This window comes from Grus americana, chromosome 5 (genome assembly GCF_028858705.1).
Source record: "Grus americana isolate bGruAme1 chromosome 5, bGruAme1.mat, whole genome shotgun sequence".
NCBI classification, from domain to species: domain Eukaryota; kingdom Metazoa; phylum Chordata; class Aves; order Gruiformes; family Gruidae; genus Grus; species Grus americana.
This window is the reverse complement of record NC_072856.1, coordinates 6,699,776-6,808,039: the sequence shown is the minus strand read 5'-3', so window position 1 is coordinate 6,808,039 and position 108,264 is coordinate 6,699,776. Positions and strand designations below refer to the sequence as shown.

The following is a 108,264-nucleotide window of genomic DNA, read 5'->3' as shown; positions in this document are numbered from 1 at the left end:
TAAAAGCCAGTTTTGTTACATTACATCTTAATGCCAAAACTTTGACAAAAACCATTTCACTACTTAGTAAAGAGGAATAGATTTGGTCTGCTCTATGCTAGGTCATGACCAAATCCTAATTTATTTTATTTGATTATTCAGCTGAGACATCTGTTGACTGTAAATGATGAGTAGAAGCTATGGAAGTGTCTGCAAGCTGATGCTAGGGTCTCCCTTACGCTAGGGGTCTTTTACATCAACAAATGCAATTCTACAGCTATTTCTGTAGTTATAGTTTTATTGTTTTAGCCTACTAGGAAGATGCTAGAATTTATTTGACTTTCAAGGAATAGTTTGAGAATAAACAGTTGAACAGAGCAGATCTGAGGGTGGGGGTGTGGTTATTTTGTCAGGCGCGCAGCACGGGTGAGAGGACATCCTGTTAATTCTGCGCCTATAAGGACAGTGAAAAATAAACTCGGTGGACGTGGTGTTTGGTATAAAAATAAGTATTTTAAAATTCTTTCTCTTTGAATTTGTCATCTGAATGTAGGGAAAAAAACCCCACTACTTTGGTTGCAGTGACTTCTCCATAGTGTGATCTCTATTCAGAATGCAACCTAGAGGAAAATATCCTGCAGACCGAGCCTGCCGGAGGCGTGCTCTTGTATCTGGTGTAACAAAAATGGATCTGAGTTCGGTCGCCGCTTCTCTGTCAGGTGTGGAGTCAACAACCACCTCCTGTGCTTTGTGATTTCTAGCTGCAAAGCGGCATCGGCGTTCCTCAGCCTGACTTACTGAAGTCTGTCTGCCCTGCAGATCTTAATTACATCTGTGCACAGCGTCTGATGGGATTTCTGACCCCATCTGCCACCTCGCCACTGAGATTTATTTCTGTTCCTACTGCAGAGGAAAATTAACACGACACATTCTCTGGTAGCTCTACAATTTCTGAGTTTATGGACTTAGAAATGTAGTAAAAGTGATTTGTGGCTGCGACAGTCGTCGCGCGTACAGCGGGGTGTGTGGAATACAGCATCTGTAGAACGAGATCTTGTATTAAAGTGGAGTTCTACCTAGAAAGGTATGTATATAAAAATAACTCTGCAGCAGTGGTTGCTTATTTTGATAATGAATTTTAGTTATGATTTAGGCAATAAAGGATGCCTCTCTGAAAATAGAGGAAGGTGCTGTTCATAACAAATCTTTAGTAAGTAATACTTATAAGCTCTTTATTGACGCTCCCCTCCCAGCTTTCTAGGGAGGGCAGGTATATTTGTAGAGGAAAATTAAGGCATTGTGATACCCAGTCAAGTGATAATCTTTCAAGCCATTTTGCACACTGATTTTTAAAAAGCAAATAAAATGACAGAGGTAGCAATGCATTTTATAGATTCAAGGACCAGGGCACAGATAAATCTGAAATTGTTATGAACAACAGGTTTCTTAGCTTATGGAACTCAAAAACATATTCGTGATGTCAGTTTCTGAAAAGAAAATATAATTTTTTTTTTAAATATTTTTTCTTTTTTTTTTTTTTTTGAGATTAGACAATCTAGGTTTAGCTCATTTTAGTTAGAAGAAAGCTCAGTCCCTATTCAGGACCCTCTTCCTGAGGAGCCGGAGCCTTGACATGACCACATCCCAGTCTGCATAGGCACCTTCCAGGTGACGAGTCACTTCTGATCCCGACTGGTAGCTTTGGCGACCGTGAAGCACGCGCCAGTTGTCAAACGTCACTATGTCTCCTACAAAGAGATTGCACAAAGTTTAATTTTGGTATGTTATAGCTGATTCCTTCAAACAGGTAACACGGAGGTAGATTTATATCAACAGTTAGGGAACAGTAATTTCAGGTAGCGCGTCTGGAGATACGCAGCGACGACACGGTAATTTTAATTTAGCTGGTCATTCTCAAGCAGAGAAGCAGGTCCCTTGCGACCTCTGCTTCTTTTCTTGTATCACCTGGAGTTAAAAAGTGGAGTGGTAGGGGAGTCCACGCTGAGAAGAGCAAGCCTTGAGGGGAAAAGCGACTACGGCAAATCCACAGGAAGGATAAAAAGGGTGAAAGCCACTAGAGATGCTTTTTATTTGATCAGTCTGGTACTATTTGTACTACACACATCCTGCATTACGATCCCTGTTAAGAGAATTTTACGAGAACAAAATCAAGCTATTGAAAGTTAGGAAATCACATAATTAAGGCTAGCGTGCCATTTTAATTTTTCTCCCTTGTGTGCCACCGTTATGATAAATTTCTGATTAAACAACCTTAAAGTCTTTCTTTCCTTCTCCCCCTCCCCTCTGCCACCATTTTGGTGCATTAATTGATGAGATGGATGGTACTAATGTAACGTGAGGTACTTGGTTTTACCATTTATTATGTGATCTTATAAATTATTTTATTGCGTGTTCCCAATAGAGAGAGATTAATTTCCTCGTAGACATTTTAAAGACGCTAGCATCATAGTACATGAGGCAGTCAGATACACTAATGAATTTACTTTTGTAACATCTCTGGGGAGATGAGCGACTATTCATATCTTTATTTTATAGCTGGGAATGAAAAGACAGAGATTAAGGCCAAAGTAGTTAAATATATGCACGGAGTGACTTTTAAAGAGTAAAGGGCATTTTTTCGGCATGTTTTATGTTTTAAAACACAGCCCTGTACAAGTCGAGCTGAAGCTTAGAGCACTTAGCGCTTCTGCAAATCTGCCTCCAGATGTCTTGCATAGGCTGCCCAGAAAACGTGGCACAGCAGCGGCGGCCTTCGGTAACTCATCCGGCGTTACGCTGGCATTTGGTGTCTAAGCAGAGACGATAACTGAATTTCCCGCGGCGCTGTTCAGGTTCCTCCAGCGTTAGGCACGTTAATGCATCTGTGTCATCTTCTGGATGTTCTGCAACTCCTGCAGCCATCGGGAAGGTGCCCCACTAACAAATTGAAGCGTCAGAACGAAAGACGTGACGTGTGGCTTAACGTCCGTACTCTGCATCGAAGGAAGCCGAGGAAAAAGTATGTGGTTGTATATCATTAAATGAACAGATACTGAATTGGGATGGCGCAGAAGTCTTACGCGTGATATTTCCCATCTCTGGTGCTATTGATGTGATGAGTGACGATTTCCTCTATGGTATGGGCTCGTGATGTTGTATAAAGATACGTTGGACTAATCAATAGGTAGAGTCTATTTGCCCCCGCCTTTCTTTTTTTTCTTTATAGTGTAAAAATGGCAAAAGAAATCTATGAGATAAATGTAAGGATGCACTATGAAATAAAATAGGTGAGAGAAGGACTGAAATTTCCTCTCAGTACCAGCACAAACAATGCTCAAGTGTTTTGACTGTTAGGAAAAACATGTGAAAAATAATTGCGAGGAGAAGCAACTTACTGACCTGGTTTCAGCTTGTAAGTAAACTTGTGTTCTGCGCTGTTTAATAAATCATCAAATTCCTTTAGAGCTGCATAAAATGGCCTCACTTTTTCAGCTGGTATGTCAAACACTGTGTCTCTTGTCGCATTATTATAATTGATGCGAACTGCTTGGCCTCTGGAATCCACGCTATAAAACAGAGAAGGAAAGGCAAAGGAATGTATTATATCGTTACTGAAACATTTTAAGATGGTTAAATAGCAACTGAACTCTCCTGCTGGAATTTCAGTGTGCTTCTACAGTGAAATTCAGATTGTTATTGGGTTGGATTTTGATAATTAAGGCTATCTGGGAGAAAGTGTAGACACATGATTTCCTCAAAGATCTATATTCTAGACACTTTAATTGTAGAATTGCAAAATCTTTAAATTCGGAATAGATTATGATCATTTGCATTTCATCTTTTTATAATATATAGTTCTTAATCTAAACATTTCAAATTCTGAGCTCTCTTTGGCACGATGCAGACGTACATTCGCTGGAATTTGGTAACGGACCCAGCTGCTGTTAACCTGTGTCTGTACCCAGGACCTGCTCTAATTACCACCACTTCCCGAGTAAGGAAAACTATGCTGTGGTGGTAGAAAGCAAAGAGCAAGCAATACACTGGCAAAAAACCCCAACCGAACAAAGGAAACCCCCAAAATAACTCCAGAGCACGTCAAACCAGTGTTTACCCACAAGGTGGCAGGAGCAGACCTCCTCCTACCAACGTGCACTCCCCCGTACAAGAGGGACTTTATTTTTCGATGTTGTTGAAACTACTCACTCTATAATCCTTTGTTTACATTGCACAGCAAAATCACAGTAGTCCACCCCAACATCTGTATAGTCTACAGCAGTAGAGGACAGGATCTGATACGCTTCAGGGTTTTGTTTCTTCAGCTTGTTGGCTACGTGAAATCCATCTACAACTTCACTTTCACCTCCTGCAGCTGTTTGCTTTATGCAGTGGAGAAACTGAACCTGGAATGCGTTAATATCTCATTACCAGAAGAATTAGCCTGCATATTTAACAGTTCATTAGTATCAGTTCCTCATCTCTGTGGTTCTGGTTTTTTGTTTTGGCTTGGTTTTTTCAGCAAAAGGCTTGAGTTCCCACTACTGCAGCTTCACAGCACTCTGCCACCACTAACACACAGGCAGAAAATTAAAGTAGCATGTTCATACATCCATCCCATTTGGGATATCTTCTAATGCTCGCAACCTGCGAGTCAACTGCGAAGCTCTGGTCTCGCTTCTTTCCTTTGAGTCCCTTGCTGTGGCAGTCATATAATTTTTAACGCGTCGTAGTCTTATCTCAACAAGGAGGATTGGTTTTCTCTTGCAGAAACAAAAACTACTGTGAATTAACTGCTCCCGGGGGGGGAAAGGTGGCTCTTGTAGAAGGCAACAGGCCTGGTGTCTCCATCATAAAGTAAGATTAAGACAGTTTCATTTCACTTCCCAGTGAAATTGCCAAGGCGTAAGACAGAGCAGAAAGCCTAACCTGGGCTCTTGGTTGCACCAGTGTAAATCTGAGCTGCTGACACAGGCAGTAAAACTCCCTGTGGCACTGGAGAACTACACAAAACACATGTCATACCAATGGTGACAGCGTTCACCTTTCCCTTCCACGATGGTGAATTATTTCTGAGACCACTAGGATAAAGAACAGAAAAACCCCAAACCAAACCAGGAGGAGACAGAGGTGCAGGGAACAGGGTTTGTCCCAGAATCTCCTCTCCAGCTGGCCCCACACACACTGATGATGGCGATGAAGGGGGAAACTCAAATCTCTTAATGAAGCCCTGTTCCATTCTTACTCCACATTAAGAAACAGCATCTAAATTGTTTTAATAGGCGGTGTTAGTGTGAATATTTGGCACTTACTTGTGGATAATTACATTGGGTTTTTTGTTTAATTATAGAAACAGCTGATACAAAGTACTCCGCAGCAAGAGAAGGGGAAGTTGTAGGTATAAAGTTTAGAGATGCAAATTTTCCCAGGGTTATCTTTATTCTTTTGTACCGGTTCCTACTACTTTTCAGTTCGCTGGTGAATTATGTGGATTAGGCTTTGATTTGACAGGGACTGGGTGAAAATGTATTTTCAGTGGTGGTTGTCCAGCTCTACAAAACACCCATTTTTGTCTAATTTTGAAAGGGCAGATAAAGGATTAACTTCAATCGATTTATAGAAAACAGAATAGAATATCTTAATCATATTTCTTCTAATAGGTTCTCCTCCTGAGGTGAACAGACATGTCCTAAGATGTCACAACTTGACTCCAGCATGTAGACACCCAACTTCTTCAATATAATGAAAGCAGCGTCAAAAGCCTAATGGGCTTTCTCATATAGTATTCTCAATATTTTGTGAGTTTCCATTTAAAAATTTTGGCATACATAATGGTCTTGTTATGCAGAACTTACATCATAATGTATATAGCGCATATCCATGTGTATATAGATTGTTATATGCAGAGTAATATATCGTTATTTTTACATTGATCTTTTAAGACAAAATTCAGAGTCACTGAACGCTAACCATATTTCATGCTATAGGAACATTTCCCGTTCCCCTTTTGTGTTGGGAAAAAGTCAGTAGATTGACCTTACCCCAGGTGGATGCTGCAGAACAGGGTAATCGGTGTGAAAACATAGTTTCCCGGTTGTGTAAGCCACGTTGTTAGCATCTGCTTTGTCTTGCACTTGCCAAGTTGGTCTTTATAATGAAAGGGAAAAGAGAAAACCTGTTAAGACAGGCAGCCAGCATGCCAGCCAGTGCACACTGAAACTGTGAAATCACCCTACAAAAGAGTCATTCCATCTTTGAACGTGAAAATATTCTAAATTGTAAGGAAATAATGATTGAGCAGTGCCCCCTCACCCCAGGAAGGAAGGCTTATTCCGGCAGCCCTAGATTCAAGCTAGAAACCGAAGCGTGCCAAGGGACATCTGGCCCCGGGACGGTATCTGGAAGGATGATGGCTTTCCAGTGGCGGTACTTTGCTGAATGCAAAGATCAGTTGAAAACACTAACCAAGAGGTATCTGCTGGGATAAATCATCATCTTATTCCTGAGGCTTCTGAAGTAAGAGAGTGGAAGCCGGCCCATTCCTTTTTGTCAACCTTCCATTTTTCCCTGCCAGGCGGAGCACATTACCAATAAAACACGGACTTGTTAAAGGCTATGTAACTTTCCCCAAAAATTATTTTAAGAGCTTTATGATCTTAGAAAATATAGGGTATCCTTTGCAGGGGGATCTTTCCCATAACTTGAAGACTTGCTGCTGAAGGAAAATGTCTTGATGAAAGATTTTGTAATTTTTTCCCTTTCTCTGATGCTCTTTCTGCGAACTACCCCCATCTACTTTGTCACATAGTTTCTGTCTTGAAACTCGTCAAAATTCAGTAAGAAAGTCTACTGACAACTGCAAGGGGAAAAAAAAAACCTTGTAGTTATGACAAAGACATGAATACATCATGCCGCAGGACAATCTGTTTCGAGTGACACATCATGCAGGAGAATCTAAGACCAAGAACCACATGTTTTGTTTGTACGGAGTTCACATGATTGAAGACAGTCCTCAGCAGATGCGTGTTATAGATCCAGACATTTGTCTGGAAAAGTGTAAGTCACCATACGCAGTCCATGTAATCACAGGAGCATAAATGATTTAAAAGAAAATATGAAACTCATTTTCCCTTGTGAAACGCTATAGACCAAATATATTATGTTTCAGATGGTGTGTGTCTAGCACCACTTCTTAATAGTAGTTTAAAAAGAAAATAATAGGCTAAAGAACATGCAGACCAAAATGAGTTATATGTAGCGTATGCTTTTGTTCTAGGAGTGGAATTTAGTACAGAAACTATGCAAAATGCTACAACTAAATTTCTGAAATTGCCAGGGGGAAAACCTCCTTGAATATTTGCAAATGTGTTGTTTAACTGTCTGGGCGAAATAATTTTTATTATTTGGTACAGCACATATTCATCAGTACATGACTTCAGTACTCAAGTATGATAATTTCAACCACACTTCCGTAGTTCCCAATTTTATAGCCAAAAAATAGCCCGTTATATCATCCTTGTCATTAGTGCTGAAGGGAGCTAGGTTCACTATATCTTTAATTTAACAGGCTCCAGTGTGACTCGATGGTTCTAAAACAATTTAACACATTTTGTCTCATTTATATGCAATATGTATAGAATTGCTGGGACGGTGGTACTTTATAAAATCACTGTAAGGTTTTCAAGAGCGGTCGGTGCTCTCGTGCTGTTAGGTTTTGCGAGAGGAGCTGGTCCCCAGGAGCTTTCCTTCCACGCAAGGAGCTTCGGTCAAAGCTCAAGTTACTGACTTGAAGTCAGCGACGCTAACAGGGAGCTCAGCGCTGAACGGGAAAAAATCAACTTTCCATTGTCAAAGTCTCAACGGAGCTGGAGTATTGGCTCAGTGGTGGGGAGAGCACACGGGAAGCGAAGGAAGAAAACAGGGGTAACGTCAGAGGACTCTTGGCCCTTAGGGAGAGCGAAGCGGGGTGGAATGGTTTATGGTTTAGTAATTAGGGTCAGATTTTGACATCAATTGCTCTGGCTGTTTGACAGAGGAGGAAATTTGGCCCCAGGCAGGTGTAGCAATTTTTTGTATTAAGTGGCAATGTGGGCTCAGTCTCCCCGAGCAGAAAACTAGCCTGTCTGCTATGTCCTTAGCCTTGCAAAACCACTGCACTAGGAACTGAAGCCACGCTTGAATCATCTGGTCTTGCACTTTATTAAATTCTCAGTCTCATTCATAAGAGATTTGGGACCCGGGTCCTTCCCTTGCAGCTGGAGTGCCCTGGGAGGACCAGATGGGTCGGCCATTTCAGCGGGAGTGCTGGGGCAAAGGAAGCCCTTCACATCACCCCAGCCCTGGACAAGGGAGGAACACGAGGTCTAGGGCAGGAGAAGTTGGAAAAATGAATTGCGGTATGACTGGAGACCTTGTTAATGGAGTCGTGCCTCCATAACGTAAAGAAAAAGGTTAATTTAAAAGTCTGGAAGCCCGTGTTGTTATTATATGGCTGATACAGAGAAGTTTCCACTTTTTACAGTAATGACATTTTAGGTAGCATGTACCAAACTGACATCTAGACAAGAAAAAAGGGGTTTTTCCATTTGTCAGGGTTACATTCATTACAGTTACATTTCAGTTTAAAATTCATGGCCCTGTTGAGGTAATGTTTTATTTGGCAAGCTTGCCAAGTCCAAATTTATCCATTTATTTATAATATTTGGTAGGTCTTGTATTTGGCTGCTAGCGAAACAGCAAGGGAATTACCCAAAGTTATTATTTTATTACAGTTGTAAAAGCCACCTCAGAACTGGACGCCAGTAAGGACTGAACTTCTGTTTTAGCGGTGAAGAGATGGACTGTAAAATACTGCCCTAAGTCTGTTGCTAAGACTCAGTAGAGCTTCTGCTACTGCAAGAAATCCCTAAGAGCACCGAGATCAGGCACTACAATAACTATATCTGAAAATTAAACAGGTTTAAATTAGGATAAAAAATACTATAGGAAAAGATGGCTTTTCTTTTTCATAATATTTTTAGGCTGGGTTCCAGCTGTACATGGTAAAAAAATAAGAAACTTGTTTCTTATAAAAGACTTAACACACACACACACCCCCCACCCTGGAAATATCCAAAAATAAGCCAAAACCATTCGTCTTTCTCAAGACTTGATGTGATGAATTACACATTTAACACTGGGTTATTAAGATGTTTGAATACAATTCTCTTTTCTGATATGTTTAGCATGTTACCACTTCATACACATCTGTATTAAAACATTTGAAACTAGTTTCGTGACTTTTTAAAAAATACTTTATGGATAATTTCTTAAACCACTACACATAACAATACAAAGTTTCTGTGTGATCCTGCTTGTCTTTTCCAGTATTTTAGGATTTCCTCCCTCTCTTTTTTTTTTTGTTCAAGCAGATCTCTTAAGCAAAAAACACGGCCCAAAGAGTAATTTAAAAAAAAACCATTATTTTCAAAGCAGTAATCATTAACATGACCAGAATGGCGATGAGAGCAGCTAAACGTTGGTGAAGATGTCAGGCTGCGACGTGCGTGCCTGTGCCCAGGGAGGAAGGAGACTTGGTTGATAGCTGGGCAGCAAACTGGAGAACAACCCTTTTGAAAAGGTGTAACATTTTGCAGCACAGCTTTCTATACACAGCCTTTGCGATTTAAGAAGCTCCTCTTAGCCAGAAATAAAAGATAAACCAACAACTCCTCGTAGCGCATTGAGAAGTCGTCAGCAGCTGTGTTGGTTTTGCCTGCAAACCATCCCCGTGCACACCGACGGTACTCGCTTTCGTAAAACGCTTCCCATAGGCTTCCTCCAACGCCCAAACTCCTCGATGCTGGGGGCAGGCAGCATCCTTCTAAAGACTCAAGTCAGCTTTGGGTCAAGGTTTGTCTATTTAGGTACCAAACTCATCAGGTGCACCTCCTGGGCAAGGCTAACTGCGCTGCGCGGTTCCGGCAGCTCCCCTTTGTATCCCGTGAGTGCTGTGTTGGAATAGGTATGCTTTTCCTGGAGAGCCCTAACAAAGGCGTGCTTACAGCGCAGCTCGGAGACAGCTGAGCAGCGTCTGGTCTCTGAACTGGAGACGTGAAAGCCAAGACATAAGGAACAGCACACTCGCCCCACATGAGCTCGTTGAGTCTGGCTCTGACCTCCGGAGCGGGCTGCCTTTGTGCCTACGGTTACTTTTGTACGTATTGGCAATACGTTCTGCAAAAAACCCCACACGTTCACAGAACGGTTTTGGTTCTCCTCTTGAAAGTCTGCTAATACGCCCGTTGTATGGTACACATCCTCACCCTTTCCTGACTGTGCCTTCCCCTTAGCGCTGGAGCATACATGCTTTTTTTCTGGAGCTGGACGTGGGTCTACGTAGCTTGTTGGCTTCACCCTGTGGCAGAGCTGGGTTGTGTTACCTGAAATCCAGACTAGTCTGCAAAACTGGTCTCTGGATGTCAGGCTCTCTTTGACCTTACACTCTTCAGATTTTAATTTAGCATTGCAAAAGTCAACGTAATCATATGCAGAAACATAATTAGCAGCTGTCAAATGACCTAGAGTAAATCTAACCACGGTGGCTCAGTTGGCCAGAACCAGACTTCGAGACTTTCCAGTACTACAGCTGTGTTTGAAAAGCAGAAAAGAAAAAAAGCAAAGCTCCACTAAACTAAGTATTTTAACTATGTTTTCTTTTAAATGCAGAATTCATACTCAATTGGAAAATTTCCGTAACATTCAAACCCTCTTTCTACAGCCTAATAAATACATGAATTAATTACCAAATAGGTTTTGGAAAAGCAAGGAGATTTACAGCCTTTTATCTTTCCTTCATTGTGAACCCTAAGACTTAAAGAAACATAAAAATAAGGCTTAATCAACACCAACAGTCACTCTGATTTAAACAGTGAAAGCAGCTCAAATGGCATGGACCTTGATCTCGCATAGAACATTAACGGGTGGCATGTTCTTTATAGGATGTATTAAAACACTTTTAAACATAAATATATATCTCATCCTGACAAATTACTTTTATTGAAACCATCCCTAAAGAGAGTAAGCATTAATTCAAGCTGACTTTAGACAAGGTAAACAGTAATGATTATTAAATGCTTCATAAAGGTATTAGGGAAGAGTCAGTGAGGGGCAAGACTAATGTTTTTTAATTGGGGGGAAAAAAGCCCATTCTGATGACACAACTGATTAACCAGCACGTATCCCTAAGGCAGTCTGAATCTTGTTAGCAGAACTTAGACAGGGGAGGTATATCTGAACAGTTAAAGTGCATTTCTACCGTAAGGGACTCTTCAGTCTCTCAAACATAGCAGAGTTATCACAAGCCAGGTGGTGCAGACAAAGCTTCACATAGTCGGCGGTAGTTTTAAACAGCAAGAATAATTGAGGCAGAGTACCAAATGGAATGGTAGATTTCAGGAACATTATTCCAGGTTTAGAGATTATTTCCAGTTTTAGGATGATCTTCTAGATCCAGTCCTTTTTCCCCTGAAACTTTTAGGAAAGCAACTAAGAGTTCTGTTGTAACCTAAGCACAAATCTGTGGTGTACATTGAAGGGCTTGTCTGAGGTTGTGAGGGGGTGGTTGGTGTTGTTAGGGCTTTTTGGGTTTTTTTTCTTCCTCTCCCCTGATGTATTTTGGAGATCTTACATATTTTCTTTTAGTGGTATGCTTTAACAAAGCACCAAAATATTTTATTATTATCATCTGGGGCTTGCTGTCTTCATTCCTAACTCAAACTGCTTGTGCAGCTGCCTGGATACAAAGAGAATGAATGTTTCATCCTTCAGGTACCCCGGAGAGCTGGGAAACACCCTCAGCTCTGATCAGGGTTGGCTGCCCCTAAGAACCTCCTGGTGTACGTTCTTAGGATCACCTCAAAACAGAAGCAGACAGCAGTACTATTGTCCTAATGAGGCAAGTTTTAAATTCAGACCATAGTGGACTGCCAGACATAGAAATGCTTGAATATTAGGAATGCTTTCAATGGTAGAAAATGCTTCGTAGCACTGGATGAGGTTTCCAAGTTGAGCAGGAGGTTCTGCTCCCGTGTATTTCAGTAGGATTCATCTGACTGAATCCCAGTCAGTTTTGAAAACCGCTTTTCCTTCTGGCACAGTAAGCAGAAAGAGGAACCCACACCTTAATGAAAGTACATTATCTTATCTACCCTGGTACACTTAGACATTACTCCCTTTGAAGCTTTACAAATATTTATTGTGGCTGCTAGAACTGACAAAAGCTTCATAATATTCATGGCATTTTAAAGCAGTTATTCTCTCTATCCCTTCTCTTTGGGAGACAATAGGAAAAAATTACATTCTCAGTGGCTGTTCTACATGCTACGAGTTCACTTCAGTTTCTGCTAGTTTCTAGAAGTTTTTGAGCCAGCTGTCCTGATTTGAAGTGCGGGGAAAAATTCTGCACAAAGAGGTTGACTTTAAACATAAACGAAACAAAAATGAAGGCTGGAGATTGGGTAAGCAGCAACTTCTACACTGCTAGAAGTGCATCACCATACATACGGTATAGTATCACAATAGCTATTTCTCTGCCTCTTAGAAATTATTCATTAAATCTAAAAGCTGGCAGCATCAACGCTATCTTTTTCCATAGCTAATGACGGAATAACACTTGCAAAATGGAGAGGTAACAAAAAGTCTTAATAAGCATCATAGCTTGAAGAAGGGACCTTTTGTGCACCTCCCTCACCCCCCCACCTCTCCCAACCATTCTGCATTGGTGTCTCCTGCTTGGTATCGCAGTGCCGCTCTTACCAACCTCACCCGCACTGCATATTGCGGCGGGGCTCGTACGTGCCTTTGCACAGGAGCGTTAAGGAGCAGAACGCCTTTCCTTCCGATTCACAGTCTTGCAGGAACACGGCCTTTCTGGCCAAGGTTGGATTTTTTTTCCCCCCACTTCTATTTATTTTAGATTTTTTTTTTTTTAGCCAAAGGAGGACACAGTGGTTGTTGCCCGCATGTTGGATTTACCTCTAGTTCAGAGAATAAGCAGAGTGAAGAACTCTTGCCATAATTTTTATCATCTTTTATTCTATTATGGGGGAGAAGGGAGCTTTTCAGATGGGAAGTCCTGATGTCCTGGTTTTGGTTGCTACTTAGGCACCAAGAAATCACAAGCTATGTTTAAATGTTAACTATTTTTGTCAATTTAAAAAAAAAAATAATTACATCTTAGTAATAGGGTTTCTGATATACATCGTAAAAAATTATACCAACACCTGGGGGCGAGGGACAGGTAGCTAGATGGAGCTCACTGACACAGCTCAGCAAGACATGAGCTACCATCATCATTTGTTTACTCACCTAGTAGGTACTTGAGGAGGTGGAGGTTCAGCCTACCACCTCTTGGCCTCAAAAATATAATTTACAAGTTCCTGCTTGCACCACTGCAGGCTGAGCTCTTACTTTTGCTAAATAGTTTTAAAATGCTTGCTGGGACTGGTTGTGGCTTTCCAGAGCCGACGTGGTTGAAAGCAGGGAAATGGGGGTTCTGCCCAACTTCTCACTGATGCGAGAGACACCATAGCATCATTTAAGTCCTATCTATTTCTGTGACTTGAAATCAGGCTAAGAAAAAGTTTCAGTACAGATAACTCCCTCTATGCAGAAGGGGACTGGATTGGGATTTTTGATTTTGTCCATGGTATAGATAAGTATGGCTATCTTGTGGTTATCTTCTGTTTGACATCATCTGTTTCCCGGCATTTTTCCTTCTTTCAGCAGTTAACGTTATAGCTGCTGCTCTTTGCGTACCCTGCCTGTGATAGCAAAGCAATCCTCTCATACAGAATACTAATTGACACCACGTTTTCTGACATGCAGAGAAGAAAAAAATTTCACCTTGTTTTAATAAGTTAATCCACAAAAGAGGTCCAGCAAGCTGAAGTGAAACACAGTGGAGGTGATTACATAGCCAGCAAAGCAAGGATAATGAAAACCAAACTCACCCATAGAAAGTGAGACGCAGGAACCCAATCCTGTGGCCAAGTTTAACCAACTCTCCCTGCCTAGTAGCAGCTCCTGTTAGGAGCACGATTCCCACTTTCTTTAGGGTGCACAGCCACTTGTACGCACTGTCATCATTGTATATGATTTCCTCAAAAGGTATTTCAGGAAGTTGCAGGTCTGAACCCCAGTACTGGCATTCTGAAAGGGAAGAAATAGAAAGACAAGGGCTTAGCTGGTTTAGCATCAAAAGCTCAGGACACAGGCGAAGTACGAAGTTACTGGGATTTCTGTGCATTCGTGAATACGCCCTCACTCCTGCAGTCAGCCACCTGAAACTGGCTCCCTGAGTCTGCATGGATAACAAGCAATCTTTAGGATTAAATTCAACAAAACATTGCAGTTAAAATTTTAAATCAGAGATTGAATAAGAGACCATCTGAAAGGTATTTTTTTTTTGTTAGGAGTACAGCAGAAATGTGCACATTCATTTTTCTGTCTGTACTCGTGAACCACAAGACTGAAAATTCAAAATTAAGACTACTTTGAAAGTTTCTTGTTGAGGGTAAAATAGCATGGGGCGCCCTGAGATCTCCCTCAGATATTATTGTATGGATATCTAATAGTGAGGGGATTATATTCCTGATGAAGAACAGAAGACACACATCAATGTAATAGCTTAGAAGCAGAGAGGAGCTACATCAACTGCTTAAGTGACCCATCAGTTTTCTTTCATAGATTTGTCTTCATGAAATCACATCCAGTTACAGTCAATTCTGCAGGATGGTGTCATTCCTTGTCTTTTCCTCTGCAGATTTTTTTTGGCGAGCATTTTTCTTTTATTTCAGGAAGATGCAAAGGAAAGCCCAAGATGTTAACAAATCCAAGCACTGCCAGAAGGTAAAGAAAATGATGGAAAGATCGAGTGATGAGCAAGAGGTAATGTCATGGCCACTCCCAAACAAAATAGATTGTAAGAGCATATGACAACAGAAGAGTGTTGGAAGTGCTATACCACAATCAGACATTTGCTTGCTGAACAGACCTTGTGATATAACAGGTGGAAACCCACAGCCATTTGTTAGAGGCAGGTATAGACTTGCAGGCAGAATGGAAAGGGCTTTTGAGCCTGGTTTTCCTTCAGACCTTTCTCTACTCCCCTCCTCTTTCTTTTCTGTCCCCTCAAACCAGCGGCAGCTGCATGGCACATCTAAAGCTATAGAAGTAGTGAAAAAAAATCTATGCAGCTTTAAAATTAAATGCTGCTTAGCCTTATCCTTTTGTGTATTTACAGCTGCCCAAATACTGCTAAATCTGTACCTTTCTCTAACAGCATCTCTATACCTGGGGGGTTTTAATGCGTGACCAATTCTTATCACTATTTTCTAGCATGACAGTTCTGTAAGGGTTATTTGCTTTGATTTAATAATGCTTTAAAGTCTCATAACCTATCCTAGAGCACTCACATACTGGTGGAGTTGGAGACTTCCCAGATAGATAAGTCACCTAATACAGAGAGTGAAAATAAAACTAAAAATACTGGGTTGTAATTTGAAAACACCTGAATATTTTCTCTTAACTGTATTCTTTTGAGGAAGAGTGTATTCTAGTCGTAGACTTCTAAGACATGTCATCTAGACAACATGGCCTTATATCCTTTTGTAAGGATACTCTACAGAGGAGACAACCATAAACATACAGTGACAAAATAAAGTAAAAATCAGATGTCATCATTAAATCCAGGCGGATTTTACATTTTATGACAGGCTACGCAATCCAAATCTCATCTTCCAACATGAATAAATTCTAGAAGTTATGCCTGCAGTATTCCGCACTCAACAAATCTGTACACAAAGTTTTTGTCTGTATTACAGTGCTGGAGGCTGCACCTGGAAGAGGAAAGGCTTGTTACACAACTAGCCAGGCAGATGGACACGAAGCCCCCAGGCACACCGTGGGAAGGCAAGTGACTGCTCACCCCACAAGTCCCACTCTGCCTACTTTACGTGCCTCCGTCACCTGACTGGGCTTCCCTGGGGAGAATACACAGCTCCTCCAGCATTGATCTTGTCACCACTGAAGGCAAGGTGAAGATTTAGCCACAGCTTCAACTACTGTAGCCAAGGTCTTGGGGTGAAGCCCTTAGTTGTCCCCTCTGATCTCCAGGAGCACGTGCTGACTGTCCCCTGGTCTGTCACTGCAGGTCATTTGGGTGTGGGCTGGCAACCAAAACCGGCATCCTCTGAACTGCTGCACTAAGATGTGAAGAGGACGGCTACCACCAGGCACAAGGGAAGAAGCTTGGGAACTCAGCTGAGGTTAGCTACCTCTGTCTTCCCAGCAGGTATTTTTGCTGGGCTTTGCTAAACCCCCTGTGTCTGGGCATTAAGGCACAAGTGCATCTGGATTCTGGCTGCCCCAATCAAATTCTGGGCTGGGCAGATATTTATTATTTCTTGCTTTTATTTTTCTTATTATTGGTTGATTTTGTGTCCTCTTTCCTGGGCATTTCCTTCCTTCTCCATGAGGCAACCTTAGATTTTGAGACTGAGTCAAGTAGAGATGTTAAGACTGGGATTTTCTCTCTTTCATAAGATCGTGAACACAAAGGTAGGAAGGAAATCCTATCAGCGGGTCTAATGAAGAATCATCTTCTTGCATGGAGTGGGTTGTCTTAGCTTATCTTGGATGCACTTTGTTCCTCCTGATTTCAGACAACAGTCACCTTTCTCCAGGTGAGATACAGACACACAGAGAAGAAGAATTTAGTAGTTGTCTCTCACTCCTCTTCATTTTCAGGACTTTTAAGGGAAGTCTTCAGATTTTGCCATGAGCCATCCAGAGTTCAGCAGTGCAGCCAGGAGAGAAGAGCAGGCAACCTCTTCCCCCAGCCCAAGCCTCACCAGCTCTTCTGACACTTGCAGAGACGCTTGGCCTTCAGGAGAGCAGCCCTTTGGGTCCACGGTGCTGCTGGAGCCCTCCTCGCAGAGAGCGCTCAGGAAAAAACAACACTGCTTCTCCACTTCTTGTGGTCCACAACAGCAGAAGGCAGCTAATGGGAGAAAACCTGCCCAATTATTCACACCTGAGGACATACATGACTGAAGTAAGTCTTGGGAACCTGCTGGGGGAAAGCCTCTCCAGTTACTCATGTCTGAGGGCATGCATGTCTAGAGTAAATCTTGGCACCCTCATCAGTAAACACATAGTCCTTCAAGAGGACTACAACAGGGATGTTCGCCACTATGGCTGAACCTGCTGAGCAGCAAGGTAGCTTACGCAGTGGTGGCACACAAAAACCATAAACAAGTAAAGCAAGATGTGAGACTTACTTAAACACAGACACAAGCACACTAGGAGAACATAGCCAGTGACTGTGCGTAAGCATTTTGTAGCGGTGTCGCTTCTTAGAGCAAAGTCAGCAATTGATATTCTCTGTGTATTGTTTTCTTAGCTGTTTCACAGTAAGTAAGCACAAAGGGGAAGATACTAGCACATATTAAACATAAGAAAGAAAAACAAGAAGGGTGAAAAAATTAAAGTATGTACAGTAAGTAGAACAGATAACTGGTGAAGCCAAAGGAACCCTGGAGGATAATGGGAAACACACTGGAAAGAACCCACAAGGCAAGTCCTGGTTCCACAAATAAAACAATTCAGTCAAGAGGAGGCGGGGTGCTGGGCTCCTACCTTTCAAAAGAAAAAAAGAGAAGACTAAACCCCCAATAAATAATGAGAAAAGACAAAGAAAAAAAAAAGGTGTCCTACCTCAACTCTGGCTTCCTTCACCAAGAAGTACTCTTTCCCACTCATTGTAAAAGCTGCACAAACCACAGCCCCCAACTCCAAAACACAACTGCTACCCCTGGCACCCCAGCTCTGCTGTTTTATACTCGTGGCTGATGTAGGCCAAGCTTGTTAAGGACTAATTGTTTACCTGTGTGGTGGTGATCAAGGACTTAATGCTCAGTGATGTGTACTGCTAATGGATGGCGATTCAGTAGAGCATTGGTGTGAGGTTTCACACTGCGTTGATGCCTTTTAAGCACGTCATGACTGTACCGGCTATATGCAAAGGCAGGTTTGGACAGAGGTACACAGCGAGGCCGGGGCTGGAGATCTTTTATCTCTCTGCACCAACTGCAGCATCATCATCACCCTCATATTATGAAGTAAAACTGAATGCGCAAGGTGCTGCGGGGTGGGAGCTCCTGCGTAGACAAGCCAGGAGGCACTGGAGCAAGCGGGAGGTGGGCATAGCCCAGGCTGCTGGGGGGGCGCAGGGCTCTCCAAGGGGGGGGGCGCAGTGAGCCCCTCCCTAACGACTGATGGGGAGCCGGGAACCCAAACCCACCAGCCACGGGGCGTTAGAACTACACCCCTGCCACTGCGGAAACGTGTCAGCAGACCAGAGAACACTGCGGAGAGCAAACCACTAAATGGCTGACTGGGTAGGACAAAAGCACCCAAGGAGCAACCCATCATGGGGAAAATGGGCCAAGCTCAGGCACTGGACAAGTCACTGGGGTCACACTCCCTGGCTGGGGGCCCACACTGGGGTCACCAGGGGTCATCAATTAGGCCCTGGGGGTCACCTGAGGTCAAACTCCCTCTTTGGGGGGGGCCCACTGGGGTCACTGGGGGTCATCAATTAGCCCCTGGGGGTCACCTGAGGTCAAACTCCCTGGCTGGGGGGGCCCACTGGGGTCACCAGGGGTCACCAGCTGGCCCCTGGGGGTCACCCGAGGTCAAAGTCCCTGGCTGGGGGGGGCCCACTGGGGTCACTAGAGGTCATCAATTAGCCACTGGGGGTCACCTGAGGTCAAACTCCCTGGCTGGGGGGCCCCACTGGGGTCACTAGAGGTCATCAATTAGCCCCGGGGGGTCACCCGAGGTCAAACTCCCTCTTTGGGGGGGCCCACTGGGGTCACTGGGGATCATCAATTAGGCCCTGGGGGTCACTTGAGGTCAAACTCCCTGGCTGGGGGGGCCCACTGGGGTCACCAGGGGTCACTGGCCGGCCACGGGGGGTCACCTGAGGTCAAAGTCCCTGGCTGGGGGGACCCACTGGGGTCACTGGGGGTCACTGGCCGGCCCCGGGGGGTCACCTGAGGTCAAACTCCCTGGCTGGGGGGGCCCACTGGGGTCACTAGAGGTCATCAATTAGGCCCCTGGGGTCACCTGAGGTCAAAGTCCCTGGCTGGGGGGCCCACTGGGGTCACCCGGGGTCACCGGCCGGCCCCTGGGGGTCACTTGAGGTCAAACTCCCTGGCTGGGGGGGCCCACTGGGGTCACTAGAGGTCATCAATTAGGTCCTGGGGGTCACCTGAGGTCAAAGTCCCTGGCTGGGGGGGCCCACTGGGGTCACTAGAGGTCATCAATTAGGTCCTGGGGGTCACTTGAGGTCAAACTCCCTGGCTGGGGGGCCCCATTGGGGTCACCCGGGGTCACTGGCCGGCCCCGGGGCGTCACCTGAGGTCAAACTACCTGGCTGGGGGGGCCCACTGGGGTCACTAGAGGTCATCACTTAGCCCCTTGGGGTCACCTGAGGTCAAACTGCCTGGCTGGGGGGGCCCACTGGGGTCACCAGGGGTCACTGGCTGGCCCCTGGGGGTCACCTGAGGTCAAAGTCCCTGGCTGGGGGGGCCCACTGGGGTCACTAGAGGTCATCAATTAGGCCCTGGGGGTCACCTGAGGTCAAAGTCCCTGGCTGGGGGGGCCCACTGGGGTCACCAGGGGTCACTGGCTGGCCCCTGGGGGTCACCTGAGGTCAAAGTCCCTGGCTGGGGGGGCCCACTGGGGTCACCGGGGGTCATTGGCCGGCCCCGGGGGGTCACCTGAGGTCAAAGTCCCTGGCTGGGGGGGCCCACTGGGGTCACCAGGGGTCACTGGCCGGCCCCTGGGGGTCACCTGAGGTCAAAGTCCCTGGCTGGGGGGGCCCACTGGGGTCACTAGAGGTCATCACTTAGCCCCTGGGGGTCACTTGAGGTCAAACTCCCTGGCTGGGGGGGCCCACTGGGGTCACTAGAGGTCATCAGTTAGCCCCTGGGGGTCACCTGAGGTCAAAGTCCCTGGCTGGGGGGGCCCACTGGGGTCACTAGAGGTCATCAATTAGGCCCTGGGGGGTCACCTGAGGTCAACATCCCTGTCTGGGGGGGCCCACTGGGGTCACTGGGGGTCACTGGCCGGCCCCGGGGGTTCACCTGAGGTCAAAGTCCCTGGCTGGGGGGGCCCACTGGGGTCACTAGATGTCATCAATTAGGCCCTGGGGGTCACCTGAGGTCAAACTCCCTGGCTGGGGGGGCCCACTGGGGTCACTAGAGGTCATCACTTAGCCCCTGGGGGTCACCTGAGGTCAAACTCCCTCTTTGGGGGGGCCCACTGGGTTCACTAGAGGTCATCAATTACCCCCTTGGGGTCACCTGAGGTCAAACTGCCTGGCTAGGGGGCCCCACTGGGGTCACCGAGGGTCACTGGCCGGCCCCTGGGGGTCACCTGTGGTCAAAGTCCCTGGCTGGGGGGGCCCACTGGGGTCACCAGAGGTCATCAATTAGGTCCTGGGGGTCACCTGAGGTCAAACTCCCTGGCTGGGGGGCCCCACTAGGGTCACCAGAGGTCATCAATTAGGCCCTGGGGGTCACTTGAGGTCAAACTCCCTGGCTGGGGGGGCCCACTGGGGTCACCAGGGGTCACTGGCCGGCCACGGGGGGTCACCTGAGGTCAAAGTCCCTGGCTGGGGGGACCCACTGGGGTCACTGGGGGTCACTGGCCGGCCCCGGGGGGTCACCTGAGGTCAAACTCCCTGGCTGGGGGGCCCCACTAGGGTCACTAGAGGTCATCAATTAGGCCCCTGGGGTCACCTGAGGTCAAACTCCCTGGCTGGGGGGCCCCACTGGGGTCACCCGGGGTCACCGGCCGGCCCCTGGGGGTCACTTGAGGTCAAACTCCCTGGCTGGGGGGGCCCACTGGGGTCACTAGAGGTCATCAATTAGGTCCTGGGGGTCACCTGAGGTCAAACTCCCTGGCTGGGGGGGCCCACTGGGGTCACTAGAGGTCATCAATTAGGCCCTGGGGGTCACCTGAGGTCAAACCCCCTATTTGGGGGGGCCCACTGGGGTCACCAGAGGTCATCAATTAGGTCCTGGGGGTCACTTGAGGTAAAACTCCCTGGCTGGGGGGCCCCACTGGGGTCACCCGGGGTCACTGGCCGGCCCCTGGGGGTCACTTGAGGTCAAAGTCCCTGGCTGGGGGGGCCCACTGGGGTCACCAGAGGTCATCAATTAGGTCCTGGGGGTCACTTGAGGTCAAACTCCCTGGCTGGGGGGGCCCACTGGGGTCACCGGGGGTCACTGGCTGGCCCCGGGGGGTCACCTGAGGTCAAAGTCCCTGGCTGGGGGGGCCCACTGGGGTCACCGGGGGTCACTGGCCGGCCCCGGGGGGTCACCTGAGGTCAAAGTCCCTGGCTGGGGGGGCCCACTGGGGTCACCAGGGGTCACTGGCTGGCCCCTGGGGGTCACCTGAGGTCAAAGTCCCTGGCTGGGGGGGCCCACTGGGGTCACTAGAGGTCATCAGTTAGCCCCTGGGGGTCACCTGAGGTCAAAGTCCCTGGCTAGGGGGCCCCACTGGGGTCACCGAGGGTCACTGGCCGGCCCCTGGGGGTCACCTGTGGTCAAAGTCCCTGGCTGGGGGGGCCCACTGGGGTCACCAGAGGTCATCAATTAGGTCCTGGGGGTCACCTGAGGTCAAACTCCCTGGCTGGGGGGCCCCACTAGGGTCACTAGAGGTCATCAATTAGGCCCCTGGGGGCACCTGAGGTCAAACTCCCTCTTTGGGGGGCCCCACTGGGGTCACCAGGGGTCACTGGCCGGCCCCGGGGGAGTCACCTGAGGTCAAACTCCCTGGCTGGGGGGGCCCACTGGGGTCACTAGAGGTCATCAATTAGGCCCTGGGGGTCACTTGAGGTCAAACTCCCTGGCTGGGGGGGCCCACTGGGGTCACTAGAGGTCATCAATTAGGCCCTGGGGGTCACCTGAGGTCAAACTCCCTGTCTGGGGGGCCCCACTGGGGTCACTAGAGGTCATCAATTAGGCCCTGGGGGTCACCTGAGGTCAAAGTCCCTCTTTGGGGGACCACACTGGGGTCACCAGGGGTCACCAGCCGGCCCCTGGGGGTCACCCGAGGTCAAACTCCCTGGCTGGGGGGGCCCACTGGGGTCACTGGGGGTCACTGGCCGGCCCCGGGGGGTCACCTGAGGTCAAACTCCCTCTTTGGGGGGGCCCACTGGGGTCACTAGAGGTCATCAATTAGGTCCTGGGGGTCACTTGAGGTCAAACTCCCTGGCTGGGGGGGCCCACTGGGGTCACCAGGGGTCACTGGCTGGCCCCGGGGGGGTCACCTGAGGTCAAACTCCCTGTCTGGGGGGGCCCACTGGGATCACCGGGGGTCACTGGCCGGCCCGGGGGGGTCACCTGAGATCAAACTACCTGGCTGGGGGGGCCACTGGGGTCACTAGAGGTCATCAATTAGCCCCTGGGGGTCACCTGAGGTCAAAGTCCCTGGCTGGGGGGGCCCACTGGGGTCACCAGGGGTCACTGGCTGGCCCCTGGGGGTCACCTGAGGTCAAAGTCCCTGGCTGGGGGGGCCCACTGGGGTCACTAGAGGTCATCATTTAGCCCCTGGGGGTCACCTGAGGTCAAAGTCCCTGGCTGGGTGGGCCCACTGGGGTCACTAGAGGTCATCAATTAGGTCCTGGGGGTCACCTGAGGTCAAACTCCCTGGCTGGGGGGGCCCACTGGGGTCACTAGAGGTCATCAATTAGGCGCTGGGGGTCACTTGAGGTCAAACTCCCTGGCTGGGGGGGCCCACTGGGGTCACCCGGGGTCACCGGCCGGCCCCTGGGGGTCACCTGAGGTCAAACTCCCTCTTTGGGGGGGCCCACTGGGGTCACTAGAGGTCATCAATTACCCCCTTGGGGTCACTTGAGGTCAAACTCCCTGGCTGGGGGGGCCCACTGGGGTCACCAGGGGTCACTGGCTGGCCCCTGGGGGTCACCTGAGGTCAAACTCCATGGCTGGGGGGGCCCACTGGGGTCACCGGGGGTCACTGGCCGGCCCCGGGGGGTCACCTGAGGTCAAAGTCCCTGGCTGGGGGGGCCCACGGGGGTCACTAGAGGTCATCAATTAGGCCCTGGGGGTCACCTGAGGTCAAAGTCCCTCTTTGGGGGACCACACTGGGGTCACCAGGGGTCACCAGCCGGCCCCTGGGGGTCACCCGAGGTCAAACTCCCTGGCTGGGGGGGCCCACTGGGGTCACCCGGGGTCACCGGACGGCCCCGGGGGGTCACCTGAGGTCAAACTCCCTGGCTGGGGGGGCCCACTGGGGTCACTAGAGGTCATCAGTTAGCCCCTGGGGGGTCACCTGAGGTCAAACCCCCTATTTGGGGGGGCCCACTGGGGTCACCAGAGGTCATCAATTAGGTCCTGGGGGTCACTTGAGGTAAAACTCCCTGGCTGGGGGGCCCCACTGGGGTCACCCGGGGTCACTGGCCGGCCCCTGGGGGTCACTTGAGGTCAAAGTCCCTGGCTGGGGGGGCCCACTGGGGTCACCAGAGGTCATCAATTAGGTCCTGGGGGTCACTTGAGGTCAAACTCCCTGGCTGGGGGGGCCCACTGGGGTCACCGGGGGTCACTGGCTGGCCCCGGGGGGTCACCTGAGGTCAAAGTCCCTGGCTGGGGGGGCCCACTGGGGTCACCGGGGGTCATTGGCCGGCCCCGGGGGGTCACCTGAGGTCAAAGTCCCTGGCTGGGGGGGCCCACTGGGGTCACCAGGGGTCACTGGCTGGCCCCTGGGGGTCACCTGAGGTCAAAGTCCCTGGCTGGGGGGGCCCACTGGGGTCACTAGAGGTCATCAGTTAGCCCCTGGGGGTCACCTGAGGTCAAAGTCCCTGGCTAGGGGGCCCCACTGGGGTCACCGAGGGTCACTGGCCGGCCCCTGGGGGTCACCTGTGGTCAAAGTCCCTGGCTGGGGGGGCCCACTGGGGTCACCAGAGGTCATCAATTAGGTCCTGGGGGTCACCTGAGGTCAAACTCCCTGGCTGGGGGGCCCCACTAGGGTCACTAGAGGTCATCAATTAGGCCCCTGGGGGCACCTGAGGTCAAACTCCCTCTTTGGGGGGCCCCACTGGGGTCACCAGGGGTCACTGGCCGGCCCCGGGGGAGTCACCTGAGGTCAAACTCCCTGGCTGGGGGGGCCCACTGGGGTCACTAGAGGTCATCAATTAGGCCCTGGGGGTCACTTGAGGTCAAACTCCCTGGCTGGGGGGGCCCACTGGGGTCACTAGAGGTCATCAATTAGGCCCTGGGGGTCACCTGAGGTCAAACTCCCTGTCTGGGGGGCCCCACTGGGGTCACTAGAGGTCATCAATTAGGCCCTGGGGGTCACCTGAGGTCAAAGTCCCTCTTTGGGGGACCACACTGGGGTCACCAGGGGTCACCAGCCGGCCCCTGGGGGTCACCCGAGGTCAAACTCCCTGGCTGGGGGGGCCCACTGGGGTCACTGGGGGTCACTGGCCGGCCCCGGGGGGTCACCTGAGGTCAAACTCCCTCTTTGGGGGGGCCCACTGGGGTCACTAGAGGTCATCAATTAGGTCCTGGGGGTCACTTGAGGTCAAACTCCCTGGCTGGGGGGGCCCACTGGGGTCACCAGGGGTCACTGGCTGGCCCCGGGGGGGTCACCTGAGGTCAAACTCCCTGTCTGGGGGGGCCCACTGGGATCACCGGGGGTCACTGGCCGGCCCGGGGGGGTCACCTGAGATCAAACTACCTGGCTGGGGGGGCCACTGGGGTCACTAGAGGTCATCAATTAGCCCCTGGGGGTCACCTGAGGTCAAAGTCCCTGGCTGGGGGGGCCCACTGGGGTCACCAGGGGTCACTGGCTGGCCCCTGGGGGTCACCTGAGGTCAAAGTCCCTGGCTGGGGGGCCCACTGGGGTCACTAGAGGTCATCATTTAGCCCCTGGGGGTCACCTGAGGTCAAAGTCCCTGGCTGGGGGGGCCCACTGGGGTCACTAGAGGTCATCAATTAGGTCCTGGGGGGTCACTTGAGGTCAAACTCCCTGGCTGGGGGGCCCACTGGGGTCACTAGAGGTCATCAATTAGGCGCTGGGGGTCACTTGAGGTCAAACTCCCTGGCTGGGGGGGCCCACTGGGGTCACCCGGGGTCACCGGCCGGCCCCTGGGGGTCACCTGAGGTCAAACTCCCTCTTTGGGGGGGCCCACTGGGGTCACTAGAGGTCATCAATTACCCCCTTGGGGTCACTTGAGGTCAAACTCCCTGGCTGGGGGGGCCCACTGGGGTCACCAGGGGTCACTGGCTGGCCCCTGGGGGTCACCTGAGGTCAAACTCCATGGCTGGGGGGGCCCACTGGGGTCACCGGGGGTCACTGGCCGGCCCCGGGGGGTCACCTGAGGTCAAAGTCCCTGGCTGGGGGGGCCCACGGGGGTCACTAGAGGTCATCAATTAGGCCCTGGGGGTCACCTGAGGTCAAAGTCCCTCTTTGGGGGACCACACTGGGGTCACCAGGGGTCACCAGCCGGCCCCTGGGGGTCACCCGAGGTCAAACTCCCTGGCTGGGGGGGCCCACTGGGGTCACCCGGGGTCACCGGACGGCCCCGGGGGGTCACCTGAGGTCAAACTCCCTGGCTGGGGGGGCCCACTGGGGTCACTAGAGGTCATCAGTTAGCCCCTGGGGGGTCACCTGAGGTCAAAGTGCCTGGGGGGGGGGGGGCCCACTGGGGTCACTAGAGGTCATCAATTAGGCCCTGGGGGTCACCTGAGGTCAAAGTCCCTGGCTGGGGGGCCCCACTGGGGTCACTAGAGGTCATCAATTAGGCCCTGGGGGTCACCTGAGGTCAAACTCCCTGTCTGGGGGGGCCCACTGGGGTCACCAGGGGTCACTGGCTGGCCCCTTGGGGTCACCTGAGGTCAAAGTCCCTGGCTGGGGGGACCCACTGGGGTCACCGAGGGTCACTGGCCGGCCCCTGGGGGTCACCTGAGGTCAAAGTCCCTGGCTGGGTGGGTCCACTGGGGTCACTAGAGGTCATCAATTAGGTCCTGGGGGTCACTAGAGGTCAAACTCCCTGGCTGGGGGGGCCCACTCGGGTCACCAGGGGTCACTGGCTGGCCCCGGGGGGGTCACCTCAGGTCAAAGTCCCTGTCTGGGGGGGCCCACTGGGGTCACCGGGGGTCACTGGCCGGCCCCGGGGGGTCACCCGAGGTCAAACTCCCCAGCTGGGGGGGCCCACTGGGGTCACTAGAGGTCATCAATTAGCCCCTTGGGGTCACCTGAGGTCAAACTCCCTGGCTGGGGGGGCCCACTGGGGTCACCAGGGGTCACTGGCTGGCCCCTTGGGGTCACCTGAGGTCAAAGTCCCTGGGGGGGGGCCCACTGGGGTCACTAGAGGTCATCAATTAGGCCCTGGGGGTCACCTGAGGTCAAAGTCCCTCTTTGGGGGACCACACTGGGGTCACCAGGGGTCACCAGCCGGCCCCTGGGGGTCACCCGAGGTCAAACTCCCTGGCTGGGGGGGCCCACTGGGGTCACTGGGGGTCACCGGCCGGCCCCGGGGGGTCACCTGAGGTCAAAATCCCTCTTTGGGGGGCCCCAATGGGGTCACTAGAGGTCATCAATTAGCCCCTGGGGGTCACCTGAGGTCAAACTCCCTGGCTGGGGGGGCCCACTGGGGTCACCAGGGGTCACTGGCCGCCCCCTGGGGGTCACCTGAGGTCAAAGTCCCTGGCTGGGGGTCCCACTGGGGTCACTAGAGGTCATCAATTAGGCCCTGGGGGTCACCTGAGGTCAAAGTCCCTGGCTGGGGGGGCCCACTGGGGTCACTAGAGGTCATCAATTAGCCCCTGGGGGTCACCTGAGGTCAAAGTCCCTCTTTGGGGGACCACACTGGGGTCACCAGGGGTCACCAGCCGGCCCCTGGGGGTCACCCGAGGTCAAACTCCCTGGCTGGGGGGGCCCACTGGGGTCACCCGGGGTCACCGGACGGCCACGGGGGGTCACCTGAGGTCAAAGTCCCTGGCTGGGGGGGCCCACTGGGGTCACTAGAGGTCATCAGTTAGCCCCTGGGGGTCACCTGAGGTCAAACTCCCTGGCTGGGGGGGCCCACTGGGGTCACCGGGGGTCACTGGCTGGCCCCTTGGGGTCACCTGAGGTCAAAGTCCCTGGGGGGGGGTCCCACTGGGGTCACTAGAGGTCATCAATTAGGCCCTGGGGGTCACTTGAGGTCAAAGTCCATCTTTGGGGGGGCCCACTGGGGTCACCAGAGGTCATCAATTAGGTCCTGGGGGTCACTTGAGGTCAAACTCCCTGGCTGGGGGGCCCCACTGGGGTCACCCGGGGTCAGCGGCCGGCCCGGGGGGGTCACCTGAGGTCAAAGTCCCTGGCTGGGGGGGCCCACTGGGGTCACTAGAGGTCATCAATTAGGTCCTGGGAGTCACTAGAGGTCAAACTCCCTGGCTGGGGGGGCCCACTGGGGTCACCAGGGGTCACTGGCTGGCCCCTGGGGGTCACCTGAGGTACAAACTCCCTGGCTGGGGGGCCCCACTGGGGTCACCGGGGGTCACTGGCCGGCCCCGGGGGGTCACCCGAGGTCAAACTCCCCAGCTGGGGGGGCCCACTGGGGTCACTAGAGGTCATCAATTAGGCCCTGGGGTCACCTGAGGTCAAACTCCCTGTCTGGGGGGGCCCACTGGGGTCACCAGGGGTCACTGGCTGGCCCCTTGGGGTCACCTGAGGTCAAAGTCCCTGGGGGGGGGCCCACTGGGGTCACTAGAGGTCATCAATTAGGCCCTGGGGGTCACCTGAGGTCAAAGTCCCTGGCTGGGGGACCACACTGGGGTCACCAGGGGTCACCAGCCGGCCCCTGGGGGTCACCCGAGGTCAAACTCCCTGGCTGGGGGGGCCCACTGGGGTCACCCGGGGTCACCGGACGGCCACGGGGGGTCACCTGAGGTCAAAATCCCTCTTTGGGGGGCCCCACTGGGGTCACTAGAGGTCATCAATTAGCCCCTGGGGGTCACCTGAGGTCAAAGTCCCTGGCTGGGGGGGCCCACTGGGGTCACTAGAGGTCATCAATTAGGCCCTGGGGGTCACCTGAGGTCAAACTCCCTGGCTGGGGGGGCCCACTGGGGTCACTAGAGGTCATCAATTAGCCCCTGGGGGTCACCTGAGCTCAAAGTCCCTCTTTGGGGGACCACACTGGGGTCACCAGGGGTCACCAGCCGGCCCCTGGGGGTCACCCGAGGTCAAAATCCCTGGCTGGGGGGGCCCACTGGGGTCACCCGGGGTCACCGGACGGCCACGGGGGGTCACCTGAGGTCAAACTCCCTGGCTGGGGGGGCCCACTGGGGTCACCGGGGGTCACTGGCCGGCCCGGGGGGTCACCTGAGGTCAAAGTCCCTGGCTGGGGGGGCCCACTGGGGTCACTAGAGGTCATCAATTAGGCCCTGGGGGTCACCTGAGGTCAAACTCCCTCTTTGGGGGGGCCCACTGGGGTCACCAGAGGTCATCAATTAGGTCCTGGGGGTCACTTGAGGTCAAACTCCCTGGCTGGGGGGCCCCACTGGGGTCACCCGGGGTCACCGGCCGGCCCGGGGGGGTCACCTGAGGTCAAAGTCCCTGGCTGGGGGGGCCCACTGGGGTCACTAGAGGTCATCACTTAGCCCCTGGGGGTCACTTGAGGTCAAACTCCCTGGCTGGGGGGGCCCACTGGGGTCACTAGAGGTCATCAATTAGCCCCTTGGGGTCACCTGAGGTCAAACTGCCTGGCTAGGGGGCCCCACTGGGGTCACCGAGGGTCACTGGCCGGCCCCTGGGGGTCACCTGAGGTCAAAGTCCCTGGCTGGGGGGGCCCACTGGGGTCACTAGAGGTCATCAATTAGGCCCTGGGGGTCACTTGAGGTCAAACTCCCTGTCTGGGGGGGCCCAATGGGGTCACCAGGGGTCACTGGCTGGCCCCTGGGGGTCACCTGAGGTCAAACTCCCTGGCTGGGGGGGCCCACTGGGGTCACCCGGGGTCACCGGACGGCCACGGGGGGTCACCTGAGGTCAAAGTCCCTGGCTGGGGGGGCCCACTGGGGTCACTAGAGGTCATCAATTAGCCCCTGGGGGTCACCTGAGGTCAAACTCCCTGGCTGGGGGGGCCCACTGGGGTCACCGGGGGTCACTGGCCGGCCCCGCGGGGTCACCTGAGGTCAAAGTTCCTGGCTGGGGGGGCCCACTGGGGTCACTAGAGGTCATCAATTAGGCCCTGGGGGTCACCTGAGGTCAAACTCCCTCTTTGGGGGGGCCCACTGGGGTCACCAGAGGTCATCAATTAGGTCCTGGGGGTCACTTGAGGTCAAACTCCCTGGCTGGGGGGCCCCACTGGGGTCACCCGAGGTCACCGGCCGGCCCGGGGGGGTCACCTGAGGTCAAAGTCCCTGGCTGGGGGGGCCCACTGGGGTCACTAGAGGTCATCACTTAGCCCCTGGGGGTCACTTGAGGTCAAACTCCCTGGCTGGGGGGGCCCACTGGGGTCACTAGAGGTCATCAATTACCCCCTTGGGGTCACCTGAGGTCAAACTGCCTGGCTAGGGGGCCCCACTGGGGTCACCGAGGGTCACTGGCCGGCCCCTGGGGGTCACCTGAGGTCAAAGTCCCTGGCTGGGGGGGCCCACTGGGGTCACTAGAGGTCATCAATTAGGCCCTGGGGGTCACTTGAGGTCAAACTCCCTGGCTGGGGGGGCCCACTGGGGTCACCAGGGGTCACTGGCTGGCCCCTTGGGGTCACCTGAGGTCAAACTCCCCAGATGGGGGGGCCCACTGGGGTCACCGGGGGTCACTGGCCGGCCCCGGGGGGTCACCTGAGGTCAAAGTCCCTGGCTGGGGGGGCCCACTGGGGTCACTAGAGGTCATCAATTAGCCCCTGGGGGTCACCTGAGGTCAAACTCCCTGGCTGGGGGGGCCCACTGGGGTCACCAGGGGTCACTGGCTGGCCCCTTGGGGTCACCTGAGGTCAAAGTCCCTGGGGGGGGGCCCACTGGGGTCACTAGAGGTCATCAATTAGGCCCTGGGGGTCACCTGAGGTCAAAGTCCCTCTTTGGGGGACCACACTGGGGTCACCAGGGGTCACCAGCCGGCCCCTGGGGGTCACCCGAGGTCAAACTCCCTGGCTGGGGGGGCCCACGGGGGTCACCCGGGGTCACCGGCCGGCCCCGGGGGGTCACCTGAGGTCAAAATCCCTCTTTGGGGGGCCCCAATGGGGTCACTAGAGGTCATCAATTAGCCCCTGGGGGTCACCTGAGGTCAAACTCCCTGGCTGGGGGGGCCCACTGGGGTCACCAGGGGTCACTGGCCGGCCCCTGGGGGTCACCTGAGGTCAAAGTCCCTGGCTGGGGGTCCCACTGGGGTCACTAGAGGTCATCAATTAGGCCCTGGGGGTCACCTGAGGTCAAACTCCCTCTTTGGGGGACCACACTGGGGTCACCAGGGGTCACCAGCCGGCCCCTGGGGGTCACCCGAGGTCAAACTCCCTGGCTGGGGGGGCCCACTGGGGTCACCCGGGGTCACCGGCCAGCCACGGGGGGTCACCTGAGGTGAATAACCCTCTTTGGGGGGCCCCAATGGGGTCACTAGAGGTCATCAATTAGCCCCTGGGGGTCACCTGAGGTCAAACTCCCTGGCTGGGGGGCCCCACTGGGGTCACCCGGGGTCACCAGCCGGCCCGGGGGGGTCACCTGAGGTCAAAGTCCCTGGCTGGGGGGGGCCCACTGGGGTTACTAGAGGTCATCACTTAGCCCCTGGGGGTCACTTGAGGTCAAACTCCCTGGCTGGGGGGGCCCACTGGGGTCACTAGAGGTCATCAATTAGCCCCTGGGGGTCACCTGAGGTCAAACTCCCTGGCTGGGGGGCCCACTGGGGTCACCAAGGGTCACTAGCTGGCCCCTGGGGGTCACCTGAGGTCAAACTCCCTGGCTGGGGGGGCCCACTGGGGTCACCGGGGGTCACTGGCCGGCCCCGGGGGGTCACCTGAGGTCAAAGTCCCTGGCTGGGGGGGCCCACTGGGGTCACTAGAGGTCATCAATTAGCCCCTGGGGGTCACCTGAGGTCAAACTCCCTGGCTGGGGGGGCCCACTGGGGTCACCCGGGGTCACCGGACGGCCACGGGGGGTCACCTGAGGTCAAACTCCCTGGCTGGGGGGCCCCACTGGGGTCACCGGGGGTCACTGGCCGGCCCCGCGGGGTCACCTGAGGTCAAAGTCCCTGGCTGGGGGGGCCCACTGGGGTCACTAGAGGTCATCAATTAGGCCCTGGGGGTCACCTGAGGTCAAACTCCCTCTTTGGGGGGGCCCACTGGGGTCACCAGAGGTCATCAATTAGGCCCTGGGGGTCACTTGAGGTCAAACTCCCTGACTGGGGGGCCCCACTGGCGTCACCCGGGGTCACCAGCCGGCCCGGGGGGGTCACCTGAGGTCAAAGTCCCTGGCTGGGGGGGCCCACTGGGGTCACTAGAGGTCATCAATTAGCCCCTGGGGGTCACTTGAGGTCAAACTCCCTGGCTGGGGGGGCCCACTGGGGTCACCAGGGGTCACTGGCTGGCCCCTGGGGGTCACCTGAGGTCAAACTCCCTGGCTGGGGGGGCCCACTGGGGTCACCGGGGGTCACTGGCCGGCCCCGGGGGGTCACCTGAGGTCAAAGTCCCTGGCTGGGGGGGCCCACTGGGGTCACTAGAGGTCATCAATTAGCCCCTGGGGGTCACCTGAGGTCAAACTCCCTGGCTGGGGGGGCCCACTGGGGTCACCAGGGGTCACTGGCTGGCCCCTGGGGGTCACCTGAGGTCAAAGTCCCTGGCTGGGGGGGCCCACTGGGGTCACCGGGGGTCACTGGCCGGCCCCGGGGGGGTCACCTGAGGTCAAACTCCCTGGCTGGGGGGGGCAACTGGGGTCACCGGGGGTCACTGGCCAGCCCCGGGGGGTCACCTGAGGTCAAAGTCCCTCTTTGGGGGGGCCCACTGGGGTCACTAGCGGTCATCAATTAGGCCCTGGGGGTCACCTGAGGTCAAACTCCCTCTTTGGGGGACCACACTGGGGTCACCAGGGGTCACCAGCCGGCCCCTGGGGGTCACCCGAGGTCAAACTCCCAGGCTGGGGGGGCCCACTGGGGTCACCCGGGGTCACCGGACGGCCCCGGGGGGTCACCTGAGGTCAAAGTCCCTGGCTGGGGGGGCCCACTGGGGTCACTAGAGGTCATCAGTTAGCCCCTGGGGGTCACCTGAGGTCAAAGTGCCTGGGGGGGGGGCCCACTGGGGTCACTAGAGGTCATCAATTAGGCCCTGGGGGTCACCTGAGGTCAAAGTCCCTGGCTGGGGGGGCCCACTGGGGTCACTAGAGGTCATCAATTAGGCCCTGGGGGTCACCTGAGGTCAAACTGCCCGGCTAGGGGGCCCCACTGGGGTCACCGAGGGTCACTGGCCGGCCCCTGGGGGTCACCTGAGGTCAAAGTCCCTGGCTGGGGGGGCCCACTGGGGTCACTAGAGGTCATCAATTAGCCCCTGGGGGTCACTTGAGGTCAAACTCCCTGGCTGGCAGGGGCCCCACTGGGGTCACCGGGGGTCACTGGCCGGCCCCGGGGGGTCACCTGAGGTCAAAGTCCATCTTTGGGGGGGCCCACTGGGGTCACTAGAGGTCATCACTTAGCCCCTGGGGGTCACTTGAGGTCAAACTCCCTGGCTGGGGGGGCCCACTGGGGTCACTAGAGGTCATCAATTAGCCCCTTGGGGTCACCTGAGGTCAAACTGCCTGGCTAGGGGGCCCCACTGGGGTCACCGAGGGTCACTGGCCGGCCCCTGGGGGTCACCTGAGGTCAAAGTCCCTGGCTGGGGGGGCCCACTGGGGTCACTAGAGGTCATCAATTAGGCCCTGGGGGTCACTTGAGGTCAAACTCCCTGGCTGGGGGGGCCCACTGGGGTCACTAGAGGTCATCAATTAGCCCCTTGGGGTCACCTGAGGTCAAACTGCCTGGCTAGGGGGCCCCACTGGGGTCACCGAGGGTCACTGGCCGGCCCCTGGGGGTCACCTGAGGTCAAAGTCCCTGGCTGGGGGGGCCCACTGGGGTCACTAGAGGTCATCAATTAGGCCCTGGGGGTCACTTGAGGTCAAACTCCCTGTCTGGGGGGGCCCAATGGGGTCACCAGGGGTCACTGGCTGGCCCCTGGGGGTCACCTGAGGTCAAACTCCCTGGCTGGGGGGGCCCACTGGGGTCACCCGGGGTCACCGGACGGCCACGGGGGGTCACCTGAGGTCAAACTCCCTGGCTGGGGGGGCCCACTGGGGTCACCGGGGGTCACTGGCTGGCCCCTTGGGGTCACCTGAGGTCAAAGTCCCTGGGGGGGGGTCCCACTGGGGTCACTAGAGGTCATCAATTAGGCCCTGGGGGTCACTTGAGGTCAAAGTCCATCTTTGGGGGGGCCCACTGGGGTCACCAGAGGTCATCAATTAGGTCCTGGGGGTCACCTGAGGTCAAAGTCCCTGGCTGGGGGGGCCCACTGGGGTCACCAGGGGTCACCGGCCGGCCCCGGGGGGTCACCTGAGGTCAAAGTCCCTGGCTGGGGGGGCCCACTGGGGTCACTAGAGGTCATCAATTAGGTCCTGGGAGTCACTAGAGGTCAAACTCCCTGGCTGGGGGGGCCCACTGGGGTCACCAGGGGTCACTGGCTGGCCCCTGGGGGTCACCTGAGGTCAAACTCCCTGGCTGGGGGGCCCCACTGGGGTCACCGGGGGTCACTGGCCGGCCCCGGGGGGTCACCCGAGGTCAAACTCCCCAGCTGGGGGGGCCCACTGGGGTCACTAGAGGTCATCAATTAGGCCCTGGGGTCACCTGAGGTCAAACTCCCTGTCTGGGGGGGCCCACTGGGGTCACCAGGGGTCACTGGCTGGCCCCTTGGGGTCACCTGAGGTCAAAGTCCCTGGGGGGGGGCCCACTGGGGTCACTAGAGGTCATCAATTAGGCCCTGGGGGTCACCTGAGGTCAAAGTCCCTGGCTGGGGGACCACACTGGGGTCACCAGGGGTCACTGGCCGGCCCCTGGGGGTCACCTGAGGTCAAACTCCCTGGCTGGGGGGGCCCACTGGGGTCACCCGGGGTCACCGGACGGCCACGGGGGGTCACCTGAGGTCAAAATCCCTCTTTGGGGGGCCCCACTGGGGTCACTAGAGGTCATCAATTAGCCCCTGGGGGTCACCTGAGGTCAAAGTCCCTGGCTGGGGGGGCCCACTGGGGTCACTAGAGGTCATCAATTAGGCCCTGGGGGTCACCTGAGGTCAAACTCCCTGGCTGGGGGGGCCCACTGGGGTCACTAGAGGTCATCAATTAGCCCCTGGGGGTCACCTGAGCTCAAAGTCCCTCTTTGGGGGACCACACTGGGGTCACCAGGGGTCACCAGCCGGCCCCTGGGGGTCACCCGAGGTCAAACTCCCTGGCTGGGGGGGCCCACTGGGGTCACCCGGGGTCACCGGACGGCCACGGGGGGTCACCTGAGGTCAAACTCCCTGGCTGGGGGGGCCCACTGGGGTCACCGGGGGTCACTGGCCGGCCCGGGGGGTCACCTGAGGTCAAAGTCCCTGGCTGGGGGGCCCACTGGGGTCACTAGAGGTCATCAATTAGGCCCTGGGGGTCACCTGAGGTCAAACTCCCTCTTTGGGGGGCCCACTGGGGTCACCAGAGGTCATCAATTAGGTCCTGGGGGTCACTTGAGGTCAAACTCCCTGGCTGGGGGGCCCCACTGGGGTCACCCGGGGCCACCGGCCGGCCCGGGGGGGTCACCTGAGGTCAAACTGCCTGGCTAGGGGGCCCCACTGGGGTCACTAGAGGTCATCACTTAGCCCCTGGGGGTCACTTGAGGTCAAACTCCCTGGCTGGGGGGGCCCACTGGGGTCACTAGAGGTCATCAATTAGCCCCTTGGGGTCACCTGAGGTCAAACTGCCTGGCTAGGGGGCCCCACTGGGGTCACCGAGGGTCACTGGCCGGCCCCGGGGGGTCACCTGAGGTCAAAGTCCCTGGCTGGGGGGGCCCACTGGGGTCACTAGAGGTCATCAATTAGGCCCTGGGGGTCACTTGAGGTCAAACTCCCTGTCTGGGGGGGCCCAATGGGGTCACCAGGGGTCACTGGCTGGCCCCTGGGGGTCACCTGAGGTCAAACTCCCTGGCTGGGGGGGCCCACTGGGGTCACCCGGGGTCACCGGACGGCCACGGGGGGTCACCTGAGGTCAAAGTCCCTGGCTGGGGGGGCCCACTGGGGTCACTAGAGGTCATCAATTAGCCCCTGGGGGTCACTTGAGGTCAAACTCCCTGGCTGGGGGGCCCACTGGGGTCACCGGGGGTCACTGGCCGGCCCCGCGGGGTCACCTGAGGTCCAAGTTCCTGGCTGGGGGGGCCCACTGGGGTCACTAGAGGTCATCAATTAGGCCCTGGGGGTCACCTGAGGTCAAACTCCCTCTTTGGGGGGCCCACTGGGGTCACCAGAGGTCATCAATTAGGTCCTGGGGGTCACTTGAGGTCAAACTCCCTGGCTGGGGGGCCCCACTGGGGTCACCCGGGGTCACCGGCCGGCCCGGGGGGGTCACCTGAGGTCAAAGTCCCTGGCTGGGGGGGCCCACTGGGGTCACTAGAGGTCATCACTTAGCCCCTGGGGGTCACTTGAGGTCAAACTCCCTGGCTGGGGGGGCCCACTGGGGTCACTAGAGGTCATCAATTACCCCCTGGGGTCACCTGAGGTCAAACTGCCTGGCTAGGGGGCCCCACTGGGGTCACCGAGGGTCACTGGCCGGCCCCTGGGGGTCACCTGAGGTCAAAGTCCCTGGCTGGGGGGGCCCACTGGGGTCACTAGAGGTCATCAATTAGGCCCTGGGGGTCACTTGAGGTCAAACTCCCTGGCTGGGGGGGCCCACTGGGGTCACCAGGGGTCACTGGCTGGCCCCTTGGGGTCACCTGAGGTCAAACTCCCTGTCTGGGGGGGCCCACTGGGGTCACCGGGGGTCACTGGCCGGCCCCGGGGGGTCACCTGAGGTCAAAGTCCCTGGCTGGGGGGGCCCACTGGGGTCACTAGAGGTCATCAATTAGCCCCTGGGGGTCACCTGAGGTCAAACTCCCTGGCTGGGGGGGCCCACTGGGGTCACCAGGGGTCACTGGCTGGCCCCTTGGGGTCACCTGAGGTCAAAGTCCCTCTTTGGGGGGCCCCACTGGGGTCACTAGAGGTCATCAATTAGGCCCTGGGGGTCACCTGAGGTCAAACCCCCTATTTGGGGGGCCCCACTGGGGTCACTAGAGGTCATCAATTAGCCCCTGGGGGTCACCTGAGGTCAAACTCCCTGTCTGGGGGGGCCCACTGGGGTCACCAGGGGTCACTGGCCGGCCCCGGGGGTCACCTGAGGTCAAAGTCCCTGGCTGGGGGGCCCACTGGGGTCACTAGAGGTCATCAATTAGACCCTGGGGGTCACCTGAGGTCAAACTCCCTGGCTGGGGGGGCCCACTGGGGTCACTAGAGGTCATCAATTAGCCCCTGGGGGTCACCTGAGGTCAAAGTCCCTCTTTGGGGGACCACACTGGGGTCACCAGGGGTCACCAGCCGGCCCCTGGGGGTCACTTGAGGTCAAACTCCCTGGCTGGGGGGGCCCACTGGGGTCACCCGGGGTCACCGGACGGCCCCGGGGGGTCACCTGAGGTCAAAGTCCCTCTTTGGGGGGGCCCACTGGGGTCACTAGAGGTCATCAATTAGGCCCTGGGGGTCACCTGAGGTCAAACTCCCTCTTTGGGGGGGCCCACTGGGGTCACCAGAGGTCATCAATTAGGTCCTGGGGGTCACTTGAGGTCAAACTCCCTGGCTGGGGGGGCCCACTGGGGTCACCCGGGGTCACCGGCCGGCCCGGGGGGGTCACCTGAGGTCAAAGTCCCTGGCTGGGGGGGCCCACTGGGGTCACCAGGGGTCACTGGCTGGCCCCTGGGGGTCACCTGAGGTCAAACTCCCTGTCTGGGGGGGCCCACTGGGGTCACCGGGGGTCACTGGCCGGCCCGGGGGGTCACCTGAGGTCAAAGTCCCTGGCTGGGGGGGCCCACTGGGGTCACCAGGGGTCACTGGCTGTCCCCTTGGGGTCACCTGAGGTCAAAGTCCCTGGGGGGGGGGCCCACTGGGGTCACTATAGGTCATCAATTAGGCCCTGGGGGTCACCTGAGGTCAAAGTCCCTGGCTGGGGGGGCCCACTGGGGTCACTAGAGGTCATCACTTAGCCCCTGGGGGTCACCTGAGGTCAAACTCCCTGGCTGGGGGGGCCCACTGGGGTCACTAGAGGTCATCAATTAGGCCCTGGGGGTCACCTGAGGTCAAACTCCCTGGCTGGGGGGCCCCACTGGGGTCACCGGGGGTCACTGGCCGGCCCCGGGGGGTCACCCGAGGTCAAACTCCCCAGATGGGGGGGCCCACTGGGGTCACTAGAGGTCATCAATTAGGCCCTGGGGGTCACCTGAGGTCAAAGTCCCTGGGGGGGGGGCCACTGGGGTCACTAGAGGTCATCAATTAGGCCCTGGGGGTCACCTGAGGTCAAAGTCCCTGGCTGGGGGGGCCCACTGGGGTCACCAGGGGTCACTGGCCGGCCCCTGGGGGTCACCTGAGATCAAAGTCTCTGGGGGGGGTCCCCACAGGGGTCACTAGAGGTCATCAATTAGGCCCTGGGGGTCACCTGAGGTCAAAGTCCCTCTTTGGGGGACCACACTGGGGTCACCAGGGGTCACCAGCCGGCCCCTGGGGGTCACCCGAGGTCAAACTCCCTGGCTGGGGGGCCCACTGGGGTCACCCGGGGTCACCGGCCAGCCACGGGGGGTCACCTGAGGTGAATAACCCTCTTTGGGGGGCCCCAATGGGGTCACTAGAGGTCATCAATTAGCCCCTGGGGGTCACCTGAGGTCAAACTCCCTGGCTGGGGGGCCCACTGGGGTCACCCGGGGTCACCAGCCGGCCCGGGGGGGTCACCTGAGGTCAAAGTCCCTGGCTGGGGGGGGCCCACTGGGGTTACTAGAGGTCATCACTTAGCCCCTGGGGGTCACTTGAGGTCAAACTCCCTGGCTGGGGGGGCCCACTGGGGTCACTAGAGGTCATCAATTAGCCCCTGGGGGTCACCTGAGGTCAAACTCCCTGGCTGGGGGGCCCACTGGGGTCACCAAGGGTCACTAGCTGGCCCCTGGGGGTCACCTGAGGTCAAACTCCCTGGCTGGGGGGGCCCACTGGGGTCACCGGGGGTCACTGGCCGGCCCCGGGGGGTCACCTGAGGTCAAAGTCCCTGGCTGGGGTGGCCCACTGGGGTCACTAGAGGTCATCAATTAGCCCCTGGGGGTCACCTGAGGTCAAACTCCCTGGCTGGGGGGGCCCACTGGGGTCACCCGGGGTCACCGGACGGCCACGGGGGGTCACCTGAGGTCAAACTCCCTGGCTGGGGGGGCCCACTGGGGTCACCGGGGGTCACTGGCCGGCCCCGCGGGGTCACCTGAGGTCAAAGTCCCTGGCTGGGGGGGCCCACTGGGGTCACTAGAGGTCATCAATTAGCCCCTGGGGGTCACCTGAGGTCAAACTCCCTGGCTGGGGGGGCCCACTGGGGTCACCCGGGGTCACCGGACGGCCACGGGGGGTCACCTGAGGTCAAACTCCCTGTCTGGGGGGGCCCACTGGGGTCACCGGGGGTCACTGGCCGGCCCCGCGGGGTCACCTGAGGTCAAAGTCCCTGGCTGGGGGGGCCCACTGGGGTCACTAGAGGTCATCAATTAGCCCCTGGGGGTCACCTGAGGTCAAACTCCCTGGCTGGGGGGGCCCACTGGGGTCACCAGGGGTCACTGGCTGGCCCCTGGGGGTCACCTGAGGTCAAAGTCCCTGGCTGGGGGGGCCCCCTGGGGTCACCGGGGGTCACTGGCCGGCCCCGGGGGGTCACCTGAGGTCAAACTCCCTGGCTGGGGGGGGCAACTGGGGTCACCGGGGGTCACTGGCCAGCCCCGGGGGGTCACCTGAGGTCAAAGTCCCTCTTTGGGGGGGCCCACTGGGGTCACTAGCGGTCATCAATTAGGCCCTGGGGGTCACCTGAGGTCAAACTCCCTCTTTGGGGGACCACACTGGGGTCACCAGGGGTCACCAGCCGGCCCCTGGGGGTCACCCGAGGTCAAACTCCCAGGCTGGGGGGGCCCACTGGGGTCACCCGGGGTCACCGGACGGCCCCGGGGGGTCACCTGAGGTCAAAGTCCCTGGCTGGGGGGGCCCACTGGGGTCACTAGAGGTCATCAGTTAGCCCCTGGGGGTCACCTGAGGTCAAAGTGCCTGGGGGGGGGGGCCCACTGGGGTCACTAGAGGTCATCAATTAGGCCCTGGGGGTCACCTGAGGTCAAAGTCCCTGGCTGGGGGGGCCCACTGGGGTCACTAGAGGTCATCAATTAGGCCCTGGGGGTCACCTGAGGTCAAAGTCCCTGGCTGGGGGGGCCCACTGGGGTCACTAGAGGTCATCAATTAGCCCCTTGGGGTCACTTGAGGTCAAACTGCCCGGCTAGGGGGCGCCACTGGGGTCACCGAGGGTCACTGGCCGGCCCCTGGGGGTCACCTGAGGTCAAAGTCCCTGGCTGGGGGGGCCCACTGGGGTCACTAGAGGTCATCAATTAGCCCCTGGGGGTCACCTGAGGTCAAACTCCCTGGCTGGGGGGGCCCACTGGGGTCACCCGGGGTCACCGGACGGCCACGGGGGGTCACCTGAGGTCAAACTCCCTGGCTGGGGGGGCCCACTGGGGTCACCGGGGGTCACTGGCCGGCCCGGGGGGTCACCTGAGGTCAAAGTCCCTGGCTGGGGGGGCCCACTGGGGTCACTAGAGGTCATCAATTAGGCCCTGGGGGTCACCTGAGGTCAAACTCCCTCTTTGGGGGGCCCACTGGGGTCACCAGAGGTCATCAATTAGGTCCTGGGGGTCACTTGAGGTCAAACTCCCTGGCTGGGGGGCCCCACTGGGGTCACCCGGGGTCACCGGCCGGCCCGGGGGGGTCACCTGAGGTCAAAGTCCCTGGCTGGGGGGGCCCACTGGGGTCACTAGAGGTCATCACTTAGCCCCTGGGGGTCACCTGAGGTCAAACTGCCTGGCTAGGGGGCCCCACTGGGGTCACCGAGGGTCACTGGCCGGCCCCTGGGGGTCACCTGAGGTCAAAGTCCCTGGCTGGGGGGGCCCACTGGGGTCACTAGAGGTCATCAATTAGGCCCTGGGGGTCACTTGAGGTCAAACTCCCTGTCTGGGGGGGCCCACTGGGGTCACCAGGGGTCACTGGCTGGCCCCTGGGGGTCACCTGAGGTCAAACTCCCTGGCTGGGGGGGCCCACTGGGGTCACCCGGGGTCACCGGACGGCCCCGGGGGGTCACCTGAGGTCAAAGTCCCTGGCTGGGGGGGCCCACTGGGGTCACTAGAGGTCATCAATTAGGCCCTGGGGGTCACCTGAGGTCAAACTCCCTCTTTGGGGGGGGCCCACTGGGGTCACCAGAGGTCATCAATTAGGTCCTGGTGGTCACTTGAGGTCAAACTCCCTGGCTGGGGGGCCCCACTGGGGTCACCCGGGGTCACCGGCCGGCCCGGGGGGGTCACCTGAGGTCAAAGTCCCTGGCTGGGGGGGCCCACTGGGGTCACTAGAGGTCATCAATTAGGCCCTGGGGGTCACCTGAGGTCAAACCCCCTATTTGGGGGGCCCCACTGGGGTCACTAGAGGTCATCAATTAGCCCCTGGGGGTCACCTGAGGTCAAACTCCCTGGCTGGGGGGGCCCACTGGGGTCACTAGAGGTCATCAATTAGCCCCTGGGGGTCACCTGAGGTCAAAGTCCCTCTTTGGGGGACCACACTGGGGTCACCAGGGGTCACCAGCCGGCCCCTGGGGGTCACTTGAGGTCAAACTCCCTGGCTGGGGGGGCCCACTGGGGTCACCCGGGGTCACCGGACGGCCCCGGGGGGTCACCTGAGGTCAAAGTCCCTCTTTGGGGGGGCCCACTGGGGTCACTAGAGGTCATCAATTAGGCCCTGGGGGTCACCTGAGGTCAAACTCCCTCTTTGGGGGGGCCCACTGGGGTCACCAGAGGTCATCAATTAGGTCCTGGGGGTCACTTGAGGTCAAACTCCCTGGCTGGGGGGCCCCACTGGGGTCACCCGGGGTCACCGGCCGGCCCGGGGGGGTCACCTGAGGTCAAAGTCCCTGGCTGGGGGGGCCCACTGGGGTCACCAGGGGTCACTGGCTGGCCCCTGGGGGTCACCTGAGGTCAAACTCCCTGGCTGGGGGGGCCCACTGGGGTCACCGGGGGTCACTGGCCGGCCGCGGGGGGTCACCTGAGGTCAAAGTCCCTGGCTGGGGGGGCCCACTGGGGTCACCAGGGGTCACTGGCTGTCCCCTTGGGGTCACCTGAGGTCAAAGTCCCTGGGGGGGGGCCCACTGGGGTCACTATAGGTCATCAATTAGGCCCTGGGGGTCACCTGAGGTCAAAGTCCCTGGCTGGGGGGGCCCACTGGGGTCACTAGAGGTCATCACTTAGCCCCTGGGGGTCACCTGAGGTCAAACTCCCTGGCTGGGGGGGCCCACTGGGGTCACTAGAGGTCATCAATTAGGCCCTGGGGGTCACCTGAGGTCAAACTCCCTGGCTGGGGGGGCCCACTCGGGTCACCAGGGGTCACTGGCTGGCCCCTGGGGGTCACCTGAGGTCAAACTCCCTGGCTGGGGGGCCCCACTGGGGTCACCGGGGGTCACTGGCCGGCCCCGGGGGGTCACCCGAGGTCAAACTCCCCAGATGGGGGGGCCCACTGGGGTCACTAGAGGTCATCAATTAGGCCCTGGGGGTCACCTGAGGTCAAAGTGCCTGGGGGGGGGGCCCACTGGGGTCACTAGAGGTCATCAATTAGGCCCTGGGGGTCACCTGAGGTCAAACTCCCTGGCTGGGGGGGCCCACTCGGGTCACCAGGGGTCACTGGCCGGCCCCTGGGGGTCACCTGAGATCAAAGTCCCTGGGGGGGGGGGCCCCACAGGGGTCACTAGAGGTCATCAATTAGGCCCTGGGGGTCACCTGAGGTCAAAGTCCCTCTTTGGGGGACCACACTGGGGTCACCAGGGGTCACCATCCGGCCCCTGGGGGTCACCCGAGGTCAAACTCCCTGGCTGGGGGGGCCCACTGGGGTCACCCGGGGTCACCGGCCAGCCACGGGGGGTCACCTGAGGTGAATAACCCTCTTTGGGGGGCCCCAATGGGGTCACTAGAGGTCATCAATTAGCCCCTGGGGGTCACCTGAGGTCAAACTCCCTGGCTGGGGGGCCCCACTGGGGTCACCCGGGGTCACCAGCCGGCCCGGGGGGGTCACCTGAGGTCAAAGTCCCTGGCTGGGGGGGCCCACTGGGGTTACTAGAGGTCATCACTTAGCCCCTGGGGGTCACTTGAGGTCAAACTCCCTGGCTGGGGGGGCCCACTGGGGTCACTAGAGGTCATCAATTAGCCCCTGGGGGTCACCTGAGGTGAAACTCCCTGGCTGGGGGGGCCCACTGGGGTCACCGGGGGTCACTGGCCGGCCCCGGGGGGGTCACCTGAGGTCAAAGTCCCTGGCTGGGGTGGCCCACTGGGGTCACTAGAGGTCATCAATTAGCCCCTGGGGGTCACCTGAGGTCAAACTCCCTGGCTGGGGGGGCCCACTGGGGTCACCCGGGGTCACCGGACGGCCACGGGGGGTCACCTGAGGTCAAACTCCCTGTCTGGGGGGGCCCACTGGGGTCACCGGGGGTCACTGGCCGGCCCCGCGGGGTCACCTGAGGTCAAAGTCCCTGGCTGGGGGGGCCCACTGGGGTCACTAGAGGTCATCAATTAGCCCCTGGGGGTCACTTGAGGTCAAAGTCCCTGGCTGGGGGGGCCCACTGGGGTCACCAGGGGTCACTGGCTGGCCCCTGGGGGTCACCTGAGGTCAAACTCCCTGGCTGGGGGGGCCCACTGGGGTCACCGGGGGTCACTGGCCGGCCCCGGGGGGTCACCTGAGGTCAAAGTCCCTGGCTGGGGGGGCCCACTGGGGTCACTAGAGGTCATCAATTAGCCCCTGGGGGTCACCTGAGGTCAAACTCCCTGGCTGGGGGGGCCCACTGGGGTCACCAGGGGTCACTGGCTGGCCCCTGGGGGTCACCTGAGGTCAAAGTCCCTGGCTGGGGGGGCCCACTGGGGTCACCGGGGGTCACTGGCCGGCCCCGGGGGGTCACCTGAGGTCAAACTCCCTGGCTGGGGGGGCCCACTGGGGTCACCGGGGGTCACTGGCCAGCCCCGGGGGGTCACCTGAGGTCAAAGTCCCTCTTTGGGGGGGCCCACTGGGGTCACTAGCGGTCATCAATTAGGCCCTGGGGGTCACCTGAGGTCAAACTCCCTCTTTGGGGGACCACACTGGGGTCACCAGGGGTCACCAGCCGGCCCCTGGGGGTCACCCGAGGTCAAACTCCCAGGCTGGGGGGGCCCACTGGGGTCACCCGGGGTCACCGGACGGCCCCGGGGGGTCACCTGAGGTCAAAGTCCCTGGCTGGGGGGGCCCACTGGGGTCACTAGAGGTCATCAATTAGCCCCTGGGGGTCACCTGAGGTCAAACTCCCTGGGGGGGGGGCCCACTGGGGTCACTAGAGGTCAACAATTAGGCCCTGGGGGTCACCTGAGGTCAAAGTCCCTGGCTGGGGGGGCCCACTGGGGTCACTAGAGGTCATCAATTAGGCCCTGGGGGTCACCTGAGGTCAAAGTCCCTGGCTGGGGGGGCCCACTGGGGTCACTAGAGGTCATCAATTAGCCCCTTGGGGTCACCTGAGGTCAAACTGCCCGGCTAGGGGGCCCCACTGGGGTCACCGAGGGTCACTGGCCGGCCCCTGGGGGTCACCTGAGGTCAAAGTCCCTGGCTGGGGGGGCCCACTGGGGTCACCAGGGGTCACTGGCTGGCCCCTGGGGGTCACCTGAGGTCAAACTCCCTGGCTGGGGGGGCCCACTGGGGTCACCAGGGGTCACTGGCTGGCCCCTGGGGGTCACCTGAGGTCAAAGTCCCTGGCTGGGGGGGCCCACTGGGGTCACCGGGGGTCACTGGCCAGCCCCGGGGGGTCACCTGAGGTCAAAGTCCCTCTTTGCGGGGGCCCACGGGGGTCACTAGAGGTCATCAATTAGGCCCTGGGGGTCACCTGAGGTCAAAGTCCCTCTTTGGGGGACCACACTGGGGTCACCAGGGGTCACCAGCCGGCCCCTGGGGGTCACCCGAGGTCAAACTCCCAGGCTGGGGGGGCCCACTGGGGTCACCCGGGGTCACCGGACGGCCCCGGGGGGTCACCTGAGGTCAAACTCCCTGGCTGGGGGGGCCCACTGGGGTCACTAGAGGTCATCAGTTAGCCCCTGGGGGTCACCTGAGGTCAAAGTGCCTGGGGGGGGGGCCCACTGGGGTCACTAGAGGTCATCAATTAGGCCCTGGGGGTCACCTGAGGTCAAACTCCCTGTCTGGGGGGGCCCACTGGGGTCACCAGGGGTCACTGGCTGGCCCCTGGGGGTCACCTGAGGTCAAAGTCCCTGGGGGGGGGGCCCACTGGGGTCACTAGAGGTCATCAATTAGGCCCTGGGGGTCACCTGAGGTCAAACTCCCTGGCTGGGGGGCCCCACTGGGGTCACCCGGGGTCACCGGCCGGCCCAGGGGGTCACCTGAGGTCAAAGTCCCTGGCTGGGGGGGCCCACTGGGGTCACTAGAGGTCATCACTTAGCCCCTGGGGGTCACTTGAGGTCAAACTCCCTGGCTGGGGGGGCCCACTGGGGTCACTAGAGGTCATCAATTAGCCCCTTGGGGTCACCTGAGGTCAAACTGCCTGGCTAGGGGGCCCCACTGGGGTCACCGAGGGTCACTGGCCGGCCCCTGGGGGTCACCTGAGGTCAAAGTCCCTGGCTGGGGGGGCCCACTGGGGTCACTAGAGGTCATCATTAGGCCCTGGGGGTCACCTGAGGTCAAACTCCCTGGCTGGGGGGGCCCACTGGGGTCACCAGGGGTCACTGGCTGGCCCCTGGGGGTCACCTGAGGTCAAAGTCCCTGGCTGGGGGGGCCCACTGGGGTCACCGGGGGTCACTGGCCGGCCCCGGGGGGGTCACCTGAGGTCAAACTCCTTGGCTGGGGGGGCCCACTGGGGTCACCGGGGGTCACTGGCCAGCCCCGGGGGGTCACCTGAGGTCAAAGTCCCTCTTTGGGGGGGCCCACTGGGGTCACTAGAGGTCATCAATTAGGCCCTGGGGGTCACCTGAGGTCAAAGTCCCTCTTTGGGGGACCACACTGGGGTCACCAGGGGTCACCAGCTGGCCCCTGGGGGTCACCTGAGGTCAAACTCCCTGGCTGGGGGGGCCCACTGGGGTCACCCGGGGTCACCGGCCGGCCACGGGGGGTCACCTGAGGTGAAAATCCCTCTTTGGGGGGCCCCAATGGGGTCACTAGAGGTCATCACTTAGCCCCTGGGGGTCACCTGAGGTCAAACTCCCTGGCTGGGGCCCCCACTGGGGTCACCGGGGTCACCGGCCGGCCCGGGGGGGTCACCTGAGGTCAAACTCCCTGGCTGGGGGGGCCCACTGGGGTCACTAGAGGTCATCAATTAGCCCCTTGGGGTCACCTGAGGTCAAACTGCCTGGCTAGGGGGCCCCACTGGGGTCACCGAGGGTCACTGGCCGGCCCCTGGGGGTCACCTGAGGTCAAAGTCCCTGGCTGGGGGGGGCCACTGGGGTCACTAGAGGTCATCAATTAGGCCCTGGGGGTCACTTGAGGTCAAACTCCCTGGCTGGGGGGGCCCACTGGGGTCACCGGGGGTCACTGGCCGGCCCGGGGGGTCACCTGAGGTCAAAGTCCCTGGCTGGGGGGCCCCACTGGGGTCACTAGAGGTCATCAATTAGGCCCTGGGGGTCACCTGAGGTCAAAGTCCCTGGCTGGGGGGGCCCACTGGGGTCACCAGGGGTCACTGGCTGGCCCCTGGGGGTCACCTGAGGTCAAAGTCCCTGGGGGGGGGCCCACTGGGGTCACTATAGGTCATCAATTAGGCCCTGGGGGTCACCTGAGGTCAAAGTCCATCTTTGGGGGGGCCCACTGGGGTCACTAGAGGTCATCACTTAGCCCCTGGGGGTCACTTGTGGTCAAACTCCCTGGCTGGGGGGGCCCACTGGGGTCACTAGAGGTCATCAATTAGCCCCTTGGGGTCACCTGAGGTCAAACTGCCTGGCTAGGGGGCCCCACTGGGGTCACCGAGGGTCACTGGCCGGCCCCTGGGGGTCACCTGAGGTCAAAGTCCCTGGCTGGGGGGGCCCACTGGGGTCACTAGAGGTCATCAATTAGCCCCTGGGGGTCACTTGAGGTCAAACTCCCTGGCTGGGGGGGCCCACTGGGGTCACCAGGGGTCACTGGCTGGCCCCTGGGGGTCACCTGAGGTCAAAGTCCCTGGCTGGGGGGGCCCACTGGGGTCACCGGGGGTCACTGGCCGGCCCCGGGGGGTCACCTGAGGTCAAAGTCCCTGGCTGGGGGGGCCCACTGGGGTCACTAGAGGTCATCAATTAGCCCCTGGGGGTCACCTGAGGTCAAACTCCCTGGCTGGGGGGGCCCACTGGGGTCACCAGGGGTCACTGGCTGGCCCCTGGGGGTCACCTGAGGTCAAAGTCCCTGGCTGGGGGGGCCCACTGGGGTCACCGGGGGTCACTGGCCGGCCCGGGGGGGTCACCTGAGGTCAAACTCCCTGGCTGGGGGGGCCCACTGGGGTCACCGGGGGTCACTGGCCAGCCCCGGGGGGTCACCTGAGGTCAAAGTCCCTCTTTGGGGGGGCCCACTGGGGTCACTAGAGGTCATCAATTAGGCCCTGGGGGTCACCTGAGGTCAAACTCCCTCTTTGGGGGACCACACTGGGGTCACCAGGGGTCACCAGCCGGCCCCTGGGGGTCACCCGAGGTCAAACTCCCAGGCTGGGGGGGCCCACTGGGGTCACCCGGGGTCACCGGACGGCCCCGGGGGGTCACCTGAGGTCAAAGTCCCTGGCTGGGGGGGCCCACTGGGGTCACTAGAGGTCATCAGTTAGCCCCTGGGGGTCACCTGAGGTCAAAGTCCCTGGCTGGGGGGGCCCACTGGGGTCACTAGAGGTCATCAATTAGGCCCTGGGGGTCACCTGAGGTCAAAGTCCCTGGCTGGGGGGGCCCACTGGGGTCACTAGAGGTCATCAATTAGGCCCTGGGGGTCACCTGAGGTCAAACTCCCTGGCTGGGGCCCCACTGGGGTCACCCGGGGTCACTGGCTGGCCCCTGGGGGTCACCTGAGGTCAAACTCCCTGGCTGGGGGGGCCCACTGGGGTCACCGGGGGTCACTGGCCGGCCCCGCGGGGTCACCTGAGGTCAAAGTCCCTGGCTGGGGGGGCCCACTGGGGTCACCGAGGGTCACTGGCCGGTCCCTGGGGGTCACCTGAGGTCAAACTCCCTGGCTGGGTGGGCCCACTGGGGTCACCAGAGGTCATCAATTAGGTCCTGGGGTCACTTGAGGTCAAACTCCCTGGCTGGCAGGGGCCCCACTGGGGTCACCCGGGGTCACCGGCCGGCCCGGGGGGGTCACCTGAGGTCAAAGTCCCTGGCTGGGGGGGCCCACTGGGGTCACTAGAGGTCATCACTTAGCCCCTGGGGGTCACTTGAGGTCAAACTCCCTGGCTGGGGGGCCCCACTGGGGTCACTAGAGGTCATCAATTAGCCCCTTGGGGTCACCTGAGGTCAAACTGCCTGGCTAGGGGGCCCCACTGGGGTCACCGAGGGTCACTGGCCGGCCCCTGGGGGTCACCTGTGGTCAAAGTCCCTGGCTGGGGGGGCCCACTGGGGTCACCAGAGGTCATCAATTAGGTCCTGGGGGTCACCTGAGGTCAAACTCCCTGGCTGGGGGGCCCCACTAGGGTCACCAGAGGTCATCAATTAGGCCCTGGGGGTCACTTGAGGTCAAACTCCCTGGCTGGGGGGGCCCACTGGGGTCACCAGGGGTCACTGGCTGGCCCCTGGGGGTCACCTGAGGTCAAACTCCCTGTCTGGGGGGGCCCACTGGGGTCACCAGGGTTCACTGGCCGGCCCCGGGGGGTCACCTGAGGTCAAAGTCCCTGGCTGGGGGGCCCCACTGGGGTCACTAGAGGTCATCAATTAGCCCCTGGGGGTCACCTGAGGTCAAAGTCCCTGGCTGGGGGGCCCCACTGGGGTCACCAGGGGTCACTGGCTGGCCCCTGGGGGTCACCTGAGGTCAAAGTCCCTGGCTGGGGGGGCCCACTGGGGTCACTAGAGGTCATCATTTAGCCCCTGGGGGTCACCTGAGGTCAAAGTCCCTGGCTGGGGGGGCCCACTGGGGTCACTAGAGGTCATCACTTAGCCCCTGGGGGTCACTTGAGGTCAAACTCCCTGGCTGGGGGGGCCCACTGGGGTCACTAGAGGTCATCAATTAGCCCCTTGGGGTCACCTGAGGTCAAACTCCCTGGCTGGGGGGGCCCACTGGGGTCACCAGGGGTCACTGGCTGGCCCCTGGGGGTCACCTGAGGTCAAACTCCCTGGCTGGGGGGGCCCACTGGGGTCACCGGGGGTCACTGGCCGGCCCCGGGGGGTCACCTGAGGTCAAAGTCCCTGGCTGGGGGGGCCCACGGGGGTCACTAGAGGTCATCAATTAGGCCCTGGGGGTCACCTGAGGTCAAAGTCCCTCTTTGGGGGACCACACTGGGGTCACCAGGGGTCACCAGCCGGCCCCTGGGGGTCACCCGAGGTCAAACTCCCAGGCTGGGGGGGCCCACTGGGGTCACCCGGGGTCACCGGCCGGCCCCGGGGGGTCACCTGAGGTCAAAGTCCCTGGCTGGGGGGGCCCACTGGGGTCACTAGAGGTCATCAATTAGCCCCTGGGGGTCACCTGAGGTCAAAGTCCCTGGGGGGGGGGCCCACTGGGGTCACTAGAGGTCATCAATTAGGCCCTGGGGGTCACCTGAGGTCAAAGTCCCTGGCTGGGGGGGCCCACTGGGGTCACCAGGGGTCACTGGCTGGCCCCTTGGGGTCACCTGAGGTCAAAGTCCCTGGGGGGGGGGCCCCACTGGGGTCACTAGAGGTCATCAATTAGGCCCTGGGGGTCACCTGAGGTCAAAGTCCCTCTTTGGGGGACCACACTGGGGTCACCAGGGGTCACCAGCCGGCCCCTGGGGGTCACCTGAGGTCAAAGTCCCTGGCTGGGGGGGCCCACTGGGGTCACCCGGGGTCACCGGCCGGCCCCGGGGGGTCACCTGAGGTCAAAGTCCCTGGCTGGGGGGCCCACTGGGGTCACTAGAGGTCATCAATTAGCCCCTTGGGGTCACCTGAGGTCAAACTGCCTGGCTAGGGGGCCCCACTGGGGTCACCGAGGGTCACTGGCCGGCCCCTGGGGGTCACCTGAGGTCAAAGTCCCTGGCTGGGGGGGCCCACTGGGGTCACTAGAGGTCATCAATTAGGCCCTGGGGGTCACTTGAGGTCAAACTCCCTGGCTGGGGGGGCCCACTGGGGTCACCAGGGGTCACTGGCTCGCCCCTGGGGGTCACCTGAGGTCAAAGTCCCTGGCTGGGGGGGCCCACTGGGGTCACCGGGGGTCACTGGCCGGCCCCGGGGGGGTCACCTGAGGTCAAACTCCTTGGCTGGGGGGGCCCACTGGGGTCACCGGGGGTCACTGGCCAGCCCCGGGGGGTCACCTGAGGTCAAAGTCCCTCTTTGGGGGGGCCCACTGGGGTCACTAGAGGTCATCAATTAGGCCCTGGGGGTCACCTGAGGTCAAAGTCCCTCTTTGGGGGACCACACTGGGGTCACCAGGGGTCACCAGCTGGCCCCTGGGGGTCACCCGAGGTCAAACTCCCTGGCTGGGGGGGCCCACTGGGGTCACCCGGGGTCACCGGCCGGCCACGGGGGGTCACCTGAGGTGAAAATCCCTCTTTGGGGGGCCCCAATGGGGTCACTAGAGGTCATCACTTAGCCCCTGGGGGTCACCTGAGGTCAAACTCCCTGGCTGGGGGGCCCACTGGGGTCACCGGGGGTCACTGGACGGCCCCGGGGGGTCACCTGAGGTCAAAGTCCCTGGCTGGGGGGGCCCACTGGGGTCACCAGAGGTCATCAATTAGGCCCTGGGGGTCACCTGAGGTCAAAGTCCCTGGCTGGGGGGGCCCACTGGGGTCACTAGAGGTCATCAATTAGGCCCTGGGGGTCACTTGAGGTCAAACTCCCTGGCTGGGGGGCCCACTGGGGTCACCAGGGGTCACTGGCTGGCCCCTGGGGGTCACCTGAGGTCAAAGTCCCTGGCTGGGGGGGCCCACTGGGGTCACCGGGGGTCACTGGCCGGCCCCGGGGGGGTCACCTGAGGTCAAACTCCTTGGCTGGGGGGGCCCACTGGGGTCACCGGGGGTCACTGGCCAGCCCCGGGGGGTCACCTGAGGTCAAAGTCCCTCTTTGGGGGGGCCCACTGGGGTCACTAGAGGTCATCAATTACCCCCTTGGGGTCACCTGAGGTCAAAGTCCCTCTTTGGGGGACCACACTGGGGTCACCAGGGGTCACCAGCTGGCCCCTGGGGGTCACCCGAGGTCAAACTCCCTGGCTGGGGGGGCCCACTGGGGTCACCCGGGGTCACCGGCCGGCCACGGGGGGTCACCTGAGGTGAAAATCCCTCTTTGGGGGGCCCCAATGGGGTCACTAGAGGTCATCACTTAGCCCCTGGGGGTCACCTGAGGTCAAAGTCCCTGGCTGGGGGGCCCACTGGGGTCACCAGGGGTCACTGGCCGGCCCCTGGGGGTCACCTGAGGTCAAACTCCCTGGCTGGGGGGGCCCACTGGGGTCACCCGGGGTCACCGGACGGCCACGGGGGGTCACCTGAGGTCAAAATCCCTCTTTGGGGGGCCCCACTGGGGTCACTAGAGGTCATCACTTAGCCCCTGGGGGTCACCTGAGGTCAAAGTCCCTGGCTGGGGGGGCCCACTGGGGTCACCGGGGGTCACTGGCCGGCCCCGGGGGGTCACCCGAGGTCAAACTCCCCAGCTGGGGGGGCCCACTGGGGTCACCCGGGGTCACCGGACGGCCCCGGGGGGTCACCTGAGGTCAAAGTCCCTGTCTGGGGGGGCCCACTGGGGTCACCAGGGGTCACTGGCTGGCCCCTTGGGGTCACCTGAGGTCAAAGTCCCTGGGGGGGGGCCCACTGGGGTCACTAGAGGTCATCAATTAGGCCCTGGGGGTCACCTGAGGTCAAAGTCCCTGGCTGGGGGGCCCACTGGGGTCACCAGGGGTCACTGGCCGGCCCCTGGGGGTCACCTGAGGTCAAAGTCCCTGGCTGGGGGCCACACTGGGGTCACCCGGGGTCACCGGACGGCCACGGGGGGTCACCTGAGGTCAAAATCCCTCTTTGGGGGGGCCCACTGGGGTCACTAGAGGTCATCAATTAGCCCCTGGGGGTCACCTGAGGTCAAAGTCCCTGGCTGGGGGTCCCACTGGGGTCACTAGAGGTCATCAATTAGGCCCTGGGGGTCACCTGAGGTCAAACTCCCTGGCTGGGGGGGCCCACTGGGGTCACTAGAGGTCATCAATTAGCCCCTGGGGGTCACCTGAGCTCAAAGTCCCTCTTTGGGGGACCACACTGGGGTCACCAGGGGTCACCAGCCGGCCCCTGGGGGTCACCCGAGGTCAAACTCCCTGGCTGGGGGGGCCCACTGGGGTCACCCGGGGTCACCGGACGGCCACGGGGGGTCACCTGAGGTCAAACTCCCTGGCTGGGGGGGCCCACTGGGGTCACCGGGGGTCACTGGCCGGCCCGGGGGGTCACCTGAGGTCAAAGTCCCTGGCTGGGGGGGCCCACTGGGGTCACTAGAGGTCATCAATTAGGCCCTGGGGGTCACCTGAGGTCAAACTCCCTCTTTGGGGGGGCCCACTGGGGTCACCAGAGGTCATCAATTAGGTCCTGGGGGTCACTTGAGGTCAAACTCCCTGGCTGGGGGGCCCCACTGGGGTCACCCGGGGTCACCGGCCGGCCCGGGGGGGTCACCTGAGGTCAAAGTCCCTGGCTGGGGGGGCCCACTGGGGTCACTAGAGGTCATCACTTAGCCCCTGGGGGTCACTTGAGGTCAAACTCCCTGGCTGGGGGGGCCCACTGGGGTCACTAGAGGTCATCAATTAGCCCCTTGGGGTCACCTGAGGTCAAACTGCCTGGCTAGGGGGCCCCACTGGGGTCACCGAGGGTCACTGGCCGGCCCCTGGGGGTCACCTGAGGTCAAAGTCCCTGGCTGGGGGGGCCCACTGGGGTCACTAGAGGTCATCAATTAGGCCCTGGGGGTCACTTGAGGTCAAACTCCCTGGCTGGGGGGGCCCACTGGGGTCACCAGGGGTCACTGGCTGGCCCCTGGGGGTCACCTGAGGTCAAACTCCCTGTCTGGGGGGGCCCACTGGGGTCACCGGGGTTCACTGGCCGGCCCCGGGGGGTCACCTGAGGTCAAAGTCCCTGGCTGGGGGGCCCCACTGGGGTCACTAGAGGTCATCAATTAGCCCCTGGGGGTCACCTGAGGTCAAAGTCCCTGGCTGGGGGGGCCCACTGGGGTCACCAGGGGTCACTGGCTGGCCCCTGGGGGTCACCTGAGGTCAAAGTCCCTGGCTGGGGGGGCCCACTGGGGTCACTAGAGGTCATCAATTAGGTCCTGGGGGTCACCTGAGGTCAAACTCCCTGGCTGGGGGGGCCCACTGGGGTCACTAGAGGTCATCACTTAGCCCCTGGGGGTCACCTGAGGTCAAACTCCCTGGCTGGGGGGGCCCACTGGGGTCACTAGAGGTCATCAATTAGCCCCTTGGGGTCACCTGAGGTCAAACTCCCTGGCTGGGGGGGCCCACTGGGGTCACCAGGGGTCACTGGCTGGCCCCTGGGGGTCACCTGAGGTCAAAGTCCCTGGCTGGGGGGGCCCACTGGGGTCACCGGGGGTCACTGGCCGGCCCCGGGGGGTCACCTGAGGTCAAAGTCCCTGGCTGGGGGGGCCCACGGGGGTCACTAGAGGTCATCAATTAGGCCCTGGGGGTCACCTGAGGTCAAAGTCCCTCTTTGGGGGACCACACTGGGGTCACCAGGGGTCACCAGCCGGCCCCTGGGGGTCACCCGAGGTCAAACTCCCAGGCTGGGGGGGCCCACTGGGGTCACCCGGGGTCACCGGATGGCCCCGGGGGGTCACCTGAGGTCAAAGTCCCTGGCTGGGGGGGCCCACTGGGGTCACTAGAGGTCATCAATTAGCCCCTTGGGGTCACCTGAGGTCAAACTGCCTGGCTAGGGGGCCCCACTGGGGTCACCGAGGGTCACTGGCCGGCCCCTGGGGTTCACCTGAGGTCAAAGTCCCTGGCTGGGGGGGCCCACTGGGGTCACTAGAGGTCATCAATTAGGCCCTGGGGGTCACTTGAGGTCAAACTCCCTGGCTGGGGGGGCCCACTGGGGTCACCAGGGGTCACTCGCTGGCCCATGGGGGTCACCTGAGGTCAAACTCCTTGGCTGGGGGGGCCCACTGGGGTCACCGGGGGTCACTGGCCAGCCCCGGGGGGTCACCTGAGGTCAAAGTCCCTCTTTGGGGGGGCCCACTGGGGTCACTAGAGGTCATCAATTAGGCCCTGGGGGTCACCTGAGGTCAAAGTCCCTCTTTGGGGGACCACACTGGGGTCACCAGGGGTCACCAGCTGGCCCCTGGGGGTCACCCGAGGTCAAACTCCCTGGCTGGGGGGGCCCACTGGGGTCACCCGGGGTCACCGGCCGGCCACGGGGGGTCACCTGAGGTGAAAATCCCTCTTTGGGGGGGCCCCAATGGGGTCACTAGAGGTCATCACTTAGCCCCTGGGGGTCACCTGAGGTCAAACTCCCTGGCTGGGGGGCCCACTGGGGTCACCGGGGGTCACTGGACGGCCCCGGGGGGTCACCTGAGGTCAAAGTCCCTGGCTGGGGGGGCCCACTGGGGTCACTAGAGGTCATCAATTAGGCCCTGGGGGTCACCTGAGGTCAAACTCCCTGGCTGGGGGGGCCCACTGGGGTCACTAGAGGTCATCAATTAGCCCCTGGGGGTCACCTGAGGTCAAACTCCCTGGCTGGGGCCCCCACTGGGGTCACCGGGGTCACCGGCCGGCCCGGGGGGGTCACCTGAGGTCAAAGTCCCTGGCTGGGGGGGCCCACTGGGGTCACTAGAGGTCATCACTTAGCCCCTGGGGGTCACTTGAGGTCAAACTCCCTGGCTGGGGGGGCCCACTGGGGTCACTAGAGGTCATCAATTAGCCCCTTGGGGTCACCTGAGGTCAAACTGCCTGGCTAGGGGGCCCCACTGGGGTCACCGAGGGTCACTGGCCGGCCCCTGGGGGTCACCTGAGGTCAAAGTCCCTGGCTGGGGGGGCCCACTGGGGTCACTAGAGGTCATCAATTAGGCCCTGGGGGTCACCTGAGGTCAAACTCCCTGGCTGGGGGGGCCCACTGGGGTCACCAGGGGTCACTGGCTGGCCCCTTGGGGTCACCTGAGGTCAAAGTCCCTGGGGGGGGGGCCCCACTGGGGTCACTAGAGGTCATCAATTAGGCCCTGGGGGTCACCTGAGGTCAAAGTCCCTCTTTGGGGGACCACACTGGGGTCACCAGGGGTCACCAGCCGGCCCCTGGGGGTCACCCGAGGTCAAACTCCCTGGCTGGGGGGCCCCACTGGGGTCACCGAGGGTCACTGGCCGGCCCCTGGGGGTCACCTGAGGTCAAAGTCCCTGGCTGGGTGGGCCCACTGGGGTCACTAGAGGTCATCAATTAGGTCCTGGGGGTCACTAGAGGTCAAACTCCCTGGCTGGGGGGGCCCACTCGGGTCACCAGGGGTCACTGGCTGGCCCCGGGGGGGTCACCTCAGGTCAAAGTCCCTGTCTGGGGGGGCCCACTGGGGTCACCGGGGGTCACTGGCCGGCCCCGGGGGGTCACCCGAGGTCAAACTCCCCAGCTGGGGGGGCCCACTGGGGTCACTAGAGGTCATCAATTAGGCCCTTGGGGTCACCTGAGGTCAAACTCCCTGTCTGGGGGGGCCCACTGGGGTCACCAGGGGTCACTGGCTGGCCCCTTGGGGTCACCTGAGGTCAAAGTCCCTCTTTGGGGGGGCCCACTGGGGTCACTAGAGGTCATCAATTAGGCCCTGGGGGTCACCTGAGGTCAAAGTCCCTCTTTGGGGGACCACACTTCGGTCACCAGGGGTCACCAGCCGGCCCCTGGGGGTCACCCGAGGTCAAACTCCCAGGCTGGGGGGGCCCACTGGGGTCACCCGGGGTCACCGGACGGCCCCGGGGGGTCACCTGAGGTCAAAATCCCTGGCTGGGGGGGCCCACTGGGGTCACTAGAGGTCATCAATTAGCCCCTGGGGGTCACCTGAGGTCAAACTCCCTGGCTGGGGGGGCCCACTGGGGTCACCAGGGGTCACTGGCCGGCCCCTGGGGGTCACCTGAGGTCAAACTCCCTGGCTGGGGGGGCCCACTGGGGTCACTAGAGGTCATCAATTAGACCCTGGGGGTCACTTGAGGTCAAAGTCCCTGGCTGGGGGGGCCCACTGGGGTCACCAGGGGTCACTGGCTGGCCCCTGGGGGTCACCTGAGGTCAAAGTCCCTGGCTGGGGGGGCCCACTGGGGTCACTAGAGGTCATCAATTAGGCCCTGGGGGTCACCTGAGGTCAAAGTCCCTGGCTGGGGGGGCCCACTGGGGTCACTAGAGGTCATCAGTTAGCCCCTGGGGGTCACCTGAGGTCAAACTCCCTGGCTGGGGGGGCCCACTGGGGTCACCGGGGGTCACTGGCTGGCCCCTTGGGGTCACCTGAGGTCAAAGTCCCTGGCTGGGGGGGCCCACTGGGGTCACTAGAGGTCATCAATTAGGCCCTGGGGGTCACCTGAGGTCAAAGTCCATCTTTGGGGGGGCCCACTGGGGTCACCAGAGGTCATCAATTAGGTCCTGGGGGTCACTTGAGGTCAAACTCCCTGGCTGGGGGGCCCCACTGGGGTCACCAGGGGTCACCGGCCGGCCCCGGGGGGTCACCTGAGGTCAAACTCCCTGGCTGGGGGGGCCCACTCGGGTCACCAGGGGTCACCAGCCGGCCCCTGGGGGTCACCTGAGGTCAAACTCCCTGGCTGGGGGGCCCCACTGGGGTCACCGGGGGTCACTGGCCGGCCCCGGGGGGTCACCCGAGGTCAAACTCCCCAGCTGGGGGGGCCCACTGGGGTCACTAGAGGTCATCAATTAGGCCCTGGGGGTCACCTGAGGTCAAACTCCCTGTCTGGGGGGGCCCACTGGGGTCACCAGGGGTCACTGGCTGGCCCCTTGGGGTCACCTAAGGTCAAAGTCCCTGGCTGGGGGGGCCCACTGGGGTCACTAGAGGTCATCAATTAGGCCCTGGGGGTCACCTGAGGTCAAAGTCCCTCTTTGGGGGACCACACTGGGGTCACCAGGGGTCACTGGCTGGCCCCTTGGGGTCACCTAAGGTCAAAGTCCCTGGCTGGGGGGGCCCACTGGGGTCACTAGAGGTCATCAATTAGGCCCTGGGGGTCACCTGAGGTCAAAGTCCCTCTTTGGGGGACCACACTGGGGTCACCAGGGGTCACCAGCCGGCCCCTGGGGGTCACCCGAGGTCAAACTCCCAGGCTGGGGGGGCCCACTGGGGTCACCCGGGGTCACCGGACGGCCCCGGGGGGTCACCTGAGGTCAAAATCCCTGGCTGGGGGGGCCCACTGGGGTCACTAGAGGTCATCAATTAGCCCCTGGGGGTCACCTGAGGTCAAACTCCCTGGCTGGGGGGGCCCACTGGGGTCACCGGGGGTCACCGGCCGGCCCCGCGGGGTCACCTGAGGTCAAAGTCCCTGGCTGGGGGGGCCCACTGGGGTCACTAGAGGTCATCAATTAGGCCCTGGGGGTCACCTGAGGTCAAACTCCCTCTTTGGGGGGGCCCACTGGGGTCACTAGAGGTCATCAATTACCCCCTTGGGGTCACCTGAGGTCAAACTGCCTGGCTAGGGGGCCCCACTGGGGTCACCGAGGGTCACTGGCCGGCCCCGGGGGGTCACCCGAGGTCAAACTCCCCAGCTGGGGGGGCCCACTGGGGTCACTAGAGGTCATCAATTAGGCCCTGGGGGTCACCTGAGGTCAAACTCCCTGTCTGGGGGGGCCCACTGGGGTCACCAGGGGTCACTGGCTGGCCCCTTGGGGTCACCTAAGGTCAAAGTCCCTGGCTGGGGGGGCCCACTGGGGTCACTAGAGGTCATCAATTAGGCCCTGGGGGTCACCTGAGGTCAAAGTCCCTCTTTGGGGGACCACACTGGGGTCACCAGGGGTCACCAGCCGGCCCCTGGGGGTCACCCGAGGTCAAACTCCCAGGCTGGGGGGGCCCACTGGGGTCACCCGGGGTCACCGGACGGCCCCGGGGGGTCACCTGAGGTCAAAATCCCTGGCTGGGGGGGCCCACTGGGGTCACTAGAGGTCATCAATTAGCCCCTGGGGGTCACCTGAGGTCAAACTCCCTGGCTGGGGGGGCCCACTGGGGTCACCGGGGGTCACTGGCCGGCCCCGCGGGGTCACCTGAGGTCAAAGTCCCTGGCTGGGGGGGCCCACTGGGGTCACTAGAGGTCATCAATTAGGCCCTGGGGGTCACCTGAGGTCAAACTCCCTCTTTGGGGGGGCCCACTGGGGTCACTAGAGGTCATCAATTACCCCCTTGGGGTCACCTGAGGTCAAAGTCCCTGGCTGGGGGGGCCCACTGGGGTCACTAGAGGTCATCAATTAGGCCCTGGGGGTCACTTGAGGTCAAACTCCCTGGCTGGGGGGGCCCACTGGGGTCACCAGGGGTCACTGGCTGGCCCCTTGGGGTCACCTGAGGTCAAACTCCCTGTCTGGGGGGGCCCACTGGGGTCACCAGGGGTCACTGGCCGGCCCCGGGGGGTCACCTGAGGTCAAAGTCCCTGGCTGGGGGGGCCCACTGGGGTCACTAGAGGTCATCAATTAGCCCCTGGGGGTCACCTGAGGTCAAAGTCCCTGGCTGGGGGGGCCCACTGGGGTCACCAGGGGTCACTGGCTGGCCCCTTGGGGTCACCTGAGGTCAAAGTCCCTCTTTGGGGGGCCCCACTGGGGTCACTAGAGGTCATCAATTAGGCCCTGGGGGTCACCTGAGGTCTAACCCCCTATTTGGGGGGCCCCACTGGGGTCACTAGAGGTCATCAATTAGCCCCTGGGGGTCACCTGAGGTCAAACTCCCTGTCTGGGGGGGCCCACTGGGGTCACCAGGGGTCACTGGCCGGCCCCGGGGGGTCACCTGAGGTCAAAGTCCCTGGCTGGGGGGGCCCACTGGGGTCACTAGAGGTCATCAATTAGACCCTGGGGGTCACCTGAGGTCAAACTCCCTGGCTGGGGGGGCCCACTGGGGTCACTAGAGGTCATCAATTAGGCCCTGGGGGTCACCTGAGGTCAAAGTCCCTCTTTGGGGGACCACACTGGGGTCACCAGGGGTCACCAGCCGGCCCCTGGGGGTCACTTGAGGTCAAACTCCCTGGCTGGGGGGGCCCACTGGGGTCACCCGGGGTCACCGGACGGCCCCGGGGGGTCACCTGAGGTCAAAGTCCCTCTTTGGGGGGGCCCACTGGGGTCACTAGAGGTCATCAATTAGGCCCTGGGGATCACCTGAGGTCAAACTCCCTCTTTGGGGGGGCCCACTGGGGTCACCAGAGGTCATCAATTAGGTCCTGGGGGTCACTTGAGGTCAAACTCCCTGGCTGGGGGGCCCCACTGGGGTCACCCGGGGTCACCGGCCGGCCCGGGGGGGTCACCTGAGGTCAAAGTCCCTGGCTGGGGGGGCCCACTGGGGTCACTAGAGGTCATCAATTACCCCCTTGGGGTCACCTGAGGTCAAACTGCCTGGCTAGGGGGCCCCACTGGGGTCACCGAGGGTCACTGGCCGGCCCCTGGGGGTCACCTGAGGTCAAAGTCCCTGGCTGGGGGGGCCCACTGGGGTCACCAGGAGTCACTGGCTGGCCCCTGGGGGTCACCTGAGGTCAAACTCCCTGTCTGGGGGGGCCCACTGGGGTCACCGGGTGTCACTGGCCGGCCCCGGGGGGTCACCTGAGGTCAAAGTCCCTGGCTGGGGGGGCCCACTGGGGTCACTAGAGGTCATCAATTAGCCCCGGGGGTCACTTGAGGTCAAACTCCCTGGCTGGGGGGGCCCACTGGGGTCACCAGGGGTCACTGGCTGGCCCCTTGGGGTCACCTGAGGTCAAACTCCCAGGCTGGGGGGGCCCACTGGGGTCACCCGGGGTCACCGGACGGCCCCGGGGGGTCACCTGAGGTCAAAATCCCTGGCTGGGGGGGCCCACTGGGGTCACTAGAGGTCATCAATTAGCCCCTGGGGGTCACCTGAGGTCAAACTCCCTGGCTGGGGGGGCCCACTGGGGTCACCGGGGGTCACTGGCCGGCCCCGCGGGGTCACCTGAGGTCAAAGTCCCTGGCTGGGGGGGCCCACTGGGGTCACTAGAGGTCATCAATTAGGCCCTGGGGGTCACCTGAGGTCAAACTCCCTCTTTGGGGGGGCCCACTGGGGTCACTAGAGGTCATCAATTACCCCCTTGGGGTCACCTGAGGTCAAAGTCCCTGGCTGGGGGGGCCCACTGGGGTCACTAGAGGTCATCAATTAGGCCCTGGGGGTCACCTGAGGTCAAACACCCTGGCTGGGGGGGCCCACTGGGGTCACCAGGGGTCACTGGCTGGCCCCTTGGGGTCACCTGAGGTCAAACTCCCTGTCTGGGGGGGCCCACTGGGGTCACCAGGGGTCACTGGCCGGCCCCGGGGGGTCACCTGAGGTCAAAGTCCCTGGCTGGGGGGCCCACTGGGGTCACTAGAGGTCATCAATTAGCCCCTGGGGGTCACCTGAGGTCAAAGTCCCTGGCTGGGGGGGCCCACTGGGGTCACCAGGGGTCACTGGCTGGCCCCTTGGGGTCACCTGAGGTCAAAGTCCCTCTTTGGGGGGCCCCACTGGGGTCACTAGAGGTCATCAATTAGGCCCTGGGGGTCACCTGAGGTCAAACCCCCTATTTGGGGGGCCCCACTGGGGTCACTAGAGGTCATCAATTAGCCCCTGGGGGTCACCTGAGGTCAAACTCCCTGTCTGGGGGGGCCCACTGGGGTCACCAGGGGTCACTGGCTGGCCCCGGGGGGTCACCTGAGGTCAAAGTCCCTGGCTGGGGGGGCCCACTGGGGTCACTAGAGGTCATCAATTAGGCCCTGGGGGTCACCTGAGGTCAAAGTCCCTCTTTGGGGGACCACACTGGGGTCACCAGGGGTCACCAGCCGGCCCCTGGGGGTCACTTGAGGTCAAACTCCCTGGCTGGGGGGGCCCACTGGGGTCACCCGGGGTCACCGGACGGCCCCGGGGGGTCACCTGAGGTCAAAGTCCCTCTTTGGGGGGGCCCACTGGGGTCACTAGAGGTCATCAATTAGGCCCTGGGGATCACCTGAGGTCAAACTCCCTCTTTGGGGGGGCCCACTGGGGTCACCAGAGGTCATCAATTAGGTCCTGGGGGTCACTTGAGGTCAAACTCCCTGGCTGGGGGGCCCCACTGGGGTCACCCGGGGTCACCGGCCGGCCCGGGGGGGTCACCTGAGGTCAAAGTCCCTGGCTGGGGGGGCCCACTGGGGTCACTAGAGGTCATCAATTACCCCCTTGGGGTCACCTGAGGTCAAACTGCCTGGCTAGGGGGCCCCACTGGGGTCACCGAGGGTCACTGGCCGGCCCCTGGGGGTCACCTGAGGTCAAAGTCCCTGGCTGGGGGGGCCCACTGGGGTCACCCGGGGTCACCGGCCGGCCCGGGGGGGTCACCTGAGGTCAAAGTCCCTGGCTGGGGGGGCCCACTGGGGTCACTAGAGGTCATCACTTAGCCCCTGGGGGTCACTTGAGGTCAAACTCCCTGGCTGGGGGGGCCCACTGGGGTCACTAGAGGTCATCAATTAGCCCCTTGGGGTCACCTGAGGTCAAACTGCCTGGCTAGGGGGCCCCACTGGGGTCACCGAGGGTCACTGGCCGGCCCCTGGGGGTCACCTGAGGTCAAAGTCCCTGGCTGGGGGGGCCCACTGGGGTCACTAGAGGTCATCAATTAGGCCCTGGGGGTCACTTGAGGTCAAACTCCCTGGCTGGGGGGGCCCACTGGGGTCACCGGGGGTCACTGGCCGGCCCCTGGGGGTCACCTGAGGTCAAACTCCCTGGCTGGGGGGGCCCACTGGGGTCACCGGGGGTCACTGGCCGGCCCCGCAGGATCACCTGAGGTCAAAGTCCCTGGCTGGGGGGGCCCACTGGGGTCACTAGAGGTCATCAATTAGGCCCTGGGGGTCACCTGAGGTCAAACTCCCTCTTTGGGGGGGGCCCACTGGGGTCACCAGAGGTCATCAATTAGGTCCTGGGCGTCACTTGAGGTCAAACTCCCTGGCTGGGGGGCCCCACTGGGGTCACCCGGGGTCAGCGGCCGGCCCGGGGGGGTCACCTGAGGTCAAAGTCCCCAGATGGGGGGCCCCACTGGGGTCACTCGGGGTCACCGGCCGGTCACGGGGGGTCACCTGAGGTCAAAATCCCTCTTTGGGGGGGCCCACTGGGGTCACTAGAGGTCATCAATTAGCCCCTGGGGGTCACCTGAGGTCAAACTCCCTCTTTGGGGGGGCCCACTGGGGTCACCAGGGGTCACTGGCCGGCCCCTGGGGGTCACCTGAGGTCAAACTCCCTGGCTGGGGGGGCCCACTGGGGTCACTAGAGGTCATCAATTAGGCCCTGGGGGTCACCTGAGGTCAAACTCCCTGGCTGGGGGGGCCCACTGGGGTCACCGGGGTCACCGGACGGCCCCGGGGGGTCACCTGAGGGCAAAGTCCCTCTTTGGGGGGGCCCACTGGGGTCACTAGAGGTCATCAATTAGCCCCTGGGGGTCACCTGAGGTCAAACTCCCTGGCTGGGGGGGCCCACTGGGGTCACTAGAGGTCATCAATTAGGTCCTGGGGGTCACTAGAGGTCAAACTCCCTGGCTGGGGGGGCCCACTCGGGTCACCAGGGGTCACTGGCTGGCCCCTGGGGGTCACCTGAGGTCAAACTCCCTGGCTGGGGGGCCCCACTGGGGTCACGGGGGGTCACTGGCCGGCCCCAGGGGGTCACCCGAGTTCAAACTCCCCAGATGGGGGGGCCCACTGGGGTCACTAGAGGTCATCAATTAGGCCCTGGGGGTCACCTGAGGTCAAAGTCCCTGGGGGGGGGGCCCACTGGGGTCACTAGAGGTCATCAATTAGGCCCTGGGGGTCACCTGAGGTCAAAGTCCCTGGCTGGGGGGGCCCACTGGGGTCACCAGGGGTCAGTGGCCGGCCCCTGGGGGTCACCTGAGATCAAAGTCCCTGGGGGGGGGGGCCCCACAGGGGTCACTAGAGGTCATCAATTAGGCCCTGGGGGTCACCTGAGGTCAAAGTCCCTCTTTGGGGGACCACACTGGGGTCACCAGGGGTCACCAGCCGGCCCCTGGGGGTCACCCGAGGTCAAACTCCCTGGCTGGGGGGGCCCACTGGGGTCACCCGGGGTCACCGGCCAGCCACGGGGGGTCACCTGAGGTGAATAAACCTCTTTGGGGGGCCCCAATGGGGTCACTAGAGGTCATCAATTAGCCCCTTGGGGTCACCTGAGGTCAAACTCCCTGTCTGGGGGGGCCCACTGGGGTCACCAGGGGTCACTGGCCGGCCCCGGGGGGTCACCTGATGTCAAAGTCCCTGGCTGGGGGGGCCCACTGGGGTCACTAGAGGTCATCAATTAGCCCCTGGGGGTCACCTGAGGTCAAAGTCCCTGGCTGGGGGGGCCCACTGGGGTCACCAGGGGTCACTGGCTGGCCCCTTGGGGTCACCTGAGGTCAAAGTCCCTCTTTGGGGGGCCCCACTGGGGTCACTAGAGGTCATCAATTAGGCCCTGGGGGTCACCTGAGGTCAAACCCCCTATTTGGGGGGCCCCACTGGGGTCACTAGAGGTCATCAATTAGCCCCTGGGGGTCACCTGAGGTCAAACTCCCTGTCTGGGGGGGCCCACTGGGGTCACCAGGGGTCACTGGCCGGCCCCGGGGGGTCACCTGAGGTCAAAGTCCCTGGCTGGGGGGGCCCACTGGGGTCACTAGAGGTCATCAATTAGACCCTGGGGGTCACCTGAGGTCAAACTCCCTGGCTGGGGGGGCCCACTGGGGTCACTAGAGGTCATCAATTAGGCCCTGGGGGTCACCTGAGGTCAAAGTCCCTCTTTGGGGGACCACACTGGGGTCACCAGGGGTCACCAGCCGGCCCCTGGGGGTCACTTGAGGTCAAACTCCCTGGCTGGGGGGGCCCACTGGGGTCACCCGGGGTCACCGGACGGCCCCGGGGGGTCACCTGAGGTCAAAGTCCCTCTTTGGGGGGCCCCACTGGGGTCACTAGAGGTCATCAATTAGGCCCTGGGGGTCACCTGAGGTCAAACTCCCTCTTTGGGGGGGCCCACTGGGGTCACCAGAGGTCATCAATTAGGTCCTGGGGGTCACTTGAGGTCAAACTCCCTGGCTGGGGGGCCCCACTGGGGTCACCCGGGGTCACCGGCCGGCCCGGGGGGGTCACCTGAGGTCAAAGTCCCTGGCTGGGGGGGCCCACTGGGGTCACTAGAGGTCATCAATTACCCCCTTGGGGTCACCTGAGGTCAAACTGCCTGGCTAGGGGGCCCCACTGGGGTCACCGAGGGTCACTGGCCGGCCCCTGGGGGTCACCTGAGGTCAAAGTCCCTGGCTGGGGGGGCCCACTGGGGTCACCAGGGGTCACTGGCTGGCCCCTGGGGGTCACCTGAGGTCAAACTCCCTGTCTGGGGGGGCCCACTGGGGTCACCGGGTGTCACTGGCCGGCCCCGGGGGGTCACCTGAGGTCAAAGTCCCTGGCTGGGGGGGCCCACTGGGGTCACTAGAGGTCATCAATTAGCCCCGGGGGTCACCTGAGGTCAAACTCCCTGGCTGGGGGGGCCCACTGGGGTCACCAGGGGTCACTGGCTGGCCCCTTGGGGTCACCTGAGGTCAAAGTCCCTGGGGGGGGGGGCCCACTGGGGTCACTATAGGTCATCAATTAGGCCCTGGGGGTCACCTGAGGTCAAAGTCCCTGGCTGGGGGGGCCCACTGGGGTCACTAGAGGTCATCACTTAGCCCCTGGGGGTCACTTGAGGTCAAACTCCCTGGCTGGGGGGGCCCACTGGGGTCACTAGAGGTCATCACTTAGCCCCTGGGGGTCACTTGAGGTCAAACTCCCTGGCTGGGGGGGCCCACTGGGGTCACTAGAGGTCATCAATTACCCCCTTGGGGTCACCTGAGGTCAAACTCCCTGGCTGGGGGAGCCCACTGGGGTCACCGGGGGTCACTGGCCGGCCCCGGGGGGTCACCCGAGGTCAAACTCCCCAGCTGGGGGGGCCCACTGGGGTCACTAGAGGTCATCAATTAGGCCCTGGGGGTCACCTGAGGTCAAAGTCCCTGGCTGGGGGGGCCCACTGGGGTCACCAGGGGTCACTGGCTGGCCCCTTGGGGTCACCTGAGGTCAAAGTCCCTCTTTGGGGGGCCCCACTGGGGTCACTAGAGGTCATCAATTAGGCCCTGGGGGTCACCTGAGGTCAAACTCCCTGGCTAGGGGAGGCCCACTGGGGTCACTAGAGGTCATCAATTAGGCCCTGGGGGTCACCTGAGGTCAAACTCCCTGGCTAGGGGAGGCCCACTGGGGTCACTAGAGGTCATCAATTAGGCCCTGGGGGTCACCTGAGGTCAAAGTCCCTGGCTGGGGGGGCCCACTGGGGTCACCAGGGGTCACTGGCCGGCCCCGGGGGGTCACCTGAGGTCAAAGTCCCTGGCTGGGGGGGCCCACTGGGGTCACTAGAGGTCATCAATTAGGCCCTGGGGGTCACCTGAGGTCAAACTCCCTCTTTTGGGGGGCCCACTGGGGTCACCAGAGGTCATCAATTAGGTCCTGGGGGTCACTTGAGGTCAAACTCCCTGGCTGGGGGGGCCCACTGGGGTCACCCGGGGTCACCGGCCGGCCCGGGGGGGTCACCTGAGGTCAAAGTCCCTGGCTGGGGGGGCCCACTGGGGTCACTAGAGGTCATCACTTAGCCCCTGGGGGTCACTTGAGGTCAAACTCCCTGGCTGGGGGGGCCCACTGGGGTCACTAGAGGTCATCAATTAGCCCCTTGGGGTCACCTGAGGTCAAACTGCCTGGCTAGGGGGCCCCACTGGGGTCACCGAGGGTCACTGGCCGGCCCCTGGGGGTCACCTGAGGTCAAAGTCCCTGGCTGGGGGGGCCCACTGGGGTCACTAGAGGTCATCAATTAGCCCCGGGGGTCACCTGAGGTCAAACTCCCTGGCTGGGGGGGCCCACTGGGGTCACCAGGGGTCACTGGCTGTCCCCTTGGGGTCACCTGAGGTCAAAGTCCCTGGGGGGGGGGCCCACTGGGGTCACTATAGGTCATCAATTAGGCCCTGGGGGTCACCTGAGGTCAAAGTCCCTGGCTGGGGGGGCCCACTGGGGTCACTAGAGGTCATCACTTAGCCCCTGGGGGTCACCTGAGGTCAAACTCCCTGGCTGGGGGGGCCCACTGGGGTCACTAGAGGTCATCACTTAGCCCCTGGGGGTCACTTGAGGTCAAACTCCCTGGCTGGGGGGGCCCACTGGGGTCACTAGAGGTCATCAATTACCCCCTTGGGGTCACCTGAGGTCAAACTCCCTGGCTGGGGGAGCCCACTGGGGTCACCGGGGGTCACTGGCCGGCCCCGGGGGGTCACCCGAGGTCAAACTCCCCAGCTGGGGGGGCCCACTGGGGTCACTAGAGGTCATCAATTAGGCCCTGGGGGTCACCTGAGGTCAAAGTCCCTGGCTGGGGGGGCCCACTGGGGTCACCAGGGGTCACTGGCTGGCCCCTTGGGGTCACCTGAGGTCAAAGTCCCTCTTTGGGGGGCCCCACTGGGGTCACTAGAGGTCATCAATTAGGCCCTGGGGGTCACCTGAGGTCAAACTCCCTGGCTAGGGGAGGCCCACTGGGGTCACTAGAGGTCATCAATTAGGCCCTGGGGGTCACCTGAGGTCAAACTCCCTGGCTAGGGGAGGCCCACTGGGGTCACTAGAGGTCATCAATTAGGCCCTGGGGGTCACCTGAGGTCAAAGTCCCTGGCTGGGGGGGCCCACTGGGGTCACCAGGGGTCACTGGCCGGCCCCGGGGGGTCACCTGAGGTCAAAGTCCCTGGCTGGGGGGGCCCACTGGGGTCACTAGAGGTCATCAATTAGGCCCTGGGGGTCACCTGAGGTCAAACTCCCTCTTTTGGGGGGCCCACTGGGGTCACCAGAGGTCATCAATTAGGTCCTGGGGGTCACTTGAGGTCAAACTCCCTGGCTGGGGGGGCCCACTGGGGTCACCCGGGGTCACCGGCCGGCCCGGGGGGGTCACCTGAGGTCAAAGTCCCTGGCTGGGGGGGCCCACTGGGGTCACCAGAGGTCATCACTTAGCCCCTGGGGGTCACTTGAGGTCAAACTCCCTGGCTGGGGGGGCCCACTGGGGTCACTAGAGGTCATCAATTAGCCCCTTGGGGTCACCTGAGGTCAAACTGCCTGGCTAGGGGGCCCCACTGGGGTCACCGAGGGTCACTGGCCGGCCCCTGGGGGTCACCTGAGGTCAAAGTCCCTGGCTGGGGGGGCCCACTGGGGTCACTAGAGGTCATCAATTAGGCCCTGGGGGTCACTTGAGGTCAAACTCCCTGGCTGGGGGGGCCCACTGGGGTCACCGGGGGTCACTGGCCGGCCCCTGGGGGTCACCTGAGGTCAAACTCCCTGGCTGGGGGGGCCCACTGGGGTCACCGGGGGTCACTGGCCGGCCCCGCAGGATCACCTGAGGTCAAAGTCCCTGGCTGGGGGGGCCCACTGGGGTCACTAGAGGTCATCAATTAGGCCCTGGGGGTCACCTGAGGTCAAACTCCCTCTTTGGGGGGGCCCACTGGGGTCACCAGAGGTCATCAATTAGGTCCTGGGGGTCACTTGAGGTCAAACTCCCTGGCTGGGGGGCCCCACTGGGGTCACCCGGGGTCAGCGGCCGGCCCGGGGGGGTCACCTGAGGTCAAAGTCCCTGGCTGGGGGGGCCCACTGGGGTCACTAGAGGTCATCACTTAGCCCCTGGGGGTCACTTGAGGTCAAACTCCCTGGCTGGGGGGGCCCACTGGGGTCACTAGAGGTCATCAATTAGCCCCTTGGGGTCACCTGAGGTCAAACTGCCTGGCTAGGGGGCCCCACTGGGGTCACCGAGGGTCACTGGCCGGCCACGGGGGGTCACCTGAGGTCAAACTCCCTGGCTGGGGGGGCCCACTGGGGTCACCGGGGGTCACTGGCCGGCCCCGGGGGGTCACCTGAGGTCAAAGTCCCTGGCTGGGGGGGACCACTGGGGTCACTAGAGGTCATCAATTAGGCCCTTGGGGTCACCTGAGGTCAAAGTCCCTGGCTGGGGGGGCCCACTGGGGTCACTAGAGGTCATCAATTAGGCCCTGGGGGTCACCTGAGGTCAAACTCCCTGGCTGGGGGGGCCCACTGGGGTCACCAGGGGTCACTGGCTGGCCCCTTGGGGTCACCTGAGGTCAAAGTCCCTGGGGGGGGGGCCCACTGGGGTCACTAGAGGTCATCAATTAGGCCCTGGGGGTCACCTGAGGTCAAAGTCCCTCTTTGGGGGACCACACTGGGGTCACCAGGGGTCACCAGCCGGCCCCTGGGGGTCACCCGAGGTCAAACTCCCTGGCTGGGGGGGCCCACTGGGGTCACCCGGGGTCACCGGCCGGCCACGGGGGGTCACCTGAGGTGAAAATCCCTCTTTGGGGGGCCCCAATGGGGTCACTAGAGGTCATCAATTAGCCCCTGGGGGTCACCTGAGGTCAAACTCCCTGGCTGGGGGGGCCCACTGGGGTCACCGGGGGTCACTGGACGGCCCCGGGGGGTCACCTGAGGTCAAAGTCCCTGGCTGGGGGGGCCCACTGGGGTCACTAGAGGTCATCAATTAGGCCCTGGGGGTCACCTGAGGTCAAACTCCCTGGCTGGGGGGGCCCACTGGGGTCACTAGAGGTCATCAATTAGGCCCTGGGGGTCACCTGAGGTCAAACTCCCTGGCTGGGGGGGCCCACTGGGGTCACTAGAGGTCATCAATTAGCCCCTGGGGGTCACCTGAGGTCAAACTCCCTGGCTGGGGGGCCCACTGGGGTCACCCGGGGTCACCGGCCGGCCCGGGGGGGTCACCTGAGGTCAAAGTCCATCTTTGGGGGGGCCCACTGGGGTCACTAGAGGTCATCACTTAGCCCCTGGGGGTCACCTGAGGTCAAAGTCCCTGGCTGGGGGGGCCCACTGGGGTCACTAGAGGTCATCAATTACCCCCTTGGGGTCACCTGAGGTCAAACTGCCTGGCTAGGGGGCCCCACTGGGGTCACCGAGGGTCACTGGCCGGCCCCTGGGGGTCACCTGAGGTCAAACTCCCTGGCTGGGTGGGCCCACTGGGGTCACTAGAGGTCATCAATTAGGTCCTGGGGGTCACTTGAGGTCAAACTCCCTCTTTGGGGGGGCCCACTGGGGTCACCAGGGGTCACCGGCCGGCCCCTGGGGGTCACCTGAGGTCAAACTCCCTGTCTGGGGGGGCCCACTGGGGTCACTAGAGGTCATCAATTAGGCCCTGGGGGTCACCTGAGGTCAAACTCCCTGGCTGGGGGGGCCCACTGGGGTCACCGGGGGTCACTGGCCGGCCCCGGGGGGTCACCTGAGGTCAAAGTCCCTGGCTGGGGGGGCCCACTGGGGTCACTAGAGGTCATCAATTAGGCCCTGGGGGTCACCTGAGGTCAAACTCCCTGGCTGGGGGGGCCCACTGGGGTCACCAGGGGTCACTGGCTGGCCCCTTGGGGTCACCTGAGGTCAAACTCCCTCTTTGGGGGGGGCCCACTGGGGTCACTGGGGGTCACTGGCCGGCCCGGGGGGGTCACCTGAGGTCAAAGTCCCTGGCTGGGGGGGCCCACTGGGGTCACCGAGGGTCACTGGCCGGCCCCTGGGGGTCACCTGAGGTCAAAGTCCCTGGCTGGGGGGGCCCACTGGGGTCACTAGAGGTCATCAATTAGGCCCCTGGGGTCACCTGAGGTCAAAGTCCCTGGCTGGGGGGCCCCACTGGGGTCACTAGAGGTCATCAATTAGGTCCTGGGGGTCACTTGAGGTCAAACTCCCTGGCTGGGGGGGCCCACTGGGGTCACCAGGGGTCACTGGCTGGCCCCTTGGGGTCACCTGAGGTCAAAGTCCCTGGCTGGGGGGGCCCACTGGGGTCACTAGAGGTCATCACTTAGCCCCTGGGGGTCACTTGAGGTCAAACTCCCTGGCTGGGGGGGCCCACTGGGGTCACTAGAGGTCATCAATTAGCCCCTGGGGGTCACCTGAGGTCAAAGTCCCTGGCTGGGGGGGCCCACTGGGGTCACCGGGGGTCACTGGACAGCCCCGGGGGGTCACCTGAGGTCAAAGTCCCAGGCTGGGGGGGCCCACTGGGGTCACTAGAGGTCATCAATTAGGCCCTGGGGGTCACCTGAGGTCAAACTCCCTCTTTGGGGGGGCCCACTGGGGTCACTAGAGGTCATCAATTAGGTCCTGGGGGTCACTTGAGGTCAAACTCCCTGGCTGGGGGGGCCCACTGGGGTCACCGGGGGTCACTGGCCGGCCCCGGGGGGTCACCTGAGGTCAAAGTCCCTGGCTGGGGGGGCCCACTGGGGTCACTAGAGGTCATCAATTAGCCCCTGGGGGTCACTTGAGGTCAAACTCCCTGGCTGGGGGGCCCACTGGGGTCACCAGGGGTCACTGGCTGGCCCCTGGGGGTCACCTGAGGTCAAACTCCCTGGCTGGGGGGGCCCACTGGGGTCACCAGGGGTCACCGGACGGCCACGGGGGGTCACCTGAGGTCAAACTCCCTGGCTGGGGGGGCCCACTGGGGTCACCGGAGGTCACTGGCCGGCCCCGCGGGGTCACCTGAGGTCAAAGTCCCTGGCTGGGGGGGCCCACTGGGGTCACTAGAGGTCATCAGTTAGCCCCTGGGGGTCACTTGAGGTCAAACTCCCTGGCTGGGGGCCCCACTGGGGTCACCCGGGGTCACCGGCCGGCCCGGGGGGGTCACCTGAGGTCAAAGTCCATCTTTGGGGGGGCCCACTGGGGTCACTAGAGGTCATCACTTAGCCCCTGGGGGTCACTTGAGGTCAAACTCCCTGGCTGGGGGGGCCCACTGGGGTCACTAGAGGTCATCAATTAGCCCCTTGGGGTCACCTGAGGTCAAACTGCCTGGCTAGGGGGCCCCACTGGGGTCACCGAGGGTCACTGGCCGGCCCCTGGGGGTCACCTGAGGTCAAACTCCCTGGCTGGGTGGGCCCACTGGGGTCACTAGAGGTCATCAATTAGGTCCTGGGGGTCACTTGAGGTCAAACTCCCTCTTTGGGGGGGGCCCACTGGGGTCACCAGGGGTCACCGGCCGGCCCCTGGGGGTCACCTGAGGTCAAACTCCCTGTCTGGGGGGGCCCACTGGGGTCACTAGAGGTCATCAATTACCCCCTTGGGGTCACCTGAGGTCAAACTCCCTGGCTGGGGGGGCCCACTGGGGTCACCGGGGGTCACTGGCCGGCCCCGGGGGGTCACCTGAGGTCAAAGTCCCTGGCTGGGGGGGCCCACTGGGGTCACTAGAGGTCATCAATTAGGCCCTGGGGGTCACCTGAGGTCAAACTGCCTGGCTAGGGGGCCCCACTGGGGTCACCGAGGGTCACTCGCCGGCCCCTGGGGGTCACTTGAGGTCAAACTCCCTGGCTGGGGGGGCCCACTGGGGTCACCAGGGGTCACTGGCCGGCCCCTGGGGGTCACCTGAGGTCAAACTCCCTGGCTGGGGGGGCCCACTGGGGTCACTAGAGGTCATCAATTAGCCCCTGGGGGTCACCTGAGGTCAAAGTCCCTGGCTGGGGGGGCCCACTGGGGTCACCAGGGGTCACTGGCTGGCCCCTAGGGGTCACCTGAGGTCAAAGTCCCTGGCTGGGGGGGCCCACTGGGGTCACTAGAGGTCATCAATTAGGCCCTGGGGGTCAGCTGAGGTCAAACTCCCTGGCTGGGGGGGCCCACTGGGGTCACCGGGGGTCACTGGCCGGCCCCGGGGGGTCACCTGAGGTCAAAGTCCCTGGCTGGGGGGGCCCACTGGGGTCACTAGAGGTCATCAATTAGGCCCTGGGGGTCACCTGAGGTCAAACTGCCTGGCTAGGGGGCCCCACTGGGGTCACCAGGGGTCACTGGCTGGTCCCTGGGGGTCACCTGAGGTCAAACTCCCTCTTTGGGGGGGGCCCACTGGGGTCACCCGGGGTCACCGGCCGGCCCGGGGGGGTCACCTGAGGTCAAAGTCCCTGGCTGGGGGGGGCCCACTGGGGTCACCGAGGGTCACTGGCCGGCCCCTGGGGGTCACCTGAGGTCAAAGTCCCTGGCTGGGGGGGCCCACTGGGGTCACTAGAGGTCATCAATTAGGCCCCTGGGGTCACCTGAGGTCAAAGTCCCTGGCTGGGGGGCCCCACTGGGGTCACTAGAGGTCATCAATTAGGTCCTGGGGGTCACTTGAGGTCAAACTCCCTGGCTGGGGGGGCCCACTGGGGTCACCAGGGGTCACTGGCTGGCCCCTTGGGGTCACCTGAGGTCAAAGTCCCTGGCTGGGGGGGCCCACTGGGGTCACTAGAGGTCATCACTTAGCCCCTGGGGGTCACTTGAGGTCAAACTCCCTGGCTGGGGGGGCCCACTGGGGTCACTAGAGGTCATCAGTTAGCCCCTGGGGGTCACCTGAAGTCAAAGTCCCTGGCTGGGGGGGCCCACTGGGGTCACCGGGGGTCACTGGACAGCCCCGGGGGGTCACCTGAGGTCAAAGTCCCAGGCTGGGGGGGCCCACTGGGGTCACTAGAGGTCATCAATTAGGCCCTGGGGGTCACCTGAGGTCAAACTCCCTCTTTGGGGGGGCCCACTGGGGTCACTAGAGGTCATCAATTAGGTCCTGGGGGTCACTTGAGGTCAAAGTCCCTGGCTGGGGGGGCCCACTGGGGTCACTAGAGGTCATCAATTAGCCCCTGGGGGTCACTTGAGGTCAAACTCCCTGGCTGGGGGGCCCACTGGGGTCACCAGGGGTCACTGGCTGGCCCCTGGGGGTCACCTGAGGTCAAACTCCCTGGCTGGGGGGGCCCACTGGGGTCACCCGGGGTCACCGGACGGCCACGGGGGGTCACCTGAGGTCAAACTCCCTGGCTGGGGGGGCCCACTGGGGTCACCGGAGGTCACTGGCCGGCCCCGCGGGGTCACCTGAGGTCAAAGTCCCTGGCTGGGGGGGCCCACTGGGGTCACTAGAGGTCATCAATTAGCCCCTGGGGGTCACTTGAGGTCAAACTCCCTGGCTGGGGGCCCCACTGGGGTCACCCGGGGTCACCGGCCGGCCACGGGGGGTCACCTGAGGTGAAAATCCCTCTTTGGGGGGCCCCAATGGGGTCACTAGAGGTCATCAATTAGCCCCTGGGGGTCACCTGAGGTCAAACTCCCTGGCTGGGGGGGCCCACTGGGGTCACCGGGGGTCACTGGACGGCCCCGGGGGGTCACCTGAGGTCAAAGTCCCTGGCTGGGGGGGCCCACTGGGGTCACTAGAGGTCATCAATTAGGCCCTGGGGGTCACCTGAGGTCAAACTCCCTGGCTGGGGGGGCCCACTGGGGTCACTAGAGGTCATCAATTAGGCCCTGGGGGTCACCTGAGGTCAAAGTCCCTGGCTGGGGGGGCCCACTGGGGTCACTAGAGGTCATCAATTAGCCCCTGGGGGTCACCTGAGGTCAAACTCCCTGGCTGGGGGCCCCACTGGGGTCACCCGGGGTCACCGGCCGGCCCGGGGGGGTCACCTGAGGTCAAAGTCCATCTTTGGGGGGGCCCACTGGGGTCACTAGAGGTCATCACTTAGCCCCTGGGGGTCACCTGAGGTCAAAGTCCCTGGCTGGGGGGGCCCACTGGGGTCACTAGAGGTCATCAATTAGCCCCTTGGGGTCACCTGAGGTCAAACTGCCTGGCTAGGGGGCCCCACTGGGGTCACCGAGGGTCACTGGCCGGCCCCTGGGGGTCACCTGAGGTCAAACTCCCTGGCTGGGTGGGCCCACTGGGGTCACTAGAGGTCATCAATTAGGTCCTGGGGGTCACTTGAGGTCAAACTCCCTCTTTGGGGGGGCCCACTGGGGTCACCAGGGGTCACCGGCCGGCCCCTGGGGGTCACCTGAGGTCAAACTCCCTGTCTGGGGGGGCCCACTGGGGTCACTAGAGGTCATCAATTAGGCCCTGGGGGTCACCTGAGGTCAAACTCCCTGGCTGGGGGGGCCCACTGGGGTCACCGGGGGTCACCGGCCGGCCCCGGGGGGTCACCTGAGGTCAAAGTCCCTGGCTGGGGGGGCCCACTGGGGTCACTAGAGGTCATCAATTAGGCCCTGGGGGTCACCTGAGGTCAAACTCCCTGGCTGGGGGGGCCCACTGGGGTCACCAGGGGTCACTGGCTGGCCCCTTGGGGTCACCTGAGGTCAAACTCCCTCTTTGGGGGGGGCCCACTGGGGTCACCCGGGGTCACCGGCCGGCCCGGGGGGGTCACCTGAGGTCAAAGTCCCTGGCTGGGGGGGCCCACTGGGGTCACCGAGGGTCACTGGCCGGCCCCTGGGGGTCACCTGAGGTCAAAGTCCCTGGCTGGGGGGGCCCACTGGGGTCACTAGAGGTCATCAATTAGGCCCCTGGGGTCACCTGAGGTCAAAGTCCCTGGCTGGGGGGCCCCACTGGGGTCACTAGAGGTCATCAATTAGGTCCTGGGGGTCACTTGAGGTCAAACTCCCTGGCTGGGGGGGCCCACTGGGGTCACCAGGGGTCACTGGCTGGCCCCTTGGGGTCACCTGAGGTCAAAGTCCCTGGCTGGGGGGGCCCACTGGGGTCACTAGAGGTCATCACTTAGCCCCTGGGGGTCACTTGAGGTCAAACTCCCTGGCTGGGGGGGCCCACTGGGGTCACTAGAGGTCATCAGTTAGCCCCTGGGGGTCACCTGAAGTCAAAGTCCCTGGCTGGGGGGGCCCACTGGGGTCACCGGGGGTCACTGGACAGCCCCGGGGGGTCACCTGAGGTCAAAGTCCCAGGCTGGGGGGGCCCACTGGGGTCACTAGAGGTCATCAATTAGGCCCTGGGGGTCACCTGAGGTCAAACTCCCTCTTTGGGGGGGCCCACTGGGGTCACTAGAGGTCATCAATTAGGTCCTGGGGGTCACTTGAGGTCAAACTCCCTGGCTGGGGGGGCCCACTGGGGTCACCGGGGGTCACTGGCCGGCCCCGGGGGGTCACCTGAGGTCAAAGTCCCTGGCTGGGGGGGCCCACTGGGGTCACTAGAGGTCATCAATTAGCCCCTGGGGGTCACTTGAGGTCAAACTCCCTGGCTGGGGGGCCCACTGGGGTCACCAGGGGTCACTGGCTGGCCCCTGGGGGTCACCTGAGGTCAAAGTCCCTGGCTGGGGGGGCCCACTGGGGTCACCAGGGGTCACCGGACGGCCACGGGGGGTCACCTGAGGTCAAAGTCCCTGGCTGGGGGGGCCCACTGGGGTCACCGGAGGTCACTGGCCGGCCCCGCGGGGTCACCTGAGGTCAAAGTCCCTGGCTGGGGGGGCCCACTGGGGTCACTAGAGGTCATCAGTTAGCCCCTGGGGGTCACTTGAGGTCAAACTCCCTGGCTGGGGGCCCCACTGGGGTCACCCGGGGTCACCGGCCGGCCCGGGGGGGTCACCTGAGGTCAAAGTCCATCTTTGGGGGGGGCCCACTGGGGTCACTAGAGGTCATCACTTAGCCCCTGGGGGTCACTTGAGGTCAAACTCCCTGGCTGGGGGGGCCCACTGGGGTCACTAGAGGTCATCAATTAGCCCCTTGGGGTCACCTGAGGTCAAACTGCCTGGCTAGGGGGCCCCACTGGGGTCACCGAGGGTCACTGGCCGGCCCCTGGGGGTCACCTGAGGTCAAACTCCCTGGCTGGGTGGGCCCACTGGGGTCACTAGAGGTCATCAATTAGGTCCTGGGGGTCACTTGAGGTCAAACTCCCTCTTTGGGGGGGGCCCACTGGGGTCACCAGGGGTCACCGGCCGGCCCCTGGGGGTCACCTGAGGTCAAACTCCCTGTCTGGGGGGGCCCACTGGGGTCACTAGAGGTCATCAATTACCCCCTTGGGGTCACCTGAGGTCAAACTCCCTGGCTGGGGGGGCCCACTGGGGTCACCGGGGGTCACTGGCCGGCCCCTGGGGGTCACCTGAGGTCAAACTCCCTGGCTGGGGGGGCCCACTGGGGTCACTAGAGGTCATCAATTAGGCCCTGGGGGTCACCTGAGGTCAAACTGCCTGGCTAGGGGGCCCCACTGGGGTCACCGAGGGTCACTCGCCGGCCCCTGGGGGTCACTTGAGGACAAACTCCCTGGCTGGGGGGGCCCACTGGGGTCACCAGGGGTCACTGGCCGGCCCCTGGGGGTCACCTGAGGTCAAACTCCCTGGCTGGGGGGGCCCACTGGGGTCACTAGAGGTCATCAATTAGCCCCTGGGGGTCACCTGAGGTCAAACTCCCTGGCTGGGGGGGCCCACTGGGGTCACCAGGGGTCACTGGCTGGCCCCGGGGGGTCACCTGAGGTCAAAGTCCCTGGCTGGGGGGGGCCCACTGGGGTCACTAGAGGTCATCATTTAGCCCCTGGGGGTCACCTGAGGTCAAACTCCCTGGCTGGGGGGGGCCCACTGGGGTCACCGGGGGTCACTGGCCGGCCCCTGGGGGTCACCTGAGGTCAAAGTCCCTGGCTGGGGGGGCCCACTGGGGTCACCAGAGGTCATCAATTAGCACCTGGGGGTCACTTGAGGTCAAACTCCCTGGCTGGGGGGGCCCACTGGGGTCACCGGGGGTCACTGGCTGGCCCCTGGGGGTCACCTGAGGTCAAAGTCCCTGACTGGGGGCCCCACTGGGGTCACTAGAGGTCATCATTTAGCCCCTGGGGGTCACCTGAGGTCAAACTCCCTGGCTGGGGGGGGCCCACTGGGGTCACCGGGGGTCACTGGCCGGCCCCTGGGGGTCACCTGAGGTCACAGTCCCTGGCTGGGGGGCCCACTGGGGTCACCAGAGGTCATCAATTAGGTCCTGGGGGTCAATTGAGGTCAAAATCCCTGACTGGGGGGGCCCACTGGGGTCACCAGGCGTCACCGGCCGGCCCCTGGGGGTCACCTGAAGGACAAACTCCCTGGCTGGGGGGGCCCACTGGGGTCACTAGAGGTCATCAATTAGGCCCTGGGGGTCACCTGAGGTCAAACTCCCTGGCTGGGGGGGCCCACTGGGGTCACCGGGGGTCACTGGCCGGCCCCGGGGGGTCACCTGAGGTCAAAGTCCCTGGCTGGGGGGGGCCCACTGGGGTCACTAGAGGTCATCAATTACCCCCTTGGGGTCACCTGAGGTCAAACTGCCTGGCTAGGGGGCCCCACTGGGGTCACCGAGGGTCACTGGCCGGCCCCTGGGGGTCACCTGAGGTCAAAGTCCCTGGCTGGGGGGGCCCACTGGGGTCACTAGAGGTCATCAATTAGGCCCTGGGGGTCACCTGAGGTCAAACTCCCTGGCTGGGGGGGCCCACTGGGGTCACCGGGGGTCACTGGCCGGCCCCGGGGGGTCACCTGAGGTCAAAGTCCCTGGCTGGGGGGGCCCACTGGGGTCACTAGAGGTCATCAATTAGGCCCTGGGGGTCACCTGAGGTCAAACTGCCTGGCTAGGGGGCCCCACTGGGGTCACCGAGGGTCACTGGCCGGCCCCTGGGGGTCACCTGAGGTCAAAGTCCCTGGCTGGGGGGGCCCACTGGGGTCACTAGAGGTCATCAATTAGGCCCTGGGGGTCACTTGAGGTCAAACTCCCTGGCTGGGGGGCCCACTGGGGTCACCAGGGGTCACTGGCTGGTCCCTGGGGGTCACCTGAGGTCAAACTCCCTCTTTGGGGGGGGCCCACTGGGGTCACCCGGGGTCACCGGCCGGCCCGGGGGGGTCACCTGAGGTCAAAGTCCCTGGCTGGGGGGGCCCACTGGGGTCACCGAGGGTCACTGGCCGGCCCCTGGGGGTCACCTGAGGTCAAAGTCCCTGGCTGGGGGGGCCCACTGGGGTCACTAGAGGTCATCAATTAGGCCCCTGGGGTCACCTGAGGTCAAAGTCCCTGGCTGGGGGGCCCCACTGGGGTCACTAGAGGTCATCAATTAGGTCCTGGGGGTCACTTGAGGTCAAACTCCCTGGCTGGGGGGGCCCACTGGGGTCACCAGGGGTCACTGGCTGGCCCCTTGGGGTCACCTGAGGTCAAACTCCCTGGCTGGGGGGGCCCACTGGGGTCACTAGAGGTCATCACTTAGCCCCTGGGGGTCACTTGAGGTCAAACTCCCTGGCTGGGGGGGCCCACTGGGGTCACTAGAGGTCATCAGTTAGCCCCTGGGGGTCACCTGAAGTCAAAGTCCCTGGCTGGGGGGGCCCACTGGGGTCACCGGGGGTCACTGGACAGCCCCGGGGGGTCACCTGAGGTCAAAGTCCCAGGCTGGGGGGGCCCACTGGGGTCACTAGTGGTCATCAATTAGGCCCTGGGGGTCACCTGAGGTCAAACTCCCTCTTTGGGGGGGCCCACTGGGGTCACTAGAGGTCATCAATTAGGTCCTGGGGGTCACTTGAGGTCAAACTCCCTGGCTGGGGGGGCCCACTGGGGTCACCGGGGGTCAATGGCCGGCCCCGGGGGGTCACCTGAGGTCAAAGTCCCTGGCTGGGGGGGCCCACTGGGGTCACTAGAGGTCATCAATTAGCCCCTGGGGGTCACTTGAGGTCAAACTCCCTGGCTGGGGGGCCCACTGGGGTCACCAGGGGTCACTGGCTGGCCCCTGGGGGTCACCTGAGGTCAAACTCCCTGGCTGGGGGGGCCCACTGGGGTCACCCGGGGTCACCGGACGGCCACGGGGGGTCACCTGAGGTCAAACTCCCTGGCTGGGGGGCCCCACTGGGGTCACCGGAGGTCACTGGCCGGCCCCGCGGGGTCACCTGAGGTCAAAGTCCCTGGCTGGGGGGGCCCACTGGGGTCACTAGAGGTCATCAGTTAGCCCCTGGGGGTCACTTGAGGTCAAACTCCCTGGCTGGGGGCCCCACTGGGGTCACCCGGGGTCACCGGCCGGCCCGGGGGGGTCACCTGAGGTCAAAGTCCATCTTTGGGGGGGCCCACTGGGGTCACTAGAGGTCATCACTTAGCCCCTGGGGGTCACTTGAGGTCAAACTCCCTGGCTGGGGGGGCCCACTGGGGTCACTAGAGGTCATCAATTACCCCCTTGGGGTCACCTGAGGTCAAACTGCCTGGCTAGGGGGCCCCACTGGGGTCACCGAGGGTCACTGGCCGGCCCCTGGGGGTCACCTGAGGTCAAACTCCCTGGCTGGGTGGGCCCACTGGGGTCACTAGAGGTCATCAATTAGGTCCTGGGGGTCACTTGAGGTCAAACTCCCTCTTTGGGGGGGGCCCACTGGGGTCACCAGGGGTCACCGGCCGGCCCCTGGGGGTCACCTGAGGTCAAACTCCCTGTCTGGGGGGGCCCACTGGGGTCACTAGAGGTCATCAATTACCCCCTTGGGGTCACCTGAGGTCAAACTCCCTGGCTGGGGGGGCCCACTGGGGTCACCGGGGGTCACTGGCCGGCCCTGGGGGGTCACCTGAGGTCAAAGTCCCTGGCTGGGGGGGCCCACTGGGGTCACTAGAGGTCATCAATTAGGCCCTGGGGGTCACCTGAGGTCAAACTGCCTGGCTAGGGGGCCCCACTGGGGTCACCGAGGGTCACTCGCCGGCCCCTGGGGGTCACTTGAGGTCAAACTCCCTGGCTGGGGGGGCCCACTGGGGTCACCAGGGGTCACTGGCCGGCCCCTGGGGGTCACCTGAGGTCAAACTCCCTGGCTGGGGGGGCCCACTGGGGTCACTAGAGGTCATCAATTAGCCCCTGGGGGTCACCTGAGGTCAAACTCCCTGGCTGGGGGGGCCCACTGGGGTCACCAGGGGTCACTGGCTGGCCCCTGGGGGTCACCTGAGGTCAAAGTCCCTGGCTGGGGGGGGCCCACTGGGGTCACTAGAGGTCATCATTTAGCCCCTGGGGGTCACCTGAGGTCAAACTCCCTGGCTGGGGGGGGCCCACTGGGGTCACCGGGGGTCACTGGCCGGCCCCTGGGGGTCACCTGAGGTCAAAGTCCCTGGCTGGGGGGGCCCACTGGGGTCACCAGAGGTCATCAATTAGGTCCTGGGGGTCACTTGAGGTCAAACTCCCTGGCTGGGGGGGCCCACTGGGGTCACCGGGGGTCACTGGCTGGCCCCTGGGGGTCACCTGAGGTCAAAGTCCCTGACTGGGGGCCCCACTGGGGTCACTAGAGGTCATCAATTACCCCCTTGGGGTCACCTGAGGTCAAACTCCCTGGCTGGGGGGGGCCCACTGGGGTCACCGGGGGTCACTGGCCGGCCCCTGGGGGTCACCTGAGGTCACAGTCCCTGGCTGGGGGGCCCACTGGGGTCACCAGAGGTCATCAATTAGGTCCTGGGGGTCAATTGAGGTCAAAATCCCTGACTGGGGGGGCCCACTGGGGTCACCAGGCGTCACCGGCCGGCCCCTGGGGGTCACCTGAAGGTCAAACTCCCTGGCTGGGGGGGCCCACTGGGGTCACTAGAGGTCATCAATTAGGCCCTGGGGGTCACCTGAGGTCAAACTCCCTGGCTGGGGGGGCCCACTGGGGTCACCGGGGGTCACTGGCCGGCCCCGGGGGGTCACCTGAGGTCAAAGTCCCTGGCTGGGGGGGCCCACTGGGGTCACTAGAGGTCATCAATTAGGCCCTGGGGTCACCTGAGGTCAAACTGCCTGGCTAGGGGGCCCCACTGGGGTCACCGAGGGTCACTGGCCGGCCCCTGGGGGTCACCTGAGGTCAAAGTCCCTGGCTGGGGGGGCCCACTGGGGTCACTAGAGGTCATCAATTACCCCCTTGGGGTCACCTGAGGTCAAACTGCCTGGCTAGGGGGCCCCACTGGGGTCACCGAGGGTCACTGGCCGGCCCCTGGGGGTCACCTGAGGTCAAACTCCCTGGCTGGGTGGGCCCACTGGGGTCACTAGAGGTCATCAATTAGGTCCTGGGGGTCACTTGAGGTCAAACTCCCTCTTTGGGGGGGGGCCCACTGGGGTCACCAGGGGTCACCGGCCGGCCCCTGGGGGTCACCTGAGGTCAAACTCCCTGTCTGGGGGGGCCCACTGGGGTCACTAGAGGTCATCAATTACCCCCTTGGGGTCACCTGAGGTCAAACTCCCTGGCTGGGGGGGCCCACTGGGGTCACCGGGGGTCACTGGCCGGCCCTGGGGGGTCACCTGAGGTCAAAGTCCCTGGCTGGGGGGGCCCACTGGGGTCACTAGAGGTCATCAATTAGGCCCTGGGGGTCACCTGAGGTCAAACTGCCTGGCTAGGGGGCCCCACTGGGGTCACCGAGGGTCACTCGCCGGCCCCTGGGGGTCACTTGAGGTCAAACTCCCTGGCTGGGGGGGCCCACTGGGGTCACCAGGGGTCACTGGCCGGCCCCTGGGGGTCACCTGAGGTCAAACTCCCTGGCTGGGGGGGCCCACTGGGGTCACTAGAGGTCATCAATTAGCCCCTGGGGGTCACCTGAGGTCAAACTCCCTGGCTGGGGGGGCCCACTGGGGTCACCAGGGGTCACTGGCTGGCCCCTAGGGGTCACCTGAGGTCAAAGTCCCTGGCTGGGGGGGCCCACTGGGGTCACTAGAGGTCATCATTTAGCCCCTGGGGGTCACCTGAGGTCAAACTCCCTGGCTGGGGGGGGCCCACTGGGGTCACCGGGGGTCACTGGCCGGCCCCTGGGGGTCACCTGAGGTCAAAGTCCCTGGCTGGGGGGGCCCACTGGGGTCACCAGAGGTCATCAATTAGGTCCTGGGGGTCACTTGAGGTCAAACTCCCTGGCTGGGGGGGCCCACTGGGGTCACCGGGGGTCACTGGCTGGCCCCTGGGGGTCACCTGAGGTCAAAGTCCCAGACTGGGGGCCCCACTGGGGTCACTAGAGGTCATCATTTAGCCCCTGGGGGTCACCTGAGGTCAAACTCCCTGGCTGGGGGGGGCCCACTGGGGTCACCGGGGGTCACTGGCCGGCCCCTGGGGGTCACCTGAGGTCACAGTCCCTGGCTGGGGGGCCCACTGGGGTCACCAGAGGTCATCAATTAGGTCCTGGGGGTCAATTGAGGTCAAAATCCCTGACTGGGGGGGCCCACTGGGGTCACCAGGCGTCACCGGCCGGCCCCTGGGGGTCACCTGAAGGTCAAACTCCCTGGCTGGGGGGGCCCACTGGGGTCACTAGAGGTCATCAATTAGGCCCTGGGGGTCACCTGAGGTCAAACTCCCTGGCTGGGGGGCCCACTGGGGTCACCGGGGGTCACTGGCCGGCCCCGGGGGGTCACCTGAGGTCAAAGTCCCTGGCTGGGGGGGCCCACTGGGGTCACTAGAGGTCATCAATTAGGCCCTGGGGTCACCTGAGGTCAAACTCCCTGGCTGGGGGGGCCCACTGGGGTCACTGGGGGTCACTGGCCGGCCCCGGGGGTTCACCTGAGGTCAAAGTCCCTGGCTGGGTGGGCCCACTGGGGTCACTAGAGGTCATCAATTAGGTCCTGGGGGTCACCTGAGGTCAAACTCCCTGGCTGGGGGGGCCCACTGGGGTCACTAGAGGTCATCACTTAGCCCCTGGGGGTCACTTGAGGTCAAACTCCCTGGCTGGGGGGGCCCACTGGGGTCACTAGAGGTCATCAATTAGCCCCTTGGGGTCACCTGAGGTCAAACTGCCTGGCTAGGGGGCCCCACTGGGGTCACCGAGGGTCACTGGCCGGCCCCTGGGGGTCACCTGAGGTCAAAGTCCCTGGCTGGGGGGGCCCACTGGGGTCACTAGAGGTCATCAATTAGGCCCTGGGGGTCACTTGAGGTCAAACTCCCTGGCTGGGGGGGCCCACTGGGGTCACCAGGGGTCACTGGCTGGCCCCTGGGGGTCACCTGAGGTCAAAGTCCCTGGCTGGGGGGGGCCCACTGGGGTCACCGGGGGTCACTGGCCGGCCCCTGGGGGTCACCTGAGGTCACAGTCCCTGGCTGGGGGGCCCACTGGGGTCACCAGAGGTCATCAATTAGGTCCTGGGGGTCAATTGAGGTCAAAATCCCTGACTGGGGGGGCCCACTGGGGTCACCAGGGGTCACCGGCCGGCCCCTGGGGGTCACCTGAGGTCAAACTCCCTGGCTGGGGGGGCCCACTGGGGTCACTAGAGGTCATCAATTAGGCCCTGGGGGTCACTTGAGGTCAAACTCCCTGGCTGGGGGGGTCCACTGGGGTCACTAGAGGTCATCACTTAGCCCCTGGGGGTCACCTGAGGTCAAACTTCCTGGCTGGGGGGCCACACTGGGGTCACTAGAGGTCATCAATTAGGCCCTGGGGGTCACTTGAGGTCAAACTCCCTGGCTGGGGGGACCCACTGGGGTCACCAGGGGTCACTGGCCGGCCCCGGGGGGTCACCTGAGGTCAAAGTCCCTGGCTGGGGGGGCCCACTGGGGTCACTAGAGGTCATCAATTAGCCCCTGGGGGTCACCTGAGGTCAAACTCCCTCTTTGGGGGGGCCCACTGGGGTCACCAGAGGTCATCAATTAGGTCCTGGGGGTCACTTGAGGTCAAACTCCCTGGCTGGGGGGCCCCACTGGGGTCACCAGGGGTCACCGGCCGGCCCCTGGGGGTCACCCGAGGTCAAGCTCCCTGGCTGGGGGGGCCCACTGGGGTCACCGGGGGTCACTGGACGGCCCCGGGGGGTCACCTGAGGTCAAACTCCCTCTTTGGGGGGGCCCACTGGGGTCACCAGAGGTCATCAATTAGGTCCTGGGGGTCACTTGAGGTCAAACTCCCTGGCTGGGGGGGCCCACTGGGGTCACCAGGGGTCACCGGCCGGCCCCTGGGGGTCACCCGAGGTCAAGCTCCCTGGCTGGGGGGGCCCACTGGGGTCACTGGGGGTCACTGGCCGGCCCCGGGGGGGTCACCTGAGGTCAAACTCCCTGGCTGGGGGGCCCCACTGGGGTCACTAGAGGTCATCAATTAGCCCCTGGGGGTCACCTGAGGTCAAACTCCCTCTTTGGGGGGGCCCACTGGGGTCACCAGGGGTCACTGGCTGGCCCCTGGGGGTCACCTGAGGTCAAACTCCCTGGCTGGGGGGGCCCACTGGGGTCACTAGAGGTCATCAATTAGCCCCTGGGGGTCACCTGAGGTCAAACTCCCTGGCTGGGGGGGGCCCACTGGGGTCACCGGGGGTCACTGGCCGGCCCCTGGGGGTCACCTGAGGTCAAAGTCCCTGGCTGGGGGGGCCCACTGGGGTCACTAGAGGTCATCAATTAGGCCCTGGGGGTCACCTGAGGTCAAACTCCCTGGCTGGGGGGGCCCACTGGGGTCACTAGAGGTCATCAATTAGCCCCTGGGGGTCACCTGAGGTCAAACTCCCTGGCTGGGGGGGGCCCACTGGGGTCACCAGGGGTCACTGGCTGGCCCCTGGGGGGTCACCTGAGGTCAAAGTCCCTGGCTGGGGGGGCCCACTGGGGTCACTAGAGGTCATCATTTAGCCCCTGGGGGTCACCTGAGGTCAAACTCCCTGGCTGGGGGGGGCCCACTGGGGTCACCGGGGGTCACTGGCCGGCCCCTGGGGGTCACCTGAGGTCAAAGTCCCTGGCTGGGGGGGCCCACTGGGGTCACCAGAGGTCATCAATTAGGTCCTGGGGGTCACTTGAGGTCAAACTCCCTGGCTGGGGGGGCCCACTGGGGTCACTAGAGGTCATCAATTAGGCCCTGGGGGTCACCTGAGGTCAAACTCCCTCTTTGGGGGGGCCCACTGGGGTCACCAGGGGTCACCGGCCGGCCCCTGGGGATCACCCGAGGTCAAGCTCCCTGGCTGGGGGGCCCCACTGGGGTCACCCGGGGTCACCGGCCGGCCCGGGGGGCTCACCTGAGGTCAAAGTCCCTGGCTGGGGGGGCCCACTGGGGTCACTAGAGGTCATCACTTAGCCCCTGGGGGTCACTTGAGGTCAAACTCCCTGGCTGGGGGGGCCCACTGGGGTCACTAGAGGTCATCAATTAGCCCCTGGGGGTCACCTGAGGTCAAACTGCCTGGCTAGGGGGCCCCACTGGGGTCACCGAGGGTCACTGGCCGGCCCCTGGGGGTCACCTGAGGTCAAAGTCCCTGGCTGGGGGGGCCCACTGGGGTCACTAGAGGTCATCATTTAGCCCCTGGGGGTCACTTGAGGTCAAACTCCCTGGCTGGGGGGGCCCACTGGGGTCACTGGGGGTCACTGGCCGGCCCCGGGGGGGTCACCTGAGGTCAAACTCCCTGGCTACGGGGCCCCACTGGGGTCACCGAGGATCACTGGCCGGCCCCTGGGGGTCACCTGAGGTCAAACTCCCTGGCTGGGGGGGCCCACTGGGGTCACCGGGGGTCACCGGCCGGCCACGGGGGGTCACTTGAGGTCAAAGTCCCTGGCTGGGGGGGCCCACTGGGGTCACTAGAGGTCATCAATTAGCCCCTGGGGGTCACTTGAGGTCAAACTCCCTGGCTGGGGGGGCCCACTGGGGTCACCAGGGGTCACTGGCTGGCCCCTGGGGGTCACCTGAGGTCAAAGTCCCTGGCTGGGGGGGCCCACTGGGGTCACTAGAGGTCATCATTTAGCCCCTGGGGGTCACCTGAGGTCAAACTCCCTGGCTGGGGGGGGCCCACTGGGGTCACCGGGGGTCACTGGCTGGCCCCTGGGGGTCACCTGAGGTCAAAGTCCCTGGCTGGGGGGGCCCACTGGGGTCACCAGAGGTCATCAATTAGGTCCTGGGGGTCACTTGAGGTCAAAGTCCCTGGCTGGGGGACCCACTGGGGTCACCAGGGGTCACTGGCCGGCCCCGGGCGGGTCACCTGAGGTCAAACTCCCTGGCTGGGGGGGCCCACTGGGGTCACCAGGGGTCACTGGCCGGCCCCTGGGGGTCACCTGAGGTCAAACTCCCTGTCTGGGGGGGCCCACTGGGGTCACCAGGGGTCACCGGCCGGCCCCTGGGGGTCACCTGAGGTCAAAGTCCCTGGCTGGGGGGGCCCACTGGGGTCACCAGAGGTCATCAATTAGGTCCTGGGGGTCACTTGAGGTCAAACTCCCTGGCTGGGGGAGGCCCACTGGGGTCACTAGAGGTCATCAATTAGCCCCTGGGGGTCACCTGAGGTCAAACTCCCTCTTTGGGGGGGCCCACTGGGGTCACCAGAGGTCATCAATTAGGTCCTGGGGGTCACCTGAGGTCAAACTCCCTTTCTGGGGGGGCCCACTGGGGTCACCGGGGGTCACTGGCCGGCCCCGGGGGGTCACCTGAGGTCAAAGTCCCTGGCTGGGGGGCCCCACTGGGGTCACTAGAGGTCATCAATTAGGCCCTGGGGGTCACCTGAGGTCAAACTCCCTGGCTGGGGGGCCCCACTGGGGTCACCCGGGGTCACTGGCCGGCCACGGGGGGTCACTTGAGGTCAAACTCCCTGGCTGGGGGGGCCCACTGGGGTCACTAGAGGTCATCAATTAGGCCCTGGGGGTCACCTGAGGTCAAACTCCCTGGCTGGGGGGCCCCACTGGGGTCACTAGAGGTCATCAATTAGCCCCTGGGGGGTCACCTGAGGTCAAAGTCCCTGGCTGGGGGGGCCCACTGGGGTCACCAGAGGTCATCAATTAGGTCCTGGGGGTCACCTGAGGTCAAACTCCCTGGCTGGGGGGGCCCACTGGGGTCACCAGGGGTCACTGGCCGGCCCCTGGGGGTCACCTGAGGTCAAAGTCCCTGGCTGGGGGGGCCCACTGGGGTCACTAGAGGTCATCAATTAGCCCCTGGGGGTCACCTGAGGTCAAACTCCCTCTTTGGGGGGGCCCACTGGGGTCACTAGAGGTCATCAATTAGCCCCTCGGGGGTCACCTGAGGTCATACTCCCTGGCTGGGGGGGCCCACTGGGGTCACCGGGGGTCACCGGCCGGCCCCGCGGGGGTCACCTGAGGTCAAACTCCCTCTTTGGGGGGCCCACTGGGGTCACCAGGGGTCAACGGCCGGCCCCGGTGGGTCACCTGAGGTCAAACTCCCTGACTGGGCGGGTCCCACTGGGGTCACAAGAGGTCACGAATTAGGCCCCTGGGGGTCACCTGAGGTCAAACTCCCTCTTTGGGGGACCACACTGGGGTCACCAGGGGTCACCAGCCGGCCCCTGGGGGTCACCCGAGGTCAAACTCCCTGGCTGGGGGTCCCAGTGGGGTCACTAGAGGTCATCAATTACCCCCTTGGGGTCACCCGAGGTCAAACTGCCTGGCTGGGGGGGCCCACTGGGGTCACCGGGGGTCACCGTCCGGCCACAGGGGGTCACCTGAGGTCAAACTCCCTCTTTGGGGGGGCATAGTGGGGTCACTTGAGGTCATCAATTAGCCCCCTTGGGGGTCACCTGAGGTCAAACTCCCTGGCTAGGGGGGGCCACTGGGGTCACTAGAGGTCATCAATTAGGTCCTGGGGGTCACTTGAGGTCAAACTCCCTCTTTGGGGGGGCCCACTGGGGTCACCAGGGGTCACCGGCTGGCCCCGGGGGGTCACCTGAGGTCAAACTCCCTGGCTGGGGGGGCCCCACTGGGGTCACTAGAGGTCATCAATTAGCCCCTGGGGGTCACCTGAGGTCAAACTCCCTGGCTGGGGGGGCTCACTGGGGTCACTAGAGGTCATCAATTAAGTCCTGGGGGTCACTTGAGGTCAAACTCCCTGGCTGGGGGGACCACACTGGAGTCACTAGAGGTCACCAATTAGGCCCCTGGGGGGTCACCCGAGGTCAAACTCCCTGGCTGGGGGGGCCCACTGTGGTCACTAGAGGTCATCAATTACCCCCTTGGGGTCACTTGAGGTCAAACTCCCTGGCTGGGGGGCCCCACTGGAGTCACCGGGGGTCACTGGCTGGCCCCGGGGGGGTCACTTGAGGTCAAACTCCCTGGCTGGGGGGGGGGGGGGGCCCCACTGGGGTCACCAGAGGTCATCAATTAGCCCCGGGACGTCACTTGAGGTCAAACTCCCTGGCTTGGGGGGCCCCACTGGCGTCATGTGAAGTCACCCCGTGTCTCATTCGCCAAGCTTTTCCTACGTGCTCCTGAGAGGATTCCCTCTCACTGGTGCCCATGCCGTGTCATCGGGCACTGTCTTTTCCGTCACCACAGTAAGGATGGGTACGGTTTTAGAAGGCTTCACCAGAACAATCAGTGGTGCCCACGCTGTCTGCTGTGGTTTGTCCACTGATGCCTTCTCCCTAGGAATGCTGTTACTGTTTATAGTGAATTTTTAATGATTTATTTTTTTTCTATTTTTGATGCAATAAGGGTTCTTCTCTGTATGGACCCCCCCCCGCCCCCAGCCATCCACTTAGACTTTCACCCTCAGCTCCCAGAACTACATTGTTGAGCCTGATCAGCATCGTTCCATGAAACCCCCCCCCCCTCCATTTTGGCGGACAGTGCACCAGTGCCATGAACAATAATGTTCTCTGTGTACTAGTGTGAAGAATAATCCAGCCAGGTTTAAAACAATTTTCAAGAATGCTGTGAATTATGTGCAACTTTTTCCCTGCAGAAACTGATTTTTAACTCTTACCAAGAGGTCGCCCCTTCTGAAACCAAGACCATTTTACCATAATGGCCAAAGAAAGCCATATACAGAGAAGAACGAAGGTTGTGGCGCTCTGCATGGCCGAGTGCCAAGCGGTTAGCTCTCAGACTGTGACTGGAAACATCCAGAACAACAAAAATGGATCAAAAGCCCAGATCAATGAAAAAACGAGTAGCATAGCCAAGTCAAGATTTCTACGTTGGCTTCGCAGAGAAGTTTTAGTGCTTCCATTAAGCGTTAAGTTTGGCGAAGAAGTGGTTTGCGTGTTAGGAACGTGCATTTGCCATTTCTGTGAAACTCGTCAAGTTTGGCCAATGTTTACAGCTTCGGGAAAAAAAAAAAATCTCACCTTGCGGATGCTCCACAGCCATTTTTTTCCCCCAGTTTGGCAGTTAAACTGTCCAAATATTCCTTTCACACGGAGTATGCTCCAGCCCTTGGGTGAGGGATAGCAGGCCCATTGCACAACACAGATGAGGAACGTAATTTCCATGTAAAATTAGCAGACTCGCAGGAAACAAGGGCAAATATAGCAGCATCTGTGTGTGCTTCAAAAATTGTGTAATTCTCATCTCAAACATCCGTTCCCCTGGGACTTCTCTCACCTGCCAATTTCGGAATATTCCCAAGTTTGAAGCGAGATATGATAATGATATGATTGTTCTTCCTCAAGCGATGGGACGGGTCACTGACTTCCCCAGGCTGATGTACAACTGAGCATCAGCTCGCTAGTCATACTTCCCATCATCCCACACATCGTTTTGCACAAACTCAAATCACGTTCCTATCTTACCAGCAGCGTACAAGAGATGTAGAAAGAAACTAGGCGTTTGTCCATGTGGGGAAGCTAGGAGGAATCGGGATGCTGCAGGAAGAACCTCTTTGTTAAGAGTAGTTTAAAACTACTCCGGTCAGGTATATTTTAAGATTTTTCAAAGACATTTGCAAAATCAAATTCATTCCCTTCAATAAAAGGCAGTACCGTAGCAGTTCATTAGTGCAGGCAAAACCACCTAAACAACAACTTCTAAACCCTGTGATTCTTTATTTTGGCCTCAATATTCGCAGGCCAAGATCGATTTGTTAAAATAATCCAGACTATTTTTTTCCATCCCCATTTTTTCCCCCCAGACTAATCCTGCCAGGACCACTTCTGTTAGAGAGCCCTGAAACAGAGAGCACCTCGGTTCTAACGGCTCCCGTGCATTCGGGCAAGAACTCACGGGATCGTTCACGTAGACAGAAAGCGAAAAGGCAGGAAAGGAATCATGGAGCCCAAAGCCCAGCTTCTCACCAGGACAACGCTTCCTGGAGTCCGTCAGCTCTCATGCAGTTAATTTAGTTTAATTTGTCTGTGCTACTGGCAGAGGACACTGGAAGCCACAGCTCTGGGTCGCATTTGGTGCTTTACAACTACTGGCGATTTTCTTCCGCACTTGGAAAAAATCCAGAGAAGAATGTCCTGAAGTATCGCACGGTGCCTCCTGACCGCTGAACCCATCCTGGCCTTTTGTTTATTTCTTTATTCACGGAGATTTTAAAATAGTCCAGGGAGTTTAAAATAGGACCGGGTTTAAAGCCAAGTGGAATGGTTGCCCACGCACCTGAAATCCAGCCGCCACAGGGACTCAGGAGTGATTTTATTTATTGTCACAAATTGAGTGAGTTTGCAAGCATTGTTAGCACATTAAAACCAAAATGACTACAGGTTTACGAGTGTAAATGAATCTTAGGTCAAGATACAACTTCTATTAAGCTGCCTTGCCAGAAAGCATCATCGGTAACTGTTTTCTCCCTTGCACTTGCATAACCACTTACCTATGTATATTTATGCTAGCACATACACACAGCACACAGACCACTAGCTACAACAGTGAAAGAGTTGTTAGTATAAATGGTATTATGATTTCCTCAGACATCATTTTCTCTATTGTAAAACTCTGTTTGTAATCGCCTATAACTTCAGCAAAATATAATCTGTTGCACTGATTATTTTTTTTTATGCCGAAGGTCCCCTTATATTGAATTTCTGAGGAGAACAATCAGTCATAAGGATAGTCTGTTTCTTAGAAAACTGACCATGCATATACACTTTTTGTTCATGTTTGAAAAAAATTCCAGCAAAGTCTCTAATTCCTCTAATTTTGGTGACTGAGGCAACCTCAGAAATACGTTTTGGTAGAATCATAGAATCTTTAAGGTTGGAAAAGACCTCTAGGATCATCAAGTCCAACCGTCAACCCACCACCACCATGTCTACTAGCCCATGTCCCGAAGTGCCATGTCTACAGGCTTTTTGAACACCTCCAGGGACGGTGACTCCACCACCTCTCTGGGGAGCCTGTTCCAATGTCTGACCACCCTTTCAGTGAAGAATTTTTTCCTAAAAAAAAAAAGACTCCTCTGACAACCCGTTAAGCTTGTTGAGGTGCAAGTCCGCGAGGAGACACGGTAACAGACCTCCCTACAGCTTCGCAGCTGAAAGTGTCCCCACCGCTGTGCTGCCCAGGCAGGAGGTCGCCCATGGATGCAGCGAGCTGTGGATAAAGACGAGAAGAAAGAAGGCTGAGAGAGTTGGGGTATCTCAGCCTGGAGAAGAAAAGGCTCCAGAGAGACCTTATTGTGGCCTTTCAGTACTTAAAAGGGGCTTATAAGAAAGATGGGGACAGACTTTTCAGTAGGGCCTGTTGAGATAAAACAGGGGGTGATGGTTTTAAACTGAAAGAGGGTAGATTCAGACTAGATATAAGGCAGAAATTTTTTTATGATGAGGGTGGTGAAACACTGGAACAGGTTGCCCAGAGAAGTGTTAGATGCCCCATCCCTAGAAACACTCAATTCACTGTCTGTCTCCTTGCTCTCTTCTCACTAATTTCCACTTGTAGTATCTCATAAATTTGCCATTTTACCAGTTTGTATGCACAAATAAACACAGACACACGTTCAAACCAAAAACATTGAAACTGTTGCACATTAATGGGTAAACAGGACAAAGATGCTATTTTTTTACATTTTGTTTTGCATAAATTTGATTCTAGTTTTTTGCAAAATTTGAAACATTAGTGTTGTAAGCCAAGCATTCTCTTAAATGTTGCATCAAAGCTCTTATTCTTACAGTAGAGATATAATTGGTTTCCCTTGCTTGGATGTATTTTATCTGAAGCTGCTTCTTCTTTAGAGAGATAAATAACAATAAAAAACCCCAATAAAGCATGAAAAGATTTTATCTATTCCATAAAATAATCAGTTTGTTTAAATCACATCTAGCTTACTTGGTATTTTAGCTAATATTCAGTTAACTTGTCTAATCATCAATCACAGAGATCAGACACTAGAAGTGAGACCACAAACGTTTGAAAAAATTCAGATGGCATCACTTATAAAACACTCTTTATTCCAACATCCCTTCAACAGACAGGCCCAATAAAAACTGTTACATATTCCAAGCAGCTTTCGGAACGGGAGCTCTGGGGGATTTCACCCGGTGCCCGAGGGACATCCTGCACTGCTAAGAGATGTAAAGAGCCAGGTTTGGGGGTTTTTTTTTAACCTCTCTCTAGATATAGGTAGCAAGTATAAAATGCAACATGCTCATAAAAAAGCAAACCCAGGCACTACAGAGTTACAACATTTTTCAGCAGTTGCAAAGTCTGCAAATTTCCAACCACTAGTATTCCTCTCCCCTTTGGCTACGGGCAGTTAGAGACTGTCCAAGAAACACAACACACATACCCAAATACAAGCTATCTACATAGACCATCTTTTATACTCTACCCTGCGTTTCAAAGAAGCTGCAGTATGATTGACAAGCTGCTGAATTTCACATGTTCGCAAAATGAAGAAAGCGCAATCCTTGAGGAGGGATATAATCTCACCTCGTTAAATTCCTTTCTGAGACCACTCCGTGGCCTGCTCCTCACTGCTCCAGTGTGTTTAACTCAATATACATCCTTTCACACGCTTGAAAGATGGGGAAAAAATAAAATCTGAATGTTTTCCTTTTTCTCTATTAAAAGTTATGACATTAAAATAGCTTTAGGTACGCTGCGTGAACTGCCAAGAATATCCCTTGAAAGACAAATTTAATCTTCAGTGTTGGCACAGGTAAACTAATGGAATATTTAAGTTTCAACTTTTCCTTCCTAGTCTTTCCTGCTGCCTTGCTAATAAAAATTTTCCTAATCTTCCTTACATAAAACAAGGCGTAGAGGAATATTAGTATTTCAAGGAACATACCAACAGATTTTTCCCCACTTTAGGAAATAAAGTGGAATTTAACTGCAGCACCAGGAGCCCCAGGCTTCCCCAAATAAATGGACTGCAAAGTCCTCTTGTTCAAATTCCCAGTTCCCACTGTGCTTCCTAGAAGTTCCACCTAATACGGGACGCCCCTTCTGCAGCCGATGGACACGGGCTGTGGTGTTGGGTTTTGGGGTGGTTCTGGCTTTTGTTGCAAACATCTGCTTTGCCACAGCACTGCAAAACAGCGCACGCTCGGCATCCCGTCTGGGACGCTCCTTGATTTCGCTATAACAAATCTGCCAACCATTATAGCTAACCTGTGGAGAACGTTCAAGGAATGCCAACTCATTTGGTCTTCCTCCCAGCCTGCAGTTCCATCATCCGGCCTCACATCTCCAACTCTATGGAGCCGAGGGAGACGAAAGCTAAACACAAAACGTTTCTGTAAGTAACCTGCAAGAGCAATCTTTCCTCTGTGTAAAAACTATAAATGATGTGAATTCCGCTAAGGTACTGGGAATTTGTCCCTTCCCAGGCTCTGCAGTGTGTTCGGGACTCAACGCTGCCTACAGACTGGAGAGATGTATAACCTTTACAGTACCACTGTGATGTGGAAACTGCAAAATTTCAAGGAGACTGAACTGTTCACTGATGCTCTCCAGGCAGCTACTAAAACTGAGAAATGGTTCGAGCAAAGCAGCTTCTTAGGCTTTTTTCTGATGTTTAGCTACTTTGTATTAAAAAAAAAAAATCCCAAACAAAGACAGAAAGTGGTAAATATAGTTAAATCCTGCCCTGGCAAGGCTACAAACTCTGTCCTCGAAGTTCCAGTTCTCTCACATGAATTCACTTCCAGTGACAAGTGCGGCCAGCATCCTTAGCGGTTTGGGTTTGTTTTTCTTTTTAAAGGTGCAAGCTGGTACACGAATGCTTATAAATCCTACCTCATGTTTCAGAGAAGAAAGGCTCCAAGTTCCCAGCCCTTCGGTGACATCTTGATGCAGCCAAGAGCTTAGTCTTTGAGCTACTGCAGGAGTAACCTTTCCCCCTTGACATTTGCCAATGTACTCTGCAATGACGCTGTGCTAAACATGCCAAAACCTGAAAACACATTGTGTACAGCTCCAAGTATTACTAATCCTGGGAAATGTATGGAACGCAGCAGCAGTTGGTATCTGGGAGGAAAAAAATATCCAGTGCAGCTTGTAAAGTTATTGCTATTAAAAACACGTTCTCGTTTCGTGTCTTAAAAATCTGCCATTTAATTTGAAAATTTTTATAGTTTGTCTGAGCTCAAATTTTTACCTGTTCTGAAGAGCATGAAGAAAATCTGTTCACGCATGTGCACATGCATTTGTATAGTGACGTATCTACCAGGAACAAGAAAAACAAACGGTTCCTACTCTCTCTCCCTCCACCCCACACTTTGACTTATTCAATGTTTCTAGACCACTAACCACGTACAGTGCTTTCCAACGGGCACTTTGTAGTCTTTCTTCATGCAAGGTGCACAAAATTGACAGACGCTACGGAAGCCTTACTCCATCAAACAGAGCAGAAGGACAACTTCACCTCTTCTGCAGGTTAGGCTTCTCTTTGGACTCAGCTGAAAGCACTGTTTGCCTTGATCCCCAAACCAGTCTGCCAGCATAGGCTCACGCTCAGCCTGTGATCAGCACCAACCCCACGCAACCCGCGTGGTTATTTCCTCACCTTGGACTCAAAGAGCTGCCGAGCTGCAGTGTCCTACAGGAAACCCCGATGCAATGACCGTGGATGCTGAAGAACTATGAAGGAAATGGACTACAGCGAGTCGCCTGGCTCACATGCTTTTACTACTTTGCTGCCGGAGGCGGAGTATTAGGCTAGATGAACTAGTCGCCCTGCCCATTAAAGCATGTTTTATGTTTTTATGATTTCTCCTATTTGTCAAGGTCATTTAGAATTGTAACCCTGGTCCTTCGACACATTTCCAGTCAACCCCTGCTTGGTGTCATGTGCAAATTTAGTGTGGCTATTCCTTTGCATCATAGTCATGGACGAAAATAAGGAACAGTACTGCAGAAAGCACAGACCTTGGCAAAGCCGATCTTGATGTATCATTCTGTCTTGATGGTAAACCATTACAGCCACTCTTTGACTCTTTTTTAAAAAATGACACATTTCCTTAACACATTCATGCAAATTTCACGTGCAACAGGGTCAAATGCTTAATGCTAAGAATATGAATGTGACCACTTCGTTTAATAGTAAATATGCCAAAGAAAATGATGAAAAACAATCAAAGAACAAACTTGCATACTTAGAGCATAAGCCAACCCAGTGTCTTTACAGCACTGCATAAACCTTTCAATATATTCGAAAGGCATAATCTCCATGAATAGAAAGAAGCAGGGAAAAATTTGAGAGCCATGACTGAAATAAAGTGATTCGTTTGCACCAATAAAGCCACACAAAACAGGGAGAAACTTGCAGCATTTACATACTAGCTGAAGGCTGTACGCGTAGTAAATGTTTTTCCTCTTAGCAAAGAGGAAATGGGATGACAATCAAACTGGCTTCCTGCAGTTGACTATCGGGTGATTACTTATACCAGGTGCCTATAGTAAATTGTAGAGAGTAGATTATATGGTGACTTCCTCATCGTTTTAGCACAGAATCTCTTACAGCCTGTTTAATCTTTATGCTTTACATCATAGTAGTAATTGCGGGTTTTTTCAGAGAGATCTTAGAGCTTAGTTCGAATATACTGACACCAGTTTTAAACCTTTTAGTAGCCGCAATAGATCTGAGATCTAACTTCTAACATTAATAACTGACATACACATGAACTACTTTTAAACAACCCATAGTTGTATGAAAAGCAGTGAAGGACTACTTCTCCTGACTGGTCCCAGAGACCATCACAGCTGGGCAACTACAACAGTAGTAGCAGAGAGAGAAGTAATAGGTCTACGCTAAAATAAGCAGTATTTATAAAGATTTCCTTCTCCTCAGCCCCAGACGAAAATGTTATATGCTGTCCAATATTTACAATTTGACAAATTATCAGGTCCATAATTCTTTGGAAAAGGGACAGGAAAGCATACATCATAAAACCAAAAAAAGATCCTGTGATGTGAAAATATCTAAGTTCTTCTACTTAGTAACATTTTAACAAAAGTCTATATGAAAGTCTTAGAAAATTGTGCGCCCCACAGGGCACGTTACTCTCCCATGTACTGAACAACAGGAACTTTATTCCCATTTTTATCCACAAACCCCATTCAGCCTGAAAACCTATCAAGAAGCTGCACTGAGCAGGGACTGTACTCCTTCCCCATATTTCCTGGTGGTAACCGACCTCACTCACGTCCTTCGTTATTTTATGTCAGCATTGCATGGTTTTTTCCCCACCGCGTAACCGCAGTTTCCACTGTACTATAGCAGAAATCTAAGAACACGTGCTCTGAAAGCTGCGGGGGTAAAAAAGACAGGAACGAGCCATTAGTGCCCGGGCAGCCTTAGGTCTCACTTGCACAGCACAGTTGCAGTTGCCAAATTAAAAATGTGTTTACAAATGTAGGTGAGCAATTCGTAAGGGATAAAAACAAAGGTCTTGTAGAATTATTTCGTGTCTTTATTGACCATTTACATTATGGCTAATAAAACCCCAGATCTATGCGCTTTTCAAAATGGGAAGAATGAACTGCTTTTGAGAGAATTAACGAGTCGCCGCCTCTTTCAATTTCAGAACAGCAATTTGGGGGGAAAAAAAAAGAGAAAAAAAGAATCCCATTTCTTGGGATCATCTACGTTAAAGTTTGTACAAAACGAGAAGATGGCCTTTGCCGAGTTCCTGCAGACAGTGTTCATGCATCAACAAACACTTGGAATTATTCCGCATTTACTATGAAGACTGGGACAGTGCTGGTCAAATCCTTCTATACTGGAGTCATGTGGGAAAGGAGGTTTACACACTATAGATAATCTAAAATTATTCTGTCTACAATGTGTATTTTAATGTTTGTTGAAGGCTAAATGTATTTTTGCTGCATTGTGAAATACGTATATGGCAGCCTAAGTCACAGAGGCAGCTCTTATTAATCATTACTACAGGATAAATTCAAATGACCAAACTCTTAGTAAAAAACAACTTTTAACTTCTTCCTCTTAAAATTGTTGTGTCTCAGGACCTAGTAGAGAAACTGAAAGCACCCTTGATGCTGTTAACGTCCCGATTCAACCTTTGGTGGAGCTGGATATATATGCAACATCATATTATCACATTTTAAAGGCCCATCATTATCTGAAACCTTTATCCTCAGCTTAAAACCTTAACCTACCTAAGGTTAAAAATATTAATTGTGCAACTTTCACCAGGTACTACCTCTGCAGAATCTTCTTCTCCTCCACCCAACAGAAAGCTGTATAATAGTGGTATTATCTGAATTTCCCCCTCCCCACATCCTGTTGCTGGCATGCCAGCATCTTGGAAAATGAGCAAATGCAATGCAGTGAGAGGCCTGGTCCTGGAAAGCACCCGGTGTACTCAGCGTCTCCCACAAACTTCCTCTACCACACACAAAACCCGAGTTACAGACAGACTTCACGAGGCAGTAAATGACTCCTGTGACATTTGTTGGGGAGAACGCAAGTAAACAGGAGGGCAAAAAAAGAGTATCTTTCAGATATCAGAACTGGAGAAATAGGAGATGGCTCTTTTTTTCTGCTCTTTTGGAAGTATCTTGTGAGCTGGGCTGAAACGAGCCTCAATGTACACAAACAGGGGACTTTGCATACCACACCGATAGGATCTGGCACTGGTTTTAAAAGGAGAAACTTGACGTATCGCCATAGAGCTATTTATAGTCACTTCCATCACACAGTGAAAATCTGACCTACTCTTCTTTTCAGGTTTGACAGACGCCTGACATCTAATTTTTTGAAATTATGATGAAAACCCATCATAAAAGCGACATGAAAAGCAAATAACCACTTGCAAAAAAAAAAAAAAAAAGGGCGTGGAGGGGGAAACCACAGCTGTGATAATGTCAGCAGTGAAGGTTAACCTCTAACTACAGCAGTCTGGAGAGCTTGCTCTTAGATTTGTTGAACCAGCAGGCAGGGCTGGCATTTCATATCACGGTCTGTAATACTATGCTGCTGGGATATGATTAGCTACTTAAGGGCACGTAATTTGCAGTAACTCCACTGACCAGAAGGAAGTGAAGTCTAAACTTACCCCGACACACAATGAGAAACAGGTCTCAAACAGCCAGCAAACTCACATGCTTTATAAAGTGCAGCCTTTTTTGCAACTGAAACCTGAGAAAAGCTGGGAGAAGGTGTCCATCTTATGAGCGAGGTCTTCTCTGAGAATATGAGGAAGACCAGAATGACATTACTAAACAAAGCCAAAGTTAACGCAAGCCCTTATTTAATGTAACTTTTATAAACCTATTTCTTCAGATCTACCACGGAAAACAGAACCTGCAAAAGCATTGCTCAAAGAATAAAAGCTATCTTTGGTGTGTATTTTACCTGGACGGCTCCACTGGAGAAGAGCGGTGGCAGAGGGAAGAACTGTATTTAGATACTGAGAGTAAGCGCTGCGTAAATGTGTGTGTACAAAGGCAAACCACAGCCACTTAGACTTCATAATGGGGGAAAAAAGCAGCGCTTCATCTGAAATACTGAAATCTCAGTTATTGATACCTTTGCTAATAAACCTAACCAGAGATCCAGACTAATTTGCCTGGGTATTAAGTAAAGCAACGTTCGATTTACATCGATCCCCTCAAAGACTACAAAACATCTCGTTAGCTTCCACAGTATCTTCGTTTCTCCAAATAAAAATTCTTACTACCTGAGAAATCAAGTCTAGTTTCCCTGAGCGAGGTTTGCATCTCCACCACGTTCATTCTGGGAACATGCCCAACCCTCCAAAATAGTAAGCAGTTTAGTTTATTCTTGCCAAAGCTAAGATAGATACGAATTTTTTGTATCACTAGGGGAAAAAAGTTCCATTCTGAACTATGAAGAGTCTGTTACATGATCCACTGAAATGAATGGAAATATTACTCATCACTTAAGTTTTAAGCCAGATATAAAAAGCTGAATCTTAAGAACTGACTTTTGTTTAGGAGAACGGGTGCTAGGAGCTAAGGAATATTTGAGCTGCAGAAATTGGGAAAGGTAACTGGCCCCTTCAGTTGTCCCTAAAGTGCCAAACAAAGCTCAGATGCAGGAGACACCTAGGGCCACATATTTTCCCATTTCTCATCTTCCAGGGAAAAAAACTCAAAACAAACCCCAAACCTTCCTTTTCTTTGTTAGAATAAAAAAACAGCCCCCAAAAAGGAGCAAAAATCAATCACAGATTTGCTTTTTTGCTGAGCTCTGAGGAAACTGATACCTGGATCTGAGTTTCACTCCATGAACCTGCCTCTAGTTTCTTTTTTCTAAAGTGGTATCTTGTTTTAACAGATACTGTCTTAACTCCGAAGACAGATCCACAACTTCCTGCAACAGCAGATCTCACAGGAACGCTGTCAAGAGCAACGGCAGAAATCTTGCAAGTTTTCACACGTTTCATGCTCACAATCTGAAAGGCTGCCAGAGAAATGATGACGAGCATCATGACAAACCTAGTTTATAATTACTCGCTCAAAAGGGTGAGTGATTCCTACTGGGTAAATGTTACACTGCCAGTTGCACAAAATGCTTCATGACCAAAAAAAGGTCAACTACTGCAATACGTATGGGACGCAGAGCAAACACAACCTGAACTTCAGCACTAGACGCTGCTAAGCCACACAGTTACTTTTTAACAGAAGGCCACGGAAAGGAAATTTTTAAAATTTCAGTTATAACTCCCCTGCAATTCTCAATAATCTTTCAAAAAACTAAAAATTTAAATAATTTAAAGAGCGCACACACCCTTGCGTGGTCACAGAGACGGCTGCTGGTGCACAAGGCTCATTTTTGAGACTTACTAACCCTTTCTGGAAGGAAAATGCTTTTAGGAAAGCAAACGCAGCCCAACCAGCTGAACTCGTCTCAGGTCCAGAGGTTAGAAGAGGGAAAGGGTAACCAGGGGTTCCTGTTGTGCACGCCACCGAGCACCTGCAGCGGTTGTCACTGCTCCAGCTGGGTAGACCTGGTCCTCGTGCAGGGACCTCGAGCTAGGACTGTCAGTGTCAGACCCCTCATATTTGAAACAAGCATAACAGAAGTGGTTTTTGACTCCTACCTGGTAAAAATAAATCTTCTCGCATTTCTGCTCTGGCTTCTTCAGAGAAGCATCGTTTTTTTAACCACTCAGCTTCATATTCGCTTGCGTGTTCGTCAGGCCATGTAATAGAAATCTTCCAATATAAAATGAAAGATAATTTTAGAACAAAAAAAAATTTCAAAAAACATCACCCAGAACAAACAAAACAGTCCTTAGAAATTACAGAAATTGTAATATTTAGATCAATATCACAGTTAAGCCTTCCCTGTAGCATAATGCCAAACAAGTAATAAAAACCCAACCTGAACATCATCCAAATTCTGATACCTTTTATAAACGGTCATTTTCACATGAACCCATGACCTAATTTGCTGTTTTGTGTGGGCTGCTTTCCCTGTGGGAGCTGTGTTTAGCAGAAAGAGGAGAATCACAGAAGCTGGCACTTATGACTGGGGAGAGTGCTACCCCGCAACTCAGAAGAGAGCAAAAATATCTTCCAAAACACTGACAGCTTGTTAAAAAAGGACAAGACAGGCAAAAAAGAAATGCTAGGAGACAAATCCCTCTCCTAATTTTGAAGCCTTCCCTCTTTCAAATAAATTTTAAAAAGGTGTGAGTATTTTTTTTTTAATTCCTGAAAAAAACCCACAGAAAGCAAGCATATGGCTTTACTTGTCATGAACTGAAAGAGCTCAGAGCAGCACACTCAGCTGAATTCTCAGGGCTGTTGAGCAGCTATCGACTCCCATTTCACACAATCACAATACATTTGCCTATTGGAAGTGCGAATTTAGACGGCATTAATTTTGGTACCAACCAACCAACTTGGGAGCCCAGAATCCCCCAATGCAGACGCTAACCCTGCTCCTGCATGGGTCAGCCTCTGCAAACTCACCCTGCAGCGAGGCTGCCCCAGCTGCTACAGGGTTGACTGCTGCATCTTTAACGTGTTTAAACCATCTTTAAGTGTAAAACGAAGGAAATGAGTTTGCATATCAAAGGAGCAGTGCACTGCTTTTAATAAAACCTATAAAATCTAAATGGTATATTAAGTTTTTATATAGCAGGAAAGATTAAAATTCATAGGGAGGGCAGTTCCTGTCCTCTCTTGCCCAATAGTCTCCTCTTTTTCATGAGCAAACGTTAATGTAGATAGTAGATGCACATAAAGATACAGACATTAGACCAAGTCTGAATATTGGGTTCAGCTTTGGTTTGAGTGCTTGCTCTAAGTCAAAGGCTTTTGCGCATTGGAAATTAGCTAATAAACTGACATTTTTGTTATGGATTAAGGTCATCACCACTTTGCCATTTGTTTTTCTAGTTTTCAAGCCATTTACCTATAAAGAGGAAAAAAAGTGTAAGTGTAATTAAATGTGTGGAGAATGCCTATATTTTCTTTTCAACGTCTCGTGATGAAGAAACATAACAGCAGATGTTTAAAAAGCACAATTATATTCTAAAAAACAAAGCCTGAGTTTCTTCAGCCTCTGCGTAACATCTATAAAGGGAAGTTTCATATAAAGGTGGGAAGATCTGAGCTCCCCAGGTTGCAATTATTCCTAAAAGCTTTGCAAATACGCGGTAGGGTTTGTGGATAAACAAACTGTGATTACAGTATAACCTGGGATTGCCTCTAATTTCCACATTGACAAGCATTGTTAAACAAGTTTCACGAGGAGGCGAATGAAGGTTTGCTTCAAATACCTTTTTTCTATCTGCCAGAGCGATTTCCTTCACCACGATGTTCACGTCCAGGTCTTCGATGACCAGCTTGCGCGCCCCGGCCGAGCGCAGGAAGCAGCGGGGACACTGGCAGTTGTCCCTCAGCCAGACGCAGGGGTAGCGGCTCTCGCTCCCGTCCTCCCACTCCACGCGGACGAAATGACCCGCGTCCAAAGCTTCCGCCTTCTGTATGCCCAGGTTCATGCTGAGCGGCCGGGCAGTGCGGACCCCCGTCGCAGCACCCCGCCAGCAATGCCGAGCGGTCCCGGCGAGCAGGCTCCTGCCCTTCTGCGCCGGCGGCAGGCAGCACGCCCTGCCTCCGCGGACTTTGGCCCTCGGCAGGATGTTAGCCACCGCCCTCCACATTTTGGGTTCTTTGACGAAATCGTCGGAGGGAGACCGCCTTTGTGGAGTTCCTAAAACATCACGAAGGGCAGTTTATTACTGAGCGAGTACATATAGCACAAAGACCATTTTAAAATGATTCTCCCCTCCCTCCCTCCTGCCTAAACCTTTAGGAACGTTCATTACGTGTTGTTTACATTTTTTGAGTTGCAGAGAATGTAGTCAGATCCACCTATTCAAAAATCCCTTAGTTTAGCAGGGCTTCAATTTGATTCATCATCTTGGCCATCTTTTGTTTCTGCAGTCAGTTCAATACGTATCACACAAATACTCTCTTTTAAAAAGACACCTCGAGATGAATTCAACACATCAAAAGCGGGAGCTACTACCAACCATGTTCAAAAGCTAAAGCTTTAAAGCACACATACCTTAATTCCTGCTGTGGCTACTATGGAAAAGAGAACACAGCATCCACCTCTTGTAAATATGACTTTAGCTACAGCAACGGAGTTTTGCAAGAGCTCCTTTCTATAGATACACGCTTTTGTTTAAAGCTAGCTGCACACTGTACTACAGAAAGATGATGCATCCAAATCTTAAAGTAGAAAAGAAGTTCTGGTCTAATGTTTTTCTTATTCAGAAAAATGCATGGCCTCCCCCTGAAACAAGAAATCATTGCATACATTTTTAATAGAGTGTTTAACCATTTCGAAGTCTGCATATTTGTTCACTTTTTCTGTTGTTTTTGTTCTTAAACCTAGAGGGCAAAATACTGATGTCCTGCCAGGACCACTGTCTCCCCAGTTGTCTTTTACAGGCAGAACCTCATTGGCTTCAGTATTTTGACTCACTAAGACCTACTAGGGTTGTCGGAAGGTGTTTGTTCGGGGGTTTTTTTTATTTCTTTCCTTTGCTACAAGTTAGAACTAGGTTATACATGACCGTTGGGTCTCTTTTTTTTTTTTTTTTTAAATTTCATTAGACTGAATATAGCAAAGCAGAATATTGATTTCTACTTTCTCTTGTTTGCGTGCAGTAGTCCCATCAGAACCCAGTAATTACCAACCTTCACTTGCAAGGCAGTCCAAGCCACAGCTACGGTTTTGTGCATACAGACTTAAACCTCTTGTATCCAAAAATGGATTCATATCCAGATTGAATATCTTTCCTTTTATATATATATATATCTATAAAAATATGTAAACAAACATGCTTATGTAAATATATATATGTATATCTCCACATTAATTCTAAAGCATTGTTCAAGTACTGGAATTTTCCTCCTAACTGTAAAACACAGCAAGACTGGCTGCAGTTTCCTTCTGAGATTTCTTGGATAAAGTTTTATTATGTATAACTGCAAAGATGTGGTATGTTTTAAGGTTTTTAACATGTGACAATTGGATACTTATTCTAACCTCCTTGAAACAAAAGACAAGTAGTGAAACAGAATGAAAGTTTCCAATATACTGAAACTTTAGAATATTTAGTTTCAAAAAAAAAAAAAAAAGGATGACCATTTTAACACAGTGTATACTTTTGCTACATACGTATTGCAGCTCTTTGTTCAAGGCAGTGGATTATTTCATGGCATGGGTCAGATCCACAAATACACTGAAGCAACCAAAATATATTTTACATGGAAGTAGGACAATAAAGATGCAGAAGCATAAGTCACAAAACCATTGCCTAATTGTTTAGGCAACTCAGAGGCTTCTGCATATGAAGATATCTCAATCCCTAAAACGCTAATACTACCCATATCCAAGGTCAGCATGGCGCAGACAGAAGTGAGTATCCTCACACATACCCCTTATCCAGCTTACTGAAGACTGGTGAACAGGTAGTCGCACACCAGCAAACCTTCTAAGGCATGATAGGGTAAAGAAGATCAGAAAATTCCTGACATCTGGCCAATGCTGAATTGTCCAGTGCAAAGCATGGCACTCACATCCACTTGAATTTAAGAACACCGCTAGAAAGCAGATGAGCAACACAAATGGCCAGATCACTTTATTCTGCCTGTCTCCCAGTGCATAAAGGATTCAAGCACAGAGCACTCTTTCCAGAAGTCAGGTAGGCACTTATCCACGTGCTGCTATTTTACACTTGAAATTACGTTCTGTACTAAACTAGAAGCAGAACTCACTGGTTCACCTAAAGTTAGCATGCTCACAACCATGGTCAAATTGAAGAGCAAACAATAATGCAACCAAATTCTCTGCATCACAGGTCTCCCCATTTCTTGTTTCTGAACTAGTTACCTGCGTGAACATGGAAGATGCCACACGTAACTCAGCTCAGTTATCAGACCTCAGATTTGCATAGTTTTCAAAAAAAAAAAAACCCGATAGCTCCTATGAGTCAGACCCTCCCATGTGAACACTGTCCCAGGCTCAAGGATTTTCTGTCCACTTTGCTCGTTATTCATTCATAATCCTCAGCAGCATGACGAGGGTCAGCCTGGATGCTGACAGGCAATTACAATTTAAGCCCACCCCCATCACCTGGAGGCTAGGCTGGGGAGTCTTCCCCAGCTCTCCAGTTAAAAGGCAATGCTCACCACCTCGTGCTCAAAAATCTGTCTCCATCAGTCTCCTCAAACCCCTTCAGACATCATCCAGGCTCCCCTGTTTGCTGACATCAGCAGTATGTTTATTAGCTTTACCTGCACAGCTACTTAAAATTTAATTCTGGTTAACACTACTTGAAGATCACCAAGCTACTCTGGATAACATATGCTCCTTTTACAATAAGGTTAAGAAGCTACAGAGAAATGAAGCATATAGTTAACGTATCATAACCAAGTTTTAGCCATGCCTTAAAACCAGTTTGCTGCATCAGAAGCTGGTCAATGTAACCAGCTCCATGTAGGATGTAGCAGAATTTCACACGGATCCATAAAAACTTAGACAACTAGAGGAAGAGCCAGAACTGGCCTCAGTTTGAACCCAGGATTTCTATCTTGTAAGCGCTGCCCGAGTAAAAAAATAATGTAAACTTCACAAAAAGAGTAACCCGCGACTAAATACAGAGCGCTTACAAGGCTGAATCTTGCGTGCAAGTGTACCAGAAAGCCTCTGCGGGAAAACATTTGCCTGATGCTCTTACCTCAGATCACAACAGAAACAAAGAACCAAACATGTACCACAAAGAGCAAAAAGCTCTGCACGCTTACGTTACTTCACGTCCACGTATAACTGCGTAGGAAGGCCCAGGAAGAGATACTGCCGGAAGGATTCCTCTTTGGGAACCCTCCAGCTTTCGATCTGCTAAATCAGCGTAACTGGAGTAAATGACGAAGCAGCTCATTTACGCAGGCAGCTTCTGTGGGGGAGACGGGATGCAAACGCCGTACGACACGCTTCCCTCGACACTCTTCCCTCGGAGAAGCGCGAAGGACGCGCGGCCTGCACACCCACGGCCGTGCCCAGGCTCACGTGTGGGGCCGGGAAGGATGTCACGGCCGGGGGCAGCCGCGTTGGCAGCTCCGCCACGGGCTGCTGCTGCCGGGCCCGCCCTGCACCCCCCCTGCTCCCCGGTGCCGGCTCCCCCTACCTGCTGCCCGGCTCCCCCCGCCGCGGGGCTCGGCTCGGCTCGGCAGGCCCGGCCCCGGGGAGGACCCCGCCGCCGCCGCAGCGCCCTCCCGGCGGGCAGCGCCGGGGAACGCGGGCTCGCCGCAGCCCACCCACGCGTGGTGTTTCCCAGGGAATTCGGTTCGCGGTTCTCTTTCAGGCTGAAGGGGACGTTTCGTAAACGATTCAGTCCCCTGCGAAACAGGCCGGGGAGAACCGGGCTCGGTTAGTTCCTGGTTATCACCGCACTGACCTTGTGCTTGACGGAGGGAGGGATTTTTAAAAAGCATTTGGCCTTGATTTGAAGGCAAAGCGGTGGAAAAAGCCATCATTTCCCATGGCGGCTTCTCCCCTGGGTGTAACAAACACGTCCCAGCCACTTCAGGCTCCCGGTTTTCAGTGAGAAGCGAGATCAGGCTAAGAACCCTCTTCGGACCATGGGACCAAAGCAAGGACCTAGGAAGAAATGCACCACAGCGTGTCCTGGCTCTCCTCACTAGGTGTGATGCGCCATGTGCCCTTACAACAGAAGCAGAGAGATAAAAAAGAAAGAAAAAAGAAAAAACAAAAAACAAACAAAGTGGGGGCTTTATATGCCCTTTATGTGCCAGATGTAGCCTGCAGCAAACATCACGGAACACAAAAGATGGCCTTTAAAGGCAAGATTTAGTGGGACTACGGCCAAACAGAGCCTACGCTGTGGTATAAAACACCCCCGCTGTTTCAGATGGAGCAGCCCTTGTCTGTACCCTCCGAGTTAAGGGTGCAGATATGTACCCGAAATAGTGTGGCCAGCAGGACCAGGGCAGTGATCGTCCCCCTGTACTCAGCACACTGGCGAGGCCGCACCTCGAGTGCTGTGTTCAGTTTTGGGCCCCTCGCTACAAGAAAGACATGGAGGTGCTGGAGCATGTCCAGAGAAGGGCAATAAAACCCGTGAAGGGTTTGGAGCGCAAGTCTGAGCGACTGAGGGAACGACGGTGGTTTAGTCTAGAGAAAAGGAGGCTCAGGGAGACCTTATCACTGACAGGAGGTTGTAGCCAGGTGGGTGTTGGTCTCTTCTCCCAAGTAAGAAGCAATAGGACAAGAGGAAATGGCCTCAAGTTACGCCGGGGAGGTTTAGATTGGATATTAGGAAAAATTTCTTTACCAAAAGGGCTGTTATCACTGGGACAGGCTGCCCAGGGAAGTGATTCGGTCCATCCCTGGAGGTATTTAAAACGTGAGGATGTGGTGCATAGGGACATGGTTTAGTGGTGGACTTGGCAGTGCTGGGTTAACAGTTGGACTTGATGATCTTAAAGGTCTTTTCCAACCTAAACGATTCTATGATTCAGTGAGATGATTTTACTGTCAAACAAGTCTTGGGAGCAGTAAGCTTCAGGCAGATGAGCTTCCTTGGAATAAATTTAAAACCAGAATTAATGTACCCTTGTTATTTAGTGCCCAATACCTTCTGCCTGGCAAGTATGTTAGTGCTGCATTTATTCGAAGAGTGTGTTTCTCATGGCTGAAGGGAAGGAGGTTCTAACAGACAGAAATATGGCTTCTGCAGTTGAAAGCAATGGTGGGGCGTAGCACCTACCAGTTTTCAGCTGGAGCGGCCCATGCAGGTCTTCCTTTTCAGCTTGTACTGGACTGGAATCCCCACCTTCTTCAGTATGTATAGGCTGGCAGCACGACTGACGTGAAAAAAGAAGAGCCGAACTAAAAAGGAAAAGGAAAACCTTTATTTTCCTCCTGATGGGAAGCTTTTTCCCAGCTGTGCAAGAGGCACCTGCTCCACTGGACACTCAGTGGCTGTACTGTGGTCTGCAGAACACCCAGAACAGTCCTGCTGCCTCAGTATTACCAATAAAGGGAAAACCTTCAACATAAATGTTGCCTAAGCAGCACTTTTCACAGACAGGAAAGCATTCACAAAGATGAAAAGTTGGCTAGTTGCATGGAAATGAGGACATGCAGAAGTGAAAAAATTCAATGACTGTTTAGAGACTGTCTAAGCATTTTGGCAGTTAAAAAGGGCTGAGACTGAGTCTGTGACTTATAGGAAATTAAATATTTTTGTTGGTAGATATAATTCAACATCTTCAATGAAAAACAATCTTCACGTGCCAAAGCAGTGCTGTAATGCACGGAGTTGGATGCATTACCTTCTTTTAAGGAAAGAGCGGTAGGAATTAGTTGCTTTCAAATTAGGTGCCGAATCCATTTCCCACCTTTCTTTCACATTTCTGCCTTGGTTTTCCCCCCCCGTTTTCTCTACGGAACACACATATTCTTGCAGGAGCTTGAAAATTCTCAATTATTTTCAAGGTTCGATAGATTGGATGTCTGGCAGGTAATTGGGTTCATTTCATATATACTGTTTACAAAATATATACTGTTTATCCATTACTCTGTTTATTTATTCCAGAGCTTTAATTGCTCTTCATTACAAAAAAGAAAAGAAAAAAAGAGAATTCTGTACCTGCAGATAAATTATAAAGAGTACATACCTTATTCCTTGTGTCAGTCGCTAATCTGCAAGTAGCAGCCCTTCGGAAAGGGCAGTTTGGGCATTCTGCCTATGCTGAATGTAGGTTGCTGCTTGAGAAAGTCACAGGTTTTAATTTCCTGACTCTTCTGCTGTTGGCTTTGCAACCTATTACATTAACACTAGGTTTCGGAAGTGGTTTTGCTTCTGTGTTTTCTTTTAGAACCAGTGCACACCCTATTAACTGCATACTGACTGAAAGAAAACATTTTCTATTATGGACATGTATAATTAATTTCTTATTTTTACTAATTAAAGGGAGAATCAAGTGAATCAATTTGTTTCAAGTGTGGGGAAACAAAATTGTGTCTAAATAATATATTTAGAGGGTTTTAATGAGTGAAATCTATTATTAACATAAACTAAGTATATAAGCATACATATAAATCCTCATCAGGCTGAAAAAAAAACCCAGAAAAAATTTTGTTTATACCTTATGAAGAAAAGCTGTACATAGACCAAGAATGGAGATTTTTTTTTTTCAAGCCAAAAGGGGAACATTTTGAAATATTATAAACATAATAAGGAGGGTGTGAGAACTGAAACGGTCGTAAGTCTCATTCGGTAATAGGAACACTCCAAGGTGTTTGCAAGACCGGGTCTCTATTTTTATAAGGAGTGTTACATAATATGCAAGTGGAAAAGTATCCTATCTGAGTGGAAATACAAACAAACTGCCTTCAAGATGACATAACTCAGCAAAATATCAAT

At 58.1% G+C, this 108,264-nt stretch overlaps 1 protein-coding gene across 3 annotated transcripts; it reads right to left on the bottom strand.

Annotated features, from left to right (window-relative positions):
- Positions 1–1,547: 1,547 nt before the first annotated feature.
- Positions 1,548–105,210, bottom strand: BBOX1 (gamma-butyrobetaine hydroxylase 1). Of its 3 annotated transcripts, none has more exons than XM_054828527.1 (8): positions 105,001–105,210; positions 101,080–101,513; positions 99,391–99,505; positions 13,968–14,166; positions 6,018–6,123; positions 4,186–4,382; positions 3,379–3,545; positions 1,548–1,727 (listed from the first exon to the last, which is right to left on the bottom strand). In XM_054828527.1, the coding sequence occupies exons 2-8, from the start codon at positions 101,461–101,463 to the stop codon at positions 1,567–1,569; spliced, it is 1,329 nt and encodes a 442-aa protein (XP_054684502.1). In that variant the 5' UTR covers positions 101,464–101,513; positions 105,001–105,210; the 3' UTR covers positions 1,548–1,566. The 3 variants fall into 3 exon arrangements, with proteins under 3 accessions (XP_054684502.1, XP_054684503.1, XP_054684501.1); XM_054828528.1 differs by lacking the exon at positions 105,001–105,210 and adding an exon at positions 104,621–104,641; XM_054828526.1 differs by lacking the exon at positions 105,001–105,210 and adding an exon at positions 102,509–102,525.
- Positions 105,211–108,264: the final 3,054 nt, after the last annotated feature.

Excerpts from the sequence above, each read along its gene's own strand:
- BBOX1 (XM_054828527.1), bottom strand. The coding sequence starts at position 101,463 with ATGTGGAGGGCGGTGGCTAACATCCTGCCGAGGGCCAAAGTCCGCGGA. Across the intron at positions 14,167-99,390 it reads AGAAGATTTATTTTTACCAG|AATGCCAGTACTGGGGTTCA; the intron begins GTAGGAGTCAAA and ends CTTCCCTTTCAG. Across the intron at positions 1,728-3,378 it reads TACTTACAAGCTGAAACCAG|GAGACATAGTGACGTTTGAC; the intron begins GTCAGTAAGTTG and ends ATCTCTTTGTAG.